Source organism: Phyllopteryx taeniolatus, chromosome 11, assembly GCF_024500385.1.
Source record: "Phyllopteryx taeniolatus isolate TA_2022b chromosome 11, UOR_Ptae_1.2, whole genome shotgun sequence".
Classification (NCBI taxonomy): domain Eukaryota; kingdom Metazoa; phylum Chordata; class Actinopteri; order Syngnathiformes; family Syngnathidae; genus Phyllopteryx; species Phyllopteryx taeniolatus.
The window spans coordinates 10,658,475-10,802,653 of NC_084512.1; the positions used below are offsets into that span (position 1 = coordinate 10,658,475).

General features: G+C 41.1%; 5 protein-coding genes, 1 long non-coding RNA gene and 1 other non-coding gene across 17 annotated transcripts in view; 3 read left to right on the plus strand and 4 right to left on the minus strand.

The window, feature by feature from the left end:
- Positions 1 to 2,537: 2,537 nt before the first annotated feature.
- Positions 2,538 to 3,067, minus strand: LOC133485943 (uncharacterized). Its single transcript, XR_009790861.1, has 2 exons — positions 2,999 to 3,067; positions 2,538 to 2,899 (listed from the first exon to the last, which is right to left on the minus strand). It is a non-coding gene; the product is annotated as an uncharacterized LOC133485943 (long non-coding RNA).
- A 14,418-nt stretch (positions 3,068 to 17,485) lies between these two features.
- Positions 17,486 to 79,673, minus strand: disc1 (DISC1 scaffold protein). 8 transcript variants are annotated; one of them, XM_061789175.1, is made up of 15 exons: positions 79,558 to 79,673; positions 79,100 to 79,291; positions 71,288 to 72,141; positions 70,215 to 70,284; positions 68,242 to 68,398; positions 65,589 to 65,673; positions 62,078 to 62,310; positions 59,499 to 59,553; positions 54,284 to 54,386; positions 50,095 to 50,283; positions 35,330 to 35,407; positions 34,985 to 35,045; positions 29,662 to 29,905; positions 27,657 to 27,701; positions 17,486 to 22,649 (listed from the first exon to the last, which is right to left on the minus strand). In XM_061789175.1, the coding sequence occupies exons 2-15, from the start codon at positions 79,170 to 79,172 to the stop codon at positions 22,506 to 22,508; spliced, it is 2,391 nt and encodes a 796-aa protein (XP_061645159.1). In that variant the 5' UTR covers positions 79,173 to 79,291; positions 79,558 to 79,673; the 3' UTR covers positions 17,486 to 22,505. The 8 variants fall into 8 exon arrangements, with proteins under 8 accessions (XP_061645159.1, XP_061645158.1, XP_061645160.1 ...); XM_061789174.1 differs by having other exon boundaries at positions 79,537 to 79,673; XM_061789176.1 differs by having other exon boundaries at positions 17,486 to 22,646; positions 79,100 to 79,568.
- Positions 79,674 to 81,262: 1,589 nt separating this feature from the next.
- On the minus strand, positions 81,263 to 98,646 carry tsnax (translin-associated factor X). Its single transcript, XM_061789181.1, has 6 exons — positions 98,331 to 98,646; positions 97,781 to 97,867; positions 93,339 to 93,453; positions 91,400 to 91,530; positions 84,626 to 84,735; positions 81,263 to 82,239 (listed from the first exon to the last, which is right to left on the minus strand). Exons 1-6 carry the CDS (start codon positions 98,344 to 98,346, stop codon positions 81,862 to 81,864), a joined length of 837 nt encoding a protein of 278 aa, XP_061645165.1. The 5' UTR covers positions 98,347 to 98,646; the 3' UTR covers positions 81,263 to 81,861.
- A 1,130-nt stretch (positions 98,647 to 99,776) lies between these two features.
- On the plus strand, positions 99,777 to 123,998 carry egln1a (egl-9 family hypoxia-inducible factor 1a). Of its 3 annotated transcripts, none has more exons than XM_061788988.1 (5): positions 99,777 to 100,845; positions 114,818 to 114,937; positions 120,022 to 120,064; positions 123,267 to 123,334; positions 123,469 to 123,998. In XM_061788988.1, exons 1-4 carry the CDS (start codon positions 100,123 to 100,125, stop codon positions 123,329 to 123,331), a joined length of 951 nt encoding a protein of 316 aa, XP_061644972.1. In that variant the 5' UTR covers positions 99,777 to 100,122; the 3' UTR covers positions 123,332 to 123,334; positions 123,469 to 123,998. The 3 variants fall into 3 exon arrangements, with proteins under 3 accessions (XP_061644972.1, XP_061644971.1, XP_061644969.1); XM_061788985.1 differs by having other exon boundaries at positions 99,785 to 100,845; positions 119,928 to 120,064; XM_061788987.1 differs by lacking the exon at positions 114,818 to 114,937 and having other exon boundaries at positions 99,781 to 100,845; positions 119,928 to 120,064.
- Positions 123,999 to 124,817: 819 nt separating this feature from the next.
- Positions 124,818 to 132,800, minus strand: gpr137ba (G protein-coupled receptor 137Ba). Its single transcript, XM_061788984.1, has 7 exons — positions 132,114 to 132,800; positions 130,098 to 130,147; positions 129,474 to 129,696; positions 129,218 to 129,364; positions 127,734 to 127,862; positions 127,398 to 127,519; positions 124,818 to 127,254 (listed from the first exon to the last, which is right to left on the minus strand). The coding sequence occupies exons 1-7, from the start codon at positions 132,477 to 132,479 to the stop codon at positions 127,140 to 127,142; spliced, it is 1,152 nt and encodes a 383-aa protein (XP_061644968.1). The 5' UTR covers positions 132,480 to 132,800; the 3' UTR covers positions 124,818 to 127,139.
- A 4,779-nt stretch (positions 132,801 to 137,579) lies between these two features.
- trnaq-cug (transfer RNA glutamine (anticodon CUG)) lies at positions 137,580 to 137,651 on the plus strand. The gene has a single exon. It is a non-coding gene; the product is annotated as a tRNA-Gln (tRNA).
- Positions 137,652 to 143,601: 5,950 nt separating this feature from the next.
- Positions 143,602 to 144,179, plus strand: part of nid1a (nidogen 1a) — an 18,884-nt gene continuing 18,306 nt past the window's right edge. Inside the window, exon 1 of one of the 2 annotated variants that reach the window (XM_061790227.1) lies at positions 143,602 to 143,966. In XM_061790227.1, the coding sequence (XP_061646211.1) occupies positions 143,763 to 143,966 (204 nt within the window). In that variant the 5' untranslated portion in view covers positions 143,602 to 143,762. The remainder of the gene's footprint in view (positions 143,967 to 144,179) is intronic. The other variant, XM_061790228.1, reaches the window with a different exon arrangement.

Here is a 144,179-nt window from a genome sequence, read left to right on the forward strand (position 1 = left end):
CCTTAAATAGTTCAGGTCTTACCTGGAGGAAAGGAGTTATTTTGTAACCATTGGAAGTGTTCAATCTCATCGAATAGCAAGGACCTATGGGGTCCCTCAAGGGTCAGCTCTTGGACCCCTCCTGTTCAGCCTGTGTATGCTACCCTTTGGTCAAATTCTTCAGAACCTTAATGTTGACTATCCTAGCTATGCAGATGATACACAGTTATATCTATCAGTGTCTCCAGATGACTACAGTACAATTCAGGTGTTTCGTTACTGTCTAAAACAGATCAATAACTGGATGAGCCAAAATTTTCTTCAATTAAACCACAACAAAACTGAGAATTGTTTTTGGCAGTAAAGAAAATAGGATTGCTATTAGTTAATACCGAGAGTCACTTTCTTTAAAAACCAAAGACCAAGTACGAAACCTTAGTGAACTGATAGATTCCGACTTGACTTTCAACAGTCAAATCAAATCCATTAATAAAACTGCCTTCTACCATCAGAAGAACATATCCAGAGTGAAGGCTTGCATGTGCCAAGCAGACTAGGAGAAGCTCGTCCATGCTTCTATCTCAAGTAGACTTGACTATTGTAATGGTCTTCTGCCTGGACTCCCCAAAAAGAGCATTAAACAGCTGCAGCTCATTCAGAATGCTGCAGCTCGGGTTCTGACCAGAACAAAGAGGTCAGAGCATAATACTCCAATTCTAAAGTCTCTATACTGGCTCCCAGTCAGCTTTAGAATAGATTTTAAAGTTTTGCTAGTGGTCTATATATCACTAAATGGTTTAAGTCCTGAATACATGAAAGAAATGCTAATGAAATATAAACCCAGTACGGCTCTGAGATCTACAGACTCGTGTCAAATAGTGGAGCACAAAGTCCAAAGCAAACATGGTGAAGCAGCATTTAGGTATTATGCTGCACAAAAATGGAATGAGTTGCCAACAGAAGTGATGTCAACCCCAAGTGTGAATGTTTTTAAGTCCAGGTTGAAAACTCTTATTTTTTCTTTGTGCTTTTAAGAGAATTTTAACTTTCTTATTTTTCACTTTGTCTTAAATGTTTAAGCTGTTTTGTTTTTTTCCCTTTGTTTTTAAATGCTTTTTATCATCAAGCACATTGAGTTACCTTGTGTATGAAATGCGCTATATAAATAAATTTGCTTTGTTTTGCTTTGTTACTTTGTATCTTGATTTTTGGGACTAGTTATTTTTGTATATAGATTTTTCTATGTGCCTTGTTTGCATTTTGCATTCTGGAAAATAAATCTTATTTTGGTTCCTCTTGCCTTGCCTTCCTGCTTCCCTGCACTGGGGTCCACCACGTTTGTCAACATCACCACAAATCATGAGAAATGTGGCTGAAAAACCTTAATTTGAAAAGACAAAGCGTACCTGTGCTCCTCTCATTTTGTGGACAAAAAGATACGTACATCCATTGTGTTTTGGACATTTCATTTGACTACTAAATAACCAGCTTGCAGGCCTGCAGCCGCAGGCGCATCATTGTTAGTTGGACCTGGATGAATACATGTCAAATATGGCTTAGAGTTTATTTTAAAATTAATGTGGTTCACCCTTTTCAGCTCATTATTCTTTCTTGTGCCCACATTCCACTTCCTTGTCTTTCGCTGTCTGACAACATTCTCCACCTAAATTGAAAATATATACATATACAATGTTTTTATGAAGTAAAAGTATTATACATCATCAGAGGTGGGTAAGTTATATTTTTACTTCAGTAAGCTTTTTGATCAATTGTACTTTCAAAGCAAATAAAAAAATTGCTGTAATAAATTGTAATTTCAATGCAAACTACTTTTTACTTGATTAATATTGTCTTTAAGTAACAATATCTTACTTGAAGATTTTTGGGCTAGTCTACCCTTGTCAGTACATTATTTAATGCAATAAAAATAATAATTAGAAATAGCAGAACAATCAACATTTGACTTCCAAATGATGGCAGCATCGTGGTTGCAAGAACTGCCTTGACCTGTATTTCACCTCATGTTAAAACAAACCCAGGGTCTATGATGAGGGACTTTTAGGGTTGAGCTCTACGTCTACTTTAACATAAATAAGATTGTGTCCGTCTTTTAATAAAACGCGGCCAACCTTATTACTGTGTGGGTAGTGATATGCCTCCAAGCCATCTGAAGTGACAGTTGAGAAAGTAGCTAAAAATGCTACATAGGTGATCTCTGGCCACTTTTTCATGTCATCCTCCTTTCTCTTTTAAGCTGCTGTATGAGCTGTAAAGCTGTATGAGCTGTAAAGCTCATAGAACGTGGACTAGCACAAATAGAATGTAAACAAAACGCCGATCGGTTCAAACGGGAAGTTGTGCCCACAATTCACGCAAAGGCTCATGGGGCCTAAGAATAAGGTGGATATAGTTTTTAAAACATTTGCTCAGATGCCATTTAAATGCACATCAATTTAAATGCAAAATACCTCTACAGTATGTTGAAACCATTGTTTTTAAACTTAAACACATAAACACAAAACTACAGTATGTGCTATGTGCAAAATATACAAGCTAAATACATATTTCATGAGTCATATTTAATATATCAAAATGAGATTCAAGGGCGGCACGGTGTTCGACTGGTTAGCACATCTGCCTCACAGTTCTGAGGACCGGGGTTCAAATAGAGCCTTGCCTGTGTGGAGTTTGCATGTTCTCCCCGTGCCTGCGTGGGTTTTCTCCGGGTACTCGGGTTTCCTCCCACATCCCAAAAACATGCAGGGTAGGTTAATTGAAGACTCTAAATTGCCCTTAGGTATGAATGTGAGTGCGAATGGTTGTTTGTTTATGTGTCCTGCGATTGGCTGGCGACCAGTTCAGGGTGTACCCTGCCTCTCGCCCGGAGATAGCTGGGATAGGCTTCAGCACGCCCGTGACCCTAGTGAGGATAAGCAGAACGGAAGATCAATGAATGAATGAAAATGAGATTCATGTCAATTATGCATTAGAGAGATAAAAGTCATAATGCAGCACTTACCAGCAGGTCTATGACCTGTACAGGTCATGCAAAGAGATTCCCAGCGGTTTTCCCAAGGGGCTCCTCAAGTTCATTACCTCCTCTGCAGGATGAATTCTGTCACAGGAAAGGTCCTCAGGGAGACACCACAAAGTGAGCTCATGACTGTGCAGTTCTGCTTGCCAGCTCTATGCAGGCTCTATATTAGGAACCTGTCAGATGTTTATGAAGACACCTCAACTATTGGTCCATGTTTGACTTTTTGTCCTTGAAGTTGCTGAGACCTCACTTCATAATGTACGTGATGTTGCAACAAGGTTGGTTGGTATGAGGACAAAATGTATTATTTATGTTATTTGGAGGAGGTCGTCCTCTGCAAGTGTGCCTGGACCCAATCATGGAAAATGTCAGATTACTGTTGTTGCTATGCACACAATGCATAGATGCAAAAAGTATATTCTCCATGATACACATTTTATCAGTGCAAATATAGACAGTACATGAGGTTGTAAAAAAGATTAAGATGATCTGGGATGTGCATTAAGGGTTACACTCTATGAGCTGGTTCAATGTAATCCATACGGTTGTGAGCCACTCTAATCAACTCATACAGCAGGAAGATTTATTTTTTTCCTGTTTGTTTGAAAGAGCTTTCAACAATGCATCACATTGATACTGCAGTAATATGGGTAATAGAATGGGACACGCCAACAGTGTCCACCTATTTTATTCTTCAGATGGATTCATTTTAATGCAATGCATTGGATTTACAAGATGTTTTTGGACGCTAGACCCTTTCAAGTGTTAACTATGTGAGGATGCTGTATGTAATGTTGTCTGTCAATCCAACTCGGCAAGCATCAGGATGATAGGATCGTACACGGCATGACCAATCAGTGTCCTTTGAGGGAATAAAGGTGACAGTAGATTTCACAAAAATTATGAAGCAGCAGTTTTATCAAAACTTAACCCTTTTGTTCTTTTAAATAGCAAATACCCCTGTTGATTTTTTGTATTTTTTTTTTTTTTTGCTCGAACAGATTTGGATTTATCATAACGTATGGCAGTGTGAGTTTAATTCCTACTCAGTGGCGTTGTGAAGGTGAGTGTGAATAGCTGTCTTGTCTTTATGTGCCTTGCGAGTGACTTGCGACCAGTCTAGGGTGTACAGTAGTTTGTCCAAAGGGAGCTGCCATAGGCTCCAGCCTGAACAGGATAAGCTGTATAGAAAATGGGCAGATGGATTGTGCTTGTCAACTAAGCATTATCTTTATCTTCAACTTTTTGATCTGAATGTGTTGTAATGGACTTTGGAAAAAAACATTTACATACTACAAATATTTTTATTATGTAACCACGTTTGTGTCTTGCTATAAGTCTCACTGTAGTCCAAGGGCGTAGATAGGATTTTGAACGAGGGCCAACCAAGCTGTCAGAAAATGATTTCAACTCATGGAGTTATTTTTGTGTAATTAGGGCTTGAATTAGCGCTCAAGTACTTACTGGTAGCCTATGGACCAGTGGTTTGCACTAAAAAAAAACATTGATCAATTTTTATTTTTGAAATCATCGAGAGTTTTTTTTGTGCAAATCTTTAAGGTCAGCTTGATTAAAGTTTGTCTCCCTCTGTGTCAGAATCAGAATCAGAATCATCTTTATTTGCCAAGTATGTCCCAAAAACACACAAGGAATTTGTCTCGTCTCTCCTTGCCGTGTCCCTGCTTCTTCTGTCTGTATTCCTTCTCTTTCTTCTCCCTCAAGTAATCTGTCGCTGACCCATGGGCAGATCCTCTCTTGACTGACTAAGGCCTTTTCACTGTCATCAGGAACTGCCCGCAGGCCAGGAAGATAATGTTAATTAGGGCTCGGGCTTGCAAATCCTGTTTGATTATTTTAAAACTATCTATTGAACCGGTAAGAGAGTACGCTGGCAGGTTTTGACTGTTTTTTAGTTGCCGTGTCTCCGTACAGATGTTTTTCTTTTTAGTTCAATGGCTTACTTTAACCAGGATCCCTCGGCTTACCTTAGCCACAGGTTGAATCCCAGTTCCATTTTGCACCGGACCAACCTGCTGCCTTTCCAGCTAGCCTGCTGGCTACTAAGTCTGCTGGGTACCGAGCTGCTCTAGTTTCACGCTGTTTTGAATAATAATTTTATCATCATCATTTTAAATCTTATTTTTATTTCCCTGAACAATTGCTTATTAAAATAATATTATACATTAAAAAAAAACATCTTTGGACTCCTTGGACTGGTCGCCAGTCAATGACAGGACACATATACAGACAAATAACCATTCACATTAACATTCACAAATGAAAGCATTCAATTAACAATGTATGCACTACAATACATGTTTTTGGAATGTGGAAGGAAGCTGGAGATTCAAAACCAGAACCTCTGAATGTGTTAAACACGACTTCCTGCAGATACGCACGGTAAAATAATACAGCGTTACTAAGTGCTAACATCCCTCTCTTGACTTCCTGTCTCCTGTTTGCTTCTGTTTCTCTTTCTGCCACCTGCCTTCGCTCCACAGCGGCACTGTGTGACAGTTCAGTGCCAAAGGCGAAAACCAGGGCAGGATATTAAAATGAGCTATTCTGGAAACATCCAGCGCCCCCCGTGTCAGGGAGCGTAAAGCAGTCATCGGCTTAAAAAAGCTTGTCGTCCACAAGAAGACGCATTCATCCACTTGACAGTTTGTTGGTGTCACGACACAACATGTGGCTCTAATCCTCTCTCAAGCTCTGTGCAGTGATGAATATTGATGCGTCCATGCGAATGGATCTTGTCTGTGTCCTGTAGCTGCGGGTTTGCTTATCTAGCCTCGCCACTTCCATTTCATTTGGATAATTCACAGTGGATGGTCGTCATGCCACAAGTAATATTTCCCCACGTTTGCAGCTGTACGGTATGATTAATAATGCAATCAAGGTCAAGCGTTCACCAGCCAAACATTTCACATCCATTTTGTTCTGTTGTTGTTGGTTGTTGCAGATTCCCAGCTTCCCTACAGGAATCTCTTGTCTCTGTCAGTCTTCATTTCTTCCTGTCTTTTTCTCCTCGCTTCCACTTTTAATTCCAAATGGCACTAATGTCCTTGGGCTGCTCTTCTTGATTTATTTGTGATGCTGGCATGGGAATGTTTTCACATGGCCTACAGAGCTGCTCTTGATACATTTAGGGAAAAATTGCACTCCTTAAAGCTAAATTGATCGAAGTGTCTGTTGTCAAAAATACTATCTTTTGGAGGGGGAGGGTTATGCAGAGTAACATTTCAACAAGACATGTGTGAACAAGAATATTTGAGCATTCAGTAGATGTAGTCTGACCCCCAGGTATTATAATCCTCACTTAACCCAACTGTGACCCTTTTTAGCTGGAACGAACAATGTCAACATGAGTCACGAGTCAGTCAGTCAGATGTCATACAAAGTACCAAACACTCCTCTGTATTAAAGGAGAAATAATCATATTATAGGGCTTTTACAAGTGACTTAAACTGTTTGTGTAAATAGTTGGAGCTCTGGATCTCTCTCTCTCTGTTTCTGAAAATGTGTCTCGAAGCGAGTCATTCTGAATTATGCCAAATTGTGACATCAGGCAGTGTTTGTTGGCTTTTCAGAAGTCTGCAGAAGTCTCCAAAGTGGAGCCACAAAACGTTGCTAGATTTGTTGCCGTTGATTTTTTTATTTATTGTAATAGTGGCTGAAGGATTAGGAGGATAAGGAGTCATTAAATATCTATACAAACTGTCCCAAATGTAACTGTAACCTTCCTCTTTTTCTGTTTGATTTCAAGTATCATTCGGAAAGAAATGAGGCCATCAGCATTTGACAGCTCAGGCTTTATAGTTTTTGTAAGGCTAACCCTCGCGTATGGCTTACCTGCACTCCAGGTACTAAATACAGGTAATTACAAACGAAAATGTTTATAATATGTTGTCTTCAATTCATCCGTCCATCCATTTTCTGTACCGCTTCTCCTCACTAGGGTCGCGGGGATGCTGGAGCCTTTCCCAGCTATCTTCGGGCGAGAGGCGGGGTACACCCTGAACTGGTCGCCAGCCAACCGCACTAATATGTTGTCTTTAAATGTGAAATGGTGTTAAAAACATATTGGAAAATAAAGAAGAACTGCCGCATTTGATGAAACGTTAAACAAAAAAAACAAAAAAAAAAGGTCATACAAAACACAATCCGCTCGTGAAAACTGACTTTGAAACACGTAGCAGACCTGCTTTGATGTTTCACACTTGACTGCCTGCCGCCTGTATAATGCATTTTATTTCGACATTTAAAAGTGCACATTTAGTTAGCGACGCACAACGCTTCCCCTTGGCATATTATGTTACTGCGCTGGTAATTGCCTTTGATGACTGCCGCATAGTGAGTAAACTGTTCACAGAGCTTTACTACTCACCTTTATGTTTTCTTTTATGGGTATGAACAGAATAAAGCACAAAAACCTAAGCAGAGCCACTGTGTTTTTCTTGTGAGAATCACACACTTTACAGTTGATTGGAAAGATTTTATTTAAATCATCCATATATAGAGTAATTGCTGGTCACATCCCAAATGAGATTAAAGAAGCTTGGACAAGAACCGACACTGCAAGGTGAAAACCTCTCACATCAGCATCTGTAAGTCTCAAATTTAGGCCAAAGTCTTACCTTAAATGGAACGACCCTGCCTTGGCAGAAACTCCCCCATCACTCACCAGCAGGATCATTAAAAGCCTTACCCTAAAAAAGGCGTGCAGCTCCATCCATCAGATGAACTGATATTGTCTGCTCTTAACGTAGTGTCTGTCTACAGCCGAGACAGTGTGGAAGACATTTCATCCTTCCACGGGCAGCCACATTCCCCAGGGAGGCCGTGAGGTGAGCCGGTACTCCTTAAATGACCGAGCACTCCCTGGAGGACGTACTAACAATATGTTTTTCCTGCTTGGACATGGAAGTGATCAATTCTCTCTCCTTGGTGGGTGCAAAATGGGCCGTGTCCCATTCCTCTGGACAACACGCACACAAAGCAGAACATATGACCTTTCACGCTTGAACCACTGTTTCCCCAAGGGGTTCAGGTTGGCGTTCCATATGTGTCTAAACTCTTTTTTTTTTTTTTTTTTTTTGATTAAGTGGTAAAATGTCTGAGTAACATACTGTAATCTATTTTCTTCAAATTAAGGCTCTTTTAGATTCTGCTAACCATCCATTTTGTATACAGTTTGTCCTCTTTAGGGTCAAAGGTAAACTGGAGCCTCAATCTGACATTGGGCGAGAGGCAGGATACATCTTGGACTGGTGGCCAGCCAATTGCAGGGCACGTGTAGCCGAATAACCAATCACACTTACATTCACACCTCCGGGAAATCTCAAGTCATCAGTGAATTTGACGCTTGTTTTTGGAATGTCCGGCATATCCGAAGAAAACTCACACAAGGAATGGGAGAACATTCAAACTCACACAGGAGGGCCTGAGCCTGAGGTGGATGTGCTAACCACTATGCTCTTCATGTTCCTCCATAAGTTTAGGCCTTAGTCTGGGGTCAGCTATGGTATTAATTTGGGTTTCAATGTTTTCGGGTTTTGGAGAGGCAGCATTGTGCCATTACATTATTGCTGGTTTTAATTGTAGTTTGTTTTTTTTAGATAATATTTGTATTTTTAATAAGGAGACTAGGGAATTTTCATATCATAGCAATGCTAAAACGCCAAATCTAATGATGACCAAAGAGATTTGCACAGCACTGAAGGTACAATAAAGTAACATTGATTTATACCTCGACTTTTTGTCACAATCTCAAGGGGAAAAAAAATATGTAATATATACTGTATACTGAATCATTTTAAGATTAACTGCGGATGGCAATGTAATCTTAGTACTGTACATTTTTGTGGATTTCTCTGTGGGACCTTGAGCTGAAAGAGTTTCTGAAACCCTGCCCTCACCTAACATTATTTTTGCAAACAGCTGAAAACAAAACAAAAAAAAAACATCCAATGGTGTGTCATATAGAAGTTCCATGACTTTGAAGGGATTACATCACAATGTTTGTTGCAGAGGACAAGTTTCAGCTTTTAGAGGGGCTGTTTTTCACAAAACCACAAACACACACACAAGCACTTTGCACAACCAGTGTAAACAGTTGTCTTTCAAGCAATTTTTACCACAATGTGTTGTTTAAACACATTTTTGTAACTCCCTGTAACATGTGATAAATATATTTATGTCACGGTTTAAGCATCGCTTAACCCCATGAACATTTTCTACCTCTTTACCGCTTATCCTCACTAGGGTCGTGGGCTGCTGGAGCCTATCCCAGCCATCTTTGGGCGGGAGGCGGGGTACACCCTGAACCGGTCACGAGCCAATCGCAGGGCACATATAAACAAACAACCATTCGCACTCACATTTACACCTACAGGCAGTTTTGAGTCTTCAATCAACCTCCCACGCATCCTTTTGGGATGTGGGAGGAAACCGGAGTGCCCGGAGAAAACCCACGTCGGCACGGGGAGAACATGCAAACTCCACACAGGCGGGGCCAGGATTTGAACCCCAGCCCCCAGAACTGTGAGGCAGATGTGCTAACCAATTTCTAACCACCGTGCCGGCTGCACAAACACTCCCTTCCATAAAATACCAGGGGCGCGCAGGCCAGTCAAGCCCGTCCCTTTCTTTAACCTGGCCCATCTAGCGTTAGATTTAGATTACATTAGCAAGAGTACTGTAATACTGTATTTGTTGCATTACATTTAAATTAGCATTTTTTTCATAAATTTGATTAATCCAAATGTATTTCTTTTTAATTTTCTATTAATTCGTATCATTAAATTAGTTAATACATTTATTGTAAATTAAAAACATTACAATAAAGTATTTTACAATTCTTATTTTATTTTATTAATTGTTTTATTCATCAGAATAAAATTAATTGTAAATGAAAACAAAACATTGAAATACTTAAAATCAACTTTTTTACATCCTTTTTTTATTTTACCTTATCTACGTCCTTTATAAAAAAATATTTAAAAATCTAATGCGTATCTTGAGCACAAAAAAATAAAACCTGCCCACCCTGCAATAGTCATAGTTTCGCGAAAGCTCGGACAACAGTCAAAGCTGATACCTTAGCCCAGGCATCCACAATCCATTCACATATGGTTGCATAACTCGCCCGGCGTTGCCTCCCAGTTTTAGTTGGTTTTTCACAGCGGCTGTGAGATGGCCGCGCATGGAGTCACAGATCAACAGGGACGGTGACGCGTGGAGAAAAACATCCGGTCTCTTTACGTACACCTCACTCATCCACTCTCTCATTTTCTCCTCGTCCATCCAGCCCTTTTGATTGGCCTTAACAATGACTTCGGCTGGAAACTTTTCTTTAGGCAGCGTCTTCTTAAAAATCCCCACAGGTGGCAGTTTCTGTGCATTACCATGGCAACCAAGGACAACAGTAAAAGCCGACTTCTTGTGCCCCGACCGTGCTGGTCCCCTTCTTCTCTACAGTGTGGTTCACAGAGATGTCGAAAGTGTGCGAAATTGAGCGGCACCTCGTCCATGTTGGTGATGTGGTTGGGCAGGATGTGTTTGTCGGCAATCTTTTTACTGCAGTAGGAGCAGAAAATAGCCAGCTTTTCCTTGTAATCCGCCGGAAGTTTCATAAAACGAAAGCACCAAGACGGACCTCCTTGAAAATGTTCGATTTTCATTTCTTCTGCAAGCGTTATTGCCCTCAGTCGAATGGTGACTGTAGAGACGCTTCTCCCGGCTGTTCTTTGCTCATTAACCCATTGCTCGAGTTGCTCTTCCAACTTGGGCCACCTCGCCTTGTTTCCGCGAAAACTCAGCTTCGTCTTCTTGACTTGGCGAAGCTCGTTTTCCTGCTTCCTCCACTTGCGGGGCCATGTTCCTCCGCATAACTGATAGCTTGCAGTTTAAACTGTGCTTCGTAAGCGTGTCTCTTCGTAGGTGCCATTTTCGGGGGTCCTTAGCCAAACCAAGCGCTATATACCTACTGGGGGCGTGCCTTTAGCGTCCTCCTTCACGTGCACCCTTCCCCCTTTATGTCCGCATGCTGTACTCAGTCACGTCCGCCTTTCCTCTATATAAGCAGCGTGTCGGCAGGAAATGCTCCCGGTCAGTCGAGCGGAGCGCTCATCAAAGTCAAACATAAGGTGTGCCGCATTATAAGGCGCCCCGTCCATTTTGGAGAAAATGTAAGACTTTTGAGTTCGCCTTATGGTCGTGAAAATACGGTATTTGTTTTTCTGTTTGTTTTCGGTTTTCAAAAATGTTTACACGAGTGGAAAAGGTTTCCCCACGGCGACCGCCTCTCATTTTGCCTCCACTACACTGGCACGGCTTTGCATGCTAGTTTGCAAGTGCTTTTCAGACGGGCTAAAAACATGAAATGAATCTATTTGCTTATCCTCCTTTCAGAAAGCACAAAATTGACATGCAACCCTGGGGACATCCGGTTAGTAGATCAGCTTCGAAGTCTATTTGCGTAACTAGTGCGCCCGTTTTTGCACATGCAAACCTTAAGTAAATTAAGCCCCGAATGAATTATTTCATTGTCTCGTTATCTTTTCAGGTCATCTACGCATGCTATCTATTCTCATTATTCTCATTTTAAGTGGTTGTACAAATAAAGTTGGATCGTAATAAAGGATCAATGTTAGCCTGTGGCTTTTTAGGGCTGTTTACACAACACCATTTTTAACTGAAAACAGGTAACAACTGTGTGGTTTTGGCTGATTATTTTAAAATAGCCTGAAAAGATGAACATCTCAAAATTGTTCTCAAAATGGATTACTGCAAGGACAGTTTTGATTATAAACACTGCAAACTGTCATCTGTGACTATGGGAAAAAAAGGTGTTACGTGACTACACATCATAGCCAAAACATGTCACGTTTGTTATGTTTGTGCTTATAAAACTTCTCCAGCAAAGTGTACATTTACTACATTGCTACAACATCCAGTGGAGTTGCACTTCTTACAGGTGCATCGCAACAAATTAGAATATCATGGAAAACTTTTTATAATTCTGATGATTTTACGTTAAAGTTAATGAAACACAAAATCCACCATCTAAAGAAATTTTAATATTAGATTCAACAAAACAATCAAAATTATTAATAAAGAAATTAGGTAGGTTTTAAGAAAAGTGTTTTACAGGTGTTTAATGAATCTATACAATTTGAGTTTCACTTTTTGAATTGAACCACTGAAATAAATTAACTTTTCCACAATATTCAAGTTTTTTTAGATACACCTCAACATGCTAAAACCACATATAGCCAACAAAGGGACTTCTAAGATGGTTTCAGGGAGGGGTCTTCTGTGTTTTATTTCAGTTTACCCGCTATGGGTCAAAGGTTCACCGGTGATTTCTCACTCACTACTGTTTTCATTGTGCTCGGGGGCTTGAAGAATGGCAGGAGGAAAAAGTCTCCACCAGATGGGACAGGACAGTGAGGTGCATGCTCTGGTGAGTATTTTATCCCCAAAGACAACATTTTGAAAGAATAATAAAGGTAAAATTACATTACATTACAAAAACATTTTTTATACCGCTTGTCCTCATTGGGGTTGTGGTCTGGTGGGATCTTATCATAGCTGACTTTGGTCAAGACACACCCTTGACTGGTTGCCGGTTAAACGCAGGACACATTATGGAGAAATAACCATTCATTCACATCGATGGACAATTTAGTCTTCAATTAACCTAATGCGTTTTTTTGGAATGTGGGAGGAAGTTCCTGGCGAAAACCCACACAAGCACTGGGAGAACATGCAAACTCTACACAGGAAGGCCTGAGCCAAAATTGAACCTGGAACCTCTCGACTGTGTGGCAGATGTGCTAACCACTTGTTTCACTGTGCTACATGTAGTAAATCTTCCTTTAGGGAAAAATAATAGCAGGAATGAAAAGTTTGCAACTGGTTAGCACATCTCCCTCACAGTTCAAATCAGGAACCCCGCCTGTGTAGAGTTTGCATTTTCTCTCTGTGCCTGGGTGGGTTTTCTCCGGGGGCACCGGTTTCCTCCCACATCCCAAAAACATGCGTGGTAGGTTGATTGAAGACTCTAAATTGACCGTAGGTGTGAATGTGAGTGCGAATGGTTGTTTGTTTTTATGTGCCCTGCGATTGGTTGGCTGGTTCAGGGTGTACTCCGCCTCCCACCCGGAGATAGCTGGGATAGGCTCCAGCACTCCCGTGACCCTTGTGAGGATAAGCGGTAAAGAAAATGGATGGATGGAAAAGTTTGTCAAAATGCACAGAAAAGAGGGGATGGTTGAAATTGTGCAAATTATATTTCAGCCAAGGCAAAAAAAAGTATACTGTATAATGTACAGTATACTAAAATAATGATGTCTCAATTTACTCACAAATTTACTTACTACTGTGAAATCTGGGTCTGTTTAGTTGAACACAAAGCTGCAGGATTTGAAGAATTACCTTGAAGAACCTTAAATCATAATTTTCAGACCGATTAAGTGAAATGCAATAGTTTCCCGCTGCACACCTGATAAGGAGCACACATGTGCTGTAGCACACTGGTTCAAAATCACTGATGTAACTTTAATTTAATACAAATATAAAAGTGTGAGTTTGCTTTTTTTTTTCCAATAAACTACCACGCCCAAGATAGAAAAGCCTATCAGAGACAGAAGACATGACCGACGAGGTGTCAATCGTTTGCCGTGCAGTCTTGGGCAGACTCTGGTCACCGGCACACCCCCACAGCCTCGCGCTTACCCGTTAGCTTGGGTTTTAGGAACTACAGCATGCTGACTATTTTGGAATATCTACCTATGGGGAAAAAAATGCCCATCCCTTGTTTGCAAACAACTGGGCAAGGCTAGCAAACAAAAGCACAGCACGGGATCTTAGGAAAGAATTCAGAAACTTTATATTCATTGCCTCTTTTTGTTTTTTAATTGATTCTACATTGCAAAAAAGAAAACTTCCTAACTGATAAATTTAGTGTTATGGCAACACACTCTATTACGAATAAGTCATGCTACGATGTAGCCAACGTAGCAGCCGTGGCTAACATTGGCTTGTTTACAGTGCTAATGCTAGCTTAGTATTGCTAGCACTGCTATTACGTTGACACTGCACAACGTTCTCTGTCATTATGCATTATAACTACGCACTTTCATAATTGCATGCTAGTATGAATGGCCGTGTTTGAGAATTTGGTCAGACTCGGGAGGGGGAGGGGGGGAAAGCAAACTCCCCCTTGAAGAATATTTTTACCTCAGTTTGGTTTGACCACAGAATAGTTCAGGTAATTTCTTGGAGCCTCAGCTGTGTTTTTCATTTGTTTCAGTGCCACTTTATAAACAGCTTCCCTGCAAAATATGCAGACTTGGCATAGAGACATTCTGCAATTAAATTATTGAAGATGTTTATTGATTCTGCATAAATCTTCTTCCTGCCTGATTGCGCAGCATAATTTATTCACCAGCTGAGTGATGAACTCAGTTGGTTTGAACTCGCGTGGAAAGCCTGAAAAGAGTTGAAGTGAAGCTTCATGTGCACAGAGATGATCAGACAGTTGTTCTTGGGGGAAATGAGCACCACCAGTTGTGCAATGGCCAAAAACCGGCTGGCATGAAATCCATCTATCCATCCATTCTCTCAGCCACTTATCCTCACTCGGGTCGCGACCATGCTGGAGCCTATCCCAGCTGACTTTGGGCAAGCGGCAGGGTACACACTGAACTTGTCGCCAGCCAATCGCTGGGCACATATAAACAAACAACCATTCACACTCACATTCACACCTACAGGCAATTTTCAAGTCTTCAATTACGCTCACAATAAATTTGGGCCTGCCAGGTCGGACCGGCATCTGCCCCCAACATCGGAGCCAACTCACCACCAGGTGGTGATCAGTTGACAGCTCCGACCCTCTCTTCACCCGAGTGTCCATTCAGGAAGTCACGGCAGCCGGCTGGGAGAACCTCTCCACGTCATGACAGGTGCGGAAGTGGCAGCAGCGTTATGACGCTCCTAATCAAGTGGCTAAAAGTTCTCGCAAACCACATCGCTGGGTCACTAGCAAGTTAACTGAAACACACACGTTAAACGATATGAGATTAACAAAAGCAATAAATACAGATCAGTAAGGACGAGAGGAGTGCTGGGTCGTGACCACGTGACGACCCACACCGCTGCTGGCAGCCAACGGCTCCCTGAAAAGAGGTAGTTGTTGTTCATTTGCGGCAATTTTTATTATTGTTTTTGTTTACACAGTAATTATCGCTTAACTATTTTATGCTACAGAAACGGAAGATAGACGGCACGGTGACCGACTGGTTAGAGCGTCAGCCTCACAGTTCTGAGGTGCGGGGTTCAATCCCCGTCCCCGCCTGTGTGGAGTTTGCATGTTCTCCCCGTGCCTGCGTGGGTTTTCTCCGGGCACTCCGGTTTCCTCCCACATCCCCAAAAAAACATGTATTAATTGGAGACTCTAAATTGCCTGTAGGCATGACTGTGAGTGCGAAGGGTTGTTTGTTTCTATGTGCCCTGCGATTGGCTGGCAACCAGTTCAGGGTGTACCCCGCCTCCTGCCCGATGACAGCTGGGATAGGCTCCAGCCCGCCCGCGACCCTAGTGAGGAGAAGCGGCTCAGAAAATGGATGGATGGATGGAGAAACGGAAGATAATATTTTTAGTAAGAGTTTTACAACTACGCTCCGCCTATTGCTCAGCAAAATGCCTCATTTTTGGTGCGCCACCAACTGGGCCACGGTGGGAAATGAATTGGGCATTCACTAAATATAAAAAGAATAAACTATTGAAGAATACAGCAGGATGTTAGAGGAGCTGACAGACTTAATCAGCATTTTGTCATCTCCTCTAGTATTGGATTGGGTGAAAATATTGTTTTTAAACAAAAAAAAGGTTGTAGATTTCAGCTTTAAGAATCTTTAATTGACCTGACATCAGTGGTGGGAAAGTGACAAAATACAAATACTTATTTACTGTACTCAAGTCAATTTTTCAGGTGTCTGTACTTGAGCATTTAGTTTTCAAATGACTTTTACCCCCTACATTTAAACAACAACAAAAAACTTTGTACTCCTTTGTTCCTGCTTTGTCAAACTAGGCTTGTTACTACAGGTAGTTGAACCTCCGCGGATGATAACGCAAGATAAAAAAAAAAAGACGTAAACAGAGGGAGTAAAGTTCAACCCTGATGGAGATCTTGATTAATTGAGATTCATTTTTAAACCGGAAAAAAAGGACAGCAGAGACATGAAGGAATGTGAACTGGGGAGCATTAAAGACATTGATGGAACAGCTTCGGAGAAGCTAGATATTCTCCATCCATGGCCTTACTTAAGAGAACAGTTTGATGTCAGCTCTATGATTGATTCATGACAAGTGAGTTGTGTCTTGTTCAACCTAAAAACCACCAGCTTCTGGCCTTCAAAAAATATGTTTCCATTGTGCCAAGTTATCGAAAGAGGCATTCTATTCAATTGGCAATACAAATTCTGTTTACTTTTGCACTTAAATACTTTCCAGAGTCTGTAATTTACACATGCTTTTGTGATGTGAAAGGAAACCAGAGTACCAGGGGAAAACCCATGCAAGTAACAGGAGAAACCAAATTCCACTGGAAGGCTGGAGCTGAGATTCTAACCCCAAACCTCAACTGTGAGGTAGACACAATAACCAGTATACCACCATGCTGCCATTATAAAATATTAGAAAGTTAATACTCTTAAAATATTTGAAAAGTCAGAACTTGTAACCAGTGGCGTGGCGGTGGCCACTCGGAAGAGGGCATCCCCATGTTGTGAATAGGGGGCATACACTTGTCCTGTGCGCCCCGGGCATCAGTGGAGCTATACACGCCACTGCTTGTCATAGTGCACTGCGTTGTTCTGGATCCTATTATACTGTGCAGTGTACCTAATGAAGGGTCCAGCGAGTGTAAACCCATACAGAAGCAATTTCATCCCAAGTGAGTAAACATATTGTCTTTCTACTGTACATGTTTCTGTTCCAAACCATCTGGATCCCCCCCCCCCACAGCCATTGTATGAGACCAACTGCCTAATGGGCCTCAGTGTGGTGCCACCACCGATTCTATTAAGATGTGGGCTCGTTTCGGAGGAAGGCCTTTGTGTTGTGCGTGTGTGCACGTGCGCACTGGGTCTCTAGAGTCTGTAGGTTGCCTCAAGCTGATAGATGGTGAGTCTTCTGGCTTGGAAAATGCTTTTCAGCCTGTCAGCAGCATGAGAGAGGCATTGTGGGGGGGGGCTGCACTAGCACTCAGCTGTGTTTACAAGGCAAGGCTGCGCACTCTGAAGATGATTCCGCCCAGGCCCGCTACACAAGACTGGATCATACGGAGACAAAGCAACAGCACACCACCTTCACCACTGCACACCCTCTGCCACTTTGTCTTCCAATTAGCTACAGCGCCGCTGCCGAGGTGAGATAACAAAAGAAGCTTGTATCCTCTACAGACCTCACTAGAGGAGCTTTATTAGCGTATTGATAGCGTCGACATGTCAACACTGCCCCCACTTGCCTGGAAGGATGCCTACACGTTCTCTGTGAGGGGCCATCACCAAAGTGGCTACAAAAGGAAAACAGCAGGACACATCATCAGGCAGGACGCTACATACTGTAATTAGTGAGAAACAATGGGCAATAAATAGCAATTATGGGAATGCACAGTAAATTAAAAACAAGATCATCCCATGAAACTACAACAAAAAATGTTTGGAATGAACAAGATTTCCCATTGGTCACCATGCAGTCAGTTGAGCAAACAGCTGTTTTTTTTTTTTTTCTCTGCCAACTGATATTTTATCCTTGAAATTTGCTTCTATACGTGCAAATATTTAAATAAACAAAAGCATAATGTACTTGTTTTATATGATTGTATTAGGGCCACAATGAAAAGAAGACAAAATGCACACAAAAAAAGTAACATGAATTAAAAAAATTAAACTTTTTTTAAATGTTACAAGAATCTTAATGAGAAAAATTATTACAAAAAAACTCAATACTGCATTGATGTGAAAAGTCAAAATATTGTATATGACAAATGAGAAAAAATATTTTTTTCAAGGATAAAGTAATACATATTTATTAGAAAGAACATATATACCTGTGTTTTAATGAGGACTGCTATTAAGGATGCTGTCAAGTTAAACTTTACTATAAGAGTCGATGTTTTGCCACACAAACACCATCGTCAATGTAATTATGTAAACGTGTGTCTGTTCCTGAGAAAAAACTACCAACACCAAAATCACCTTATGTATGGTGGATTTGTTTGATCAACCTTACAGGTAAGTGTTTCTAATATTCAATATTATCCAATGAATATATGATAGGTTATGCTAGGAAACTTATTTGCATAATATATATTATATAATATAATACAGCTTTTCTTCTTTTAACTTTACGACTTTTGTTGACGTAAATTTACGTTTTATTTTGTTTTTATCAGTGTAGCCCTAATACTCCTTTGTAATTTCACCCTTCAGCCACAAAGCAGAGTAATTGCATTTTCACAACAGTGTTCAAGTTAGCACCACAGCCACAAAATTACATAAAGTCCACTTGTAAAGAACAAAATACAAAAAGAGCCACAAGACCTAAACACTAACCTAAGCACTTCTGTGCATGACTATAACCATGTAAAGGATCTCTTAGATTGTCTTCTTGGTCCCACAAATAATCAAAAAGTGGTGTAAATTTGGGGGTTTGGTCTCTGTGTTGGTCATTTGAGTTTTATGATTGGTAATTTATAACAAAAGACCAACCCTTAATTGAAAACTACACTTTCAAAATAATGTCTTTTTTTGATATCTTAACTGGAACAAAATTTGCCTGAGAAGCCCGAAGACACTCAGCTACTTTGAATTAAAGTGTTATATCCCTGCATATATAAAATGTGTTTTTCAGCAAAACATGAATTGGAGACTTTCAGCAGTTCCACAGGGGGGCTGCTTACAAAATGCTCTGAGTGTGGTTTTACATGAAATGGGGATGGGGTCAGTTCTGCTGCAGTGCAGGTCAGGCTCCCAGTTTGAGTGCTCATAAAACACAACAGGCATCCGCTTCAGATGTCCCAGCTGTCACTGAAGTACTGGTCCTCTTCCTCCTCTTCTTCCTCCTCCAAAATCCCATTTTCCACAGGGTCGTCTTCGTCCTGCGATGCATGAACATGCACCTCCTCCTCGACTTCCTCTCTGAGCAGAGCGAGCATGTTTTGCAAAGTGGTTTTAACTTCCTGAACTTGCTTCTCCAGTGACTGTGCGGCGTGGGTTAGGGAAGACTCCGTTGGAGTTAACACACTTGCATTGAAATCAACTTAAGAGACACAAATATCAGAACAAAACGTGGCACTTGCGGCTCTAGATGCTTAACGGTAATAGCAGTTACCTGATAAAGTCATCAATGTTCAATTTGGCCACCGAGCTGATTACTAGGACAGATCATCACGCCGTAGTCGATTTAACCCCATGCACTTGAAGAGTGAATTGGAGCAATTCGCTATTCATGATCTCATCAGTGGTGCTGGGTGGCAAGTCCCATGCAAAGCGACTCTACAGCTGCATTATTCATGAGCCATCAATGGCCGGGATAGAGGCTGTCATCACAGGGGACTTGTTTAACCTGCTTGGAAACCCAAATCAAGCCTGCGAGGGTCCGGCTAAAGCGTTAAATCAAAGGGGCGGTCTGACGGCAGATGGAGCCCGATGGCTCGTTTTACTGTTTCAATGGACACAGATTGTCCCCATCCATAATTAAACGGTCATTAAATATAGCCTGAATTCCACAGAAGGTTCGGCAACACAGCACAGTGAAGGTTGTTGAATCTGTACTTCAACCATGGCTTATGCAGGGTGCCCACAAAGTCTCTTCACGATCAAAAGAAATATTACAAAAGCAATTGATAAGAAATATTAATCAGACTTGTACTTAGTGGCTATCAAATTGAGTTTTAACCAATGAATTTGTTTATTTCAGGGACCCTGTTGATGAAATAGATGTTGTTCATAGTAATTTCTCTCCTTATCAATTTTCACTCAATCCACACTAAATTTTGTAAACCGGCTTATGACAGTTACTCGAGCAAGTAACGTTTGGAAGCAAGAAGGGTCAAAATAATCATAAAACAACTTAAGGAGATATCTGCAGTATGTGTGCCCAAAGCATCTTGAGCTCAAACGATTACTAACCACAAAGGTCAAATATAAAAGCATTTAGCTTAAAAAAAAAAAAAAAAAAAAAACAGTTTTTGAAATGCCACAAGCCTCATACCGCAATTGTGAATGACTTAAAATGTTATACACAAGTCTAGCTCAATGTGTTCGACAAAATGCCCTTTAGACAACAAGACAGTCATAGTGAATTTGTTGTTGTAATTTGCATGAACTTATATTCAGTCCTGTGACATATATTGTATGTTCTACACACAATTATAAACACAGAGCCACACAGGACATGCACATCCATAGAATTTGAGTGGGATTGGTTGAAAAAACAGGATGTTTTTGCAGTTAATTGTCCGTACTCGGGCGGCACGGTGGTCGACTGGTTAGAGCGTCAGCCTCACAGTTCAATCCCCGGCCCCGCCTGTGTGGAGTTTGCATGTTCTCCCCGTGCCTGTGTGGGTTTTCTCCGGGCACTCCGGTTTCCTCCCACATCCCAAAAGCATGCATGGTAGGTCAATTGAAAACTCTAAATTGCCCGTAGGTGTGTATGTGAGTGCGAATGATTGTTTGTTTGTATGTGCCCTGCGATTGGCTGGCAACCAGTTCAGGGTGTACCCCGCCTCCTGCCCGATGACAGCTGGGATAGGCTCCAGCACGCCCGCGACCCTAGTGAGGGGAAGCGGCTCAGAAAATGGATGGATGGATGGATGGATGTCCGTACTCACTTAATCATCATAAAATGTTGTCACGATATTCTATGAATTATTTTGAGCACAACAAATGCCAAAACCCATCCATTCATCCATTTTCAAGAGCACTTTTTCCTCATTAGGGTTAAGGGGGAGCTGGAGTCAATCCCAGCTGACTTTGGCTTCTCAGTGGGGTACACCCTGGACTGGTCACAAGGCAATCGCAGGATACGTCACAGCTATGGAAAATTTTGAGTCTTCAATTAACTTTATCCTCTAATAATGTATGTTTGTGGAATGTGGGAAGAAGTCTGAGTATCCGGAGAAAACCCAAACAAGCCCAGGAAGAACATGCCAATTCCACACAAGAGGGCTGAGATTCAAACCCCGAATCTCAGAGCCACCTTGCTGCCAGATGCCAATTACCTAAAAATCATTGTGGTTGAAAAACCACCATCGATGTACCGTACAGTATATACCACAAATGGCAATGAGAAGAATTTTCTCTGGAATTTAGTCGTCTGTCCTCACAGAGGACACACAGAGGCAGAGGTTTTAATCTTCTAATTTCTATGGCACCGAGAGCATTCTCCCGGGTTTGGTTCCTGTTCAATTTGTACGAATAAACAACAATATTGTCCTTTTTCCTCAGTGACCTCAAGTCTTCACATTGCTTTGTGCAAGCGTTAACATACTTCCAAGAAGCAAAGATGAATGACACTGAAAAATGCAAACACAGAGGTAGAGAAGAGGCGAGCCAGTCTGGTTTTGACAGCTTGCTAAAAGAGCAAGAGGCCGTACTGACCATGATAACATGATGGAAGACCGAAATATCTGATCAGACATGAACAGAGTGCAGAAAAGAAGGAACAGGAAAATGTACAACACTGATCTTTGACTTTGAAATGTAAAATTGATTGAATGTATGGTGCCTTTTGTACAATGTAAAGACTTGAGGCTCATCTTCATCCCTGTCTTGGACTATCAATTTTTTCAAAACAAATGAGGAAAAACACAGTAATCTACATCCAATCAGCTTTCTAATTAGCACGGAAAATGAAGCAGTGTGACCTATAATCAGCTTCAACCCTTCCATGTGACTCATTATCATGGATATTATAATGTTCTCCAAGCCAGATACTGCAGGCAAGAACAGGTGCAGAGTGGATGGGTGGTGAGTGTACGTGTACGTGTGTGTGTGTGTGTGTGTGTGTGTGTGTTGGGGGGTTAGTGAAAAAATGAAGTTGAAGGTATGAAAGCTTTGCAGTCAAGACAGTGACATTCCTCTATTTGCCACAGCTTTGCCCCTGTCTGCCTACTTTAATCTCGGTGCCCAAGAATGGCAACCCGCATCGACGACACTCCAATAACCTCACTTGGACTTTTACCATGTTATTTTCTAGGTGGCACATCATGCCTGTCAAGAGAAATTTTCTGATCCCCGCTCAGCTTCAATTACGCAGAATGTCAGATACGACAGCTTGAGCTATTTATTCTCCACCTAACATTGGAGAGCTAACTTTTGGTAGCGTGCATGTTGGTAAGCCTCCAGGAAACCGCAGGTCTCAAAGATGGTGAGAAAGAGAAACATTTATACTATTTTTCACATGTGTATATCTAGAAAGAAAGGATATCAGCGAGGGTCTGATCCCGGTTCAGTATGGCCGTCTGTAAGTCGTCCTCCAGGGTCATTAGTCTGTCACTGATCAGCTCACAGCGCTCGGCCAGGTCTGCTGCCTCATCATCGCTGGACACATCCTGCTGGGAGAAGGCAACAGTGGATGAAGGAAAGATGTTTGACAACGATGCCTGCCTATTACTATAGTGACAATACTCATCGCAATCCTCTGCGTCTGGTATTCATTTCCATCCATCCATTTTCTTTACCACTTATCCTCACTAAGGTCACGGGCTGCTGGAGCTTATCCCAGCTACCTTCGGGCGGGAGGCAGGGTGCACCCTGAACACCGCACCAGCCAATCGCAGGGCACATAGAAACAAACAACCACTCGCACTCACATTCACACCTACGGGCAATTTAGAGTCGTCAATCAACCTACCACGCATGTTTTGGGAATGTGGGAGGACTCCACACAGGCGGCACCGGGATTTGAACCCCGGTCCCCAGAACGGTGAGGCAGATGTGCTAACTGGTCGTGCACCGTGCCGACTGATATTCATTTCAATATGGAAAATTGATTTGAATTCAAATTGATTGCGCTCGGTCACAGAACAAAGTTGAGTTAAACTTGATACATCACTGTAGTGTAATATATTGATGATCATTATCCATAACGAATACACGAGGGAAATGCAAGAGACCTCCAAGCTGGTATATGTAAAACTTTACCCATCTGGAATAGCCATGGGTCCCAGAGAATTATCAGACCAACGTGCACTGTGTTGGTATCTGATAACCCTCCAGACATCGTGTATACACCGACTAGTCACAACATTTTGACCACTTGCACAATCTAATGAGATGCAATACAAGAGCTGTATCAAAACCTCTGCCTTTACAAGGATAAAAATGCTCAGTTTTGATTGAGACTCATAATTAAAGTATTTAATTATGTTTATTAATGCCCACATTAAGTACTTCACAGTATTGAATACATGCAATTCATCATACAGGGAGCTGAGTCTAATATTTTGATTCTGTTATGTAGCTAAATGAGGTAGGCAAAATAATAGCAACACCTCCCAATATGATGCAGTGGAACTCGACTGCGAACTCCAACCACAGTAATTAACATATTGCTCAGCTAATACCTCTCAGATTGTGTCAGTTCAAATTTGGGATGCATACTTGTACTCTTCAAAGAGGCTGTAATGAGCCATGGTTATGCATATCATCGAGGATTTAATAAGTTACAATATGCACAATACAGAATGTAGAGGAGAACTATGTATCTTAACACCAACACATGTGTGTATATATATATATACACACACATACACACAGGAATAGCTAGGATGTGTTTAAATGCGGTAGTAAGAGTTCTTTAATATCTTTTAATAAAAGTACTATACTTTAGTTTGTAGAGAACCACCATGGACCAGTGTTTCTTGAAAAAGGTTTAGTTGTGTATCAATGAACGCTATAAAATAATGTGCTCTAACGTGAACACTTAAGAGCTTTGAAAGGTTTGGAGATATAACATGGCTTTTTTTATGTAAATATTAAATAGCTTTTTTGAGTCATGTGTCCTCAATGTTTGTGTTTGGGCTTACATACGCTCTGTTGCTGAATGAACCTCCAGTTATAAATGAATTATAGTGCTTATTTTTGGCTGACATCTTGCAAAATTTCCATGAGAATGTTGTTGAAATGTATCTGATCCAGAATGTTTATTTTGAATGAGAACCCTGGAGAATTGTTGGACAGTAAACTAACACAGTGCACTAGGGCACTTAAGCATTGAGGGAACAGAGCCGGCCATAATTAGAGCAGCGTCTTTTGAAGACATTGTGTCCTAGTTTTTTTTCGGGCAAGGAGAACACGTACACACACTCACACATAAGAGTAACCAGAGACACTTAAAACACACACACACACACACTGTTCCTATCAAGAGAGTCACATCTGAGTCATGGCTGCAGGTAGAAAATATCAACTCCCCGCAGCTCAAAGGTGTCACAACAATGAGAATAGAGTCAATTCTCTGCATTGTGCACAAAAAGCACTCCCTCTTAGATGATGCAACAAACATGTACAACAAAGAACAACTAAAAGCCAGAGGCACTACACCATGATGTACCAGCCATCTCCAAAGCAATTGAGATAAACCAAACAAAAATAGCTCAGGTAATGATTGGAGATAATGCTTTCAAGATAACATTATTCTCATGTGTGCGACAGTTTAAGTGTATGTCCTTCCCCACTACATATGAAACTAGGATTCATGTCCTCCATCAACAAAAGGAAAGCCAGTCGAGCTAAAGCGTCACTTTGCTGTTTGTTTTCAGGCTGTAAAGGTTAGCAGCTTCTTTAGCAGATAAGAGTGCCGTGTTTGTGTAGCAGATTGATTCCATTCTCCAGCCTCCAGTCGCTCTTGCCAAAAGTCAATAGGACCCGAGGAGAGAAAGCTCAGTGTACACACACTGTGACAATCTTGATAGGTTTGTTTGTGACTTTTTCCAAAGAAGATATTCCACCATTCAACAGCCATCATCCGGATCAGCACATTGCACTCTTCTTGCTGTTGACAAATGTGATCCGTGACCCAAGTGAGGATAAGCGGTACGGAAAATGGATGGATGGATCGATTTCAGTGTCATGTGCATGCCAAACTGCATAGGTGAGACTTGTCAGCACCGGCACGGCATAGTGGCAGTTTGATGAACCTTTGCGCTAATGTGCAGGGACCCCCAGTAAACAAAGCAGGCGTAATCAAATTATGTAGAAATGCAATACTCGGATGCACGCAGGCCTTGTCATCGTTATCTCGGCAATCAAGACTCGAAGGCAGCATGTAACTGTTGTGCTCCCCAGGGTCCTGTTCAGTCAGACAATATAAAATGCATAAACATGGCACCAGCTTTACATTTGTGATTTAGGTGACTTAAAAATACTGTACAAAAGAATTTTAATGTCAAAACTACGTACATTAAATACATGATAATAAACTCCTCTGTCTGTTCCACATCTCAGACCACCAATACAAGCTTGCTTAAATGCTTGTCCCACAAGCTAAAGTACAAATACTTATTTATGGTATGGTATGGTATCAGTTTATTGTCAGTCCTTAATTTAATGTATATGGAATACATAATTTTAGTTAATCATTTTATTATTTTTCAAGGATCAACATTTTAACACTTCAACGAATCAACTAATATACTGTGATACAGTATATAACTATAATATAGCATCCATTGAGCGGGTTGCCAAACATAATAACCAGAAACCGCCACTGGACACCATGTTAAATAATCAAACTATTCATTTAGCAATTTTCATCCATCCATCCATTTTCTGAACCGCTTACCCTCATTGGAGTCGTGGGCGTGCTGGAGCCTATCCCAGCTAACTCTGGGCAAGGGGTGTGGTACACCCTGAACTGGTTGCCAGCCAATCGCAGGTCACATATAGACAAACAACCACTCGCATTCACATTCACACCTACGGGTAATTTAGAGTTGTCAATTCACCCACCATGCATGTTTTTGGGATGTGGGAGGAAACCGGAGTACCCGGAGAAAACCCACGCAGGCACGGGGAGAACATGCAAACTCCACACAGCTGAGGCCGGATTTGAACCCGGGTCCTCAGAACTGTGAGGCAGATGTGCTAACCAGTCGTCCACCACTTATCCATTTTCAATATGGCTTATTCTCATTAGGGTCGGGGGTGAGTTGATACCTATCCAAGCTGACTTTGGGCAGGAGGCAGACTACACCCCGGACTGGTTGCTATCCAATCGTACTCTAACAATACCGTAATGATTTGTTAATAATTAAAAGTGCATCGCTTAGATGTGTAAACCCAGAATCCCATCAGAGCAAATGGTCACTACATACTAGTTTTCCGCTGCCATGCAGAATGAGGAGGGTACTAAAAGAACCTTGAGAGGATAAAAGAACAATTAGAAGACATTAGAAGGAAATTGAGTAGTGCTGAAACACACACACGCACACACAAATCAATCTCCATTGGGCCAGCGGGCCAGCAGCTTAGCAGCAGCTAAGTGGAAATCATTTACTTAAAGTCATTACGGAAAGGAGAAAGAGGTCAGAATGTGTTCTTGCCAGAGAATTCAGCTCTGCCACAAACCCACAGTAATGTCGTCAACGCCACCAGGATGAAGTTGGCATCTAATTTTTTCACTCACTAATGGGACTCACAGTTTGTTTTGCCTTTATGCATTCATATGAACTTGTTTTCTAATAGCTACTGTGTTTCAAATCTCGCTGCCAGAGGCAAATCATTCCAAACAAGCTGTTTATTTGCCTTTTTCATTTAGATAATTAAGACCGTCAGCCTCACAGTTCTGAGGTGCGGAGTTCAATCCCCGTCCCCGCCTGTGTGGAGTTTGCATGTTCTCCCCGTGCCTGCGTGGGTTTTCTCCGGGCACTCCGGTTTCCTCCCACATCCCAAAAACATGCATTAATTGGAGACTCTAAATTGCCCGTAGGCATGACTGTGAGTGCGAATGGTTGTTTGTTTGTATGTGCCCTGCGATTGGCTGGCAACCAGTTCAGGGTGTACCCCGCCTCCTGCCCGATGACAGCTGGGATAGGCTCCAGCATGCCCGCGACCCTAGTGAGGAGAAGCGGCTCGGAAAATGGATGGATAGATGGAAGATAACCAAAATATTTGAAATGCCAATCAATCATAACAATGCATTTATCATTACATCAATGCCCAGTGAGAGTGTAAATAAAAAATAAGCACAAGTGTTTAGGTCCAGTCTTAGTAACTGTCCAAGACCAGTTAATTCTAACAAATTTTTCATCTATAAACTGCATTATCTGCACAACAATTCACATTCCTGTACAGCAGCTGTAAATGAGCATCAGCCTCCATCTAAGTATTTCAAATAGGGGCATGATAAAAATGTTGAATACAAGTTTGTAAATCTGCAAAAGAGAGAGCGTTCACATGCAGATCACTATTGATCAGTCGAAAATGCATCTGAGGTCATGTTTGAGTCAAGGTCAACTAATGGATTGTTCTGCATCCCAGCACACCAACATGAATAAAAGTGACACTTAAATTACAGTGAGAACATTCAGGCACACAGTGACGGTATTAACATGACTAACCTGTGGGTTATTATCCTCCATGCAGAACAAAAACTCCTCCAATTTCTGCAAAAAAAGGGAAACATTTGTTGAAGCCACACAGACGTAAATCGGCTCATGAATTATTAAAAATGCAATTTACATCGGTTGTCTCCTATATGTGAGCAGCAGCAACATTGTAATGATGCTGGAATTATTCATCAGCAAATGTGACGAGAGAACAACAGACTAAATGACAGCAGATTCCTTTGTTAGTATTCAAAGTGAGTTAATTATCTAGTGCAGGCCAACATATTGTTTGTGGCTTCAGGTTATATGCTTATATGTACACGTATAAGCAAAGGTTCAATTATAAGTTTTAATTAAAAAGTTGTGCAGTTATTTAGGTTATGTTTTTCAATAAACATGAGTGAAGTTCACCTGCATTTTCCTGAAACTTTCCCATATACAGGCAGCCATCACATTTTTGGGCGTAGCGGTTTAATATAGTAACACCAATTTATGGCATTCCATTTCTTTTTAGAGTAAAACAGTAATTTTGCTGTCACCCCACCAGCTGATCTCATTCATTATATCTTATCCCCCAGCGACGTAATCAATTTGTCACATACTGTTTTTGTGGGACTCAACCTATGATACTAGTTGTCTGCAGCTTTGAAAACATGTCAACTGAATCAAAATTACAGAGACAGTTATTATTTTCTTGGGTCTAAAATGACTGTAATAAAGTATCAGCTCTAGTCGTTTGTGTTATTCATGTGTTGTCAATCAAGTCAAACAGTAGGAACAGAATTAAACATACATGAAATAAATGATTATGTATTTTGCTTTAGATTGTGCAACTATACAAAATAAATCCTGTTTATAACTTGGATGTTTCCATCATAGAAGATTGAGGAGTGAACCGTGCACAGCTTGGTTGGCTCTCTCACCTTTGACTTCTTGGAGAAATGTTAGGACAGGCTAGACTTTAGCAGGGAAACAAAAGCAGAGAGAAACAAAAGGAAAGCAGAAAGTAGATTTGTGCGGTTCACATAATGCAATCAGACAGAGCAGGTAAAGAGGACACCGGTGCAAAATGTAGATGTAGGTTCGTGCAAAGCAGGACCGTTATAAGCTACAACCTAATGGGAGAGAAAAACATGACAAAACTGTGAAGGTGGACTAGATTTCCTATATCAACTATAGGCACAATTAACGATTCAATTGTCAATTCCAATGACATTTTTAAAGTACTATTTTCAACGACCAATTAAGGAATTAACTGATTATGCCTATCCCAAGTTCTCAGTGGCAAAACTGACAAACTTGTTACAGTCTGAGCAACTCATGTTGAGATAAGCAATGTGAAATTCAGAATGTGAGCTGCTGCTGAAAAACGGCAAATATTACATTTCTGGGAGCCAATATAACAAATATAGCTTCGCAAAAACATGTCTGGCAAGTGCTCCCTTTTTTCTTCTTCTTATTTTGATGCCTGCTGGCTATGTTGACTTTGTTCTTATCTCAGACGAGACTGTCAGACTTCGTGGGTGGAGGCAAGTGTGAGGAGAGGAGTGAATGATTCGGGCTCTGCCCTGGAGCAGCGGCTTCAAATCACTGGTCAAATAGCACCCGTGCACACGCATGCACATGCCTCATGCATCTCACTAACAACGCACGTGGTCATGAACAAATGGTAGAATGTGTAGAATGAAGGGCAATGTGTCCATATGGTTGCCTCTCAAATGTCTTTTTTCTTCCACGGCGCAAACACACTGATGACACTGTGTGCTCATCTTACTGTTGCCCTACAAAATTAGCGAATGTTTGCCAAACAAATGGTGAAAGTGAAACCTCATTTGATCTTTTAGAGGCAGGCATGGGTGTAAGGAACCTGCAAAAGCTGAAACGTCACAAAGGGCCATGTTTTGAGATGTAAATCTCATTTTACATGCGTGGCACCGCATGTAAACACAGGCATTACATACTGTATACAGTAGTTAATAATACATTTTGTTGTTAAGAAATGTAGAGGCTGTGTTACCTTGGTGAACTCAGAGTTCTGTAAATTGGCCTCGGGACACCAGCGGCCGCCTAAAGCAGTCAACATGGCGCAGTCTTCTTCCTCTTTGGGGCACATTTGAGTTGAAGCATAGCCAGTTGTGGTGAGATGGTCGTCCACGTCCGCTCCACTGCAGATGGATATCCGTAGCTGCAAGCCTCGTAAGAACAAGTGACACGCCTCCAGGTCGGCCTCCCAAATCCGCTCCAAGCCTGAGCAGCTACAGCTAATGTCATATGAAAATGGGAAAATATGACAATATATGCAGACCTGAGACAAAATTATGTTTTCTTTCAGCGTTTTCATGCAAGTATGATGACAAAAAAAACAAGCCACAGGTGCTTCTTGCTCATATAAGAAACAGCAGTATTATTATTCTTATCATTGCAAAGTAAATTGTATTTTCTCAGACTAAAAAAATACACTGAGCCCATGCACATTCGCAAATTCACTTTTGCGTTGATTTTTGGGGGGGAAGTTTGTCCTCTGTTATTTGGTGAAAAGCAGACACAGAACGGTGCCTTGAGATACAGGTAAGAGTTTATTTTGCTCCGTGACCCCGCTCATAACCCAAAACACTTGTATCTCAAATCAACTTTCCCCTTGGCCACCTGGGGGCAGTACAATACATCATCCATCCATCCATCCATTTTCCGTACGCCCACTGATATACGAATAAACATGAAGCCGGTCAAAAATCCTCAGTGTGGCGCTGCACACAATTTAGAATTGTCAAACTGCTACTTGTTATAAAGTTAGTTGAGTTGAACTCACAGCCACCGTACAACATTCATTATCTCAAATATTTACTTGCAAGTCAAAGCAAAAAAATCGGCTACTATCTTGAAAAACTCATAAGTCAGGTACTCGTAACTCAAGGCACCACTGTACACGGTCCTGGTGTGCTGTGACATCAAGCACATAAAAGTAATTCAGAAATGAGCAACATAGTAATTGATCAACTGCTGTGCTTTCCTGTGTGGAAGCAAAGCCTATTACAGCAAGAAATCTAATCTAGTCACTTTAATAAACATGCATCCAGCCATTTTCTATTCCACTTGTCCTCATTAAAGTCACGTTGAGCTGGGTACTTTAAAAGACATCATCTTTCCTAACTTTATTTCTATGTATGAGTTTTGTCTACAGCACCATCTTAGTGTTGATTAGGGTGATCCATCACTCGGAGATTTGCATTAAACTTTTAAAGCTGCATTTCTATCAATGAAAATAATCCATAAATGATTCACCTCAGATCTCTGACCTTTTTATGAGCTTTTTCTTTTTTTGGCTCTTTGTCTTTTCCTGACCTTTATGTAATGCATCATTTCCAAAGATGTGTGGCGGCAGGTGACATTTTGCCAACCAAATGTATTGTCCTTGTTTCTCTATAGTTTTTAATCTCACTTGAAACAGAATAGAAGAATGTCACACTGAAAAACAACCTTTCTAGGATTCCATCATGTGCAAGAAACAAATGAAAGGTGACAAGATGTGGAGAGAAATGTAACTTTGTGATGCTTCAAAACATCATGCCAGTGGAAATGTCCTCCATTTCAATGAACCCCTTTCTATTTTCAGCCCTGTCACAAACAGTCAAAGTCAAAATGATAATAAAAAAAGACAAAAAGATGTCTTCTCTAAACGAACAAACTTTAATGCTAGTTTGTATTTTCATAACAGTAACATTTTGGAAATAACTCCATCATCATTATAATACAGAGACAAACTCTAAAGCAAAATGTATGCAGACACTGAAATGTCTCCCCCTATTTTGTGCTCTTTGGCAGTAATGAAGCTCCTGAAAATGGAATTCCTCTCTTTTTTTCCAGCTCATCTCCTGCTTGAAAAATTTGCCAGCTCTGTGCCCTGCCAGTGTCCTGCCCATCAGCCCTTGTGTAACCTTCATTTTGGCGCACTGGTGATAGGAAAACCGCTCATCCCAATAGTCCTGCACTCAGCATTTCAGCACTCAGCACTGCTTCTTCACAATTGTGTTAAAGTGGGCTGCACCCATTGAGCCATGCCATTGTTGTTATTTTACCTCTGTTGAAGAGGTATGCACACACAAATAATTCAATGTGGGGAATTATTCCGAAATTCTCAAAATGTCAAAGTTGGCCACATCGATCAAAAAATGTCCTTTCACTGTGACTGCTGGTTTTAAGACATTTAGCTATATAGTCACCACACTCACCCAGCTACAGAGGAACGATTGTGACTTGAACTATGGAAAGGAGGAGCTGTGTTCTGGCCCAGCTTGCATCAGGACTCCTAGACCGCACTACAGGGATTAGCCAAATGGTGACTTACATCTTTAAGTCTCAGGCCACGAAAAAAGAAACTATCTTCCATCTTATCGCTAATGCAAAAAGATCAGAGGATTAATGTTGTGGAGTTTTTGCGAGAGCCAATGCTTGGAAGGAATTCTTCCCAGCACATCAGGACTGTAAATAAACTAGGATACATCAATCCAGGTAATGTTTCCCATTAAAACAAATGGAAGTGCAATTAATCCGTTCCAGACACAGACCTACCATTATATTTACCATATTTTGAGCGTGGTGTGGTTAAAAATAAATAATCTGTGAAGCACGGAGCCAATGAGGTTTACAGTATGTGGGGCGAGAAAAAGCACAACATTCTGAGCCTTCCGCAGCCATGCCAAGACTGTTCGTAAACCACGAACAGTGTCTAACAGGAGGTCATTTTTCTTGTTGTTCATAAACCGGATCGTTGTAAACCTAGGTTCCACTGTATACAGTTCATACACACACCCTTCCTTTTACAAAATACATAAAGTGCATTCAAATTTGTTAATTAGTAAGGAATGGGAGACTTTCTTGTGTCAACATCTCACATAGCACCCGCTGAGCAGAGGTGGTAATAACATGGTGAGAACCAAGGCGGTGACGATTGAAAGGAGTGTGATGGATGATGCATGGCGCACTGAACACTTTGTGAGGTGGGTGGCTTGATTTCTGGGGAGGTTTTTAAAGCAGCCAGCCGAGCAACCAGGGTTGCTCTGTTCAACACAATTCACACTTGACAGATGCTGCTTGGATGCTCCCAGAACGCTCTTAGCTTGGACACAAAAGGCATGTTTTATTTTATTACTGTTTTAATAGCCTTTGTATTTTGTATATCATTTGCATTACAGGTATACCACAAAAAAAGATAAATGGCACCCAAATCTAATGACTGACTTGGTCCTCTGAACACAATGTTCTTGCCCTGGTGACACATTTACAAGATCGGTGAAGCTTTGACATCCGGTTTTAGTCTTTAGCGAGGAAGAGATAATTGCTTTTTTTCCAAAAGCATTTGTCACCACGGAGACCAGACATCTCACCGGCGCTTATATATTTCTCCCTCCCCCCAAAAGTCCCTCCATCTCACCTCCCGTCACTGCAGCACTCCATCACCAGTGATATACATTAAAGCAGACTGGTAACATTTACAATGGATGATGGATGCATATGTATACTTTATGTATGTAGGGTAAGGCACTGCACGTTTGGTCCAGCAAAATATGTGCTACTGTTTCACACGGGAGGACAAAGAATCGACTGGGCCTTGCCTGGAGCACATTCTTGAGCAAGAGAAAAGTGTAAGAAAGTGACAGGCTTGCTGCCTTTAAAAGATGTAAGCCATTGTCTGGGGAATGAATAATGAAAATGTATATTAAATTTAATAAGATCATACTAACAGACACAATATAATCCTAATTCCTAGCTCGTGCTTAGCAACATATTTTATCTTGCCACCTCCCTTATGCGGCTAAGGAAATCCTATTTTAGCAATATTTTGTAATCCATTCAATGTTATTGAAATATACATCACTGGGAATTGACTTTAAGCCTAATATAAGTTAGACGTGGCAGTGAATTTGAAATGCAATTTCATCCATCCATCATCATTAACTTTCTGAAAGATATTATTTAATTTAAATGAAATTGTGCATTTGTATCTTATGTTTGCAAGGACACCGTGGCTGCACAAAGCAACATCAGCGATACGGCTGAACTGTCCTTGCTAGGATGCTAGTATAGTAGATGGACATGAAAGCAGGTTAAATATCATACAGAGTATTGATTTAGGAAGCATGATACACCTGTTTCCATGTTCTCCCCATGCTTTGTATTTTTTATTTTTTTTTCCTGGTACCCCGGCTTCCTCCCACATTTCAAAAGCATGCATGTTGGCTTCACTGAATGTCCATAGTTATGAATGTGACTGTGAATGGTTGGTTGTCTATATGTGCCCTGCAAGTGACTGGCGACCAATCCAGGGTGTACCCTGCCTCTCACCCAAAGTCAGCTCATGCATCAGCGCACCCGTGACCCGATGAGGATAACCGCTATAAAAAATGGAAGATGGATTTAATGTTGGCACGGTGGACGACTGGTTAGAGCGTCTGCCTCACAGTTCTGAGGACCGCATGTTCTCCCCGTGCCTGTGTGGGTTTTCTCCGGGTACTCCGGTTTCCTCCCACATCCCAAAAAAACATGCATGGTAGGTTAATTGAAGACTAAATTGTCCGTAGGTGTCAATGTGAGTGTGAATGGTTGTTTGTTTATATGTGACCTGCGATTGGCTGGCAACCAGTTCAGGGTGTACCCGGCCTCCTGCCCGTTGATAGCTGGGATAGGCTCCAGCACTCCCGCGAACCGTGAGGATAAGCGGCTCACAAAATGGATGGATGGATTTAATGTTCATTTTGCAGTCACTAATGGTGTAGTGGTGCATTCGCCTGACTTTGGTGTGGGCACCGTGGGTTCAGTTCCCACTCAGCGACGGTGTGAATATGAGTGCGAATGGTTGTCCGTGTCTATATGTCCCCTGTGATTGACTGGCAACCAGTTCAGGATGTAGTCAGCCTTTTGTCTGAAGTCAGCTGGGATAGGCTCCAGCGCCCTGTGACCCTAAACAGGATAAGCGGTACTGAGACTGGATGGATGTTCATTTTGCCCAAAACTGGTTCTGGACAGGAGAGAAAAGTTCTAAACTGATCTTTTCTGAGGTACATATTGTAATTAAGGTAAAGGAAATCTGTAGAAGGGGGCGTAGAAGCTGTCAAATAACTCATTTGCGAGACAGAGATAAGTGAGAAAGGCTCTGGGAAAAAAATCGCCTGAGAAAAGGTGTGACAGCATGAAGTGGTGGATGAGCTGATTAGGACAATGGAGGTGAGTCCTTGGGGAAGGTTGTTCTGTTTGTCTTCATTTTTCCCAACTCCTGTTGAAAAGAGGGCTACCATGTACTGTATGTGCTAACATAACAACAACAAAATTGGCAAACAACTTACCTGCGCAACCTGTCCTCCAATAGCTCACTATACTTGACGGCATTGTCTTTCAGCTGGTTTTCTACATGGAGAGAACACAGGAAGAAAATAGCACTCAATTTATTTAAGTTGCTACACAGGTGTCAGGGTATCTAGCAACCAATCACAACTCTAATATAATTACAAGAAACTGTCCTGAAGTATATTGTAGATCATCACAGTTGCTGAGGCTATTGTTTGAGAGTACAAAAGAAGATTAGTTGTTTTTGTTTCAAGATGAGCACACAAAATATGCACTCAATCTTGAGACGGCTAGAAGGCAAGAGAAGATGTTTTCAGGTATATTATATGTCCTTATAATCGCACCAGTCTTTCTGCAGGGCTTTAAGCTGGACGGCAAGCGCATCTTGCTTCCTGTAGCCCCCTGCCAGCTTGGAGTTGTGCCTGAGGATGCAGACGCAGGTTGGCTGAGCGTTAGTTAGGAGATAGGATGAACGCAAAGGCAATCCGAGTGCTGTTAATGAGCTCATGTATGAAACATGAAAATATGCCCCCTGCAGCAGCACATCTTTAAACACAATGGGATGCACTTATATCAAATTGCTCTCTCTCTGTGAAGGGTTTATTGGAAAACACTCCTGATTTATATATTTTGTTCATGTCCAATAAAAGGCTTGATATGAAGATATAAGAATGATTCTAATCTAGTGTGAGCCCAGTTGCCATAAATATATAGTTTGTTTCATGGACTACCCTTTGTACTTGAAACACATTCACGTTTATATTGAACTTTTAATTTATCAGAACTTTATTGACATGAGGGTTGAGTTCGGCATTTGACTACATTTCTGTTATTGACTTTTAATGATTGTTAATGGGATGAGACAATCTCTCACTGAATCAGGTTTTATGGATGGGGGGCTTATCCCCAGGAGATGCACATGATGTGAGGGAATGTAGCATGCAAGCACAAAATTTCACAAACCGCTAACGAAGACTGAGAAATTGCTTTTTAATGTTTTGGGACAGATTTTAAAACAATACAATACTGGGTAATTAAATACAATTAATGTAAACCGTTAGATGTGTAGTGTTATTTTTAATACAGTACACAAACACAGGAAGTATGTTTACAGCATTAACCGCAAAAATTGAAAAAAATATGTACACATTACACGTTACAGTGTATGCCAGTGGTGTCAAACGTATGGTCCGCAGCCCAGAACCGGCCCGTCAGGGTGTCCAATCCAGCCCACGAGCATTGGCAAGTTTAGTTCATAGGTATATAGCGCCGGGGTGTGCATTGTGCAAAACAACATCGGTTTGGCTAAGGACCCCCGAAAATGGCACCTACGAAGAGACACGCTTACGAAACACAGTTTAAATTGCAAGCTATCAGTTACGCGGAGGAATCGAGCACCAGCAACAGAATTCAAGATCAACGAATCCATGGTTCGCAAATGGAGGAAGGAGGAAAACGAGCTTCGCCAAGTCAAGAAGACAAAGCTGAGTTTCCCCGGGAAAAAAAGAAAAACAAAACGCGGAAACAAGGCGAGGCGGCTCGAGTTGGAAGACCAACTCGAGCAATAGATTAATGAGCAAAGAACAACCGGGAGAAGCGTCTCTACAGTCACCATTCGACTGAGTGCAATAACTCGGGGCTTGCCATCATTCCGGGAGGCTTGATGAACCGCTGGACATCCGTGTAAACAGGGCGTTCAAAGTGAAGTTGCGAGTGGCGTGGGAGCCATGGATGAGAGATGGCGAAAACAGCTTTACTAAGACTAGGAGGCAGCGCCGGGCCAGTTACGCCACAATTTGTGAATGGATTGTGGATGCTTGTTCGAGCTTTCGCACGGCAACGAGACTGACTCAAACCTGCCGTGTTTGATTGAGAACTTGCCCAGCTGTTCATTTCGAATACAGAAGATGAGGACTTTGATGGATTTGTGGATGAGGATTGATCAAAAAAATAACGTGAGTACATTGCTAAATACTTCAATAAAGTACAACCGAACTCAGTTTTGCTCCCGCTGCCTTTTTAAAAACATTGTTTTAGCTTGCATGCATGCTACCGTATGTTTTAAGCTAGTGTATGTTTTGCCATGCCTGCGGCCAATAATACGGTGCGCCTTATGTATGTGTTAAATGCGGAAATAGACACCATAACTGAGACTGCGCCTTTTAATACGTTGCGCCCTATGGTCGTGAAAATACGGTAGTCTACAAACTACATTGATGCATGCTATTAGTTAGAGAGGGGTTGTTAATTGTTAGTGTGGACTAATGCTAATCTCATACAGATTCATTAATAGTCAACTTCGTGACTTTTAAATAAGCAGCTAATTTAACTTTCTGTTTTGCACTTACTATGGATATATATGTCCTTAATAGACAGCTAATTTTGCCTTCATGGTTTAGTTTCACTCTGTCAATCTGCCAGTATACATTTAGAAGGCAGGGGCATAACTGCACTTTCATTCGGAAAAGTTCCCACTTTAGTTTGTATGATGTGATGGGTCAGTTGAGCCTTCCAAGATTTCCAGATGGATCTGGAAATTTATGTAAATTTAAAATGATTTCTAAATAAGTTGTTTTATAAAAAGATAGATACAGTTTATAGATCTACTGTGATCTGTAAGTTGCAACTGTTAATGAAAACCGATTCCTAATATTGTTGAAATTGGACTATTGCAAATTGCAAATGATTTGAAACAAGATAATAATATGTAAATCTGAATATTTTCCCAAATGGAGTTTCAATTATGTGCACCCGAAAAATGGTAAAAAAATAAAATAAAAATGAATTGTTGTTATGTATAGCTTACAGTTTAAGTCCACGGATATACTGGTCCGGCCCACTTGAGATCAAACTGGGATGAATTTGGCCGATGAACTAAAATGAATTTGACACCGGTGTATGCAAGACTCCAAAAAAGGTCACTGTGTGAAATTCTTCATGTACTAATTCTACTATCAGAGTAAACTGAAGGTCAGGTACCAGTGCTTCTATTTAGATCCCACTCTGTATGGCGACAAGAAACCTAATTGGTGTTCTGAATCATGCTGTAGTTTGACATGCAATTTGTATTATTGTCTCGATGGTGGTTATTAGACAGCGTCGGCTCCAGGGTGAGATAGGCTCCAGGCAGGCACAACAGGGAGAAAGGAAAAATGGTTGAGTAACACACACAAAGACAAGCACACACACTTCGGTCCACACTCCTGTGCAAGCACAGTGCAGATAGCCAGGCTATTTCTGGACGCTGCATGTGTGTTGAGTGGGAAAGGGAGAGATCTTGCCTGAGACAGTGGCCAAATCTCCTCATATGGTGTGTGTAGACAAGGCAGCTCACTTACCACCTCTTTAATTGCTGTGTGGTATCATATCCAGCCTAAATGTTTCCCATGTCAACTTTCATCCATGCATTCAATTCATTTATTAAGTAGCATGCAAATAGATTGCCACTGAATTATACATGGGGTGGGAGGGCTTTAAGCCTGACTTTGGATGGATGAAGGTATGTACAAATGAGAGATGACGAAGTGGGCTGTGGCTTGAACAAGAGCAAGAGCCAGAATTCGATATAATTTATTGCAAACAATAGAAAAAGACAAGACATGAAGCTAGGTGATGCAGACCTGAGTATACTGACTTCATATTTCCTCCTATGCTGATCCTGTAATATGCTGAGGAGAGTCAGCGCGCCATCTTGTCGCCATGCCAACCGCCAGCAAAACTAGTGAGCCTTTGTGGGCATTAGAAATGAAAGAAAGCTAATAGAATGGATCCAGGCATCATCAGCAAAACCTACCCCTGTGCGGAATGAAGCCAAGCAATGGGTGATATTACAACTTCCTGTAAGTCTGCAGGAGGCCTTGTCATTTGGCAGACCATGCGAATAAAACCAGTACTAAAAAGCCATTGAAGACGAGAGGAGCCACATTTGTTGTCCCTGATATATGAGGCCGAGCTCAACCTCCCATTGTGACTGTGATCTCAGCAGGTGCTCCAAACAATGATTTCAGATCCCAAAGACTGGCTCCAGAAAGCCATAAATCATAATAAATGCATATCTAGTGACGATGCATCACTTAATGTTCCAAATGAGCCATTTGCTTTGAGAGGTTTCAATATTAATTTTTAGTTGAAGTGGCTCAGTAAAAAATAATTAGCTATATTCGACAAAATTTAAAGTTGATTAAAAAGTAGATTAGCGGCACGGTGGACGACTGGTTAGCAAATCTGCCTCACAGTTCTGATGACTGGGGTTCAAATCCTGGCACCGCCTGTGTGGAGTTTTCATGTTCTCCCCGTGCCTGGGTGGGTTTTCTCCGGTTACTCCGGTTTCCTTCCACAAACATGCGGGGTAGGTTAATTGAAGATGCTAAATTGCCCGTAGGTGTGAATGTGACTGTGAATGGTCGTTTGTTTATATGTGCCCTGCGATTGGCTGGCGACCAGTTGAGGGTGTACGCCGCCTCTCGCCCGGAGATAGCTGGGATAGGCTCCAGCACGCCCGCGACCTTAGTGAGGATAATCGGAACGGAAGATGAATGAATGAATGAAAGAAGTAGATTATAATGCGTCGTATTTATAGAGACAAATCAAATAGAGCACATTTATCGCACAATGATACACAAAGTTAACAATGGATTATATGAGCATTTGAATAGCGCCATAATTGAAAATGAATAATACAGTAATTTCCTGACTGCCTCGTAACAATACCTAACATCTGTGGGGCTTCCATGTTGTCGAACAAATTAGAGGCGTCTCTGTGCTAATGCAACACCAATGATATGCGTGTTACAAAAGCCTGTGCATAATAAGGCAAAGGAGCAATTGTGTGTCTTTGTAACTGAGCTGAAGGCAGTGGCTGTGATGAATGTGTTTGAGCTCAGCTCAGGTTGTTTGAGAGCAAAGCGCTGCAGGTAACACGAACACGCTTTGCATTATGTGCACACTCACAATGCACAGTGTAGATGTATCTGAATGGAGCAGCAGCCCAGCAGCATTGGCGGTGAAGGAAGGGGGCACAGGCTGGTATTGCACACACACTCAATAACCCATAATAGTGTACAGCTTTGGGACCACAAAGCATTGCAATTCCCAGACAGCAGCTGGCACAGAGAACATACTGCAGGACTATGCATGAATGCACGCAAGGAATCCAAAAGGAGTCATTGACCAAAACATGTCTATGTGCATGAATGGAGGCAGTTTATATTTTAGCAATGCACAACTGCCTTAAATGCTTTACATGCTGTCATTACCACCACCGAGGGCATTTTTTAATTAGAAGGATTATGTAATAAAAAAAAGAAATCCTCCCACTTGGGTCCAAATATATACTTGTATAACAAAAATAAGTTTCCCCATTACCATATAGACACTTCCAACATTTCCCCCGCTTCCCAGGTTAAAGAGTCTAGGTGTCATCCTTGACAGCAACCTATCATTTCTAGCTCACATAAATGGCTTCATAGAGTCCAAATGCTTCCTTTCCCGCAATATAAATCACCTTCGCCCATTCAACTCTTTGTTCACAGCCTGGTCACTTCCCAGATGTATCATAGCAATTCCATTCTTTTTGGTCTCCCTCACAAATACCTCCATAAAGTCCCCCAAATGGTCCAGTATTCAGTTGCTTGATTCATTACAAGAACCACCTCCTTCCATCGTATCACCCTAGTCTTACAACAGCGCCGCTGGCTACAAGTTAAATTTGGAATATGTTTCAAAACTCTCATGCCTACTTTCAAGCCCATCCATAACCTGACTCCACCATACCTGTCGTATTAGATTACCACCACATCTCACACACATCCATCCTCATCCTCTCTCCAACTCACTGTCCTGCCTGCCCGCCTCATCACTGTTCCCCTTTTCTGGAACTCACTACCATCTGACCTGTGCAACATACTCAATTCCCTTTCCAATTACTTCTAGTAATGTTTTTTACATTGATGTTCTTGTGTTTTCATTTTTTTTAATCATGATTTACGGTTTGATTGTGTGGTGTCCTTGTGTGCTCTGAAAAGAGCCTTTAACTCAAATATATTTTTGGGGATATCTTTTCTTCAGACAAAAAAAAAAATGTCCGGTTAAGAGGAAGTCTCTTACTTTGCTGACAGTTTGGTGCTGACTGTACATATGCACCTATCCATGACGGTACATTCACATATCGTCAATGAATTCAAATCTGAATCAGAATCGTTTTATCGCCATTGTTTATGAATGGTACATTCACAACTAGGAATTTTTCTTGGTACGATGGTGCAACATAAAACATAGATGGTACTAATAAAAAATAACAACAATATAACTTATAATATAAATCCACTAAAAAGAACGAAAATGAACAATGTGCAATAAGCATAATAATAAGCACAGGGTGTAGGTGTGCTCACACCTCTGAAAAAAGAACAACAACCCAAAGAGAATGTGATCACATGTAAAAACGTTCTCCATAATCCAGGCTAGCGCTACAAATGTTACACGGTCAAAATGTAGTCTCATGCTCACTGTGTGACACTTAAATAAATAAATAAACAAATTACTATACCAGTCTGATGGATATATGATTTTGCAATTAGCCGTTCATTAGTAATTAACTTGCTCACTATGCAGTGGAAGAAAAGATGCTGTGGATTTGTTTTTATAGTGATTCCTGTGGGTACACAACATTGACATATCTGACATGTTACACAATGGAAAGTCCCGTCCCATAAGCAATCACAGGAGGAATGAAGAATGCCAAAAATAACATCAGAAACAAAAAGCAGGAAACACTCTCCCGGGTCCACTTAACCACTTTATCACTCTCAACCATACCCAGCCTCGTTTGGAGAAGTGCTGTCATACCTTCCATCAAGTTTTCAATATAAGCACCCTAAAAGTGGCAGGGTAATGAATAAACCATATACGGATGCCCTCAACATTACTATCAGCACTCCATTAAGAGGAAAATTGCAATTGTGTAATAACTCTGTGTGGCAGTATTTGGATGTGCACTTCCACTGGATACATGGTTGACTGGCCAGAGTCCAAAAAACAGCCAAAAAGTACAATGAAGGTGACTCAGGGGAGAGGGTTTAGGAAGACTAGCTGGTGAAGACTGAGAAGAAGAAAAGCAATTCATTGAATGCGCAACAGAATTTTAAACACTGGGAGAAGACTGTTTATGTCTTCATCAAATTCAACTCAAATGACTCCATTCTTACCAAGGAACACTACAGGAATACTAAGAACAGTATTAAATAACCATTACCAGAACACTTGGGTAAATTAAACTGAACACACAGCCAGCGTTTCCACGTCTCACTGTCCACACTCCTGGGGGTCACTTAACCTTCTGGTCCGGTCTTTCAATTATCCATCCATCCATTTTCTGTACCGCTTTATCCTCACGAGGGTCGCGGGCGTGCTGGAGCCTATCCCAGCTATTTTCGGGCAAGAGGCAGGGTACACCCTGAACTGGTCGCCAGCCAATCGCAGGACACATATAAACAAACAACCATTCGGGCACACATTCACACATACGGGCAACTTAAAGTCTTCATTCAACCTACCATGCATGTTTTTGGGATGTGGGAGGAAACCGGAGTTCCCGGAGAAAACCCACGCAGACACGTGGAGAACATGCAAACTCCATACAGGCAGGGCCGGGATTTGAACCCCGGTCCTCAGAACTGTGAGGCAGATGTGCTAACCAGTCGACCACCATGCCACCGTCTTTCAATTATTTATTTGCAAATTTAGCATCACTCTAAATCTCTCTTGGGGACAAAATTATACTCTCTGCTGGGAGTGAAACCTCGAACTATAATGGATTTGGTATTCATCGACCCTCATGCCAATGGCAATTAGGGACATAATGGCTCCAAAATCTGAAAGCTCCACCATGAACACTAAGGGGAAGATCACTCAGACACTCAACAAAATGAAATAATTTCATGAGACTATGGGGCTTTTTGAAGGTGCCATGTTTTATCAAAACAACTTTTTCTAGTATTTGGGATGTAATATTGGCTCTATGGTGCCTTGATAAACGTGAAATATGAATTAATATCGCCCCCGCATTCCTGAGTTTCAGACGTTTTTCGGCCGAGAGGCCTGAAATCAGCTCATTCCAATTTCTCCAGTTTATCTACGTCACTAGCAAAGATATCTGCCTACCTCTCTGCCCTTGAGCCAGTGCTGTCAACATAACAAACATATGTGCTCTCACAAGTAGTGAGGGTTGGGTCTTCTACACGGAGGCAACCAGTCAGAGGAAAGGGGGCGGTCTTGGCCAAATTTCGACAAAGGGGATACAAAACTTGGTCAAACAGAAGTAGCTGTCAGAGGGGCCATTTCTGGGCACTCGTATGACAAAACCAAGGTTTTTTTTTAAGTGAAATTGACACTTTATTCGTCCATGTTAGAGACTCAATCTATGAAGGTCGAAATAGCCAAAATATGGGACCTTTAAAGGCTGTACATCCATTTGTATTGTAATGAGCTATATCGAGTCTTATTGGAGTACACTAAATACAGTAAATATCTCGGCCGCCACCTTGGCATTAAAGTCAAAAAATAATTTTCAACCCTCTCCAGCCAAAGACTGGTAATGTGCTGTTTGTAGACTATCAGGTTCCTGCTCGTGTATGCCAGACCCTTATTACCAAGTCGGCTGACAGTTTAATGAGCCCCTAGCTTGGTGTCAGCAACACATTGAGAAATTGCTGCTGCTTCCGTATTGTGTACGCCCACTTGAGCATTTGAGCAAGGCAAAAAACCAATCATTAGCTCGCCACCTCGTCCCACATAGTGACGCGTTATCCACCTGATTCCCATTCCTTTGTCTAGTCTGAACATCCTACTTGGCTTCTTTGTGTGGCTCTCAGTGCTGCATTGTGCATATTGAGGCACAACATGTATTTAAGATACAGCCGTATGATGTATAGATTGTTGGGGTTGTCAAATCTTTGTCTCACCATCGATGTGGGTGCGAATGTCTTTGAGCAGCTAAAATTTGCACATTTCAATTGCCACAACTTGTCACTATTAGAATGACTAAATATCATTCAAATTAAAATGTGAAATAAGGACCATACAAAAAAATTGGAGGCGGCTCAAAGAACAATGAAAGTGTGCCCCCTAGTGACAAGCATTCAAGAGCAGACAATGGTTCAACACTAATGGCCAGGCTATAGTAACTAATGATCTGGATAAGAGAGGATGTTAGAAGGCTGATTGACCACACAGGGGTTGCTGCAATAGCTTCCCTACCTGCACTAGTGTCTCATCACTTTCCCCATCCCCCTCTTTAGGCACCCATTTCAGTGCCTCATACAGTGACGTGACCTTTATGTAAGAGATGTGCCTGTGACTGATGGATTGGAGGAGCACTGCAGGTGGGTGCCATCAAAATGCAATGCCAAGAGGCCAAACCTCTTCGTTAGCACTCCAAAAAGCCAGAGGGTTGTTTTAAGCAGCATTCAGGTCTCCTGTAGCGCTGATACGGTACGTCGGCAGCGTGTGACTCAAAGGTAATTGGCTCGTTCACACAAACTAAAGTGTATTTCCATCGTTCACACCCCACATCCTCTTAACAGCTGCCAATACTGATGCAAACTAATTTGATGTTTGAGTCCCCAAAGACAGATGACAAATTTTCTGTTCCTTTGCGAGAAAAGTCACCATTCATTGATGTCTTAGTCTCAGCATGGAGCAACATAAAAGAGGAGCTCTCTTAAAAGAGTAATTCACATTGCTATTCATATTTAAAGTGCTGTTTTCATTGCTATAGGGATTTTGACTATCAAAAATGCAACAAACGTTTGGTGTTCATGCGAATAAACCTTTAATTGTTAGTATTTTATCGTTATTATTGTAATTTCTATACATAAATATATGCATATCAAAGGTTTCACACACTGTATATATTGGGTGTATTATAATTCTTCATTCTATACTTTGCACTAATGCAGCCCTATGGGGGGCACAAGTCAGTGCAAACTGTAGGCCGGTCCCAAGCCCGGATAAATGCAGAGGGTTGCGTCAGGAAGGGCATCCGGCTTAAAACCTTGCCAAACAAATATGAGCGTTCATCCAAAGAATTCCATACCGGATCGGTCGTGGCCCGGGTTAACAACGTCCGCCACCGGCGCCGTCAACCTGCAGGGCGCTGTTGGAAATTCAGCTACTGTGGGTCGAAGTCGAAGTCAAAGAAGAAGAAGAAGAGGTGGAAAGCGGGTTCTTCGGCAGAAAGGGAAGAGGAAAACACAGAGCCTAGAACTGAATGTGGGGACTTTGAATGTTGGGACTATGACAGGAAAATCTCGGGAGTTGGTTGACATGATGATTAGGAGAAAGGTTGATATATTGTGTGTCCAGGAGACCAGGTGGAAAGGCAGTAAGGCTAGAAGTTTAGGGGCAGGGTTTAAATTATTTTACCATGGTGTAGATGGGAAGAGAAATGGAGTCGGGGTTATTTTAAAAGAAGAGTTGGCTAAGAATGTCTTGGAGGTGAAAAGAGTATCAGATCGAGTGATGAGGCTGAAATTTGAAATTGAGGGTGTTATGTGTAATGTGATTAGTGGCTATGCCCCACAGGTAGGATGTGACCTAGAGGTGAAAGAGAAATTCTGGAAGGAGCTAGATGATGTAGTTCTGAGCATCCCAGACAGAGAGAGAGTCGTAATTGGTGCAGATTGTAATGGACATGTTGGTGAAGGTAATAAGGGTGATGAAGAAGTGATGGGTAAGTACGGTATCCAGGAAAGGAACTTGGAGGGACAGATGGTGGTAGACTTTGCAACAAGGATGCAAATGGCTGTAGTGAACACTTTTTTCCAGAAGAGGCACGAACATAGGGTGACCTACAAGAGCGGAGGTAGAAGCACACAGGTGGATTACATCTTGTGCAGACGATGTAATCTGAAGGAGGTTACCAACTGTAAGGTAGTGGTAGGGGAGAGTGTGGCTAGACAGCATAGGATGGTGGTGTGTAAGATGACTCTGGTGGTGGGGAGGAAAATTAGGAAGACAAAGGCAGAGAAGAGAACCATGTGGTGGAAGCTGAGACAGGACGAGTGTTGTGCAGCTTTTCGGGAAAAGGTGATACAGGCTCTCGGTGGACGGGAAGAGCTTCCAGAAGACTGGACCACTGCAGCCAAGGTGATCAGAGAAGCAGGCAGGAGAGTACTTGGTGTATCTTCTGGCAGGAAAGGAAAGAAGGAGACTTGGTGGTGGAACCTCACAGTACAGGAAATCATACAAGGAAAACGGTTAGCTAAGAAGAAGTGGGACACTGAGAGGACCGAGGAGAGGCGAAAGGAATACATTGAGATGCGACACAGGGCAAAGGTAGAGGTGGCAAAGGCAAAACAAGAGGCATATGATGACATGTATGGCAGGTTGGACACTAAAGAAGGAGAAAAGGATCTATACAGGCTGGCCAGACAGAGGGATAGAGATGGGAAGGATGTGCAGCAGGTTAGGGTGATTAAGGATAGAGATGGAAATATGTTGACTGGTGCCAGCAGTGTGCTAGGTAGATGGAAAGAATACTTCGAGGAGTTGATGAATGAGGAAAATGATAGAGAAGGGAGAGTAGAAGAGGCAAGTGTGGTGGACCAGGAAGTGGCAATGATTAGTAAGGGGGAAGTTAGAACGGCATTAAAGAGAATGAAAAATGGAAAGGCAGTTGGTCCTGATGACATTCCTGTGGAGGTATGGAAGCATCTAGGAGAGGTGGCTGGGGAGTTTTTGACCAGCTTGTTCAATAGAATTCTAGTGCGTGAGAAGATGCCTGAGGAATGGAGGAAAAGTGTACTGGTGCCCATTTTTAAGAACAAAGGTGATGTGCAGAGCTGTGGCAACTATAGAGGAATAAAGTTGATGAGCCACACAATGAAGTTATGGGAAAGAGTAGTGGAGGCTAGACTCAGGACAGAAGTGAGTATTTGCGAGCAACAGTATGGTTTCATGCCTAGAAAGAGTACCACAGATGCATTATTTGCCTTGAGGATGTTGATGGAAAAGTACAGAGAAGGTCAGAAGGAGCTACATTGTGTCTTTGTAGATCTAGAGAAAGCCTATGACAGAGTACCCAGAGAGGAACTGTGGTACTGCATGCGGAAGTCTGGAGTGGCAGAGAAGTATGTTAGAATAATACAGGACATGTACGAGGGCAGCAGAACAGCGGTGAGGTGTGCTGTCGGGGTGACAGAAGAATTTAAGGTGGACGTGGGACTGCATCAGGGATCAGCCCTGAGCCCCTTCCTTTTTGCAGTGGTGATGGATAGGCTGACAGATGAGGTTAGACTGGAATCCCTGTGGACCATGATGTTTGCAGATGACATTGTGATCTGCAGTGAAAGCAGGGAGCAGCTGGAGGAACAGTTAGAAAGATGGAGGCATGCACTGGAAAGAAGAGGAATGAAGATTAGCCGAAGTAAAACAGAATATATGTGCATGAATGAGAGGGGTGGTGGGGGAAGAATGAGGCTACAGGGAGAAGAGATGGCAAGGGTAGAGGACTTTAAATACTTGGGGTCAACCGTCCAGAGCAATGGTGAGTGTGGTCAGGAAGTGAAGAAACGGGTCCAAGCAGGTTGGAACGGGTGGAGGAAGGTGTCAGGTGTGTTATGTGACAGAAGAGTCTCTGCTAGGATGAAGGGCAAAGTTTAGAAAACAGTGGTGAGGCCAGCCATGATGTATGGATTAGAGACAGTGGCACTGAAGAGAAAACAGGAAGCAGAGCTGGAGGTGGCGGAAATGAAGATGTTGAGGTTAGCTCTCGGAGTGACCAGGTTGGATAAAATTAGAAATGAGCTCATCAGAGGGACAGCCAAGGTTCGATGTTTTGGAGACAAAGTTAGAGAGAGCAGACTTCAATGGTTTGGACACATCCAGAGGAGAGAGAGTGAGTATATTGGTAGAAGGATGATGAGGATGGAGCTGCCAGGCAAGAGAGCTAGAGGAAGACCAAAGAGAAAGTTGATGGATGTCGTGAGGGAAGACATGTTGGCAGTTGGTGTTCGAGAGGAGGATGCAGGAGATAGGCTCTCATGGAAAAGGATGACGCGCTGTGGCGACCCCTAAGGGGACAAGCCGAAAGGAAAAGAAGATTCTATACTTTGCACTAATTGCGCAAATATTGCTGTAGAATAATTAGACTATATTTATTACTAACCATATACAAACATGCACCATCACATCTTAATCATAGGTGAGGGTTGTCTTGTTTGGATTAGATTTACATTTCTTTTAACTCTCCTCAAGGTTGCCCTTTGTATTTGTATCCATTTATCTATCTACCAATCTATCTATCTATCAATCTACCAATCTACCTATCTACCTATCTATCTATCTATCTATCTATCTATCTAATCTCGTGTAATAATAGTCCATACACTTGGTGAAGAAAAGTGCATTGAAATATACAGAAACTAGGAAAAAGAATTCCAACTTTTCACCAAATTTTTACAAACAAAGTAAAAATGACAACAACAACAAAAGGTCAGTGATAAAACATCCAGTGGCACTTCTGCTTCTAAGAGTTAGTTTCAGGTCGTGCACACTAAATGTGACTACATTTAAAAATATTCAGTAGTTTGTAACTGTAGAAGTCCTTACACATTGCATTGCCTTCAAAAATTCTGAGAGATTATCTCACTGAGCCACAGGGGGAAGAAAAGCCAATAAATAATTGAGGACTTGATTTTAAATTGCAGCAAACCTGGTATATAACCTGCAAATATGCCCTCTTGGGGCAGTGAGGAGTTTTGTGGACAACATCATCATATGGCAATTGCATGCTTGGTAACTGCTTGAAAGCAATGACATCAACATGACATCATTGTTACCGCAACATTGGTTTTCTGTGTTCATGATCTTGCATTTGATCCTCTTGTAGAAAACCATCGGAGGAAAAATCACACAACTAGTTAGTGCTGCAAAAACAAATGTACAAACCCCAATTCCCATGAAGTTGCAAATTTCCTCTGTAAAGTCGCAGTGTTAAAATTAAACACTAGGGTCCGCCACAGTCATACATAATTACTAAAAAACAAGTAAACCTAAATAATAATACTGCAGTGTCAAAACTATACACCAGCGTGCATCACAGCCTAAGTAATTACATACAATACAGGAGTAGATGAATTATAACATTTTAAATGTGAACCTAAATATGATGTAAACTTATAAATAAGATTTTAAAACTATCCATCCATCCATTTTCTGAGCCGCTTCTCCTCACTAGGGTCGCGGGCATGCTGGAACCTATCCCAGCAATCATCGGGCAGGAGGCGGGGTACACCCTGAACTGGTTGCCAGCCAATCGCAGGGCACATACAATCAAACAACCATTCGCACTCACATTCACACCGACGGGCAATTTAGAGTTGTCAATTAACCTACCATGCATGTTTTTGGGATGTGGGAGGAAACCGGAGTGCCCGGAGAAAACCCACGCAGGCACGGGGGGAACATGCAAACTCCACACAGGCGGGGCCGGGGATTGAAATCCGGTCTTCAGAACTGTGAGGCAGATGCTCTAACCAGTCGTCCACCGTACCGCCATATTAAAACTAATTGATGGCTATTCTAAAACACATCTCATATACCTAATTTCACTGTGAAGGAATTTTCTAACTTTTACTATACCTATGTATAATGCATGCTATTAACTTTTGAAGATTTTTTGGGGGGGAAAAATTTGCATTACAAGAAATTACAGTAATTAATAATGGTTGAAAAGGATTTACAATTCATTGTATTCTGTTTTTGTTTACATTGTACACAATGTCCCAACTTCATTGCAATTGGGGTTTGTAAAACGGGGACTCGTGTTTGAATGCCTGAGTATCAGCATTTCCACATCCATTACATTTTTATCAGGGTATGTTCTGACTGTTTCTCTTTGTGTAGAACCGCAAATTGACCTTAGTGCCAAACTAACTATGCAAATCAGTAGCTGTAGGTCTTTAAAGTGAGTCATAGCCTTGTCGACTTTTAAAAGTCTTCTAAGACAGGCTAAATCTGCGTGATTATTGTTTCCTCTAGTTATTTCCTCTTCGTGCGACAGCCTTCCTCCTGGGGGACAAAAGTCTAATCTGAGTGCAGACAGACTCACCATGCTGCACCTCCCTGTGCTCAAGCTCCTGTCTGAGCTGCTGCTGCTGCTCCTTCATCCTGGCCAGCTCTTGGCTGCTCCCTGAGCTGAGACTGTGCAGCCTGTTGGCCAGAGCCTCCAGTCGCTCCTGCTCTTGATACACCGCCTTCATCTCAGCCTTCAGCTCCTTGGCACTGCTGAAGTCGTTACCTGCAGCGGTGAGCCACAAAAACACCTTATTGCCTACACCTCTCATTAATGAGGGACTTTTACATTAATGGTGTAATTAAATTAAGTGAAAGTACAGTGAAACCCTTAAGGTTGAGCACATTCCAGGACAATGGTCATCCTCTGATGTGTTTGGATTTAGAATTCATTTTTCATATGGGAAATAATAGAAATATGATGAATGAGTTCCAGGGTTAAACTACTGCCATCATAAAACCTTAATTAACCGTGCAAGAAAGTAAGCTATAAAAAGATCAATTTAAACAAGATTGAAACAAGAACAACATTTAAATAAGACTACAAGATGGCGCTGATCCGTGTGGATGCCTCGGTTACATGCTCTCTAGTATTGTCTATGTTTTTGTTCATCTTTGGAGACATTACGCGACTCAGTTACACAAGGGAAGACTTGCTAAACATTAGGTCTGCCCCGGACTTTCTTTCACCAACTTTCACAAATCCGCTCAGTTTTTTACCCGAGTTACTCACGGGGGGGCAGCTGCAGTCTATGGCGCATGGAGACGGGGGCGACGAAGGGAGAAGCGCGCTGTCATCCAAGTTAAGCTCCGCAAGAGAGGATACAGATTGGCGTTCCCGTCTATCCACCTAGCGAATCTACGCCCCCTACCCAACAAAATGGACGCGCTCCATCTTCTGACAAAGACCAGTAAAGATTTGCCACCCTGTGCTTTACGGAGACATGGCTTTGCGCGGGTGTCCCTGATGGCGCCGTAATGCTTCCAGGCTTTGATCTTTACTGGGCAAACCGCGTCAGGGAGTTATCGGGGAAAACAAAAGGTGGCGGGATATGCTTCTATATCAACGAAAAATGGTGTACTGATGTCACGGAGCTCAGCACACGCTGCAGCCCAGATTTAGAGTCGCTGTTTTTGAACTGCAAGCCATTCTACTCTCCTCGTGAGTTCGCATCTTTCATTCTCGCCAGTGTTTACATTCCTCCTCAAGCTAACACAAATGCCACACTGCTAACGCTTGCTGAAGAAGTAAGCGAAAGTGAAAAAAAACACCCAGACTCACCCCTCATTATTCTTGGGGACTTTAACAAACCTAAACTCAACCACAAACTCCCTAAATACAAGAAGCACATCGACTGTCCTACCAGGGAAAATAACATTTTAGACCACTGCTATACTACGCTAAATAACGCATACCGTGCCATACCTCGTGCAGCTATGGGCTCATCTGATCACTGCTTAATTCGCTTAATACCAACATATAGTCAAGAACTTAAATGCGCAAAGCCTACGGTGAAAACATTGAAAAAGTGGACCAGCGAAGCAAAGATAGAACTTCAAAGCTGTCTAGACTGCACAGACTGGAGTGTCTTTGAAAATTCAGCTGGCAGCCTGGATGAATATACGGACACTGTCACATCCTATATCACCTTCTACTGCAGATTTGAAAAGGACACTTTCACATCCCACACCCAGCCAGCCGCACCACCGACCACCATCACACCTCTGACTTCTGCGTTGACCATCCACGAACAGGATGTGAGACGCATCTTCAAACAACAAAAGATCAACAAAGCGACAGGCCCAGACCTTCTCTCCCCATCCTGCCTCAAAGTCTGCACGGACCAGCTCACTCCAGTCTTCACACAGATCTTCAATAGATCTCGGGAACTGCGCAAAGTACCATCCTGTTTCAAACGCTCCACCATCATGCTAGTCCCCTATAACCCTTCAATCTCGGGTCTGAATGACTAGACTCTGTGGTCATGAAGTCCTTTCAACGCCTTGTGCTGGACCACCTCAAGAGTGTCACAGGTCCCCTGCTGGACCCCCTGCATTTTGCCTACCGAGCAAACAGGTCTGCGAATGATGCAGTCAACATGGGACTGCACTTCATCCTAGAACACCTCGACGGCGCGGGACCTATGCGAGGCTCCTGTTTGTGGACTTCAGCTCTGCATTCAACACCATCATCCCCCAACTCCTCTCCTCCAAGATTCTCCAGCTCAGTGTCTCGCCTGCCATCTGCCAGTGGATTTACAGCTTCCTGACGGGCAGGACACAGCAGGTGAGGCTGGGGGACACCACCTCATCTACAAGCACCACCAGCACCGGGTTGCCTCAAGGTTGTGTGCTCTCTCCGCTGCTCTTCTCTTTCTGCACGAACGACTGCACCACAACGCACCCGGCTGTCAAACTCCTGAAGTTTGCAGACGAAACCACAGTCACCGGCCTCATCAAAGACGGTGACGAATCTGCATTCTGGATATCGACAGGAAGTGGAGTGGCTGGAGCTGTTGTGCGGCCGATACAACCTGGAGCTGAAGACGCTCAAGACTGTAGGGATGATCGTGGACTTAAGGAGGCACAGCTGCCCCTCACGCTGTCCAACTGCCCTGTGTCAACCATCGAGAACTTCAAGTTCCTGGGAATTACAGTCTCTCAGGACCTGAAGTGGGAGATCAACATCAACTTCGTCCTCAAAAAGCCCCAGCAGAGGATGTACGTCCTGCGGCTTCTGAGGAAGCACGGCCTGCCACAGAAGCTGTTGAGGCAGTTCTACACAGCAGTCATCGAATCAGTCCCTTGTTCTTCCATCATAGTCTGGATTGGTGCTGCTACAAAGAAGGACAAACTCCAACTGCAACGGACAATCAAAACTGCTGAAAAGATTGTCGGTACCCCCCTACCCACCCTTAAGGACTTGTACGCTGCCAGAACTAAGACAAGAGCATGGAAAATCCTCTTGGACCCTCCAAATCCTGGTCACCACCTCTTTCAGCTCCTTCCCTCAGGTAGGCGCTTCTGATCAATGCAAACTAAAACAAGCAGCCATTCCAACAGCTTCTTCCCCCTTGCCATTAACTTCTTAAACAGTTAACTTACAATTCCATTGCAACATGCTGCCAATTCTGTCTTGAGTTTGTTGTCACATTTCTGTCGGGCCAATTATAAATTACTCGTGCACTCACTGTAATAGTCTCGCCACACTGCACTATTTGCATATATATATACCAATACTGGCCACTCATTTGCCTGAGTAGCATCTGCAACATGTGCACAATCGACACTGTCCCAGATTATTGCACTCCTAGTCACTTTAAACTGTGCTCATTTCCTGACGTCTCTGTGCCCTTTGCACAATGGTCATTACACTGGACTATTGTTCTATTAGTCACTTCAAACCACTCTAATTGCTAGAGGACTCTGCACATTTTTGCACATTGTCAAAAAAATAAATAAAATTGTACCAGCATTACCACATTACTGGTAACCTTTTATTGGTCAGTGACTGAGTTTTTTATGTCTTTATGTCTCAAAAGTGTTCTCTGTCAATTGACTCTCTGTTGTCGTACTCGAGCAGCTCCAACTACCGGGGACAAATTACCTTGTGTGTTTTTGACATACTTGGCAAATAAAGATGATTCTGATTCTGAATTAAAATGTAACTTGTGTCAAACGTGCAGAGTTTATTGCTTGTGAGATGAGTAATTTTGTATAAAAAATACAAAGCTAATTTTCCAGCGTACATTACGTTATTTTATTATTATTATCAACTCATTGCTTTACAATTGCGAGGTTCTGGGTTTGAATCCTGGCTTGGGTCGTCCTGGGTGGAGACTGAATGTTCTCTATTCTCTGTTCTCTATGCTTGCATGACTTTTCTACGCGTACGTCAGGCTTCCTTCCACATTCTAAAAAACATGCATGTTAGGTTAATTGAAGACTGTGATTGCCAATAGGTATGAGCGTGAATGGTTGTTTGTCCATATGTGTCCTGAGATTGGCTCAGGTCCAAGTCCAGGGTTTCCCCGCCTCTTGCCCAAAGTGAGTTGGGAAAGGCTAAACAAAGTATTTAGATGCTCACTGAGCTGTAGTCTTATAATATATGCTGAAGTCTTGCATTACATAATAAATGGATACATAATGAATTTTTGTTTTGGTCAAATGTAGAGGTTCCACTGTAAATTAAGAATGTATGTACATTGGAGTAAGGGTGGAGTCACCTGAGATGGCAGCCAGTTTGGCTTCATGCAAAGCTAATAGCTGAGTTTCAGTCTCGCTGACTTTCCTCCTGAGGCTGCTACCCAGCTTCTGACTCATGACCACCTAGAGAAAGAAAAGAGCCGGGTGTGGGAGGTTAGTCACTAAAAGGCACATGGATCCCAAGGATGCACGGTTTCGTTTCCATTTTCTTTTCCAACTAATTCTTACAAGACATCAATTCGTTTCAGTTCTTCTACGGTGCCTCTTCTTTGAATACAAAGCAGACCCTGATGTTTTACATGTCTCTAACCTTTAGGAAGACAAAGACTTCTCCGCCTGTCATGTGGATGTGTGCAAATGTGAAATCGCTATAGCAGATGCCATAGGAATGTCAGAGAGGACAGAGGCACTGAATGTCCTGCGGGACGTGACACCTCAGCTCTTGCAAGCTGATGGCTACTGATAAAACCTGTCTGGCCTCCATCAGCCCTTTAAACTTCTGTTTTTATACAGTGTAGAGTCGACAGCCAGATACAATCCCCATGACGCAGCTCTCATCTTTTGAGGAACTATATTCATGACTCAAAGGGACGGAGCAGGATTTGCCTTCGTGTTCCCTTCTTGAACCTGACACAGTTTTATGCTACACTTTGAAAAGGCTGTCAAATAAGTTGTTTTTCTAAGGCAGAGCATCTCCTGGGAGTCTTCTTCACACAGAAATATAGAAATCCACCAGGCTTGCATAATTCTATTTAAAGCTTACATTGAATGGAAGCCGCTTTCATCATAAAGGGAATTTATGTCACTAGTGATTTAATTTCAAAACAGACAAATTTGAAAGCAAAATATACTTTTAATTAACTGATTTGTTTTTTAATTAATCATTTTTTAATACGAAGTGTACCAATAAACTACCGGTAATCATTTAACGTCAAAGTGCAGCAGCAGTGAAAGTCTTAAAAAATGTCTTCTGAAGAACTTTGGGAGCACCACCAACCATTTAATGATAAGTTTGTCAAGAACACAGAAACATTAAAATTGTCTTCATAGAGCTCCCCAACTTTTGTACTGCACCACACCCTTTCAACGTCCAATCATCACTCTTTACAAATGTATACTGCCTCTGGTGTTTTCCACATTAAGCATCGAGATCAGTCAGGGAGAAATGCAAACCTATGAGGGGCATGCAAGGTCACTCTCAAAGTGAAACTGTGACAGATCAGACTTGCCTGATGACCATAAAGAAGGACTCGAGTTGGTATTCATGAAATGATGTAGACGAGGTACCACTTAACAGCAATAAATAGGTTAACAATGGAGGTATAAATAATCTGTTAGTAAAAAATAACAGTTATACATGACTTTCTCGCTACTACCGCACTGAAATGTCGGATCTGCCATCACCAGTTCTCATAAATAAATAACTGGTACTGGAAGAGATGCTACTTCTGTTATCCAGTGAGTTATGTAGGCATACTAAGATCCATCCATCCATCCATCCATTTTCTGAGCCGCTTCTGCTCACTAGGGTCGCGGGCGTGCTGGAGCCTATCCCAGCTATCATCGGGCAGGAGGCAGGGTACATCCTGAACTGGTTGCCAGCCAATCGCAGGGCACACATAAACAAACAACCATTTGCACTCTCATTCACACCTACGGGCAATTTAGAGTTTTCAATTAACCTACCATGCATGTTTTTGGGATGTGGGAGGAAACCGGAGTGCCCGGAGAAAACGGGGAGAACATGAAAACTCCACACAGGCGGGGCCGGGGATTGAACCCCGGTCCTCAGAACTGTGAGGCTGACGCTCTAACCAGTCGTCCACCGTGCCGCCTCATACTAAGATTATTTATACATTAAGGTAATATATTTATCAACCCTTCAAAATTGTAAACTTCATTAGAACTTCATTTCTCATCACCATGACATTACGATTTCGAACCACACTAATAATACCAGTTTTTCCGTTGGAATGAAGTTTATTACTCTATTAAATCAAATAATAATAATACAATTATGTTAATATTCTATACATATACATATTCTATACTCCACTGTGACGCTGTAAAACTGTTCCGCATAAAAGGGATACAGATTTTCCATTCCTAACAGCCGAACAGGACATTTTCTGAGCCGCTTCTGCTCACTAGGGTCGCGGGCGTGCTGGAGCCTATCCCAGCTATCATCGGGCAGGAGGCGGGGTACACCCTGAACTGGTTGCCAGCCAACCGCAGGACACATACAAACAAACAACCATTCGCACTCACATTCACACCTACGGGCAATTTAGAGTCTCCAATTCATGCATGTTTTTGGGACGTGGGAGGAAATCGGAGTGCCCGGAGAAAACCCACGCAGGCACAGGGAGAACATGCAAACTCCACACAGGCGGGAACGGGGATTGAACCCCGGTCCTCAAAACTGTGAGGCAGACACTCTTAACCAGTCGGTCACCGTGCCGCCCCAAACAGGACAAAAAAATAAATATATATATATATATATATATATATATATATATATAATATATATATATATATATACATATTCTATACATAGTATATACGAGTATATGTATTTGTGTGTGTTAAATAGCACACATTTGTATATTGTTCTACTATAATGTTGAATTATACAAGTTTATACATTTTATTAACTGAAATTTAAAAAATATAATAAAATAAACAAAGATGTAAGAAGGCTAACAGCTTTCTAATGACGTCCTGTTTCTAATGTAAACTGTGATAGTGTTCAAGGCTTAAAAGGTTATGATTTAAAACCCACGGTTGCCACAAACATTACTGTACACAGTCCATCAGGTTGTCACAGTGCCGTAGGACTCTGCTTTAGTTTTTCGCTTTGCTTCTTTTTGTGCCGTAAGTGTTATTTAAAGTTTATTTTACGCTTAAACAACCTTGTTTAAAATGTAAGGTGATTTTTGGGTCCTGATTAATGCGAAGCGCTACCAGTTTGATATCCAATTCAAAAATAACAAATTTGTTCAAATCAAATTTAAGTATATGTTATTAATAATAATTGATAGTCATTGTTGTGGAGACACTAATAATGTTAAAGATTTCTCACAATAAGTAACAACAATGACTTAACACTGCAGGAAACAGACATTTCAGTGTGCACCACTTTATTTCTATAAATCGCAATGTCCCATCACTGGTGAGCTATTCTTAGAACATGCCTGGAAATAGTTGGGCTCGACTCAACACACAGTTGGGGCTCCGGTACCAGTCTTCTGGAGAGGGGTTGGACTCTCTTCCACGCTGAAGATGCCCATTGGGAGAGGTGCCAAGCAGGTGTGGGCATACTAACTGCCCCCCGGCTCAGTGCTTGTATATTTGGGTTCACCCCAGTAGACAAGAGGGTAGCTTCCCTCCGCCTTCAGGGGGGGAATGGCTCCTGACTGTTGTTTGTGCCTTTGCACCAAACAACAGCTCTGAGTACCCGTCCTTCTTAACATCCTTGGAGGGGGTGCTAGAAAGTGACCCAGCTTTGGACTCCCTCATTCTTCTGGGGGACTTCAACGTTCACATGGGCAATGATAATGAGAAATGGAAGGTGTGACTGGGAAGAATCAATCTACAGTATGCTCCTACACTCACCTATAGTCACCAGCTGTGGGTTGTGACCGAAAGAACAAGATCACGGATACAAGTGGCTTAAATGAGTTTCTTCCGCCAGGTACACACACAAAGATTTTTCAATTAAAAAAAAAAAAAAGATGTTTTATTTGCTACAAACCCCACACATAATGACAAAAAAAAATTGGGCATTCACAGCAGTTTCGGTCGCCGTGTGTGGTGTGCTCTGAGAATCACAGGAGACCACACACAAAGATTCTATTGCACCGTCGAGCTTGAGGTCTCGCGTGATCACATGTAATCTCACAAAACCAAAGAATAAGAAACACTTGCAGATACGCGGCAATGTTTCCTGAGTGTTCCGGAAGGTTGCCGAAGCCGAGTGCCTTGTAAAATGGTGATGTCCTCAAAAATCTACTTGCTTTTGAAAATAGCTTGCTGTCTGAGAAACCCACTTTTATACATAAAACAACATCGGGTAAGACATTTTTGTTTTCATTCACGGTCGCTTGCGTGGTCCTCAGTCTTGGGTGCTTCCTTAATTGGCTACATTCTGTTCCACATCATCATTCTCGGCGTGATGACTTGAGAGAAGTCAGCGTTCCCCACACACATTAAGAGTTTTGGTCCTAAATATTGAACACGTACATTATTTAAGATTGTTGGCCCCAACTTGTTCCGGACCCTAAAATTGGAACGAATACACTCTTAACACACATCAGACCTAAGGACAATCGTATAGGATAATCCTATAAGACATACGATTGTCTGGCATTTGACTTGGTTGGTCTCCAATTGTCTTTATGTGTGTATCGGGCCTGAGAGATAGGGTGAGAAGCATGGTCATCTGGGAGGGGGTCACAGTCGAGCCGCAGCTCCTCTGTATTGAGAGGATCAAGATTAGGTGGCTCGGGCATCTGCTTAGGATGCCCTCTGGATGAGGTGGACGGACGACGGACGGACGGACGGACGGATGGATGGATGGATGGATGGATGGATGGAGAGAGGGTGGGAGGAAGGGAGGAACAGAGGGCTGGAGGGATGTGGGCTGGATGGATGGATGGATGGATGGATGGATGGCATATACAGTACTCCTGTGTTCCTCTGTCATGAGACTTATATTGGATATTGTATTTCGAGTCTATCTACCGCCATCATTGGCTCCCTAAATGTTATGAAAGCTATTATAAGGGCTTTTTTTTTTCCAGTTTTGTTGTTTTTGTTGTTGTTAAGGCAATCCAAAATGCAATGGAGTCTTCATTGGCCTGTGCTATACTCCAACATGCATATAGGCAGACCAAGCAACAGAAAGAGGTGCTATAACTTCAGTGACTGAAAAGTTTGAGCACTCTTGACTTCTCGTTTTTTGTCATGGAAAAGAAGATGTCGCACAGATGCATTGCATTATTTTAGCATGATACATTCAAAACAACATATTCTGATGATTCTGACCCTTCCACTACAATCATGGAGAGTTCACTGCCTCATCAAATAGAAATAAGCACATGAATACAAACGCTGACATATTGTATGCAGATTTCTCAAGCTGAAGCTGAAGCACAGCACAGCCTTTCAATTTCAACATGCTACTCATTTGAAATTCATACACATTCACTCATTTCCCCCAAAATAGTGCCTTACTTTGGCAGTAGCTTCCTTGATCGATAGATTCAATGCCTGCTCCTGTTCTTGGAGTCTACAAAAAGGAAATAAAAATGTTACTGGACAATCAAATGGGTAATTTAATTGTTTTGTTTACTTCATCTACAAATGATTTTGTCTTGCATCTGCCCATCTGAAGGTTATCATGGAAATGTTATCATTCAAGACAGTTTCTGACTTTCTTAAGGTTGAGATAAAAGTTTTATTGCACTTTTCACACAGCAGTGATAACTCTACACACTGAAGAGGTGTTTTACACAGACCAAAGTTATTGAGCACTGAGTCTAAAAAATTGTATTGTCGTGCTATTTATGTTAAATAAATTAACTCAACCACACAAACTGATCCAGCATGTATAATACACTTCAGTGATTCATGCTTTCAATTTCTATGGTGAAAAACATGGGCCTTATTGACTGACCTATTACTGTAGATTAGTGTGTGAAACGTTGAATGATATTTCAATGAATGATGTCATTACTGAGAGTAAACATGTAAACATGACCGACTAGTGAGGTTGCATGATTCGATGCTTGCGACAGTAGTAAGCAGTAATAATTTAGTAGCTAACAAAACAAAGCATACAATAGCAGCGTACATTTTTTTAGGAGCAAGTTGACGGTCATCTTTCACCAACCGAGGAAAAAAAATCTTGACGGGCTTGACCTGCTCTTTTTTTCCATAAATGCAAAACTGCAACACAATCATCTTGCTGACCTGAATTACAGCACATTGAGATTTGCAGCTGAATGCCCAATCTAGGTTTAAAATTTCAATCAGTTCTGAGAATAAATGCATTCCGTCTGAGTTGAGAGTATGTCAGATATGAAATTATGCCAGTGATGGTGGGTCACACCACCAGGAAGGTGATCACTATAATTTACGTCTTTCTAATAAGTGGCGAGACAGAGGCATCCCAGAGTGCTTTTTTGTGAGCAATTACCATTCGAGATGCAAAGTAATCTTTTGCATCTGAGGAAAAACATTAGCATTTACAGCAGTTTCAAGCAGCTGTGAGAGAAGAGTTCTTGGGGATGTAAAAGAATAGTGTCCCTGTACAGTATATTCTCTCTACATCTGAAATTTAATCATCCATCCATCCATTTTCTGAGCCGCTTCTGCTCACTAGGGTCGCGGGCGTGCTGGAGCCTATCCCAGCTATCATCGGGCAGGAGGCGGGGTACACCCTGAACTGGTTGCCAGCCAATCGCAGGGCACATACAAACAAACAACCATTCGCACTCACATTCACACCTACGGGCAATCAAAATAAAATTAAATCAATCAAATATTCACACGACAGTACTATGGGAGACATTTTTGACTCACTTATGTACATGTACCAAACATTTTATTTGGTACGCCTGAGCAATCCATTGAGATCCAAGTTTATATGAGGAGTGTCAGAAAAGCTCCAGGACTGGTGTCATAAAAGCTATATTTCAAAACCAAACTACTAGTTTTTCCCTTCAATGTAATCTCCCCGGAGTGTGACACATTTCCCAGCCTTCTTTGCCACACCTGCAAGCACTCCTGGAAGTTTTCGTCTGGGGTCCTCTGCAGCTCCGTTGTAAAGGCCATCTTGATGTCATCCACATCTTCAAATCGGATCCCCTTGATCGTGGGAAAGAGTGAAAATCACATGGCGCCAGGTTCAGTGAGTCGGGAAGTTGTTCCAACATGGCGAGGTTCTTCTCAGCCATGAACTGGCAGATGCTCAGAGCGCATAGTAGTGGTGAACCAGCCAGTGTTGTCCTATGGTACAACTCTCGCCTCTTCTCAAGCACTGAACGAAGCAAAAACCGCAGCTCTTTGGAGAAGTGCTGATTGATCGTCTGGCCCAAACTTAAGGGGAAAAGTCGTAGTTTGTACTTGTCCTGGAGCTTTTCTCAAACACCTCGTACATTCTGTGCACCAACACTTTATTAACTAAATCGCGTGTATGTTGTGTTATCGTGGTGAGTGAATACTTTACAACCAATAGTAGGTGTAAAATTAACCTCTTCATAGCCATTTAAATCTATATGTGCAACACAATACCTGTTTTTCTCTTTATTTTTCACTTGTCTGCGTACATACTGTAGTATGACTTACTGGCAAAAGACAACTTCATTACAAAAACACTGTTCGATGACTATGACATGAATGTATCAGGGAAGGAAGACTCCAGCTCTGTACTGACATATAACCAACTAAAAATGCTCATTTGATAATGAAAAACATGACACACGTTAACATGTATGGCCGGCTGCCTGCAGAGTTGTCACCACAGCTGACAGTTCGCTAGCACCTTCATCAGGTAGCTGACAGTACTGCAGGAATTGTACCAACTGTGAGGGGTGAGGGAAAACTGAGCTACGGACATCTGACTGAAGAGACAATACTGTTGCTCGTTACTCTTTAGCATTGCTTAACAGCAGCTTTTAGCCTAAATATTCAACACTTATTTTCTCCAATAGTTCTTTTTAAAAATGTGATCCTGATATCACATCCTGTGGAGTTTAGATGTGCAATTTGTCACATCCCTAACATAACCAAATATTTACATATTATCTCACCTGAGCATGGAAGCAGGAGGAGAGACCGAGATCTGGATGCGGTTCTTAGACATCACAAGATCATGAAGGCTTTGGCTCATGTCTTGGAGCTGTACCGTGGTGCAGCTCCTCAGCACAGAGCCCTCCAGCTCCTCAGCCTCCATCTGCTGCTCCTCCTGTTGGATCTGCTGGTCCAAACATCGACTGCGATCCTTTAGCTCCGCCAGTCTCTGCTGCAGTTCCTTGATTTCCTCCTGCATTGAAATCATGTACAGAACTTCACCAAGCCACAGTCGGATTGTGTTATTTGCATTCTCAATGCTGGTATTTGAGTTTCACCTCAACCAATTGTGACAACAAGTGTAAAAAATAAACATCTTGGAGGAGATGTCAATACACTGAATGTGACCTTCCTATAAAAAGACTCTGAACATTTAATTTACAATTTTGGGTCAGATATTGAGCAGCACTCGTGATTAGCACATCTGCCTCACAGTTCTGAGGTACGGGATTCAAATCTTGGCTCTGGCCTTCCTGTGGGCAGTACTCATGTTCTCCCTGTGCTTTTGGTTTTCTCCAGGTACTCTGGCTTCCTTCTACATTCTAGCTGGCGACCAGTCCAGTGTGTAGCCTGCCTCTCTCGCCTTGGGATACGCGAGTACATATACCAAGCATCGGAACCGGCCTTATTTCAATGTATCATGTCCTCCTGAAGGCTGCCGAGACCCGCCACTGATACTGAAGGCAAAAAAAATCGGACATCGAGTAAGCCCTCCTCGCCAGTAGTTGGTAGTATACTGCAGAGGTTTGACACGTCGGCAAATCATGTGCATGAGAAAGTGTTAGAGGTTAGTAAAAGAGAACAAAGAAAAGTCGCGGTCCGGGTATAACCTGTCGGCCGTACAAACCTCTAATGCCCTGTTCTTTTATTCTGGTCTAGGTAATACTTCAATGATTAGGCCAGAAGGAAAGTTTAACAATTTATTCGAAAATACAAAGTCAAACAATAATGTTGGAGAAGGTTCAGCGCTGGGTTCTCCTGCACGTGGCTCAGAACAGCATCCGTACGGAAGCTTGAGCCTGCTTGTTTTGTGGCCAAAACTGCTTCCCGTCGTGACGTCATGCAGTCTCGGACCAATCCTAGCTTCGCCTCAGTGTATGAGGTCCATTCGGAAATTCAGTCCGATGCTCCCATCGCGCCCCGAGACCGCAGCACCCAGAGACAGAGCGTCCTCCACGTTCTATAACTTTACTAATAAACGTGTTGGCTATTGCTAGGGATACGTCAGTACATCCACCATATTGAATGTGTCAGTTTTACTTGTATCGAGTGGCACACACACTAACAACGCTCTGAGTTCCCGAAGGTTCCAGGATGTGGAGAGTGCGCCCGGAGTGAACTTCCCAATACACCCTATGATGATATGATGTTGTGTGTTTGTTGTGTCGGTGCAATTAAGTGTAATGCAATTATATGTTTATAAGGATATCACAGACATGCAAACACCAAAGGCATGAAAAAGGTGACCAAAAAATAATTTTAGGTGGGGTCTGGGGGGAATCCCCCGGGCCCCCGCAGTTTTTTTAAAATTATTATTAGAACATAAATTAAGCAATCTGGAAGACTCTAATGATTACAATAAGGCAAAATAATAATAATAATAATAATAATAATAATGATTATTCAAGCAGAAAAACTTATTTACACCGCTCAAGTACATGTTGATGTACAAATTTAAGATTATAATTAAATTTGCCTCATTTCTTTCTTTCGCTTTGCTTTTTTGTTCTGGCCTCCAACTTGAGCCAGGCCCAACTCTACCTGCACCTGATGCCTGCTTCAAGCTGTGCCACATGAATAGCATCCTCCTCTTTAAGCACTCTCATTCTGGAAAAGAATTGATGACAATCATTGTCTGTTTCACTTCATTTTTCACTATTACCAACTTCAGAGGCAAATCACAAACGCATCCTCCAGGAAAATATTAAGTACAATATTTTTCTGTTTTTATTGGCCATTTCTGAATTTGAAGTTAGTTCCATCTGTGTTGTGACATAATCCTTAACAGCGCTCCAACGCTTATTACATTTAACGTTAACATCAATAAACTAATTAGATAATTGTAACCGTGTTTCCTAATTATTACAAAATGTACTAGCGGATCAGCTGTTGTCACCGATGTTACGTGTGCTTTGCGGTTTCACTTGGGACCACAACCGTGGCCCTGACTCGCGGCACCTCAAAATACAAAAGACCAGGGCCACAAATACAACACTGGCTGATCTGATGAACAAAAATGTTGCTAAAACATAAGAGTAGCAATAGAGGATGTCCGCTCCAGAGGTGGGTAGAGCAGCCAAACGTCCTCAAAAGTAAGAGTACTGTTACTTGACACTAATGTGACTCAAGTAAAAGTAAATAGTAGTCCTCCAAAAAATTACTTGAGTACGAGTAAAAGGTACGCAGTGAAATTATTATTAATAAGCGGGGCAGGCTTATCTAGTGTGAATACGGATGTCCGGGAAGCCCAATGGAAGACGTGTGAGGTCATGTGACTTTCTTATGTCGTTTGATTGGCAACTACTTTTGTCGGGTGCGCGGCAAGCTACGCAGACGTGCTGCGCGGGACAATTCGTCGGTCACGTGATGCAATGCAGCCGACAACGCCCGCGCGACCGCGGGAGTATAAAGAGGCCTTAAGTGTGCAGCCAGTAATTTCTATCAGAAGAAATTAAGGTCTTTGTTCACAATTATCTGCTATTGTGTTAAATAAAATTTGACGTACCAAAAATACTAGTGGTATCGGTACTCTGTATCGGTGAGTCCTCGAATGAATAATCGTCCTGGTATCAGTCTGAAAAAAAGTGGTCCTATCGACCATCCCTACTCTCACCCAAAGTAAGCTGGGAAAGGCAATGGCTCACCCCTGACCGTAATGAGGGCAAGTGGTGTTGAAAATGGATGGCTGGGTCAGATATTATCAAATTAAATACAATTCTTGAAAAATATTTGACTGCAATTAAATGGCGCCTCTCACCTAAGGTTAGCTGGGATAGACTGCGATGGCTAGATGGATGGATGGATGAAAAAAAATCTAAAGATAAAAAAAAAATCCCTTAATATTTCATAACTTTAGTTAACAATTTAGTAACAGATTCCCCAACTACAAACACGGACACAGCAGGAAGGTATCAAAATAACTTTTCAAAACAGAGATTGGGCTAACCATAGCAGTGGTACATTACCTAAAGGATGGAGCCACACTAATTTCATTCAGTTGATTGTTTCGTGCAAATTCTGAAGGGAAGGGGAAGAAGACAAAATAAATTTGACAAATCTGGGTTTACTTTTCCAAGCCATACCAAGTCGTGCTGAACTCTAATGCTTGGATGAAAAAGGGCTTCAATGGGATCATAATGTGCTGTAAGGAGTATTGGTATTAAAGCATTAAACATGCAAATTGCACAGATGAGGCATTAATGATATTTAAAAGAGCTATGACAGTCTGTGTGCTATTTGAACTAAAATTACCTCGACTGTTCGTTTTTCTTGTATGAAACGATCTCGGCTGCGCACTGCGTCCGACCGCTCTCCTGCATCGAATTCTGCTCCTGATCTGCTTGACAAAACAAAACACAGTCACCTCTGCAAGCTTTGATGGAAACAGAGAGCTTGGTGTCTGACTATGCCCCCAAGGTCATCTTTATCATTGAAAGTGTTTTCCTCAATCTCTGTCAGACGGGGGTCATCTAAAAAGAAAGATGAACTGCATGCTAAGCTTTGACTTGTTTTGCTTTAGTGTGACGTGTAGTCATTTCAAAACAGCATATCTGAGAGAAAAGGGAAACACGAAACTATTGTGTTGGAGCTTTAAGCTACATTTCAGGATGTAAGCAGCAGAGCCCCTGCTAGATTTCCTTCCTGTCACAAGAGTTATGTTGCACAAATCTCTATCTCTGCCTGGTTTTAGAACATTTACTGGAGGGAAGAACATCCTCTTGAACAGGATGAAAAAAACAGGGGACATTTGGACTATTTTTATCTGAAACCATTGATTGTGTTTACTGTGATAAAACAACAACTGAACATATAACAAAATAACAACTCTACATATGTGCATAACTATTCAGTTATGCACATATGTAGAGTCACGTGTCAAGGTCACAAAAGCAGGTCATTACTGTGTTTACACGAATACAAAGCATTATTTTGTGCTGGTAAAAGAATACGAATAGTAGCGAACAGATCACAATGTTTCTCTCTTTATTAGACTTTACTGTTCTTACTTTGACATAGTAATTTATAATGAACTATTTTAATGTCTATTCTGGGAACTGGGAACTTGAACTTGCAAACTGCATAGAAAGTTTCAGGAATAAATGGAAGTCTAGAGCAGGAAGGCGAACTATGGTTAGCACGTCTGACTCACAGTTCTGAGTTTCAGGGTTCAAATCTCAGCTAAGGTGGCTTAGTGTGTGGCGATTGCACAATTTCCCATGTTTGTGTGGGTTTTCGCCAGGTACTTCTCTGACTCCCTCCTGTATATTCAGTTTAATTAAAGGCTCGTGTCCATACTGTAGGGTCGAATATGAGTCTGAATAGGTGTTTGACTATATGTGCCCTGCTTTTGGCTAGGAATCAGTTCATGGTTTACCCAGCCTTTCGCCCAAAGTCACCTCAGTCATATACTGCAATTCACTTGCAACCCTAATGAAGACAAGGGCTACAAAAATAGATGAATGGAAAATTAGCAAAATTGAAGTGCAGTGGAAAAAAAAAAATTCCCGCGATGAGTGTGTCTGCGAGTGTGTCACAAATGACTGACACTTTGTCAGTCACAAGGTTACTTGTATATCTTAGGCCTGGTACACACAAAGATTTCAACAGTTTTGGTTGTCGTGTGTGGTGTGCTCCGAGAATCTCAACACAGCAGACCACACGCATCAAGATTCTATTGCACCGCCGATCTCAAAATCTCACGTGATCACACGTGAGCTCGCAAAACCGAAGAAGAAGAAACACTTCTGGATGCGCGCGGATGTCTCCCCAGTGTTCCCGAAGATTGCCAGAGCCTTGTAAAATGGCGATATTCTCCAAAAAAAAATAAAAAATAAAAAATAAAAAAATTAAAAAAACTTGCTATGGAAAATACTTCTTGCCGTCTGGGGAACCCACTTTTATACATAAAATGACATTGGGACATTTTTGTTTTCATTTACAGTCGTGGGCGGCATGGTGGAGGCTGGTTAGCACATCCGCCCCACAGTTCTGAGGACCTGGGTTCAAATCCGGCCTCGCCTGGTTGGAGTTTGCATGTTCTCCCCGTGCCTGCGTGGGTTTCCTCCAGGTACTCCGGTTTCCGTCCACATCCCAAAAACATGCATGGTAGGCTAATTGAAGACTCTAAATTGCCCGTAGGTGTGAATGTGAGTGTGAATAGTTGGTTGTTTATATGTGCCCTGCGATTGGCTGGGGACCAGTTCGGGGTGTACCCCGCCTCTCATCCAGAGTCACCTGGGATAGGCTCCAGCACGCTCCTGACCCTCGAGAGGATACGTGTTATGGAAATTGAGTTTAGGTAGTAAATATTGAATATGTTCATTATTTAAGATTTTCGGCCCCAACCTTTTTCGGACCCTAAAATCGGAACGAATCCACTCTTAACATACATCAGACCTAAGGACAATCTTATAGAATAATCTTATAAGATTTAAGATTATCTGGCGTTTGACGTGCTTGGTCAGGAAGGGGCAAAATCGGCACAAAAACAGGCCAACTGTCTTTATGTGTGTACTGGGCCTTATTAGAGGCACAAGATGGAGCCGGAGACGGCTGATTTTTTTCACAGATCATATTTGTACTACTGTCAAGTCTAAATGACTGCTTCAACAAACAAAAAATGTTTTTGAATTGCAAACTCCCTCTTTAACTACTTACTTACTACTTTTATATATTCCACATCCATGCTTTTGTTTAGACAATCAATTAAAGAATTTGCAACTTTGAATACTATATTTGCAAAATTTCCAGGAAAACTTCCAAAGGAAAGTTTCTGTAACATGTCCTAAAATCTACTGACAAATGTCTGCAAAAGTTACAATTAATTTGTGGAGACTGGAGTGACCAGTAAGCTTGGTTCTGCACATATTATTAACATACACATCAGACTCCTTGGTTGACTGACCTGGGCTGACTGCTATCTGCCCTGTGGAGGGCGCTCTGCACAACCTCTCTGAGTCTCTGGAGGAACAGAGCCACGCTGGGCTGTCTGGACGGTAAACCCAGCTTCAAAGCTCCTCGCTCCTTGTACAGCTCCTCCAGCTTTTTCCCAAATCGCTCAGCTGGAAAGGCACACACACACATGCACAATCTTGAACTTCAACAATACAGTCATACCAGAAGGTAAATGTGGACATTGCATGCAAGTATTTATTTATTGGATTTTTTTTGCCTAGATTTGTTGATATAACAAGACTGCAGACATCACGCCTCAATTAAAAATCGGATTATTTGCACATTGTCACATTGAGAAATTAAGAAAAATTGATCATTTCATATCTATAAACAAACAAAAATCCATCCTTTCTCTACAATATTGTTTCTCAACTGTTGTCTCCCTGGGACCCGTATTTTTCTATGGTCGCTAAATTGCGACCCACTTACAGAAGTTAGGAACAATAAGGAATGTATTGTTCAAAAAAAGCCTTTCAAAACATGAAAATCATATTTTTATTATTTTATTTTTTTATTTTTAAACAACAAGTTGCGGATACTGTTCATCATCCTCCATGAACCAGGAAGTAGCCTGCTAACTAACGAGCAGATGGACAAATACGGACGCTTCACATTTGTTTTTTAGAGGTTACAGAGGAGGTATGTGTTCCACTGAGTGTCCATCCATCCATTTTCCATAACACTTATCCTCACTCGGGTCACGGGCGTGGTGGCGCCTATTTCAACTGGGGTACACCCTGAACTGGTCGCCAGCCGATCGCAGGGCACATATACACAAACAACCATTCGCACTCACAATCACACCTACGGGCAATTTAGAGTCTTCAATTAACCTAGCATGCATGTTTTTGGAATGCGGGAGGAAACCAAAGTACCCGGAGAAAACCCACGCAGGCACGAGGAGAACATGAAAACTCCACACAGGCGAGGACGGATTTGAAACCGGGTCCTCAGAACTGTGAGACAGAGGTGCTAACCGGTCGGACACCATGCTGCCCCCACTGGGTGTCACTGTAGTTATATATGGTCTCTATAATCATTACAAACAGCAACAATTCAGCTTTAAAATTTTGCACAGTACTGTATGTCCTCTGCAGTGCAACTACTTGAAGGTGAAAATTATGACGTTTTCAGAAAAAAATATAACTATTTGTTTTTTTTTTATATACTACTCTTTGGTTTTCAAGGCGTCCTGATGTCTTTACTACTACATGTAATAGGTAGAGCTGGGTGCTTTGGGAGTACATATATCTGCAGGAGGCCAAAAGCAGATGTTGGTGTAGCTATTTCAGTCACAAGGTCCAAGAAATAGGTCAGAAATTAGACCTTTCCTCTATGTGTCTCTTGGCCCATAACTTGGTCAAACAAGGTCTTCAAAGTACAATTAAATCAAAAATCAAAGTACAATTAAATCATATTAGATTTGAAGACCCAGAAGGACCTCTCTTGTGAACACATTTCTAATATACCTTACTGCCTAAATTCAGTTATATTAGTGTCATCTCGGTCTGTTTCTGTAAGTCACTAAAGTCGGTCAAAGGTTCAGTGTGTCATGACATTCTTTTAACTGTTTTAGGTCCAGAGACACTGCGTTATCACATTTCATCATTTTCTAAAACTAATTCATCTACCAAGAAAACCCCATCCTTTCTTCATCATCTTTAATATGGACATCTAAAGGTTTGGATCCAGAATGAACATGATGTTTGGTCTGGATATGTATCCCTTTTAGCCAGAAAAGGGCCCTTTTTTCTGTACTCTGACCTCCTTTCAGGAAATCTAATTAGGAGAGGCAATTACTGCAGAAAGAACAGATTGTGTACACAATTCTAATATCAATTTAAGCAAGATATTGTTTCATTCTGTACTTTTCTGGTACAGCTCGCCTTATAGGCTGGCCTACGGATTGACTGAAAAGTTCACCTGCATCATAGTCATCATCCACAATGGCTTTTTGCTGCAGTCTCTGGAGCTTTAACATCATGGACTCGATCTGAGCAAGAAACACAGAATCAAGAAGAATAAAATGACCAAGTGGTCCAGCGGGCAATGCCCTTTAAACAATCAGTGAAGGGTCAAATATTTGTGAAAGGATAATGACCGACAGATCACAGTGACATAATGAGGGTGAAATTCTTTAGTCAGTCATTCAAGATTAACGTTAAGATTTTTTCCTCAAGAGATGGAAACATTCCATTGTGGACTATTATTAGGATGATATAATTTACTGTTTAAACTGCTTCTGCTCAATGTCAAGTTGGAGTTCAGAACCATCTACAGAATTTGTCACACTGTTAATTCAAGGGATTTTCAAATAACGACACATTTCTTCAAATGAAATTGAGGGTAGTATTACAGAAGTGTTATTACTTTTTATTTACTTTTTTTAATGTGAATCTGAACTATTAATAGCAGTTAGCTCAGGTGAGTTTAGCTTAGCATGACAGTAAAAGGAGGGTGGCTAATTTTTTTTTCATATACTGTGAAAAATAGCTTGATTTCTCATCATGTACTCATGTCAATAATAATTTGAAGTGTGGTTGCGAACAAACAAAGTTGTAGCTACACTTGTTTTTTTCTTTTTTTCTTTTCTTTTTGGGCTTCACGCTACGCTATGCTAGTCTGTTGCTACTTCCAGCGAAAACTAATTCACCTATTTCCAAATAGCAGGTTGCCATGTCACTGTCTTCAAAGTAATTTAAAATGAAGTTGACAGATAAAGCCAAATTAGTTTAGTTTTGTGGCTAAATTAAAATTTGGAAATGTTTGCTATGAATATTGCGCATTAATATTGCATAAGTAATTTTATTGTTACAATATCGTATTGTAATATTTTGCCAGACTGTTTGGCATCATAAGATCACACACAGTGCATCCTGGCAATCACTTAAGGGTGGTATTAACAGGGCTGTGTGGGTATGCCTCGCGTTACAAACATATAGCTATTAGTACTACTATTGACTAGAAACTTCAATAAAAAGTGTGTCTTCAACCACCTTAGTGTGCGTTCGGTTGTTGTGGAGGCAGTTTTGTAGAACGTGGTCATACTTCTTGATCAAATTGTCCCAGCCTTGGTCAGAAGAGGGTGTGGCGCTCTCGTATCCCGACGTGACTGAGGATGCAGAGGCGGTGTCTGAGTCAAGTGACAGTGAAGAGGTGATTTCTGTATCCAGGCACTGAAAGCCGCCGTCGGGGACGGAAGCTGACACCTCCCTGCTCCCCCACACATGTTCCCCCCAAAATCGTCCACCTAACGAGAGTGTCTCCCTTTCTTCATGGCTGCTTAGGTTAGAGTTGGAGGTGACCTGGGAGGACGGTTTTGACTCAGACTGATCAGGAAACAACGATGCTGGTTTAATTTGAGAGAAATTAGGCACTTCTGTGGCTTGAAGGTGTGGGTCACGTGCTAGTGTTGCAGGGGCCGTGAAAGTCCTGAGAGACTGTTGAATGAAACTGAAGCTGGAACTAAAAGACTCTTCAGGGGTAGCTGAATGCTGGGGTACTAGGCTGTGGTTTAACATGTGTTCACTCTTTGGTTGACTGGATGCACCACTGAAGGCACTGTCGTTGGGGAAGGGAAGAGGAATGTCATGGGAGCTTTTTTCAGGTTGTGCAATGTTCATTGGAGATATTTTGACAGCAGAGGATATTATACCCTTAGTTTGACATCCACTCTTCCCATTCCTTATACAAATATCCCCATCTTCTCTTTCTTCCTTATCCTCCTCCTCCTCATCTTCCGGATCATCAGTAGTGCTTTGTGGTCTGGACTGCTCCCCTCTCATGTAGCCAGGCTTCCAGTGGAGCCTCTTACGGCCGACGCTGCCAGCTGTCCCTGAGGCTCTGCCACCTGTCAACACACAGATTAACCATTAAGCTGGACAACACGGTCAAGAGGTAGATAAAAAGCGGCTCAGAGACAACATCGAGGACACGCTATGCCAAGAACATGTGGCGCTGAATTACTCAAGAATGTGAATTCCCATCATTGTTAAAACTAAATGGGCTTCGTGTTTGAAAATAAATACACAGCCAGATGTGTGAGAGTTCCCACGGTCCTGCTCCAGCTGTTGGGAAATACCAAAAACATACAGACATCTCCAGTTAAACCACACCTAACCAGCCAGCTGAGAGAGTTGAATGTTTTTATTTTAAAACAATACCACTGCAGAACAGACATTCAGACACTTTGGTGCATACCTTTTGTCATCTGTGCAGAACATCCATCCATTCATCCATTTTCAACAGCGCTTATCCTGGTTAGGGTCAAAGGGCGCTGGAGCCTATCCCAGCTGACTTCGAGCGAAAGGCGGACTACACCCTGAACTGGTCGCCAGTCAGTCACAGTGCACATATAGACACGGACAACCATTCGCACTCACACCGTCCCTGAGTGGGAACTGAATCCACGCTGCCCGCATCAAAGTCAGGCGAGTGTACCACTACACCATCAGTGACTGTGCAGAACACAGTACACTATATTGACAAAACTACTGAGGCACACCTCTTAATCATAGTCATCACTCATGAATTTGACAAAGTTCTTACCAAGATATTTTGAACAATTCTATTGTTTCTGGTAACAGTTTGGGGGTGGTTATTTTCTGTTTTGGCAAAGTCCAAAAAGGCATGGTTGTTATTAAACACCTTTGGGATGAAATAGAACAGAGATTGTCACCTATCAGAGACCTCTGACACATTATACAGTATTAGCTTCCATGTTCACTTCCTGTAAGTATAACAGCCAGGCATCCCAGTACTTTTTCTCCTATTAGAGCAAATAACATGAATAAGTCCAGGCACTGTAACTCATAAATTGTGAAGGTCATTCGGGATCATAAAAGTCTGATTGAGGCAAGTTGATATTGTGTTCACTGTTCATGAAATACTGCAATGTTTTGTTAAAACTACTGCCAGAACTGTACCCTTACTTATATAGTGGTGAGTTGTGCCTTGAGATAGGAGTTTAATTCATTCCGTGACCACGCTCGTATCTCAGAACACTCGTATCATCTTTCCCCAATGAAATGAACGGAAATGCCATTAAGCTGTCCTAGTGTCCCCACCAAAAAAAATCACATATTTGTGTTTGTATTTTTAGTTTTTAATAAGGAAAATAGCACTCTATAATATTTTACTTTATAAAAAATATAGAGAAATACCATAATCAGATACAATATAAAGAATTAAACAGTTTGTGCACCATGTAATGCTGCAATTCAAATAATTGTGTTACTTCTTCTGATGTGCACCGGGAGGCAGTATAATGCAGTCATAAAGACACATACGAAGAAGAATAGTACGACTGCTAGTTATGTGACTCAGTAAGATGCTGTTTGATTTTGCACTGAAAACTGTTTACACATTGTTTGTTAATAAATGGTGCAGTAAGAATACAGATCTTTTTCTTAACATGATGAATAATTGTGATTCATAATCTTGATTACAATATGGGGTTTTAAAACAAATCTGTCCAAATCTCAGTTTGTAATAACAAAAACCTACGTTTCCATATGGACGAAAGGCCAAAATGTCAACGAATTGATCAAATGGAAAATATCATTGTATGTGTGGGCATAGCCTTCATCTGAAAGAGGATCATGATGATGAATAGTGGCTTGTCCTGACACCTGCTCCACATGATTATACATGTTGTGTGTAGGATTCAGCGACAGACACAAGCTTTAATGGCCCGAATCAACGGGCTCTTTGTGTGCAGCTGCACTGTTCACTTTTATTTCTGATTTCCGCCCACTCTCACACATTCTAAAGATACGGCGGGACACACTGACACAGACTTTTGTGCTGGATACAGAGGGGGCATTCTGTCATTGCAACACCCTTCTTGAAAACTCAACTATAAAGTCATTGTTTAACAGAATAGCAATTCAAAGTGATATATGGCATTTATATTTGTGCACTCTGACTGGAACTAAAATGGCAAGTTATTACGGGCATTATAGAATAACCACAGCACAACCCTGTGACCCGTCCCCATGATGTCAATGCTCAACCATGCCCATATGACTGTGGGGAGCAGAGGCAACAGGAAGCAGCATTTAGGGGAGTGTTGGGATATTACACTGAAATAGGAGAGTAAGTAAAAGGGTTTGCTCCCACTGTCCTCTCTGTCCACTGGGACCTCAAACTAAAGCTCAGGTTACTGCGTCTTTGTAAACGTGGCCACTGTTCCATAACAACTTATGTAACTTAACGCTTAGTTCTCAAGTCTAACTCGCCACCATGTGTTGTGATATTATATGCATCGCTGTATGGAGTAAAAAAAAAAAAAAAAAAAAAAAAAAGAACAAACAAGAGCTAATATAACAAAAGGGGAAGGGCTGTTGATTGCTGCGAAATAGCCATACTTCGATTACACAAAGAAGGTTCTTCCCAGTAAAAGGAAGGAAATGCCTCAGGGCCTCTTGTGTGTTGTATGTCTTTGATAAAGCCTTTTAGAGTTAGGACATTCACTGTTTCCTGCTGGGATTTGAGTTCAAACTATTTCCAGAGAATCCCAACAGAAAAATTAAAAAGGAAGAGACTCACCACAAGTGACTCCCACATTATCACAAGTCTGAGTGTAAGTGATTGCATGCCCAGAACAAGATGTGACCAAAATACTTGTTGGTCACTGTGTTTCAGTAAAATGGGGCCTGATTATTTACCTTTGCAGATAAAAGAGACCCAGTTTGCAGGCCTCATGTTAAACATTGTGTCCCATTGGTTGTTGAAAGTGCTTAAACCAAAGACGGGAGGAATGCAGAAAGGATCTCGTAAAAGCAATCGTTTGAGGAACCAACTCAGCAAGACACACACACACACATCAGCAGATCAGCAAATCCACATGTCAGCAGGCTCCTGAGAAGCAGTGTGCCTCTGCAGATGTGCAACACCACACCACTTGTGACCCCACACTGTCTGTCCGTCTGTTGATATAACTATCATGGCGTGTGATGAGGCATTCCTCCAAAATCAGCTCCCCACTTCCTGTATTGTCACATGAGGACCACAATCCATCAGTGCTTTGTTTCAGTACTGGGTAGACAAGGCATACAAGTACACACAAAAACACATTTTCTACTTGTTCCTACTGTAGTTGAATGTTGTTTACATCCCATTATCACAGATATACAATAGGGCAGAAAGGTCTATTACCCTCAAAATTATATTAAATGTTAAAAAACCAAATAATAAAAAAAATAATAATAATTTTAAAAAGTGGATCAATTATAGGGATTACTTTGATTTATTAATGTGAATAAAAGTGTTAAATACTTCAATTGGAAGTGGGTAAAATTGTTGGATGGGTAAGCCAAATAAATGGTAATGTGGGTCTTAACTCGATGAAATAGAAAATGTAAATAGCATTGGAAATAAATACATAAATAAATAAGGTACATTTTTATCATGCACACAAAAAGAAAAAGCCATATATTGTAATGTAATAACGTAGTGATAATTCAATAGTGGAGTGACTTTTGCCTCACAGTCACTCACAGTCAGGGGATCCAAGTTGGAATCTCTGTTGGAACAATACTGTATGAAGTTTGTATGTTCTCCGAGTGCTTGTGTGGAGTTTCTCCGGGTACTCTAGCATTTCTACGAACATACTTCTGAGGTCTAAATTGTCCATAGGTGTGAATGTGATTGTGAATGGTTGTTTGTCTAAGTACTTTGTGACTGATTGGTGACTGGGCTAGAGTGTACACCCCCTCTCGCCTAAAGTCAGCTGGGATAGGCAACTCTAATGAGTACCAATGGTATTAAAAAAAAAAAAAAAAAAAGGGAGGGGGTGTACTTTGAGGGACAGAATAAAAATGCTAGGAACCTATCAATCCCAATACTGTCCTGTAAAATAAAACCAGTACAATGTGGAACTATGTAAGATTAATAGTAAGGTCAGCCTTTTCCTTGCAAGTCAAAATATGATGAATTTATAACTCATCAAGTGTGGGAGGGAATGTCTTTGACCTGCGAGACCAGGATGCTTCACACTAAAAACCTCTGACACACAAAAAAGAATACAATGATTTGCAAATCCTATATTAAATTGAATATACTACAAAGACAAGAGAATATTTGCAACAAAAAAAACAAAAAAAATAACATTCATCAGTTTGAACATTAAATATCTTGTCTTTGTAGTGTATTAAATTGAATATAGGTGGAAAAGGATTTGTAAATCATTGTATTCTGTTTTTAACAGAAAAGTTTAAACACAAAAGATAACTATGCTTTCATGTCGGACGACAGAAATCCGAGAATATTTACTTTTGAGAGGCTGAAAGGATTTGGACAATTTTAAGTTAAACAATGACTCTAAACGATTAATCGACTATCAAAATAGTTCTTGATTAATTTGATGATGGATCAGTCGATTAATTGACCTCTAGTCACAGGTGACCTGGAGCCCGTCTCAGCTGACTTTGAGTCAGAGGCTGGGTACACATTGGCCTGGTCGCAACCAAAAAAACATTACCATTTTATTTGTTTTACACAACATCCCAAGATAGATGAATTAGATGATGATGATGACGATGTCTTTTCCAAGACCAAAAGTGTTCAAGTATGTTGTAAAAGTCAAGTGACAAAAGCGTGACATTTGTACCCCTTAAGTTACAACTTTTTTCTGCACAAGTTACAGTGTGAACAAGTGAAACGTCACTGACAGTACTGTATACATTACAATACAGTACATGCAGTACATCCATCCATTTTCTATAGCACTTGTCCTTATTAGGGTCACAGGCAGGGCTGTTACTATCAAATATTTTTAGAGTCGATTATTCTATCAATTAATCCATCGTTTACTCGAATAATCAGATAAAAATTCCTTTTGCATTAAAGTTTATACATCAAATAATTTTTCCCATTACTGTTTATTAACTGATTATTGTTGTTTATTTGATATTGTTTAATGATTAAACAAAAACAAAAAACAACAATTAAGCAATATTAATAGAGAGGGAGTGATGTACTCACCAACATTTTTGAAAATAAGAGCTACTTCTTGGGTAATGATTAATGTGAAGGGCTACTAGTTTGATATACACTTCTGAGGCTGCTTCAATTACAGGTTATTCATACTATTGCTGCAAAAAAATATGTTCATAATAGATTAAACTGACTGTAATTTTTTTCCATAAATTGATTATGATTCAGTTACTGGTTTGGTCCGTAACCTCAGAAAATAGGGAAAAATGTTAATCATTGTTTTCCAAACTTAAACCATCCATCCATCAATTCTCAACACTTCTTATTCTGTTCAGGGTCGCAAGGCGCCGGAGCCTATCCCAGCTGACTTCGGGCGAAAGGCGGACGACATCCTGAACTTGTCGCCAGTCAGTCACAGGGCACAAATAGACCCGGACAACCATTCGCATTCATTTTCACACCGTCACTGAGCGGGAACTGAACCCACGTTGCCCACACCAAACTCAGGCGAGTGCACCACTACACCATCAGTGACAAAGTTAAAGCAGATGTTTTCAAGTGTCTTATTTTGTTTAAACACAAAAGATAACTATGCTTTCATGTCGGACGACAGAAATCCGACAATATTTACTTTTGAGAGGCTGAAAGGATTTGGACAATTTTAAGTTAAACAATGACTCTAAACGATTAATCGACTATCAAAATAGTTCTTGATTAATTGGATGATGGATCAGTCGATTAATTGACCTCTAGTCACAGGTGACCTGGAGCCCGTCTCAGCTGACTTTGAGTCAGAGGCTGGGTACACATTAGCCTGGTCGCAACCAAAAAACCATTACACTCACATTCACAACAGTGGACAGTTTGGAGTCTTCATTGAACTTAGCATGCATGTTTTTGGAATGCGGGGTGAGGCGGAAATCCACGCAAGGACCAGAAGAACATGCTAATTCCCTAACCCTAACTCCAAATCTCAAACCATGAGGCAGATGTGCTAACTAAAGCCGTCACACTCATTCCAGTCACAGACAGGCCACACGGAAGTGATGGTTTTCCTCAGAGAGCTGTTATGACTGGGAAACCATATAAATGTATAATCACCTCGTTGTATTATTACTTATATAGTACATAACAAATTGATTGACTAAATTTGAAATCAGAAGTTAAGGAAAATAGTCTGTTGGACTATTGTTGAATTTATCTAAAAAGGGATCTCAATATTATTAAAAGTAAAGACAGTTTGCAAGTTTAGTCCAAATTTCAGCAAGACATGAAGTAGAAACACATGACTGTAGTGTTTATATTGATGTGCAGGGCCGGATCTGACCCACGGGCCTTGAGTTTGACCACTGTGTGCTATCAACTAGTACACCATCTTCCCCATACGGAAGAGCTATCCGTTTCCTAAAGCCCTTGTCCTTATGAAGGTCGCAGGTGAGCTGGAGCTGGAGCTGGAGCCAGCTGACTTTGGGTGAGAGGTGGCGTACACCCTGGACTGGTCGCCAGTCAGTGGCAGGCTACATACAAACAACCATTCACACTCACATTCGCAGCTATGTCCAATCTACAGTAGAGTCTTTAATCAATCTAACATGCCTGTTTTTGGAATGTTGGATGAACCCGGCCGGAGTACCCGGGGAAAACACACACAAGCACAACATTCGAACCCTGAACCTCAGAACTATACATAGGTACTAACCACTAGCTCACCGTTATCCTACTCCTTATTGTATGCTGTAACCGTTCATACACATTTGTATTTGACCTATTCAGCCTTTTTTGTCCCTCACAAAGGCTGCTGATATCCTCCTTCAGTAAGAAAAACTAAATAAAAAAATAAAAAAAATAATATATATATATTTTTTTTTTACCTTCCATGACTCCTTGGCTGTGGTGATGCAGGGAATTGCCGTGGCATTTCAGGCCCAACAATCCAGCAAACATGGCTCCATGAAGAAGAAGAAGAAGAAGAAGAAGAAGAAGACGAAGCAGCTGGTGGTCCAACAGTCGTGTGACGTCTAGCAGCTATGCACTGACACGGAGCATGACTGAGCTCACTTCCGCTGTGGAAAAAGTCGAGACTTCTTTGTTCAAAACTACCACTTCACAGAGCAACTTTTTGCTCCAGCACTTTAGTCCTTCGTAAACATTTATACAATCGGAGAGTTTAAGGGATTTTTCCGATGCAAAAGAGTAGTTCGGTTGCGTGTGAAGCGGCAGTCAATCCGAAGAAAAAGGATGGTCTTCTAAGGAATAACAATGTAATATCCGACGCGGTGATGAAAGGAGAAATAATTGGCAGTTTTACGTGATTGTCGATCATGCGGACCATTGATCCGTCGATGGGCGAGCCTTCCGTTAGTTCGTCGCTGCCCTATGTGGTGTTGGAGCTCCTACGCCGTGAGGAATTTGACTCCAGCTTCCTTCAGACCGCCTCAATTTCGCAGCAAGCATCCTATGAATGTTAGGAGACGCATCACCGCATTTCACGCTGCAGCTCTGCACACTCATTGTTGTATACTTTGAAAATGTTATATTCTGAACTTTGCAACAATAAAACTAGGTCTTAGTTTTTTGGTTGCTTTTTTACATTAAAAGTGAAATTATTATTATTTTTTAAGTCACTACGCTGTCAAACAAAATTAAGTATCACATTTACAAGGGAAGAACCATTGATACTCTTTAAAATTGATACTATTTCAATTGCTAGTTAAATTCAAAAAGTGAAACTCATTATGAAGATGCATAAAAGGCATTGGGAAAAAACTTTTCCCGAAAGCCAATTCCTATGCAATGTCTATAAAAATCCTTTTGATTGTTTCTATGAAATATTTTAATTTCTTGAGATGATCAAATTTGGGTTTTCATTACATGTAAGCTACAACCATGAAAAATTTGAAAAAATAAAATCATGAAATATTTCACTGTGAGTAGTGAATCTATATAATCTACAAGCTTCACTTCTGACTAAAAGTTTTCCACAAGACCGTATTCTGATTTATTGACATTGAATTGTATACAGTGTGGTCAGTCAGGTGTACCTGTAAAGTGTAACAAGTTACAAGGATTGCTAGGGTTCTAGTTCAAAGGATTGACAGCATATAAAAATACAGCATTTGTTTTTACATTGAGCCCATAATATAATGAACTTCAGATAGTTTTGCAGTAATGGCATAGAGGAGGAGAGCACAATCCTGAGACTGTGCAGACAATCAAGTCCTTCCATCCCTCTCTTCAGATTGGCCTCAAACTGATGGACAAATCACTGATGAGAGGCTCAGTTTCTCAGTTAAACAGGTGCTGCCGGCACTCCTTGGCCATGTGCACACTTTGGATAAGGACAAGATGTGGGCCAGCGCCGAATAAATGTCCTCGCCTTGCATGCAATCAGATCACCTCCTCCGTAGATTAGAAGCACTTAATGTCCTTTGACAAGCAAAGGCGATAACTGCTTACTTAGAGGACACTTCATGACCCGAGAGGTTATCAAGTTCAATTACTCTTAACAGAAGTTATCGCAACATAACTAATCCCCATATCCAGTTATAAAAAGGATGCGCTGCATACTGTAGATGGATGGATAGAAAGTTTGAGACTTCCCATTGAAAAGAAAGATTTTTGTCAAATTATCAGTGGATAAAAACAATGTTTATGATTCGACTCAGTTGTGGTTGATTGTGTGCACATTTGCAACCAATGGCCCCTAGGAGTACTTATGTAGCATATTAATTCTGAGAAAACAAGGTTTCCAAATAACTCTGCATTGTAATTTTGTACGTTAAATGAATAGCTCTGGCCATATCATTCAAAACTTGCTGCTTTAAAGCAACATCATGGACCGCTTGTATTGGATGCTCAGGTGTGCCCAAAGGCCTGTATTATTTTATCTCGTTGGGTCAGCATATGCACACACCATCACATTACATCTCTCTTTGCATGTGTGCATGCATGTGGTCTGGTTTTTTGGGATCAAAACGGGTATGATAAATTAAAAGTTTCGAGATAACAATCATATACAGCACAGGAATACAAAGTACTGATACCTAACAGCAGATGGCAGACTTTATTCACACTCCGGAATACACGCCCATCTGAATGGAAGGGAAAACATGCACAACTGGATAAAGACCAAACTATCAATCAACACACGAACCTTAATTTATACCCAGCTCTTCCTTAAGGTCTGCAAGTTCTCAGACGAATGCATACAAGAGAAAACTCCAAACATATCAAACATATCCTATGCCAAGAATACAGGGGTTGCTTGACGTTATGTATGTGCGCACGTGTATATCAGGTGGCTGCCAGCGAATAGGCCTGAACAAAGGTCACATGCTCTACCTTAGATTATCTGTGTGTGATAGTGGAAGGGGAGGGCTGAAGAGCGAAATAAAATAAACACGTTATCAAATAGACCTTAAGTCTTGCAAAGCATGGCCTACATGCCGCAAAACCTTTATCCGTATAAAACGACTGCAGTAGTCAAATCTACATAGAAAATAATACATTATTATTGTATTTGTAACAATATTTTATTGTCGTATGAAAAAGTAAACCCTGTTGCTAAACATAGAGCCCATTTAGAAGTTAAAACTTTTACAAGAGCTAAATAAGAGGAAAGGTTGTAAAAGAATTAGACCACAGCTTCTTCTGGGTCCATGTGAGTGTTCCGGCTGGAGAAGACATCTGCCAGCATATGTTTAGGGATCTCAGAACCACGAACTCGCAGGGTGTAGCACGCGTCCTCCACTTTGCCCAGACTCTGACGCAGTGTGTGCAGCTTCTTGGACACCTCGTAAGGGCCCGTGTTTCCAATATAGGAGAAACCGTCATGGATCTGACGCAGGAACTGGCTCAGCTGGAAGGGCGTGTCGATGTCACCGTTGCCCACGCTGCTAATGCACAGGCGCATCAGCTCACCTGTCAGGTCGGCCACACCCAGCAGGTAGTCTGCGGGCATCACCTGGAAAGTCAGGACCTGAGGTTCCGATGACAGTGTGTCAGCAGAGCCCTGAGATAGGACAAGAGACAACAAAAGTGTTAAAAAGGAACTCAGTTGAATAACCTACAAATCAGTACTTTCACAATTATGATTATATCAAAGAGAATTTACCTTCAATAAGGACACTATCACAGTGCAATGATCTTGCAAAAAATATTACAATTATAATTCACCTACAAAACATTACCCACCCTCTGTTTTTATGTAAGCTGTATTGCATTAGTAACAGCAATGAAGAGTAACCAAGATACTGTATGTTAATACAAGTACAGACCCTTTCCAAAAAAATGTGAATATCATGGAAAAGCTTATTTCCATAATTCCATTCAAAAAGTTAAACTTTCATAGATTATAGATTTAGGGCCCGCAATTTGTTTATCTTTACATAATTTGGGCTTCCAGCTCAAAAAACCCACAAAATCAGGAATTAAAAAAAATAGAATACTGTGAAGAAATCACCACTCAGTTTTTGTAGCAAAAAAGACAAATTAGGGTCACATTAAATCAATCAAAATATGGTACTTTCAAAACGATGTGTTAATCTTCAATACTTATAATAATAATAATAATAATAAACAATAATTTGATGCACTGTGGCATTGAGGCAATCAGCCTTTGGCATTGCCTGGCAGTTATGGAAGCCCAGATTTCCTTGATGCTTGCTGTCAGTTCTTCTTTGTTTTTGGGTCTGGTGCCCCTCATTTTCCACTTGATAATACACAATAGCTGAGTAGCATTTGTTTTTATAAACTGTATTATAAATGGCACTAAAATGGAACTTGGAAATGCGTAGACCTCTGCCAGTGTCTGATAGGTAGCAGTAATACCAATGAACTTCTGTAAAACACTTTCATTATGACAAATGAAGTTTTGAATTTAAAGTGATTTAATGGCCTCTACCTTGGCTTATGTCACATTCCTCCATGAGGTTTGGTGATAAACTTTATTGTTTTCAGCAAATAATCATTAACTTAGAATTTTATGGCTGCAACACGTTCCAAAAAAGCTGGGACAGGTGACAAAAAAGACTGAGAAAGTTGAGGAATGCTCATCAAACACCTGTTTGGAACATCCCACAGGTGAACAGGCGGGTGCCCTGATTGGGTATAAAAGGAGCTTCTCTGAATTGCTGAGTCATTCACAAGCAAAGATGGGGCAAGGTTCACCTCTTTGTGAACAAGTGCGTGAGAAAATAGTCTAACAGTTTAAGGACAATGTTCCTCAATGTGCAATTGCAAAGAATTGAGGGATTTTATCATCTACGGTCCATATCATCATCAAAAGGTTCAGAGAATGCAAAGCAAAAGCCATTTATCAACAACACCCAGAAACGCACCGGCTTCTCTGGGCCCGAGCTCATCTAAGATGGACTGATGCAATGTGGAAAAGTGTTCTGTGGTTCGACGAGTCCACATTTCAAATTGCTTACCTGCAGTCCAGACCTGACTCCTATTGAAAATGTGTGGCGCATTATGAAGCGTAAAATACGACAACGGAGACCCCGGACTGTTGAACAGCTGAAGCTGTACATCAAGCAAGAATGGGAAAGAATTGCACCTACAAAGCTTCAACAATTCGTATCCTCAGTTCCCAAACATTTATTGAATGTTGTTAAAAGAAAAGGTGATGTAACACAGTGGTAAACATGACCCTGTCCCAGCTTTTTTGGAACATGTTGCAGCCATAAAATAAAAAAAAAGTTAATGATTATTTGCTAAAAACAATAAAGTTTATCAGTTTGAACATTAAATATCTTGTCTTTGTAGTGTATTTAATATAGGTCGACCATGATTTGCAAGTCATTGTATTCTGTTTTTATTTATGTTTAACACAACATCCAAACTTAATTGGAATTGTACATTTAGAAAGTTGCAATCAGTCTAACTTAGAAGAACATATATGTGTGGTTGCCACAAAATCTACTATTGTAAACCTGTCAAAGCTGTCCATTTTCTATTACGTTTATTTTGCTCAGCGTCACAGGATCGCTGCAGTGACTTCAAGTGCAAGGCGTGGTATACCCTGGACTGATCACCTGTCAACCACAAGGCTGGAGGCCACCATTAACACTCTCATCCACATGTCGAGAAATGGACAGCTCTGGTATGTAAGCCGCACCCAGGAAATAAACCGAATGCTTCAATGTGTGCAGATCTGATGCCACAGGGATTAAAATTAAAGAAAAAAGTTAGTTTTGCATTCCAAGCTTTAAGGTAATTATGTCTGTAAAAAACTTGACCTGGAGAAATTCTACACAAGAACAGATACAAAATGTAAACATGTGAAGAGTGGCATGAGATTCTCAACCTTCGATGCAGCAATATGCCACTGTGCTTACCTAGTTTAAATCATTATCCATTTAAATCTAAGAAATTCAACACTGTTATAAATATACCTTGTCTCCCATCATGAACAACAGCCTAGCGTTGATTTCCTCCAGACTGATGAGGCTGCGATGACGGATGTAGTGCTGAAAGGATGCGGCCTCCACATACTCCTGGATTCCTGATGCGTAAAACCCACATTGAAAGGAGTCACTCACACCAACCAAAACTGCAGAATAGCCCGAAAATATACAGTACAAGTAAGGGATATTGCACTTTTGGGTGAAATTTCCCTGATGAAACTAGCATGCACTGTTAACTGTTACAGGTGAACTTAATTCGACCTTTTTTAAACTTTGTCCAACTGTTGAACGTTTCAGTAATTTTTGCACAACTTGCTGTTCTCTAACAAATGAGTTGAACAGCACAATTCACACAGGATGTTCTAAGAGGGAAGTGGCCACTAAGCAGTGTCATAGAGTGTCATCAGCAAGTAGCAACAGAGATACAGAGAGACTGGAAGAGTCACAGAAAGGTATAAAAGTGGACATCCTTGGAATTAAACAAACACCCCACATTTTGCCGTTAATGCTCCTTTACAAAAAGTAGTAACTCATTCAACAGTTGGATGTACATTCAAACGTTTACAGGTCAGATTAAGTGCACCTGTAAACAATTAGTGCATTTTAGATTCAACCTAAAATTTCACTTGAAAACCTTTGTGACAATGTTGCACTAGATTTACACAAACTGAATACAGTAGTTTAAAAGAGAAAAAAAAAAAAAAGGTAGATTGCATATCAAGCCGAGTGTGCGTAAACACTACCGGCTATCTGCAGTGTATAGATCACAAATGCAGATAGTGATTCAAACCGGTTTCCTGCAACAGTCTGATTTGAACAACAGTGGCCATTTTTTGGGGCAGGCTGAGATGACCCCTCATTTGTTTTCTGGCCCTGTGTAAACAACAATCAAATAATCACAGGACGGAAGACTTTGTGTCAGAAGTTTACTTTTGGAACGCCAATTGAACTTCAAAAAGGGCCTGCTATCGCACTCAGGCTAACCACAGAAAGATACGCACAGCTGGGACGAAGATGTGCTTCGTCTCTACTTAAACTGCTTTCACTGGGTACCAAACATACTTACAGCATTTATTTTATTTTTTTCTTTGTTTGTGCTGACATTTTACAAATATCACGTAAAGAAGAAAATGTTGTTGTTGGTCAAACCCTCCTTATTTACATGGAGTAAAGGTTTCCAAGTCAGTTTAACTAATTGGGAACAAAATAAATACAGGGTTGAGTATTTTTTTTCCACAGTTTTAAACAAGCATTAGGACATAAAGGGTGCAAATAATTTGGCAATCCTGTGCCAAGACGAAAGAAATCAAGCTTTTTGGTATAAGTAGCCTAAAATAAAACAAGTACCTACCTGTTGAAAGAGACATAAGCAGTCAACAGAAAGGAAGATGCATTATCCCATAAATATTTAGACATTTTACTGTACAAAAGATGAAAAAATGATTAACTTTCAAGTGACTGACGGATGGTATACTCAAGCTTCTCCTCTCAAGTAAAATAGCCATGGACTGTAAATTACTATACAGTGGAATCTGAACATTCAATGCCCCAAAAGTGGTACACATTGGAGTTCAAGTACATTTTTCTGTAAAAAAATATGCAATTCAAACAACCATATCAGAAATTCTTGTGAGACTTTAACTTAGTGAGCATCTAAATTGTCTTTTGTATTACAACAAAAGACAGTGGAAACAAAGACGACCAGTGATATACAGTGCCACCAGAAAGTATTCACACCCCTTCACTTATTCCACATTTTGCTGTTAGAGACTTATTCTAAAACTGATTTGAGTATAGTTTTCTTTAAAAAAAAAAAAAAAAAAAAAAAAAAAAATCTACGTAAAATATCCCATAATGACAAAGTAACAAAATATTTTCAGACAGTATTGCTAATTTATTGAAAATGTAAACAAAAACATAATAGGTACATACAGCGTCTGAACTAAGTATTTAACACTTCTCACTAAATTTATTTCCAAAGGGGCTATTGGCATGAAATTTTCACCAGATGTTGGGAACAACCCAAGTAATCCATACATACAAAGAAAGCAGAACAAATAAGATCAGATATAGTCTTATATAGTCTGCTTTGATGAGAGCAAAATTGAACTCTTTGGATGCGATAATGCGCACCACGTTTGGAGGAGAAAAGGCACTGCACATTCCCCTAAAAACACCATACCAACAGTGAAGTTCAGAGGTGGGAACATGATGGTGTGGGGCTGATTTTCAGCAAATGGTACTGATAAACATTATTGAAGGAAGGATGAATGGGGAAATCTACCAAGGCATTCTTGACTAAAATCTGCTGGCATCTACGAGGATGATGAAAATGAAATGAGGGTGGAAATATCATCAGGTTAATGATCCAAAACACACTGACAAGGAAACTCTCAATTGGTTTTAAAAAAATTAAAAAAAAAATAAAAAATAAAAGCAAAGCTGCTACAATGGCCCAGCCAAATCACCTGCCTTGAATCCAATCTAAAATCGATGGAAATAACTGAAACTCAAGGTCCATAAAAGAAGCCCACGGAACCTTCAAGATTTGAAGACTGCTTGTGTGGAGGAATGGGCCAAAAATCACACCAGCCTCTCGCCCGAAGATAGCTGGGATTGGCTCCAGCACGCCTGCGACCCTAGTGAGGATAAGCAGTACAGAAAATGGATGGATGGATGGGTATTAAATACCAGATGGCGTGTTCAATACTTTTTCCCTGTGTCATTTCACATTATTACACAACTTAATTTCTGAGCTTATTTGTTCTACTTTCTTTGTATGTGTGGATTACTTGGGTTGTTCCCAACATCTGGTGAAATGTTCATGTCAATAGCACCTTTGGAAATATATTTAGTGAAAAAAATGATGACATGTTAAATACTTATTTCAGACACTATAAGTATTAACACCCTTGGCTTAATATTTTGTTGAAGCACCTATCCCAGCAATCACAGTCTCAAGTTTTCTTGGGTATGTCTCTACGAGCTTGGCACACCTGTTTTGGGGTATTTTCTCCCATTCTTCTCTGTAGATCCTCTCAAGGTTGGTCAGGTTGGATGGGCAGCGTCGGTGGACAACAATTTGTAGGTCTTTCCAGTGATCTTTGATTGTATTCAAGTTCAGGCTCTGGCTGGGCCACTCGAGGACATTCACAGGGTGCTCCTTAAGCCACTCCTTTGTTATCTTGGCTGTGTGCTTTGGGCCATTGTTGTGTTGGAAGGTGAATCGACACCCTAGTCTGAGTTCTAGAACACTCTGGAGCAAGTTCTCTTGAAGATTTTTTCCATATTTGGCAGCTGTCATCTTACCCTCTATGCGGACTAATCGCCCAGTTCCTGCAGCAGGAAAACAGCCCCACAGCATGATGCTGCTGCCACCACCATGCTTCACAGTAGGGATGGTGTTAGCCAGGTGAGAGCAGTGCCTCTTCTCCTGACGCTTGCAATTCAGGCCAATCATCCATCCATTTTCTGAGCCGCTTATCCTCATAAGGGTCAATTCAGGCCAAAAAGTTCTATTTTGGTTTCATCAGACCAGAGAATTTAGTTTCTACAAGGTCTGAGAATCCTTAAGGTGCCTTTTTGCAAACTCGAAGCAGGCTGCCATGCCCCTTTTAGTGAGAAGTGGCTTCCGTCTGGCCATTCTACCATAAAGACCAGATTGGTGGAGTGCGTTAGCAATGGTTAACCTTCTGGATGATTCTATCTCCGCAAGGGAACACTGGAACTCTGCCTTAGTGACAATAGGGTTCTTGTTCACCTCCCTGACCAAGGCCCTTCTTTCCCGGTTACTCAGCTTGGTCGGATGGCCAGACCAAGTGCTTTTCAGGACCTTCAATGCTGCTGAAGTTCTTTTGTATCATTCCCCAGAGTTGTGCCTTGACACAATCTGGACTCGGAGGTCTGCAGACAATTCCTTAGACTTCATTGCTTCGTTTCTGCTCTGATGTGCACAGCCAACTATGAGACCTTATAGAGACAGGTGTGTGCCATTCCAGATGATGTTCAATCAACTGAATTTACCACAGGTGGACTACATTCAAGTTGTAGAAGCATCTCAAGGATGATCAGTGGAAATCAGATGCACCTGAGCTTCAGTTTTGAGTGCCATAGCAAAGGATGTTAATACTTATGTACCTATTATGTTTGAATGTTTACTTTTTTTTTTATTTACACAAATGTCTAAAAATATATTTTTACTTTGTCATTATGGGATATTTTATGTAGATTTCTTTTTTTTTTTTGTAAAGAAAACTATACTCAAATCAGCAACCCCCACACCCCACTCAATTGGCAAATATCCTTGGACCCAGTCTGGCCACCCCACTAAAATCAGGCAAAAATAGCCACTGTTGTCCATAATCAGATAAGTTAACATTAATTTCAACCGTCAAAATTCAAGCTTGCTCAAATAAAGCCACAAATTTTTTTTTTAACTGTTGGTCATTCTGCGCACCCCAGCCCTAGGCTCAATCCCACAGCCACACATCCCCACTGCTTAAGAATTGAGTGCACTCGCCTAGTAGGATAAAAGGCCCAGTCTCCTAACCCACTTGCTAGTGTAGTTAACATAACATGCCGCACAGCGCTAGCTGGCATTCGATATATTAACACTGATTTGGAGAATCTGACATAATCTGATGTGTACAGGATATGAAAAGAAATGGGCCAACTACGCATTAAGGCAGGTTGAGCTCATTTCTACCAGAAAACTACTCACATTATTTAATTTAATGATATTAATAGCAGGTTACTTTTGGTAACTAAGACACAGAAACTAAAAGATAACTGCAGATTATTAGGATCTTTTATATACAATCTATAGCATAACACGGCACATAAAATGTTCTAGACAAATTAGTACGCCCCAAATAGATTTGTTTAAAAACCCCGAGTTTCATTTCAGAATGAATATTTTCTATGGCACACTATACTAAAAATATTCCCACAAATGTGGGCCATTTCTTTCACGAGATTTGGCGTGTTTACAAAAATATTGCAAAAACAAAACAAAAAAAATTAAAAACTAATTCACAAGAATTCAACCATGTCAGTCTATGCAACTGCAAAATTCTGACAATAGTTCGTGTTTACTGAGGAATTGTTAAAAAGCATTCAAAGGAGGTGTATTCATTTATGATGAACGTTGCGCTAGAGTAGTATGTTTGACTGGCAGAGCTATTCACACTGGAAATTCCCCACCACTTGTTTATGCAAGTCTTCAGCTAAAGAGCTTATCAAAGTGCAGCGTTGACCTCTTATCAGCAGCAATTAGGTTCAGATTTTGCCCTCAATATTGTTAATGGCCTCTTTATGAAAAAAGTGGACCCATTAACATATGCCTGGAGACTCCTTGTCCAGTATAGCCGCAAAGCCTCTACACTGAGCTGTAATAAAGATGATAAAAATGGAAAGGGGAAAACAGTCTAATTGGTGGGAACTGCTACTGGTCACGTCGCAGAGGATGCAGCATTGATTCAAGATTGACTACAATCTAAAAATGACTTCCCTCCCACCCCCACGAGCTAGATAACAGCTCACCATCACACTAGTTTGCCTCCAAACTCTGCAGACATTTTGGCTACGCTAACAAGAACCGAGAGTGATGCAAGAAGTGGAAAAACAACGTTATCAGAGGGTGTTCCTTTCAAATGCCTGCACCAAGGTCACGCTCTCACAAGTTATTTCGCCATCAATTTTAAGCACAGGAGGCAATACTGGGGTGCACAACAGGCTATTTCTACTGAGAAGTCTTGCTTCGTTAACTTTATTTAATGCTTTACATTTCAGCAATGATTGATCAATAGAGTATGTTATCTCTTATGGATACAGAAGGGTATGAATGTCATTCAAGATGATACATAGGGAATCTTATAATAAAGCTGTGTCCAATAAAGTTGACTAACAAAAGCCAATGCAAATAAGGAATTGGATATTCTTTTTTTTTCTAATTATTATGTTAGCATTGTGGTTGCACCAAGTTAAGGACTAATTGAGCACTTGACTTTCCATAATATTTGCAAGCAAACTAACATGATTTAGTTTCTCAACATCCTGCCAAAACATTATGACCACTTGTGAAGGCAGAATCCTACAGCTCTTATTTTAGATATTATATTGTGCAAATGGTCATAATGTTGTGGACGGTCGATATACTGTATAATCTAAATTTGCAAATAAGCAAATTCTTGAAATAGATCACAGGTACGCAAGTATTATTCTGTTAGGGAAGCCATAAGTGGAAGAAAAGTACGACAATTCTAGGTTTCTAAGATGACAAGGGCCCTCGAAAACAATATTTTTTAATTGCATCATTTAAGTGGTAGTGGCGGCACGTTGGACAACTGCTTAGCATGACTGCCTCACAGTTCTGAGGACCCGGGTTCAATTCCGGCCTCACCTGTGTGGATTTTGCATGTTCTCGCTGTCCCTGCGTGGGTTTCCTCCCACATCCCAGAGGTGGGGTACACCCTGAACTGGTCTCCAGCCAATCGCAGGGCACATACAAACAAACAACCATTCGCACATACATTCACACCTACGAGCAATTTAGAGTCTTCAATTAACCTACCATGCATGTTTTTGGGACATGGGAGGAAACTGGAGTACCCGGACAAAACCCACACAGGCATTGGAAGAACACGCAAGCTCCACCAGTCAGCCACCGTGCCGCCCATGTTGAACATATCTTTTTTAAACCTCTCCAATATGGAATATATTTTAAAATGTTAGTTGTTTTTTTTAGAAAGATAAACAACTCACCTGCAGTGAATGCTCTGTGAAACTGATAGATGTCCTCTCCTTTAAGCTCTTCGGCAATCTGACCAATTTTCTGCCTCACTCCATCCAGTTTCCCATCTGCCTCATTCAAAATGGCCTCTGCATCTGGAACACTTCCAACCCAAAAAGAAACTTAGAGCACAGTAAGAACGGACCTTCTACACTTTACCTTACAAGTAAGCATCGGACCTTGTGTGTGACTTTTGATTTTCCTATTCTTGCACAACAAAGTGAGCGGCTGGTACAGTGGTGTTTGTCCCCTTCCCGATTTCATATTTTTTTGCATGTTTGTTACACCTATAACTTTCCCATCAAACGAAATTAAATATTCGTCAAAGACAACACAAGTAAACACAAAATGCAGTTTTTAAATTGTTTTTATTATTAAGGAGGGGGGGGGGGGATTTTAAAAATAAAAAAAATTAAAATCTACATGGCCCTGTGTGAAAAAGAGAAAAAAATTGTCAAAAGTCAATAGTGCACATTATACATAGGTATAGGGGCAAATGGAAACAATTTTTCACATTATATAAATGTATGCCGCTATCTAGTGGTTATGAAAAAGCTGTACACTCATTCCAAAATGCCATCGCCACCTAGTGGTTATAAAACGAAGTGTAGCCTACACTTTCATTTCAGTATGACAGGGGGTACGTATGACTGCATATGTACAGTTCTGCTCATAAGTTTACATATCCTGGCAGAATTTGTGAATTATTATTATTTTTTTAAATAATATGACTGATGACTGAAAAACAACCATCATTAATTTCTTTATGGTTATGTTTTGTTTAATGATAATGTGTTTCTGAAATGCTTGACCGTTTAATTTGAATCCCATTAAAATAAAATGTGTTTCGCCTGGTCCTTCATGTTTTCTTTAAAGAATTTCACCCATCTTACAAATTCTGCCTGGGTAATCAAACAAATGAGCACAACTGTGTTTTTCTAATTCCATCCATCCATTTTCTGAGCCGCTTAACCTCACAAGGGTCGTGGGAGTGCTGGAGCCTATCCCAGCTATCATCGGGCAGGAGGCGCGGGTACACCCGAATTGGTTGCCAGCCAATCGCGGGGCACATACAAACAAACAACCATTCGCACTCACATTCACACCTACGGTCAATTTAGAGTCTTCAATCAACCTACCACGCATGTTTTTGGGATGTGGACGGAAACCGGAGTGCCCGGAGAAAACCCACCCAGGCATGGGGAGAACATGCAAACTCCACACAGGCGGGGCCGGGGATTGACCCATGTACACCATTTGTGTATATGGCTCTCACTGTGGTTCACTGGAGTCACAAAGCTTTACAAATGGCTTTATAAATTATTCCACACTGATAGATCTCAATTACTTTCTCTCTCATGTGTTCTAAAATTTATTTTGATTTTGGCATGATGTCTAGCTTTTGAGGATATTTTGATCTACTTCACTTTGTCAGGCAGGTCCTATTTAAGTGATTTCTTGATTGAGAAAAGGTGTGGCAGTATCAGGCCTGGGTGTGGCTAGAGAAATTGATCTCAGGTGTGATAAACCACAGGTATGTTTTGACAGGGGGCGCAATCAATTTTTCCACACAGGGCCATGTAGGTTTGGATTATTTTTCTAACTTAATAATAAAAAAACATTTTTAAACAACTGCATTTTGTGTTTACTTGTGTCGTCTTTGACTAATATTAAAATTTATTTGATGATGGGAAACATTTAAGGGTGACAAACGTGCAAAAAAAAAATGTTTTAAATCACGAACGGGGCAAACACTTTTTCACACCACTGTAAATGACATGCCATGTGTTATTCATGAAACTCAAATCTTACCAACCTTAATGTCTTTGTTTGTTAAATAGGAAAACACAAAAACAAGTCCTATTTACAATTTAAAACACTGAAAAATTTATAAATCTTGATCATGCATACCTTGTCACTCTGTGTAAAAGAAAAATTGTCCTCTTGCTTTCAATGGTGACATCTCGACTGAGCTTAACAAGACGCTCGTATTTGTCGTGCTTGGTGTCAAGCTCCATCTGGAAAACTTGAAAGAAATGTGTTTAATGAGACATTCTTAACCCTTTAACCTTTACATTTTGCCACCTTACAACCACAAACTTAAATGTTTTTATTGAGATTTTATGTTATTGACCAACAGAAAGTATTACATAATTGTAAAGTGGACGCGAATGATACACAGTTTTCCAAAGTTTAAGCAAATAAAAACCTGAAAAATGCATTTGTATTCAGCCCCCCTGCATCAATACTTTGTAGAGACACCTTTTGCTGCAATTACAGCAGCTCTTTTGGGGTATGTCTCTACCAGCTTTGCACATTTAGACAATGACATTTTTACCCATTCTTCTGTGCAAAAAAGCTCAAGCTCAGCCAGATTTGATGGAGAGCATCTATGAACAGCAAAAAGTCTTGCCAGAGATGCTCAATGGGATTTAGGTCTGGAGTTTAACTGAGACATTCTAACACATGAATATTGTTTGATCTAAACCAGGGGTGTCAAACCGGCCCGTCAGGGGGTCCAATCCGGCCCGTGGGGATGGAGAACACATTCACTATTTTTCAATAAAAGTAACTTTTGTTGCTAATTTTATCCCCTGGAGGGTGCACTGACAACACTTAAATGACATTGATGCACTTGTGAAGGCCAAACGATGCCAAGTTTCAGGAGCACACTGCAATTCTGTGAAAATAAATACTTCCTGTAGAAATGTTTTAAGACATTGAATATTACAAAATTTTAGTCAAATGCTTCACTTAGAAAGAGGTTAGTTTGTTGGAAACTTTTGGGTTTTTTTTTCGATACACTGCCACAACTTAAATTTTTATGTATACATTTACAAAGGATGCATAACTGAATGGTGTATGCTCACTGATTCATAATACTATTGAAATAATGTTTGGTTAAAAATTTCTGACTGGTTATGATTTGCAACAAATTTTGCAACAAGATAATGAATAAATGTGAATATTTTCTGAAACTACTTGTAATTAGTTGCACCAAAACAATGGGCAAAATTTTGAATAGTTGTTATTTATGGATTTCTAAGACACAAATATTGTGGTCCAGCTCACTTGAGATCTATTTGGGGTGAATGTCGCCCACGAACTAAAATGAGTTTGACACCCCTGAATTCTAAACCATTCCATTGTCGGCGCCATAGGGGTCGGGTGCAGTGTGAGCCGGGCGGTGGCCAAAGGCAGGGACCTTGGCGATCCAAACCCCCGGCTACAGAAGCTGGCTCTAGGGATGTGGAATGTCACTTCTCTGGCAGGAAAGGAGCCCGAGCTGGTGTGTGAGGTCGGGAAGTTCCGAATATATATAGTCGGGCTCGCCTCCACACACAGCTCGGGCTCTGTTACCAGCCGTCTCGAGAGTGTTTGGACTCTCTTCCACTCTGGAGTTGCCCACGGTGAGAGGCGCCAGGCAGGTCCGGGTATACTTATTACGCCCCGGCTCGGCGCCTGTACTTTGGGGTTCACCCCAGTGGACGAGAGGGTAGCCTCCCTCTGCCTTCGGGTCGGGGGATGGGTCCTGACTGTTGTTTATGCCTATGCACCAACCAGCAGTTCAGAATACCCAACCTTTTTGGAGTCCTTGGAGGGGGTGCTGGAGAGTGCTCCCGGTGGGGACTCCATCGTTCTGCTGGGGGACTTGCTCACGTGGGCAATGACAGTGAGAAGGGCGTGATGCAACAATGGCTTCCTTCTTGCCACTCTTCCATAAAGGCCAGATTTGTACAGTGTACGACGTATAGTTGTCCTGTGGAAAGATTCTCCCACCTGAGCTGTGGATTTCTGCAGCTCCTCCAAAGTGAACATGGGTCTCTTGGCTGCTTTTCTGACCAGTGCTCTTCTCACTCGCTCTGTCAGTTTAGGTGGACGGTCACGTCTTGGTAGGTTTTCTGTTGTGCCATACTTTTTCCATTTTCGGATGATGGATTGAACGGTGCTCCTTGAGCTAGTCAAAGCTTAGGATATGTGTACATAACCTAACTCTGCTTTAAACTTCTCCACAACTTTATCCTTGACCCGTCTGGTGAGTTCCTTGGGCTTCATGATACTGTTGTTAACTAGTGTTCTCTCACAAATCACAGAAGCCTTCACAGAACAAGGGTGCTGTACACAGAGTAAATTACACACAGGGGGACTCTGTTTTCTCTATTACGTGACTTCTGAAGACAATTGATTGCACTGGTACGTATTTAGTGGTATCAGAGTACAGGGTACTCTATAAAAAATGCACACTCGGGTTGCACAATATTGGAAGAAGAAAAAAAAATTAAAACCAGCAATAAATATATTGCATTATGAAAAAATTGAGGAAAACTAGCACAAATGTATTTTTTCCCCGCTCGGATTTATTGTTTTGAGAGTTTATAACAGCTACAGTAGAAAAACTATGCCCAGTTGAGTACAGAGGTATACTGAGGTCCACCTGTATTTAAATGTACTTTCGTATTGAGCAGGTTAATAGTCCTGTCAGACTTAAATTTAGAAAATCATTTCTTTTTAATGGTAATTTATACTGTAGTACGTACTGTATTAGCTGTTAACACCTTCATAACATTACTCATTTGTGTTTCATAAATCTATTAGTTTACATTTACATGTTTTAACATAATACGCATTCTGTATTTGAGCGCGTTCGTTACCGTGAAACACGTTGTGCATTTGTTGCATTCTGAAGAGCGATACATTATAAGCAGTCGTGCAATTGTTTCCGTGTCCTCATTAATAGTTATATAAGAAGTGTATAAGTGTATGTATACAGTGGGCTGCTCCGTTTGTGTAGAATTACCCTAACATTGGTGCTCATTCCCATTACCATGTCTAAGGCTTTTCGCATTACTGTATGTTAGCATTAAGGTAGATGATGTTTTACAGTTTTAGTTTTACAGTTACTGCGGTACATTGCAGGACCTGCGATGTGACTACTGTGCAATGATGATGCTCAAATGATACAGTATATTATACACAGTGTTGCCACAGTTACCTTGAAAAAGAAACTTAGTTACTTTACTGATTACTTGAGTTTTAAAGTAACAGTTACTTTACTCATTACTTGATTTCAAAAGTAACTAAGATTACAAATAACTGTTTAGTTACTTTCAGCTGCTGCCGAGTGATAGTAATATTACTTATCCACAGTACGAATAGTTATTAACTTAACCGTGCACATTACTTGGTAATACAGGCCACACATTACAGAACGTCAATATGAGCCATTACCTTAAATATTAGTGTGTAGCTTGTAGCTGCATTAAATGACCTACTTGGCGCAGACTTGACGTGCCAAATAAGTACTTAAACATGTAAATAAGAGCACTATTCACAAGTACACTTGTCCACAGACTCTGCCAGAAATACAGGGTTTTGAGGGTTACTTTAAAAATGTATTCCCATACAGTTGCAAATTACCCGTTTATAAAATGTTGTTAGTACCAAGTACCATAATATTAATGTAACTTTCAATAATGTTTGCATTCCTCCAATACCAAATATGCTAATAAAGACAAAATAAATAAAATATCAATTCAAGTTAATATATTGCTATACATTTGTCTGGTCCTATGTTTAATCTGCACAGTTTTGGAGGAAGCCGGACCACCCAGAATCGAAAACCTCAGAACTGTAAGGCAGACGTACAAATCAATTGTTGATCATGCTGCAGACAGACAGACAGATAGATACTGTAATAACCCTGCATATTGTTCGAGTTCTGTGGTTTTCCATTGCCTGGGGGGGGAATAATAATAAGGCATTACAATATATATTGTAATTCTCCTCCTCCCGACACCCCGCATCTCAGTCGCGGTGGCCAATATGGAAAGAAGACTGTGGACTGTATGATAAACAATGACCTCCCACTTATTTTCCTCTGTGTTTAAGATAGCAAGAGGTCTGTCAAACTAACACGTCATGAGGGATGCTTCTTCAAGCCATCAGCAATCTATGTTTGCTGATTATGAAAAATTGTTGACTCTCTAGTAACTAGCATTGATTTGGCAGAGTAACTGTAATATGACTACTTTTCTGAAGGAAATAACACGTTACATTGCTCGTTACGCAAAATGGTGGCCATTTTGGAGTAACGTTACCCGGCATTACTGATTGTGCAGCTCTTAATGCACAGCACATTTTTCAGATTTACATTTGCTTCAAATTTTCAAAACCCTATATTTCATTCTACTACAAATTATAAGATACTTTGTGTTGGTCTATCTCTTGCACATAGAATCTTGACAAAATACATTCAAATTTGTGATTGTAAAGTCACGTGAAAGAGTTCAAGGGGTATGAATACTTTTCCAAGGCATTGTTAAGTGATATTGATGCAAAGAGAATATGGTTACCTCTGAAGGCTTCAGTGACCGGTGAAAATGGATCGACACTTGCCTCACAATGCTGAGCCACATCATTTTTCTGTGGCTGTCCCTCAGCTGTAAACGATGCAGAAAAGGGCTGTTTTTTTTCTCCAATGCCAAATTCTTGTGACAGCTATATGAACAACTCTCCCGCAGATCTCGTGTACTGTGGCTGAGCTGCAGAGTCATCTACGATCCCTTTATTTTGCTATTTAATGCGCAGCTTTGGTCTGGTGAAATAATAAGAACCCGACTTGCATTGTCCTACAGATTAAATTTGAACATGTGTTGCAAATGTTCTCGACGTTAATTCACACTATGAAGTAATAACGCCCAAGAAAGATCAATACATTGCAGTACAGTACTCAGTAGAGCAATTAAAGCAAGTTCCTTTTCACTGAGCCGAATGGAAACTAATGAGCAGTCGGATTCATAATGTAAACAATGGCTATTAACGTAGAACGTAGAAACTATTACACGCGTGTCTGACGTTTTCATGCCAAAGTGAGGAATGATTATTCGCAACGTCTGCACTTACCTACTTGCTGATTCATACCGTCACCGTGTCCGTAAAGTACAATTGAAGCTGAATTGTGATTATTTTCGACGACTTCTAACGTTAAGAGTGCAGTGTGTATAATTATAACAGGCACTACAGCCGTTTACACTTTAGCCTGACGGGGCTTAATTAAATAGTTCGTTGGGTGACGTCATTGGGTTTGTATTCAAAAGTAATAATTACTAGCGCATTAAAACACATGTATGATAAATATTCAGGAATTCCATACGAAATAAATTATATTTATGTGGATTTCTTTTTCAGGCAGTTGGACTGTCTGGCTGGGCTTTTGTGATGTTTTGTGCGTAACAGGAAATGGAGGAAGCGTTGCATTTTGGGATATGTATTATTTCAGAAAAGTAGGCAGTGGGCAGTGCAGCTCACTCAAGTCAAAAGTGCATAATTTCATCCACTTAGCAGGTGGTGTTTCATTTGCGTTGGTTTATTGGTTTGTTTGTGTGCTCCCTCCAGTTAGCTGGAAACGTGGGTTTCTGAAATTAAAAACAGTTCGTTTTAAAGGCTAGACTTTAGAGAGTCATGGGAGCCTCTATATAATAATAACATTAGTCTAATGTGATGCGCCGTCGCCTTTAAAGTCGAGCGTCATTTGTTACAATATGGGCCCTGCAGACAAAGTCATGAGATAAACTTTGTCTGCAATCTTAAATCGTAGAAATTTGAACAACGTTACAATTGTCTTTTAGCTCGTATCTCCATTCTGGATGGATTACTGTATGTTTCATTCAGTTTCTTGATCAGATTATTCACTCTCCGCTAACCCCTCCTCCAGTGACTCCTGAAGACTGTCTACGTGCAGTTCAGCAAACCTCATTTTGCCTGTGCACAGCGCGCATGCTGGCATTCAGAAACTCGTTTACTTATAAATAAGGGCGATCGAATGCAACGTTGACCGTACCAGGACATTGACTGGATGCGTGACACAACGCAACGTTGACGTAAAGCCCATTCAGTGGACTGTTTACCCAAGGGAGTTGTAGTTTGGATATAGTTGTAGCAAATTTCACTCTAAAAGCACACAAATGCGTGTATTATGACAGAAGGGAAATTTTGATTCGTTTAATGAAAGGAATTTCACAAATGCCAGTGAGGACAACACGCTGATGTGACGTTGAGTGGTGTTACCTTCAAGAGGCTGCCCTCGGGCTCATATCTCCGAGTTTCAACCCTAGGTCGTTGTACCGCATATTTAAAATTGTATTTACTCGACAATACAAGTAAACTGCCGCATTTGATGCTTTGCTCCCAAAATGTTGTCTTTAACAACATGCTGATGCGGGGGTTTGGTGACACTGTCAGGGAGATATTAACATAATATTGTTTACACGCGTTGACATTAATTGACAATCTGCACTGTTTCCAGCGTCTTCGGGTGTCCTACGGCCCCGAATGTAGCGCTCCGGTTGGGGCGTGCCTTCCACCTGACGTCAGAGCGGGCGGGGGCGAGGGAGCAGGCTGGGAGCACCTACAGAGCCAACGTCGCCATGCACGTCCCACCGACCGACAGCTAGCTAGCAGAATGCCCCATGAAGACCTCGACGCAGGCCATTTCGCTCGTCCCGGGCCACACACTGTCGCCTTATTTCTCAGACTGAACATGTGGAGAAGTAGCGGGTGTTATGGAAGGGACGGCTTTTAAGTTCGACTCGAAGGTTTGGCTCGTTGTAGCGTGGCAAGAAGCGGTGGAGCGCTTCCAAAGTTGTCGGCTAGCAGGGCGCGTGTGAAGGATTGGAATTAAAGGCGCCGCGCAAACATGGAGAAGCAACAGAGCGACTTGGAGCGAGAGCGCCAGTACTGTGAACTTTGTGGCAAAATGGAGAACCTTTTGAAGTGCGGTAGGTGTCGAAGCTCCTTCTACTGCAGCAAGGAGCACCAAAAACAGCACTGGAAAGAACACAAGCTCATTTGTAAGGAAGTGGACAAGACGCAGCCTCCCAAACAGAAGCCCGAGCCCGAGCCCGAGCCCGAGCAACCGCCCGGGAATGAGAAGGCGTCGGATAAATGCCCGAAGAAGAATAGCCCCGAGCAGGCGGACAGTAGTGCTCCGTCGTCACAAACTACAAACGCGGAACCGCAGGGGCTTGGAGAGCAACCGGCTGAGGAAAGCTCCAACAATACCGCCATACCTAATGGACAAACGAGTTGTTCATCCCCGCAGAAACTAGCCACGGAGTACGTCATCCCGTGTATGAACAAGCACGGCATCTGCGTGGTGGACAACTTCATGGGTGAGGAGACCGGACTGAGCATCCTGGAGGACGTCAAGGCCTTGCACAAAACCGGCCGCTTCACGGATGGCCAGGTGGTCAGTCAAAAAAGTGACTCCACTAAAAACATCCGTGGGGACAAAATCACGTGGGTCGACGGGAAGGAGGCCGGCTGTGAAAAGATCCGCTTTCTCACCAGTCGCATGGACGACCTGGTCAGACATTGTAACGGCAAACTGGGCAACTACGCAATCAATGGAAGGACAAAAGTAAGTAGAGAAACAGGTGGGCACTGTCAACCATCCACCTTTCTTTTTACTGATTTGCATGTTTCAAACTAATGAGCACTCACCAAGTAAAGCGAGGCACTACAGTACTGTCGGGGCACAGCCTGCAGCTTCCATTACCTCGCCTAACTTGGTCACGTTTTCAAATTCAACCTGCCTTTAAGTGTATGATTCAAAGAATTCACTGATACAAACTGTGCAATATAGCTCTGTAGATCTATAATATCAGTAAATCATAGGTTCTACCCTAGATAACTAAATACTGTATATCTAATTTTAAGAAGATAAGGCCTTGTAACCAATACAATAGTTGAAGACTTAAGACACAAGGCATTCTAAACAGAAGTGCAGATTTTTTGGTGTGGTTCTTTCATCCTTTTCTTAATACAGTATGCACATCTGAAAATTGACACCATTTGAAGTAGTTATATCTGAGTAACTACTAAGCCACTGATGGTGTAGTGGTACATTTGCCTGACTTGAGTGCAGGCACTGTGGGTTTAGGTCCCACTCAGTGACAGTGTGTGAGTGACAATGGTTGTCTGTCACTGTATGTTCCCTGTGGCTGACTGGCGACCGGTCCAGGGTCCAGTCCGCCTTTCGCCTGCAGTCAGCTGGAATAGCCTCGCCACGACCTTTAACAGGATAAGCGGTATAGAAAATGGATGGATGATTAACTACTGTGTCCCAGGCACAGAAAATGATTAGGCTTCATGTTGAAAATAAATAAGTAATAATAATAATACAAATTTCAAAAACATTTAGATAGATAAGAATTCTAAAACAGAATTCACAAAGCTTTATAAATGTTCAATATACACACACACACCCGTGACACGACACGTTAAGTCAGGTCAGTCCCCATCAAACAAGCTCTAGCCCTACACAGACACCCTTTCTCTTTAAATGTTTTATGCCATGTGCAAATTTGCTTTCCAGTTGGTGTATTTTTATTACATTTTTGTGAAAATGTTTGCTTGACTGATCAAGCATATTCTAACAAAAAAATGCCTATTCAATCCTAGTCATTCTTAACCCTGGAAAAAAAGTTTCTTACGTCTTGTTCAAATTTGAGATGACGTGAGTAAGTATTGGTTATCAAAAATTATGTCAAATTGACTACATTAACAAATGGTTGCTCTTTAAATACAGGGAAACTTCATTTTAGAGGCTGTTTATTTTCATCTTGACAAATAGTAGAGCTGGAACTGGAGCTGCATTAGTGATGATGGGCGGGATCTGTACTCCTCCTGTCTTGATGCAAACCCTCTGAATTCTGTGGATTTCTCATCACGTTCTTTAACTGCGCTCTTTTTATAAATAAGAGCATAGCAAGTTTACAAGATCAAGTGACTCACAGTACGACACTGTGGAAGTATATGATGTATATTCTTCAAATTTTTGGTTGCCCACCACTCAGATTATAAACCGAGCATTGAGCAGTTAAGACGCATTAAATAGATAGTGTTGACTGTCACTGCCAGTATCTTCTACGTAGTGTTTTTTTCTCCCGCATTTAAGGGATTTATTTATTTTTGTCACTAAAGGCAGGTGTTGTAGCACTACTAAGCTGCTGTGAGTCTCTAAAAGAATATTAGTCATTGCCCTGATTAATTTTTTATGTCTGGAGCATTTTGTCCTCCATGGACATTCCTGTATACAAAAGTTATTTTGAATCTGTGTGCACGCCCGACAGTCTAATTGGTATGCCTGATTGGCCTAATTGGTATACAGCATGGCATACAACCATGCTGTATACAGAATTCTACTTACTAAACATGTTGGTCATACTTCCAAAAGGTCCTTCAGAGCAGTGATTCTCAATTGGTGGGTGGGGACCCAAAATTTGGTCGTGAATCCAATTTGGGTGGGTTATGGACAGCTAGTAAAAAAAAATATATATAAAAAAAAATTACATGTATTCCTGTTCGTATTTCTTCAGTACAGTACATTAGCGTATCATGTTCCCACATGGAACATAGTAGGAAAGTGCATTCTAGCCACAAGGTTAGCCTTTGGTTGGCGGACCCCAGGGCAAGCAATATGCCTGTGCAGCAAACGCATTTGAAATTACATCTGAAAATATAATGTACTGTACATCTGTTTTCACAGGCTATTTTTAAACCCCCCCAAAAATATTTCTTTATTTCTATGAAAGTGGATTGCGACTTCGCAACAATAGGAAAATGTGAGTCTCAGTGTGACAACAGTTGAGAACAACTGCTTTAGAGAGATGTTTTAAACAAAGAGAGGCATGATATGAAAACATCTCTCTGTATAATGCACTTAAAGGCAACAAACTAAATGCCTCCAAAATGAGTCAGATTCATAATACTTTATTAGTCCCAGAACCACATCTCAGTTTTACAGTCAACCTGTCCATAACACAAAAAATACAGGCACAAGTACAGGAAAGAACAAGGAAAGGTAATAACACGTTCATAACATCGAGTACCGCAAATGACCACGACTTTTGTAATAGCTTTACACCTTCCTTGATGTATTGTAGAAAGTATTAATCATTTGGTGGCTCAAATTAACAGTTAATTGAGTGTATTCTCCTTAGCAATTGTGCAATGTAGGTGTTTTCAAAGTGCCAACAGTGACCCTCCCTTTATTTTGATGTACTATTGTCTTAGACAATTTAAAGGACTTCAGCATATTAACTTGACATTTTTTTAATTGTTAGAACATTCATGTTTTAGAGGGAAAAGCTCTATAGACTCATCTCAACCACAAATGTTCTCATATTTGTATTTTGATTAAGGGCTGCTTATATAACCTTAACATTTTCAAACAATGCTAAAATAGCTCTTGTAATTATTCAAGTGTTATCAAAAATTTGAAAACTCATTGCTCAAACTCTTCAGAAAATGTCAGTGATTTCTGACAGAAATACTTTTTGACTGTGTAGACTGCTGCCATCTCAGCATTATATGTAAATCAGATCCGCTTTCTCACCAGTGTAGAACATGGACATGGCCTAAATTTGATCAATTTTGTCTTTAACATATAACTGTGCCTTCTTGCAGGCGCACCTCACAGTGACCAATGTTTGCTTTGATTCCCATTATAGTAAGAGACTGATAAATGACATTTAAAATGTGATGATATCTGACTTCTTTACACAGGTATCAATTTGTACATAACATGTACATTCAATTAAGTTGAAGTGTGACGAGATGCTCCTTCCATGAAATCAACATGCTCACACTTTCAACCTTGTACTAATGCTGCATTTAAAACTTTTGTTTGTCGTGTCTATCTTTCCACTCTTTTGCTCTTTCACTAAAACTCGCCTTGTTGTGAAATCCAATGTTGAGTGGAGTGTGACATCATGACCCTGAGTCACAATTCTTGCCCAGTGAGCTGTTAGTGTTATCTTTAAATTGGATTTAGCAGTGATTTAATGCAATATGTTGTCCTGCAAAATATCAGTTGGAGTGGAGTAACCCAGATAACCGATAGCTGCATGCTGCTATTTTAGGGTTCCTTCCTTATCCAGTTTCTTTACACCTGGACGCTTCTCAGTAGAAGGCCTCTCAGTAAACATACATTTGAGTACACGACAAGTGTGTGTAGCCATGCGTCAAGCACTGATGAGACTGTGACTTCCTTGCCTACTGCCCTGGTCTCCCTGGCAAACACCCGCCTTGGCCTGTGACCAGAGAAAATGGGCATGACTTGCACAAATGCGAAGGCTGTCTGTATCATTGGCTCAATGGGAGCTGACATAATGTAAGCAGATTTGGCATTGGGAACAATGAAGGAAAAACATGGGTTATTTGATGTAATTGTTTCCATTTCCCCTCTTGATAACATTGTAGGAGGTTGCCATCAGCTGGACATGTTTGTATCTATGTAAAATGCTTTTCGCTGCCTTAATTGCATTCATCACTGAACATATAAAGACTTTTTATTTTTGTATTTTATTTTAATTTGTGACTTTTTGTCCTTGAAACTTGATTGTCCTTTCACCTTCTCACTGCTGAGAAGTAGCATGGACATGATGATGAAAATGTGTGGTACAAAGCTTTACCTATCACTATTACAGTTACATCGTGATTGTGAACTGTCTTCCACTTTTTTAGCTTTAATAAAATGGTCATTTAAATGGCGACACGGTGAGCAACTGGTTAGAACATCTGCCTCACAGTTCTGAGGACCCCGGTTTCAAATCCGGCCTCGCCTGTGTGGAGTTTGCATGTTCTCCCCGTGTCTGCGTGTGTTTTCTCCGGCTACTCTGGTTTCCTCCCACATATTAAAATTTAATATAATAATAATTTCATTGAAGACTCTAAATTGCCCGTAGGTGTGAATGAGAGTGCAAATTGTTGTGTGTTTATATGTGCCCTGCAATTGGCTGGCATCCAGTTCAGAGTGTACCCCGCCTCTTGCCCGAAGATAGCTGGGATAGACTCCAGAATACCCGCGACCCTAGTGAGGATAAGCAGTTCGGAAAATGGATGGATGGATCATTTAAATGCTGAACACAATCCATTCTGCATCACTGGTTGACATGATTTGGTCAGATTTAAAAACTTCGCGATGAAACTGAATGAAAATTTCATATAACAGTTATAGTGACCAAAATTATCACGGATATCAGTATTATCCTGCTACTAATGTGACTGTGAAATAAATACCTGCATACTGGACAATTCAGGTCAAATTTACTAGATTTCTGTTGTTTCATGTAAGGGAATCAGGTAAAATGTATCATATTTGTGTCATAAAATTTTATAGTAAAATTTTCATAGCTTGAAATTAGATGTGATTCACAGTGCTCAACATAACCCTACTTAAAAACTACATTTTGAAAGAATAAGCGGTTTAGAGAATGGAATGAGTTTTATCCATTTCTCAGTGAATACGGGAAAGATTTTCTGAATTTTTATGATTAAATTCGTCTGTGGTTGATTTCTTGTGAATTCACATTTTTAATTAAAAATGTATGTGTTCCTCTGTATTTATTGTAATGTTTGTTTGTCATCAGTACTGTCACAATATCTTTTTGTGGACCTGATTGCTCATCTGAGGAAGTTGACCGTTGACCTAAATCTGAAAGCACTATAGAATAAGAAGGCTTGAGGAAGTCATGTGTTGCTCGGTCCTCTGTGTGTTGGCTATTTCGCTATAGGCTCTGTGAGGCTGCTGTTCCTTCCAGTTCCACAGTCCTTGCATATCCATGGCACCACTGTGTATACCACCTTTTTTCCGGCTTATTGTTTGCACATCTTACAATCAACAGTGCTAAAATATTAAATTCAAGTCCAAAGCCATCATTCATGGTCCTGGGTGACTTGTGAGTAGGGCTGTATGGATGCCACTATTTCAGGGTGGTTGCATTATAACCCAATTGAGTTCCTGATGATACAATACCAAATCGTATTAATTTTTACTAGACTTTACAACGATCTGATCGGCTTGATCGGTATCGGCTGGTAATTAGCATTTTATGCTGAACTGCTTTGTCATCATTCGCCGATCCGTTCAATAACGTCATTGATTGGCTCCGGAAAATACATTTATTCCGCGTCGCCATCGTGTACAGTATATTTGAATCAAAAAGCTAGTTTATTTTTAGCCTTATCGTGTGTCTTTTGACGTAGTACTGGAAATATCTGACAACCAATAGTTATTTAAAAAAAAAAAAAAACACGTTGGCTGTTTACCATGGCGACGACAACAACAATGGATCGCGCCGTGTGTATTATAAATGGACTGCATTCATATAACGCTTTATCTACACCATCACAGTGCCTAAAGCGCTTGACAAAGCCTCATATTCACCCACTCACACACACATTCATACACCAGACTGCTGCCATGCAAGGTGCTGCCAGGCCCAGTGGGAGCAAATGAGAGTTCAGTGTCTTGCCCAAGGACACTTTGACATGCAGACAGTCGTAGCCGGGATTCGAACCAGGGACCCTTCGGTCATTGGACGACCCACTCTACCTACTGATCCACAGCCGCCCTAAGATCAAAATGGGGAAAAACGTGTCACCGGTGCTCGGGAGAGGACTTTTTCAAGGATTGCTGAGGTATGTTCACGTACTTTCAATACGATACGGCTCGCAAGCAGGCAACAAACGTTATGTAGCCTAGCAAGCTAGTGCTAGCACTAACGGTTGTACGTAATTATGCCAGCGTTCTGTCGAATCATGCTCTAAAGTTTTGTGTGTGAAGTAATTTAATTACAATAAAGTAATTTAATTACACTAAGTTAGCACCCATTATTTCTATTATGTTGTAATGTTGGTTTGATCTGACTGATTAGAATACATGACCTGAATAGAGAATACGTTTGAAGATATTCAGTATACAGTACACAAGTATATACAGTAAATGAACAAGTCATTTAAATAGACACATTGCTCCATCTTGTGATCGGATCGGTTATTTTATTATTATTTTTATTTTTTTTAATGCTGTGATCGGCCCCAAAAATCCTGATTGTGTAAAGCCTAATTTTTACGTTCACTAAGCACTAAACAAGTAACATTGACGTAGCACCAGTCTGCAGTGAAAAATCTAAGACCCTCATTGTCAAACCATACTGCTCTATACATGTAAATGAACTAAAACATGAGTGATGGGCAGAACAGTGCCCGCGGGCCGGATTAGATCCCTAGAGGGGCCGGATGTTTGACACTCCTGTGTTAGTCCCTTGCATTAAAAAGTTAAAGCACTAAAGTGAACTGGCTCATATTATGAATTCTCACGTAACATCATTCATGAAGGAATTATGGTTGTTTTTATCATCAAAATAATGTATTTCCATTATACTATTGCTATTTCAGCCAAAGTAAGGATTTTCAGTTTCTGTCAACCTTATTGAACTTTGACTCCAGATGGCATATTCATGTATATTCTATTATTCAAGCAATGTTCTTACTCCTTTACAACTGGCAACAGAAAAGTATCAGTGACTCAGTCAATTACATAATGTGCTCATTTGACTTACCCACGCATGGACAGAGCTATTCATTCATCTCAGTAGTCACTAAAAAGTTGGGTAACAACAGATACAGTATACAAATAAACGCACTTTCATCTCCTGGTGTTTTGGGAACATAGAGCCACCTGGGTGATTACACCGTAATCTGAGGTGTGCTCCTTTTTAGAAACTGCACAGTCTGATTATTGTTCCTATCAAAAGTAAAAATTCAAATCCTTTCTCAAGTCCAGTCTGAACCAATTCTTCATAAATAGAGGATGCTGAAACCTAGACTACAAATGTGCACTTCTGTATGAAAACATCAAGTCTAGGCTTATACTTTTTGAGTCACACTACAAGTCTGTTGTTAACAGCCAACATTCTTCTCTGTTGTTACACCAAGGATAAATTTTTCTTTTCTCAACTTTCTCAGCACACACATGCAAGTCAAAGGTAATGGAGGCAACACGTAGTTTTTGTTTTACTCTTGTATTAGCTATGCCAAGCATGTTAAAAGGTTACCTAAAATATTACATGGACAATATTTCAAGATTTACAATGGCGAAAGTTTAAAAAACCTGTAGTTATTTTTGGGTTTTTCTACATAAATGTTTGAGGATACAATATACTGCCAAAAGTATTCGCTGCCTTGATTCAGATATGAATTTAAGTGACATCCCATTCGTAATCCATAGGGTTTAATATGACATCGGTCCACCCTCTGCAGTTATAACATCTTAAACTATTCTGGAAAAGCTTTCCACAAGGTTTAGGAGTGTGTTTATGGGAATTTATGAAAATATTTCCAGAAGCGTATTTGTGAGGTTATACAGTGATGTTGAACGAGAAGGCCTGGCTCTCAGTCTCCTCTCTAATTAATCCCCAAGTGATCTATAGGGTTGAGGTCCGGATTGTGAAGGGCAGTTAAATTAATTCACATCAAACTCTCTCATCTGTGTCTTCATAAACCTTGATTTGTGCACCGATGCACAGTCGTGTTGGAACCGGAATGGGCCATCTCCAAACTGTTCCCACAGAGCTGGAAATGTCCAAAATACTAGCCCTTGAGCTCCAGTGAAAGGAACTCTGAATGCTTCAGCATACCAAGAGATTTTGGACAGTCGCACCAGTGTACAAAGCAAGGTCCAGAAACACCTGGATAAGGGAATTTGGTAGGGATGAACTTGACTTGCCTGCGCAGAGTCCTCCCCTCAACTTGTTAGAACACCTTTGGGTTGATTTCGAGTGGAGAGTGAGCCAGGGCTTCTCATCCAACATCAATGTGTGACCTCACAAATATGCTCCTGGAAGAATGGGCAAAAATTACTTACCATAAACCTTGTTGAAAACCACAAGAGTTGAATAATGTATTTTTACAATGCATGATTTTGCTTCTGGTAGGTTAATTGAAGACTCTAAATTGCCCTTAGGTGTAAATGTGAATGGTTGTTTGTTTATATGTTCCCTGCGATTGGCTGGCGACCAGTTCAGGGTGAAGCCCGCCTCTCGCCCAAAGATAACTGGGATAGGCTCCAGCACGCCCGCGACCGTAGTGAGGATAAGCCGTACAGAAAATGGATGGATGTATTTTGATTCTACCCATATGATCAAAACATGAAGTGTTTTCTGTATTTTGTTAGTTTTTTCAAATAATTATTCTGAAGTTAAGCACATTTTTTGAACACGTAATACTTGCTTTTTATTTACCTGCTCTGATTTTGAAATGCACAGCCCTACTTTTATTGAATAAATGGGAAAATACACAGTTGTGCTCATATGTTTGATTACCCAGGCAGAATTTATTAGATGTGTACAATTCCTTGAAGAAAACATGATGGACCAGGCGAAACGCATATTTTATTTTTTTATGTTTTAATTTTATCAGAAAAGCATTCTCATTCAACAAAACATTAAGAAATTAATGATGGCGGTTGTTCAGTCATCAGTCGTACTTAAAAAAACATTTCACAAATTCTCCCTGGGTATGTAAACCTATGAGCACAACTATGCATATATGCAGTCATATTTACAACTGTCATATTGGAATGAAAGTATAGGCACACGTTTTTCATAACCTCTGGCGGTGGCATTCTAGAATGAAAGTGTACCGTATTTTCACGACCATAAGGCGCACCGTATTAAAAGGCTCAGTTACGGGGTCTATTTCTTTATTTAACACATACATAAGGCGCACCGTATTATTGGGCGCAGGCATGGTAAAACATACGCTAGCTTAAAACATACGGTAGCATGCATGCATGCTAAAACGTAGCATGCATGCTAGCGTATGTTTTTAAAAAGGCAGCGGGAGCAAAACTGAGTTTGGTTATACTTTATTGAAGTATTTAACAATGTACTCACGTTATTGATCAATCCTCACCCACAAATCCATCAAAGTCCTCATCTTCTGTATCCGAAATGAACAGCTGGGCAAGTTCTCCATCAAACATGCCGGGTTCCCTCTTGTACTCGTCGTAGTCAGTCTCGTTGCCGGGGCGCTGTTCAGCAATGATGCCGGCATTTTCCTGCTTCCTCCACTTGCGAACCATGGATTCATTGAGCTTGAATTCTCTCGCGGCTGCTTGATTCCCATGTTCCTCCGCGTAACTGATAGCTTGCAGTTTAAACTTTGTAAGCGTGTCTCTTTGTAGGTCCCATTTTCGGGGGTCCTTAGCCAAACCGATGTTGTTTTGCACAATGCACATACCGGCGCTATATACCTACCGGGGGCGTGCCTTTAGTGTCCTCTTTCACGCGCACCCTTCCTCCTTTAACGTCCGCATGCTGTCCTCAGTCACGTCCGCCTTTCCTCTATATAAGCAGCGTGTCGGCATGAAATGCTCCCAGTGAGTCAAGCGGTGCGCTCATCAAAGTCACACAACATTTACAGATTTTGGAACTCGGTGCAGACATAAGGCGCGCTGCATTATTAGGCGCCCCCTCCATTTTGGAGAAAATTTAAGACTTTTAAGTGCGCATTATGGTCGTGAAAATACGGTACACCTTTTTCATAACCTCTAGGTGTCGGTGGCATAAAGCAATGAAAGGGTACAGCTTTTTCATAACCTCTAGATGGCGGCATTATTGATAAAATGTGGAAGTTTTTTTCCATTTTCCACTATACCTATGTGTAATGTGCACTATTGACTTTTGGCAATTTTTTTTGGGGGGGGGGGCTGGGTTGGAATGCGCATTATACACAAATTATGGTAACTCAATGTGCTTCACATGATTAAAAGAGCATTTAAAAGTATTTCAAAACAAAGGGCAAAAAAAATAAAAGAACCAGAGTAAGTGAATAAAAGACAGCTTGCTAAAAGTACTAAAAGAACGTACAGTAAAGTAAAAGATGATAAAAAGAATATTTTAAAGTGCTTTAAAAGAGCTCAATCATAAGAGTTAGTCGGTCTGCTTGCAAGTAAAGTCTCTTGCGGTTTTGTTTGCTTCAGTTTAAGTCTGCACGAACAGGCATTAAAATGACAGTAAAAACCATACAAAGACTCTCAGCACTAAAAATAGCACAATGACTTAAGGGTCCCATATTTTGGCAATATAACCCTCCATAGAGTGACTCTCTATGGGCTTTGTACAAAAGTGTCAATTTCATTTCAAAAGACACCTTGGTTTTGTCATGCGAGTATCAAGAAAATGCCCCTCTGACAGCTTCTTCTGTCCGGCCCAGTTTTGTATCTGCTTTGTCCATATTTGGCAAAGACCGCCCCCTTTCCCCTGATTGGTCCCCCATGTAGAAGACCCACTTGTGAGCGCACACGTGTTTATGTTGACAGCGCTGGCACTGGAGCGCAGAAGTAGGAGGGATCTTCGCTAGTGACTTAGATAATCTTGAGAAATTCGAATAACCAGATTTCAGGCTTCTCGACAGAAAAACTTCTGAAACTCAGGAATACGTGGGCGATTTTAATTCATATTTCACGTGTTTACTGAGGTACCATAGAGCCAATATTACATCCCAAATACTAGAAAAAGTTTGTGAATTGTGAAAACCTGTTTTTCAAATGTAAAACAAACAAAGTCAACCTAATGACAGCCATCTAGGAACGTGGAAGAGCAAGTAGATAAAAGAAAAGGTACACTGAAACAGGAAACGACACTTTGGTTGGGTATACTTCTTTGTCATTTAGGAATGGACAAATGTTCGTATCAAGGTAGTTATCGGGTTAAAGAAATGTTTGTCTATCACATTTGCAATGAAGCTTTTTAAGAACATTTGTGAATTGGGTTGGAAGTCTGCATTGTTCATCCAAGTTTACATGCAGTCTCTCTTGTTTGAAGTCTGAGAACCTGTCATATTCAAGTTAAATTGTCATGCCAATCAGTCAGTATAATATGCATATCTTTTTATAGTTTGCTTCACCGAGATCATTAATTTCAACACAGATGCAGAGGCTCAGTCCTTGTCCTTATGTCATCACAAATTTACTGCAACGATCGACTTTAAGGAAAAAAAGGTGCAAAACAGCTGTGCACGTGGAGTTCACACCTTCAGTCATAAACGTATTCTGAGCAGCATGTGCAGCATTAGCAGAGCTCAAGTGTGGGGGTGGGGGGCATGGGTCAGACATCACTGAGGATCAGCCAGCCTTCCTCACGCTCTGCACGTAGCATGACCATTAAAATACTACTCCCTCTGGCTTGATGCCAGAAGTCAAAGTTTACTGCAGTTCAACTCTTTTTCTGCTTTAACTCCAGCCACACTCTCTTACAAGCATGTGCATGCATACAACAACTTCTTTCTCTTGGCATGTTCTTTGTAGCGGGTTTTCCCCTTAAACCTGTTTTCCCCCTTAATCTTACTTCCATACCTAAATCGGTAAAATAGCTGGAAAGGTTGTGCAGCAAGCAAGCTTATAGTCATTGTCTTTGTGTGACCATTTTGTTTTTCTTCCCTAGCATTCCTTTGGTAAATCTGCAAGACTACACCAAACAATTGCAACCTACATCTATAGTTAAATGCTTTCTTTCCCAACGCGTTGAATGATTACAAAGCGTGCTGCAACCATTGTAATAATATTGCTATGCTTTGTTTATGGAAGTTTGTCAAGAAAGTTGAAGAACTTGCTGTTTGTTTAACATATGACAGATCACATAGTACGATGGGTGCATATTTATTGTTGATTGCAATTCTGAATACTCTTTGTTGTCAGAAGATCAATTGTTTGTCTGCATTCATTTGTGAATTGGATAGACACCAGATTTCTGACCAGTGTAAATGTATTTATTCCTTCCTAATGGCAAGAAGTTAAGTGCTCAAGGTGGTTCACAGCAGTAGCATAATAAATGTTAGCTGGCATACATTGGTGCCACAGGAAATTATCCAATTCATTAAATTTTTTCCCAAAATATGTATTAATTACAAATACATCTTTGTTCATCTATATGCCAGCAACATAGTGACAAGGAGAACAATTAGATGCTCTTCCATTAAATGACAGAAGGTACAATAATCCTGTCGCAATTCATATAACAGACTACGCCATGCCTTCCTGCGAGTGTATCAGCTTTATGTTCAATTAAACAGCCCCAGATTTTTACACGGACTAAGTGTGAATTGTGACGAGATCGTCATTATTTCAGTAACCATGCTTTTTGTGACATTTTTGTTTATGGTGGTCTGCCGTGAGATTTTTCTTAAGTAAAATGGGTGCCTTGGCTTAAAGGAACACTATGCAGTTTTCAAACTGCTAGCAGAATTTCAATATAGCCTCATTTCACTCCCTGCCAACGCCCCTGCCCCCGCCCTCCGCCGTCACACGTCTCTGCACAAAGAAACGCCCCCAGCCTACTAAACGTGGACAACCAAAAGAGAACCAGGAAGAGACCGGTTCGTCGCGCTCGCCTGGCCGCATCATAGTGCGCCTCAGTCGGCTGCATGCGTGCGTAACATTACACGAAATGTTACCGGTTTGATGTTGTCCATCCATCCATTTTCTGTACTGCTTATCCTCACTAAGGTCGCGGGTGTGCTGGAGCCTATCCCAACTATCTTCGGGCGAGAGGCAGGGTACACCCTGAACTGGTTGCCACCCAATCGCAGGGCACATTTAAACAAACAACGATTCACACTTCTCATTCACACCTATGGGCAATTTATAATCTTCAGTAAACCTACCACGGATGTTTTTGTGATGTGGGAGGAAACCGGATTACCTTGAGAAAAGCCACGCAGGCACGGGGAGAACATGCCAACTCCAACCTTTTAACTTTTATCACTTATTGGAGTTAATCTTGTCAAGAAACTATAATAGTCTCCATTGGTGAGAGGCTGTGTGTGTCCACCGAGCCTCCTTTTGCGCAGTGGGTGTGTGCAAATGATTGACAGACTATTCGGTCACGCCTCCTGTCGCTACACTCTCTGATAGGCTGTTCTTGTCCCATTGTCCCAATTTTAAAACAATAGTTAAAATTAAATTGGAGGCATTAGATGAGGCCAGGTAGGGGTGATTTTTCAAACAATCATTTTAATAAAATTCTACTGTCAGGTCATCAAGACATTTTTAACATACAGTACATGACAAAAAGTGGTTGTTTTTTTTAACTGCAAATTGTAACTTTAATGACGGTCGGTAAACACTAAACAACAGGAATTGGATGGATCATCTGTGTGTGAAAATGTCCTGAACAAACTTCCATTTCATAAAATTGACCAATTTTATAATGCTAAAGTATTTTTTGTTAGCATATTCAATTACTGCATTACTGTATTTGATTTAAAATATTGAATTTGACAGATTTGAAATGTGTCTGTGAATTATCCAGTACAAGCTAACAACAATTCATGCCAAGACGGTGTGCTGAATCCCAACTTCAATGCCCAAGACTATATAAGCCGCATTGGTATCCCTGGTCTCTACATTTGCATTACATTCAGAATTCTAATACCATCCTTTGTCTGATACTGGAGATTAAAATAATTTTCTGCTCCAATATTTGCTTTTGGCATTGTGTATTTTTATTTTATATTCACTATCATTTTGATCTTCTTGTCTTTAGGCAATGGTAGCATGTTACCCTGGAAACGGGACCCATTACGTGCGCCATGTGGATAACCCCAACGGCGATGGACGTTGTGTCACATGCATATATTACCTTAATAAAGATTGGAATGCCAAGGTATGTGACTGATGTGTGCGGAAAATATCATACTGATAGTGAGTCTTATATTGAGAATTAGAATGATCCATAAACATGCTGGAAAAATCAAAGTACAGTGCTCAACATAAAGGAGTACACCCGAGCAGATTTTTTAGCAACCCTTGAGTTTACCTTCCTGAATCAATATGGCACACTATATTACAAAAATGATCTTATGAGATTACTGGTAATTGAGTAAAAAGATTACTTTTCAAAGGGGGTGGCCGAGCATGTTATACAGCACTGCTCGGAGTACACAGACCAACCTCTACTAAGGCTCTTAACATTTTCCACTTTAACCTGTAGAGTCAGTTACTGTACAATCTTGACACCTAAAATGAGTGTCATCGTGAACCAGAATTTATTTTACCCAAGGGAACCTCATGCAAGAAGAATAAGATCCTACATAAGCACAACAAATTTCAACTTGATGAACATACATGCACAATGAATGGGATTTTCCATTTTAAATTTGAATTGTAAGCTATCCAACCGGTATCAGATAGAGATCAAACCTGGACATTACATCCAAAACTGTTGAATGACTGATTTTTAGCTGACTAATGAAGGATTTTTTTTTAATGATTTGCCCGTAGGTGTGAATGTTTGTGCAAATGGTTGTTTGTCTATATGTGCCTTGCAATTGGCTGGCAACCAGTTCAGGGTGTACCCTGCCTCTCACCCAGAGTTAGCTGGGATGGGCTCCAGCACGGCCGCAACTTTAGTGAGTATAAGCAGTACGGAAAATGGATGGGTGGATGTATTTTTGGTTGATATATGACAAACTATTCAACAAATAAGCCTGCATAAATTTAAACAACCTCCCTTGCGGAGGTAATCAATAGTTGTTTTTTTTTGAAGATGTGTAGCACAAGAGGCACCAGTAGTTTGTATTTCAGAAACCAACCATCACTGAGCTTAACACCATGAAGTCATTTTTCCCAGTTGTTCCAAAATATTATCGTCACTACATTGTGACAATATTTAGGGGGATTTTTAATTGTATGATCGGACTTGTAAGACCTTCGACTTATTTTTTTATATACAGGAATACAATTATACAGTATACAAGGCCCTGCCGCGAATAGCGGAAATCCACGAGGAATTGATGCCCCCCATAAAAACATTTGTAATTGTCAGTAGATACCACATGATGGTGATAAAGCACTACTTATCTATGAGACATGTCCGTGGACTGACTAACTGAAGATCCTCCCCTCACTTAAACATAGTTCCTCGGCACCAAGATGCCAAAAATAGTGCCAATACTTTTATATTAGACAGGGCTTTGGCCTAATCACAAAACCAGCAATTAGATTAGTTTTTTTTTTTTTTTTTAATGTAGGATGGGTTTAAAAAAAAATTCTGAATTTGTGAATATGTGGGGGAACACTGTACTCACACACCCCTTTTGCATAACATTCCGTTGCAAGCAGTATCATACAAAGTCAGTCACCGTCCGGCTTTCATCGTCAAGTTGGGATTGGTGAAATAAGCATATTAGCAGACTGCACTCATGTCCGTGACTGAGCCTCAATGTTGTTATATTCTACAGCCAACGGTGCCACAACGTACCGTCAGGCCACCCCTTCTGGTTGATAATGCCATTAAAAAGTGGTCCTTCTAATCCAACCACACCCAAATGGCCACAAGAGCCCACCACGCTTAGTGACTTTTTCTGATGTGATTCAGCTTGAATTGATAAAGAAACATGGTTCAGTGTTTCGTGTTTTTGGTATCAACATCCGTGTTGCTCTGTTAGAAAGTGGCATCAGTAGTTTTTGGCAGTCTTGCGTTCCCCTTGTGGTTAACACTCATGGCCATGACTTCTGTCTTGTCGGACTCTTGTATCTGAAAGCTCTGTTTATGTTTCTAACAGCATGCATCAGGTGCACCCATCTGCCCCCATGCTAATCATAGAGGCCGTTACGCCATTGCTATTGTTGTGTTCACAGGCGTTAATTATTCCAGTGAACCATGTTCAGAAACCCGCTTTGACTCGGCCATCATTACATCGGGCCCCCTGATTGGCTAGTTTTTGATGAGCCCTCTTTTATAGAATATGGTTGCCAGGATACCATGGCTCCATGAGAGAGGGTCTTGCTTTTGGAATATTCAGGTTCAGTTGTTTCAGATATGTACCCCAATTTTTACATACTTTTAATCTCTATAACACAAAAAAACACATTGTATTATGCAACGGTAAATTAATGAATTATCCGTGTATAGTGTCGTGTATTGTATTCAACATCTTTTTAGTGTCCTCCTAAACATCCCTTATACCATATGTACACTGTTTCCTTAAGTCCCACATACAGTCGTGCTCAACATTATTGGGAGCCATGAAGTTTAAGTACGAAATGTGGAATATCTCCTGAAGAAAATGAATCAAGTGAAACAATATTTTTCTATAGAGAACTGTTTGATATAAATGAGAAAATAAGAAACAACATTTTATGGTCAGATGAAACAAAAATAGAGCTTTTCGGCAATGCACACAAACAGTATGTTTACTGACGGTGCAATGAAGCCCTTAAGGAAAAGAACACCCTGCCAACAGTCAAGCATGGTGGAGGATCCATAATGCTGTGGGGCTGGCGGCCTTGACTGTATCACAAGTATCATGAAATGAGAAAATTCTAAAAAGATTTTAGAGCGAAATGTCTTACCCAGTGTAAGAAAACTTGGTTTGAGGCAAAGATCACGGGTCCTCCAGCACAACAAAGATCCAAAAGCACATAGGAATGGTTGAAAAAGAAAAAAATGACTGTTTTAAAATGGCCAGCAATGAGTCCTGATCTCAATCAAATTGAAAGTCAAATTGGGGGGAGCTGAAATCTGCCATTGGGGGGAAAGAACCCATCAAATGTTCGAGCTTCATCAAATTGCAAAGGAAGAGTGGGAGAAAATACCACCTCAGAAGTGCAAAAAGCTTTTCTGTTTTTTTCCTTTTCTGTTTGTGATTTCTTTGAAATCACAATATCTAAGTTGGGGGGAAAAAATATTTGTTAAATTTCTTTGGCCCTCTAATTAAAAGATCCTGATGATATAAGTTTGGTACCTTCCCATTTACTTCTCAAGATATTGTACAGGTTATGCAAAAAATGTGCCAATAATAGTGAGCAGGACTGTATGTACACTGTTACCACTGATGAAGGTGTACCACCCAATGCTAATATCCCACCCCCAAGTATGACAAAAATGATGGTGAGGAAACAAGTTCTTCTGTTTTACACTTAGACAAGGTGCCCTGTCCACTGTAATATACAATTGGTTTGGAAAAGATGGATGATTTAAAAAATACATTTCCCTATCGGAAATAAATTATCCATACTAGTCACCATCATTAAACCTTTATCGATGTTGGAGGAAATGTTAAAAGGAAAAAAAATGTCTTCAAGTGTAAAAATAAGTCAATAATTTAATAAGGAAGGCATACTGTAAAGGTATTTCATAACGTATTGCAGATGCACAGATTTTACTTGGTAAGATTCTTAGTTCCCACAACACTCAATTCTAACATCTAACATGGCACACGTTGAACTTGGACAAAAGTACTTGGACACAACAGGAGTCTTACTGCTTTAAATTTGAGTCTGTTTACATCACTTAATTTCTGGTGTATATTTTTCTTTTCTCACATTTGTCCTCCCTTAAACCCCATCCATCCATTATCTGAGCCGCTTATCCTCACAAGGGTCGCGGGAGTGCTGGAGGCTATCCCAGCTATCATCGGGCAGGAGGCGGGGTACACCCTGAACTGGTTGCCAGCCAAACGCAAGGCACATATAAACAAACAACCATTCACACCTACAGGCAATTTAGAGTCTTCAATTAACCTACCATGCATGTTTTTGGGATGTGGGAGGAAACCGGAATGCCTGGAGAAAACCCACGCAGGCACGGGGAGAATATGCAAACTCCACACTGGTGGGGCCGGGGATTGAACCCCTGTCCTCAGAACTGTGAGGCAGACGCCCTAACCAGTCGTTCACCGTGCCACCCTGCCTTAAAACATCTCTTCTAATTGTTTTGCAAGGAGATCCTCAACGCCAAAGAAAACGAGGTGCATGCTAAATTAATCCTTTGATAGATATGCTTTATTTAATGTGGTTGATGCTCATTAAACTGAGGTCTGAGAAGTACACAGATATCTCGGGTGACATGGTGACGTTTGATATGACAGCGTTTTGACTTTAGGCAACATATTTTTACCACTATGTTGGTCGAATTCCAAAATGTACAACCTGAGATTTATTCAACATTTAGGCTTTCACTGCATAGTAATGAGTAAACGAGCGATAAGAGTTGTAAACTGTCCACACACAGGCATGTGAAGAGCTTTCCTTTAGCCTGTTGAATTTTAAAAAAAAAAAGACCCTCCTTCTGCCCTCATTGACCCAATTGTGTTGACTTAACCTTGTCACACTGCTGGCATTCTCTCTTGGTTTAAAAAAAAAAAAAAAGTACTGTACAAATTAGCGGAACCTCTTTTAGGCTTGCTTGTGTGCGTGTGAAGAAAGGGCCCTATCATATCAGAGGTGGACGAGCTTGAACGGCACGCTTGCAGCAATCTGCTTTTTCACTCTCCAGGTCCTTTATCCAGCCACAGCAGTTTTCCTGTAGGTTATTCTTCCTATCCCTCCACAGGAAAGCCATTCCCCGCTGCTGTTTCCTATCTTGAACTTTCCTCCGAGCCCCTGGACTCGTTGGACAAGCCTTTCCCTTCACATTGGCGTGCAGCTGAAGCTGTTGTGGGATTTCACAGGGGATCTTTTTATGAGCCCCTTTTAAGGCAACGTCATCTCCCCCCGCCATGTGACGTGACCTTTTAACTTGAACAAACAATATAGATCTAATAGTGGCACATGCTCACGCACCGCAGAGCACCGGCTTTGCTTCACCTTGCTGTTTTTGTCCCGATGTGTAAACATAATAGAGATGTTTCTTCCTTGTTCTGATCTTCCAGGAATACGGTGGCCTTCTCCGAATCTTCCCAGAAGGAAAAGCCCAATTTGCCGACATAGAACCCAAATTTGACCGTCTGCTTTTTTTCTGGTCAGACAGACGAAATCCCCATGAGGTTCAGCCTGCTTTTGCTACCAGGTGAGCTTGATTGCAGATTGGGAAATATAATTCATACTTGCGTATACATTAGGCTTTACACGATCAGGATTTTTGGGGCTGATCAGCGAGTTAAAAAAAAAAAAAAAAAAAAAACGATCACCGATCCAATCACAAGATGGAGGAATGTCTATTTAAATGACCTGTTCATTTACTGTATATACTACTTAATTGCTCAATAAATAATGTATCTTTGTTCCTCTATTTATGCCAGTGAGGCATAGTGACAGACAGAACAAATAAATCCTCTTCTATTAGATGTCAGGAAGTAAATACAGTAATTAATGTATCCACTTTTTGTGACATTTTTGTTTGTTGGTGTGCCGTGAGATTTTTCAATTGTAAAATATGTTCCTTGGCTCCAAAAAGGTTGGAAATCACTGCTCTAGTCACTTCGTGTATTCTAACCAGTCAGGTCAAACCAACATTATATGACAGAAATAATGGGTGCTAACTTACTGTCATTAAATTACTTTATTTTTAATTAAATGACTTCACCCACACTGAAAGTTTAGAGCATGATTCGACAGAACGGCGGCATGTTTACGCCCAACCGTTAGTGCTACCACTAGCTTGCTAGGCTACATAACGTTTTTGTTGCCTGCTTGCGAGCCGCATCGTATTAAAAGTACGTGAACATACCTCAAGCAAGCCTTAAACGAACGTCCTCTCTTGTCCTGTCCATCGGTGACCACCAACACACGTTTTCCCCCATTTTGTCCTCATAATCTAGTCGCCGCGATCCACTCTTGTTGTCGTCGCCATGGTAACGAGTGTATCCGGTCGCATTTGAGTTGACAAGATAAAGTTCGATGATCGTAAAAAACGGGTTGCGGTGGTATCGGAGTAAAAGATTCTGGAAAGAGCAAATGTGTCTTGTAGTCTGATCCGGCATTATGTGTTGTCTCTCTCAGACGTGTTGTCTGTTCCACGCTGCCGACGTTTTGTTTTGTTTTGTTTTTTTAAATAACTTAATTGGCCGTCAGATATTTACAGGACTACGCCAAAAGACACAAATTCCTGCAAGATGGACGAAATGGAAAATTCAAATCAGTACTGCCAACAGATGTTACATTGTAATGTGAACTAGTGAAACTAACTAACTTATGTTTTTATGTAACAAGGATTGAAGGAGCATGTTTGCTCGCTAAGTATAACTAATGCGAGCTGCAAAAGAGTTACCTTCGTCTCCATATCATTCGGAGGAAGCTCCAAATGAAGCTTGGCTGCTTCCAGGCGATCCAGAGGGGATTATGGATCGCGGTTACTCAAATCCTGGCAAGCGGCCGGGGATGTCTCCATTTGGCCCGGCATTTTGCGTGATAGTTTTGCTACAAAGCGATCGCATCATCCTTTATTCCCCCGCATGATCTAAGGCGTCATTCCTGTCAGTCGCAGGAATATTTTTCTTGCCTTGGCGCAATAAATTTCTAGTACCGAAAGCTTTTTTCTTAGATTTTTTTCATTTTGTCTTTTCTCTTTTCTCCCATTATGTTTGCCTTCTCTCATTGTCTCTTGGACCCCGCCGGCCCGCCCCCTCCTTCTTCTTCCGCTTCTTCCTCTGAGGGAGGGACGTTTACCTCGAGGCATTATTGCCATATACAGGGTGCCAATCCTCATTGCAGTTATCCAGAGGCTCGACGATCACACACAAACTGCACAAGACCCTCCCCCACCCATCCCCATTAAAAAACGGCATTGACGTCTTTAGACGGCATTGGCAGGGAATAGATGGATTCTGAATGACGTCTTTGGACGGACGGCATTGGCAGGGAATGAGTTAAATGCTTTTCCACGAGATGGCCATTAACCTGTTTGTCTACTTTTTGGCATATTTTTATTTGGTGGTGTGCTTATTGGTACAATAAAGGTTGGGAAACACTAGTCTAGTCACACTCCCACTAGGCAATTTGTACCACATCTTGGAACACCTGACAGCTTAAGTACAGTTCTTTTGTTCATAGTGTGGGCACTTCCTGTCCAAGCTCAAGCACTTCCATGGTCCAATTATTAATAATAACTGTGACCTTGCATAATACAGAATAATAAGCAGAAAGATTTGAAATAAATCCCCAAAGCCAAAGCCCAAAGTAGGCTTGTATACAGTCAGAATCACAGATGAAATTCTTAATGCTGTAATACATGTCCTTCTAATCTTTGTAATAGCTTTTATTTACATACAAATTCATTGGGACAACTTGACATTCTATTCTATAGGCATCTTCAAGATATGCACATAAAAGGATAGTGGAATATAGTCTAATCGTAACGACCTGGAATTCCAGTTCAGTTGCCAAACGTTGTTGACTCCAACATAGATGGGAAGTAGTTTGCAGAAACATTTAAAATAGTACAGTGATTCACATGAAAGGAAAATCGTCAAGCATTTTTCAGTTTATACTGTAAATGTTTACATTTGTAAGAAAATACAATATTTTACTTCATTTTCTGGAAAGGAATAACCAATTTAATGTATTTATCTTCATGTTTGGATTTTGACTACAGTGTAGTTCCCAATGGATTAGCGCAATTACTAATGATAACCGCCATTTGCTCAATAGAAATGAACAGAATGACTTGAAATAATCCACAAAGTCAAAGCCCAAGGTGCGCTTGTTTGTGTCACATAATCAATGCGATCGTTCCTCCCACCAGTTATTGATAACCACCGCCTTGCACAATAGAATAAACAAAGATATAAAAGAATCCACAAAGTCAAAGCCCAAGGTACACCTGTATACGTGTTGCATGATCAATAGGAACATTCCTCTTACCAGTTATAAGTGATAACCGCCACATTGTACAATCAATAGAAATAAACAAAAAGACTCAAAACGAGTGCCGGGGTACAGTGTGAGTATACCTCAAAGGTACAATATTCCACATTGAAAAACGTGTCTATAATTTGATGTATCACTTTAAAGTGATCATTATTTATTATTCAATTGGTATGTCATCAATTCCCAAGGCATGAAAACAAGTGAGCAGGTATCGCAACTTATTTCCCGTGAACCCCTCGGCAATGGTGACTAAATGTAGCTTTAGAATCATGTTAAGTCTTCTCACGTTAACTGGCGCAGCGTATGGAGCCCTGTTACACCTCCTCGACATAAACTGTATGCTTGACTGCATGCGCTCAGCATCACTTTAGCAGTGAGTCAGTGCTCCCATTCTGTCTCTGCAGGTATGCCATCACCGTGTGGTATTTTGATGCAGATGAGCGAGCCCGAGCTAAAGAAAAGTACTTAACAGGTAGGTTTGGATGTGCACTTCAGGCCTCTTGTCTTCTGCATCTTCCCTAATGACTTTGTTAATTTAATCCACCTGCACTGTGTGAACACGTGGAACAAATGTTGTTGTTGTTTGTTTTGCCCCCGTGCATGTAGGTGCAGGAGAAAAAGGAGTAAAGGTTGAACTGGGGAAGCCATCCGATCCCAGCTAGTGCAAAGACCGCGTCCGTTCCAACCAGCCAGCTTATAAGTGCTCTGTCCCCAGAAAGTGGCCGTTAGAGAGCATGTGTGTGTTTTACATGGGACAGTGGATGTTTTTGGAAGAAAAACAAACATAGACAGCCAAGTGTGTTCATATTCAGTCAACCTTGACAACCCAATGGACCTTGAATGTCATGACATTGTACTGAAAGGGATGGTGTGTTTTTTATTTCCCTTTTTCGGCCCACCGTCTTTTTCAAAGTTGAACATTTGCGCCACAACCGACACTTTTCACACAACTCACAGGAATCAAGCTCATCTCGTAGTGAATTCCTTAAAAGGTACAGCATTCTGCAGAACCTCAATGCATTATGCTTTTCTCATGGAATCATCTTTTTTAAGCTACTGTCTGGAAAATGTGCTTGAGTTTGCAACAGTGAGGAATGAGATGGATTAAAAACACATTTATCCTGAGAGAAAGACAATGGTCTTAGTTTGAATTTCTTGTCCTCTTCATCAAAAAGCTGTTTGAATTCATACACTCGCCGAATAGAGTCTCGTTTACAGAAAATCTAGTTGTATGCTGGCCCCTGCGGGAGGGCAATGGTATAGCACGCTTGATGATTTATCTCAAGATAAGTTCCATATAATGGAAATTACTCACAAAAGGTGAGTAATTAATTTGGTCAAAGCTGTCATACAGTCATCATAAATATTGCTACTGTATTGTATATTGAGTAAGGAGCCCCTTTTTGGATAAGTTTATTAAGAAAGGATTATTTTATTTTTTTAAATAGTGTTTCATTTGGTGATAAACCAGCAGTCAAAAGATGTGAAATTACCACACAGTATTTAATTTTTCCATTTTTAACAAATTTTAAGGTACTGTCTGTATACATATGTATACATTTTGGACTTTAGCCTTATAATAGTGTCAATAAAATGAGTGGATTTATAAAGCAAATATGGCCTGTTGCTCTTTTTCCTCAGCCCAGGTCACTACATACTATAAAAAACATCCTCAGTTATAGTAAACTTGATTAAATGGATTGTTGCAGTGGTGTAGAACCACATTGTGATCACACACACACACACACGTGTGTTTCTAATGGTATAGCCTTAAAGGCATAAAGGAGGTACAGGTAGGTTGTACAACACTGCTAACTAAAATAAATGAATTCATACCTTTAACAGTGTTAAACAAAACTGAGTATTTGTTTTTTTGTTTTTACACAACTTATCATTAGGTTGTGAAAGTGTGGCCAATGTGTGTACAGGTGCATCTCAATGAATTAAAATACAGGTATGGCGGAACATGTAATTTATTAAAGTAATCTGCCAAGGTTAAATTGAGGCAACTGGACTTTTTTGTTGTTGATGTTTCACCTTTAAGTTTTCGATTCTAAATTTTGAATGACCATCCTGCTTACCAAGATCTACTCACTGCAACGACAACCATTCCACTGGAACAAGGCTCGCCTCCCATCAGCCATGAAAGATGGGCAAGGAATTGATCTAACAGACTTCTAACTCAGAAAGATTTGTTAGCCAAGGAACTTCACCATCATGACAGAACAACTCCCTATCATGGATCACAGCACAGGGGTGAGTAAAAATATCGATTCATCAATGCATTGCAACACTCCCCCCAGCAATTAAATATCCATCCATTTTCCTTACTGCTTATCCTCACTAGGGTCAAATCGACAGGAAGAATGCCACTTACATGTGATGGTTGGGCTTCCAGACCGACTGACCCCTATGCACGTAACTACGACTGTACTTCTCATTTCATTTCTAACGAGTGGGAATTGGTGTTCTGCAGACTAGAATGCTGCAACGGAAGCCACACAGGGAGCAATATAGCAAACTTGTTGACAGAGGCAGTAAATGAATGGGGTTTGACAAAGAAAGTGCTGGCAATTGTCACAAGGCCACAAACATGCTACTTAATTAGGTATTACTTAAAAACCCTGCAAATAATGATACTAACCTTAACCCCAAGAAGTAAAGACATGTTTTAAATATACATGCACTTTTGCAATACAGACCTGTCATCATACATTTACTTTTGTACTCCATGTGTGCTAATAAATTATTGTGTACATTTGTTAATTTCCAAAAGAAAATAAACATTTAAGTTTACATGCACTTTGCCTTTTCAGCCTATACATAGCGCTCAGATGTTTTTTACTTTTGTACTCCATTTGCACAACTTAGATGTGTAACAACATATTTTTACATGGCATCAAAAATATTTAAAGATTGACGTGACATATGTTTGTTTACCTGCCATCAAAAATACAAATTTCATAATTTACTCTAATTATAAATGTCTTGACTTACTAATTTTACAAGCACATGGCACATCGACAAGAAGCTTCTTGACATCCAGAGTCAGCAGTTCATTTGCATCTCAAAAAGGAGGGTCATTCATTTGAGGACAATGACGTCCAAATTTTGGGATAGGGAGGACTGCTGGTTTGAGAACAGTATAAAAGTAGCCATCTTTTGTCAAACTAGAAAAGCCATCTCTAAACAGAGGAGGAGGTTTTAGGCATCGCGTCTGTCGTCTGCTTCTAGCAATGTCCTGACATCCTTCCCGCCGCAGACTGTTCATTCCACAGGAAGAGCGGCCCTAATGAGCTGTTTTGCCACCAGTCGGGGGACCGATCAGTTGGTATGCAGGATGTTTGTTCACCAGCCACGACGGGCAACAACAACACCCTCTTGTGACCACCGAGGCATAAAACCGACGCCACACCTAAAAAATTCAGAGCTGAAGAAGCCTTTTGGATTAAAAGTGAAACAAGCAAAGTCCAGTTTCCACGATTCAATTTTTGCAGATTACCATGACTTGGGTGAGTCAGAATTTACACAGAAATGTATGTTAGTATTTCAATTCAAAAAGTGAAATCCCTATACAATATTATATTGGTTTACTATACTTTGTTTCTTAGAATTTGGATCATTTAGCTCACAGCTAACAAAAACCTGCAATTCAAGAAATTTGAATACTACATTTAAAAAATCCAAACATTTTAATAGAAAATAGATCAGTATTTGGTCATTTAAAAAGTATTTGTGCGTGTGTTCAATTGATCTTTATAATGAGTTTCACTTTTTGAATTAAACTACTTAAATTATCGTTTCTACAAAATTCTAATTTACTGGGATGTACCTATATATTATTGCATACACAAAAAGTATCCACCCTTTTTCTAGAGTTGATCTTGTCTATTTAGCACAAAATGTGTTGCTAAATAAAATGAAAAATACAGTTTACTACAATCTATTTTTGCCATATTTAATGATTTAAACTATATCATCTATATTAAGAAATCAGTATGAAAAGGAACACGCGTACATCCAGATGCAGTGCATAATGCAAAAGGTCAGAGAATATATTAATCAGACATCAATATAAACTAAACACATGAGCAGTAAGATTGGGCCCTCTTTGTACATGGATTGTGCAAATTATTTTCCCCATCAGTGGTCCTTCATATACTGGCAGTTGTTCTTCTCCGGAACTAATGTGAACGTATCGAGTCTGGTGTGCTTCACGAGGATAATAACAGTGTGCAAAAAACATTTGGAGTCAATAAAGTCATTGTGACCTCTTATCAGTAATGGCTGAGCTCCTCTGGAGGAGGCGGCAGGTGGTAAATGTCGTCCCGTCCGACGTACGCACTGATGCTGTTGCTCTGGCTCCCCCACTCGTAACTGTCGGCAGCCAAACTAGTACAAACACAAAGTTGGTGGGCCAGATTAAAGAACGGAGCGGGCCATGTGTGGCCCGTGCGCAATTCTTTGCCCACTCCTGCATTAAACCATCTTCTCTTGTTACCACATTTCTTAGGGATGATGTTTGACTGTTATACCTGGCTTGGATGTTCTGAGGCATGACACTCCACGCTAGGTCATCGTCACTGTCGTAACGTCGAGGGTTGTCGAAGAAATAAGCCCTGGAGGAGAAGACGTGACCGGGGAGCCCCGAGCCGGTCTGCAAAACAGCAGTTACCCACATTTCTTGTTTTCTTGTTCTCTCGATGAATCATTACTTAGACTCTTACACCTTCCACTGAGCATCTCACTGATAAAAGTTTCACTACAACTTCCTCCTCCTGAGGATTAAACTTTCGTTTACTCTGCGATCGACTTGTCATGCCTGGAAGATGCAATGGGGAAGCAATGACGCATGCCTAGTGTTGACTCACCCTGTCCAGCTTGGGCTGGCGAACTCTGAAGAAGAAAACTACAAGAGAAGTGGGGAGCAGCTCCCATACGAACAAGATCACACCGAAGACGACATAGCCTGTGTCACCCAGGGTGGACTGTAAATCTGCCTGAAAGAAAATACAAACGCATAATGAATTCAGTAATTCTGACAATTTACCCAGTTAGGTTTTTTTGTTGTTTGATTTAATCTACCTACTTTCCATTAGGGTTACTGGTGAGCCTATCCCTGCTGACTGTGGGCGAGAGGCGAGGTTGCCAGCCATAGAGTGCTCAATTAACCTAACGTGTGTTTTTGGAATGTGGAAGAAAACCCACGCTACACGGGAGGGTTCGAACTCGGGATATCTCGACTGTAAAGCAAATGTGCTAACCACTCTCCTGGCGTGTTAACCCCTTCCTCACCATGCTGCTCTATTTAATTTGCATTATTTTTTCATAATATCAATAATCTTCCAAATTTGATAAAACGGTTGCTATGACTATACCCACGCTAATCTATTGTTTACAAGCTTATTGGATCTCTATATAACTTTCATGTCAGCGCAGCCTCAGCTGTGGCTGCCCCTGCCACCACATCAAGGGATGCTGATTGGTCCAGAATTTTTGGAGGACCGCCCACAAGTGACACTTGCAAAGATGGATTGGTAAAAGGACACACTTGGTTTGGATATTTGCAAATCAAGATTTCACTGTTTCATAGCGGCCCCCAACACTGGGTCATTTGGTACTGGGCCACTCAGAAACACTGAACAAACAAATATTTCATTGGTTATCAGTCTGAAAGAAGTTTTATTTTGAAAATCAGGTGCATCTGGCTGTACCTCTGTACACATGTCAAATTGCCTGTCTCAGTCATATGATACTGTAGTGGGAGGAAAGAAGAAGAGGCTACAACTTTCCAAAAAAAAAGTGCATTTAAGAGACAGTCCTATTTACAATACAGGTTTATCTCTATAGGTGATTCACCCACCACCGAGGCCGCTCTGCGTAATATGTGGTGATTAGGCTCCCAAATGAGGCAATAAAGCCTTAAAAACTTCTATGGCAAGCCCAAGCATCCAGCATTAAAAGACAAGTGTGAATTAAAATCAAGGCAGACCATCCAGAGTTTGCCAGAAAAGGACAGAATTTCTTGCTTCCGTTTCCATTGTCCTATCTTTGTAAAGAGGAATTTATTTGCAATGACGGTGACTAAAACGAAATTCTGGCATAGACTGGACACAAGTTATACGCTTTGGATGTCATTGTCTCCCATTACCGCAAGATGGGACCGGTTCGTTGAATAGAAACAAGTGCAGGGCTCCCAATAACTACAACTACATTCCGTGTAATGGTAACTTTTATTTGTAATAATATATTTATTTGCCGGTCCGTCAAAATATTGCTTTATGTGAAACCGGTCTGTGCTGCAAAAAAAAGTTGCTGTATCAGATGTGTAATGAGATGGAATTCCAAGGCTTACCTGGTCAGAAACGTTGTACCAGTCGTAGTCAAAGGAGTTGATGCTTTTGTTTGAGAGTCCCAAAACCACCAGGTTGTAGCAGGCCCTGGACGTGTACAGGAGGATGACGATGGCTCCTATAGCACTTACCTGGCACACCGACGTTCCCTACGTGGTGACGAAAAGATTCGCAAGGACATTAAAAGAAGAATGTGTGGCCCGTGCTATTAAAGACGACACTCATTTGCGTTCTTAACCGCGGCCGTTCATTTTTCACCTTGGATTCCAGATAAATGTTAGCCAGGGACATCTTGGCGATCTTGTAGAGACACAGCGAAAGCGAGACGGCGCACAGAACGAAGAGGGTGTCATTGATGGCCACCCTCACCAGCACCACGGTGCGGGCGTCCACAGAGGATGTCCTCACCAGCATGGCGCACACCAGGTTGACGGCTAAAAACAGCATGCTCATGAACAGGAAGACAAGGTAGAGTGGCAGCCTGTTGGGACAGAGTGACAAAAGATTCACTTCGTTGTTCCATCTATAAACGTCTTGACTGGAGCCACTGGCAGTTGAATTAGGAAAATCTGAAACGGGTGCAGGCTGTTGAGAGTGAACACCACAATCAAGAAGTTAGTTGTCCAAATTTAAGACGACGTGAATGTGACAAGTGGTGATCATCACACTTATCCTCTCGCTCATCACTGGGAGCCTTCTGTGGTGGCATCACACCAAAAATACACACACCCCCCAAAAAGCAAAACACACTTGAATTAATCCTTGAGATACTCACTAGGTTGAAGTATCGATCAGCTGCACAGCTTTCAACTTTGAAACTCTTCATGGTGTTATTTGGCTAGGAAGTTTGCAACAAGTCTGAATCCAAATGTATTTTCTTACCTGTACCTCAGGAGCTCTGGTGCATATTTGGACTTGGCCTTGAACACGACCTGCCGTGAGAAAAGGTAAATTGAGTACTGTAAATGTCTCATTTAGTTGTAATGTAACAGACCATTTTCACTTCTCTATTCACATTCCAGCAACAACAAAAACAGGAAGCTTGCCACTTTACACTTTTTACCACACACATTTTCTACTGCTGCTAAGAATAAGCCTTAGTTAGCGTCCAGAGAAGCTATTGTTTGACATGCGAATTATGTAAATAGATGAGGAATGAGTCACTACATCACCCCGAAAAGCTGATTGGAACAGAGTGTGTTACTGTATTCTACAGGCACCTCAGTGGGATGACTGTTGTCAATGAATTGATTAAAATAGAACCTCAGTATATTCAATTTTTCATCACTGAGGACATAGACCTACACACATAACGCACGCAACATTAGATACACGTGATTGTTTTGAAAATGGGTGTCAAACTTGTTTTTGTTACAGACCACATTATAGTGATGGTTTCCCAAGGTTGGTTATATTGATGAAAATGCATACAGTATACAGTTCAATCGGTAGTAGTACAGCAAAATTTGCAATTCGGTATGTACCTTAGTTTCATGGTCATATTCAGTACAATAAAGGAACCAAATGCAAAATATTAAAAATTCTTTACTTCTTTTGTGTAAATAGTAATCAATTGTGATGACATTTAAAATGAAACAATCAACATCTTAAATCATTTATCTTTAGGAAAGTGTACCAGTAACAGTCTGAACAGTGTGGATTAGTAGGCCTCACAAACATTAAGAAATGCTATTATTGCTTTGGCTCCATTTGAAAAGCCAAGAAGAGGCTGCTTTTTTCAGTGGCACTGGATGTTGTTTGTACTACTTTTTTTTCATGCTGCACTGATATTCACATTATGCTGATGTTGTTGTTGTTTTAAAGCGTTAACAAGTTTATCCTGACAAAAGCATATCACTAGCCGTGATGCACAGTAGCCAGAAGCTGAGCTGCACAGTGTTTTTTTTTTCACAGACTGGGCGTGTGGCTAGACTCAAGCATGAGGCAGTTACACTTTCTGTCCTTTCCCTGATACATTCTGTGTACCCCTGTGGCCCGCTCTTTCTCAAAACCTGTATCACAATTTCAAATGTTCTTCACTTTTAATAACAATGACATATTGCAAGTTTCTGTATTTTCATGGACTTCTCATTGTTATCCCTTAATTTGTTGTGTATAAGGTTGATGATGAGATTATACATTTTTAATGGTTTCACAGTCATAATGGCCCTCTGAGGGAAACCATAACTACAATGTGACCCAGGATTGCATTAGACTGTGCAAGTGTACCATAGTGTACACTAACGAGTTTAATTTGTTCCATGACCGAACATGATCATAACTCAAAACACTCGTATCTCAAATCATCTTTCCCCGTTGAAATGAATGGAAATGCCATTAATCCCTTGTAGCCTCCCCCCAAAAAACAATAAACATTTTTGGAATGTGTTTCTTAATGAGAAAAACGTCACTCTATAATATTGTACATTATAAAATAGTACAGTATTGACATAATTACAGAGAACGTAAAGACTAAAACAGTTTTTGCCACATTTGTTTGCCTCAGTTCAATGGACACTGTGCTGCTCGTTCTGGTGCGTATGCCTTGGCCATCTGGGGGCAATATAATACAGGCATATGGATATGCATGGAGCCAGTCAAAACTCCACAGTAAGCCAGAATATTAGTAATTTTTCACAGAGGATACAAAAATGTGGCTGTGAACATTTTGTGTGTTGTTGGTCCACCGTTTGTGTTCACATATACATTGCTCCAAGGGTTATAACACCAATACTATTTGTTAGCCCGTCTATGGCGTTTTGCATTGTTCGTTAGCATTTAGCTAAATGGACTCATCTAAAGCAAAGCTATGTGGTTGTTTAAACACACAATGTGTAATTCTAAAACTGGGAGTGGCATTCACAAGCTTGAAGGCTCTTTTATCATGTTTACACTCACCTGTGCAAAGTAGAGGTTCATGAGGCTGAGTGTGAAGAACTGCAGGCACACGGGGAAGCAGTACAGCAGCCAGAACGGAAAAGGCCCCAAAGTGTTGGCCGTCACAAAATTCTTGAAGTAAAAGGAGAACAGCACCGTGCGCAGGGCCGACCACAGCAGGCACAGGAACAGGAACACCGTCTGGTAGCTGAAACGCTTGTGCCGGTAGCGCAACACCAACCAGAGTTGGACGTAGATGAAAATGAAGAGCAGCGAGTAGAAGGCGCTGTAGACCACCGTCAGACCCAGGGTCACGTAAGGGGGCACGGCCGGGGTGAGAGTGGGCAGAGGGAACGACTCCCGAGCCTCCTCCGCCGGGGCCTCCATGAGCTGCGACTGTGCGAGGATGAGGAGCCGGCTTCCAACCAGCAGCGGCCGCGCGTCAAAAGCTGCTCAAGCCGGCGCAGACAAACGACGAAGCGGCGGGGGAGGAACGAGGCCGACTTCCTGAGCGCAGGCACATGATCGGCGGTGAGGATGGCCGCTCGCGCTCGGAGATGCACAGTCGGCGGCGAGGAAGCTGCACGGGAGCCGAGCCAGCCTGCCTCCCTCCCTCCCTGCCTGGATGGCTGGCTGGCCGAATCTCACTGCATAGCACGCCCCCTCCGCGGTGACGTCACGGTACGCATCAGCTGACGCACTCGCACTGTACCTTTAACCTTGTCATGGGGGTGGGTGTGGGTGTCCCCGTCCCCGTCCCCGTCCCCGGAGGCAAGCGCTGCTTCACACGTACACTCACCAGCCACAGCATTGGGTACAAAGATGATAATGCTCAATTTTAATGCTATTAAAACATAAAACTACTCACAAAAAAAGTTTGTGGACTTTCGGGTGAAATTTCAGCATGAATCTCAAATGCACTATTGCCTTTACAAGTGCATTTAATTTGACCTCGAAAGGTTTGAATGTACGTCCAATTGTTCAATGTTTCAATACTTTTTTGCACAACTTGCTGCTCTCTAACAAGAAGTTGGACAGCAAAATTCATTTATTTTTCAATTGCCCAGGAGATCAATTTCTATGCCTTTCTGTGACTCTTCCAGTCTCTCTGTTGCAAACTGCAGATGACGCTTATTACAGGGACGTGCGAGTAAAAAACAATTTTCTATTTTAGCTGTCTAGTCTTTGCTTTATAATTGATTTTATTTTTCAATACAACAATAGCCATGATTTCATCATTACATGTGCTGATTTCATGTATTGTTAAAAAACAAGTGCGAGAGGGAAGTGCGACGGCGAACAATCGGCTTCACCTCAGATTGCGCAATCCTCACAAAAAGCTGAAATAGTACAGAGCAACACCACCACCACCTTATTAATTAATTAATTTATTTATTTATTTGACATTGTTTAACCAGGAAAGCCTCATTGAGATTAAAAATCTCCTTTACAAAAGTGTCCTAGTCCAAGACAACAACTCGTCATGGAAGCAAAGCACCTACTGGTGAAATTACTGTACTACAGAGGAGGCTATTGGCAAGTTCCTGTTCTCTCACTTCCCGTCTCTAATATAATGTTTTCAGACACTTGTATGCGTTCTGATTTTCCATAGTCTGGCTAATATCTACTTTTGCTGATTACATACAACCACATATAAAGCACCAGGTGAGGCAAACAGCATTGTGTCTCCTCATTGTGGCAGGCAACTTCCTGGCAGCCACACTGAAGGGGGCGTGCGTGAGCAGACAGATTCCTGTTGGTGTTGTTCATTTTCTATGCAGACTTGCCTCATAAATAAACAGCTATAGATGTCAATGGCTAGCCTATGCTATTAAGTGTTTTGACTGTACTGGATCAAAAATCTATGTATCTATAGCTAGATCAGTGATTCCCAACCATTGTGCTACTACTGCAGCACAGTAATGTGCTGTGAGCAATCCCGTGTTCCGTGAGAAATTATCCAGTTTTATTTTTCATTTTATTTTCTCAGCGGCACGGTGGTCGACTTTTATCCCTGACACGTTGGCGACGACACCTCAGGGATAACCTAACCCTAACCTGCTAGATATTGAAAATTCCAAGTTTTCTGGGAAAATGGGCAACAACACAGCGAATACAACAGATACACAGCGAATACAACAGATTCAGAATAAGTCATGGCTTCCTGTGAGTATATCAGCTGTGTGTGACTAAATTGGCCCAGATTTCCCACCGAGCAAGTCCATTTGTGAGTAAAATTGAGACACGATCATCATTCTTTCATTAAATATACTTGTTGTGATGTTTTTGTTTGGTTATGTGCCGTGAGAATTTTCTTACATAAAACTTGTACCAGGGCTAAATAAAGGTTGGAAAACACTGCAATTTATAATATGTAATGAGGGTTTTATTTATTGACTTACATTTATTATTACAGTATTTGACAGTTGTCTATGTTGTGCTTTATTTGGTTCCTTTGACAATGTGCATTTATAATGCTTATGATGTATATATGTCTTTATTAGTAGTAGTGTTCATTATTATTATTATTATCAAGAAAGCAAAATACAGTACATATACCGTATGTAAATTAGCAGAACATGGAGAAGGGGTGTCTCAACTTTTCACTCAACTTTTTTTGATGTTCAAATAAGCATTCAAATTGAATCAATATTTGTATTACGTTATGTACTCAGATCTTAATAATATTTCTATTACCTTATTTAGCTGGGTCATTTTCATATGATTTGATCAATATCAGTAAAGACATCTCCCACTGAAATTCATTTTGCATTCACACAATAAGGCAGCAAAATAAATGGTGTTATTTCTGAGGTATGTACAAATTTGTGAAAGTGTTCAAACAGTTGCATGTCTTTACTAATATTATGAATGCGTAAAGACGAGGGTCATGGGTTTAATGAGTAGTTAGGATCATTTATGCACTTGTGTTTGTAGAGTTTGAAGGTCAACACATGTAAATAGTGCAAGTCACATGGTTCCTATGAAGCTGTTTATGTCTCAACCATAATGCACTTTTGTCTTTACTGTTATGCAAGAAGTGTATTTCAGCGGGCCATCACCATTTGCTCTGTCAATAGGTCCTATCAACAAAGCTGTGGCAGAATTTAAGTCTGGATAAGAGTGATGCAGAATTTCATATATTCTTAAATGATGGTGTTGTTTAATCAATGTATTTCAAGTTTTGCAATTACTTTGTCAGTTGTTCAAAGTATAATGCGATAAAGTTTTAACACCAATCGGTAAAGTTTAGCCTTTAAGTTCACTGCTTATTTTTAAATATTTTTGAATGAAGTTCCATCAATCCATTTTCTGTACCGCTTATCCTCACTAGGGTCGGGGGCGTGCTGGAGCCTATCCCAGCTATCTTCGGGCAAGAGGCGGGGTACACCCTGAACTGCCAGCCAATCGCAGAGCACATATAAACAAACAACCATTGACAGTCACATTCACCCCTACGGGCAATTTAGAGTCTTTAATCAACCTACCACGCATGTTTTTGGGATGTGGGAGGAAACCGGAGTACCCGGAGAAAACCCACATAGGCACGGGGAGAACATGTAAACTCCACACAGGCGGGGCTGGGATTTGAACCCCGGTCTTCAGAACTGTGAGGCAGATGTGCTAACCAGTCGCTCACTGTGCCGCCTTTGAATGAAGTTGTTCTTCATAAATAAATGAGGTTTAAGTTTACATTTGCATTGGACTTCCATAAAATTTGTGTATTTCTTGATTGTCTTCACTATTTTGGTCTAAAGTTTTAGATCAATAACTTTCTGGAAATAGGATTTCAAGCATAGCTGTTTCACATGGGAGACAGTTACTCACGTAAAACCAATGTGGCATGATAAAAAAAAATAGCTAAATCAGAAAATTTTACAATTACAAAATTACAAGTGGAATTGGATGAAAATGACCCAGCTACATGAGAGGGGCCTTTTTCATAGATGCAAGATGTATACTGTATATCCCAACATGCAGTATAAAGTAAGCAATATATTTCAAACCACTCAAAGTATGATTCCGATTAAATTAATGCCTACCTGACTGTGCCAAATGTGACTTTTATTATCTTTGCGAAGGCAGACTACTTGATACAGCTCGTATTGATTTGGATTTTATCAGATTGATCAGATTAACAAGTGCTGGAGACTTCCCGTCCCCTTGATAGTGTATTGTTCTAGCAGACAGATAAGTAATGCTGTCAACCCAGCCTCAAACAAATTAAGGAAGCGGCAATTCAGTCAATGTTTAGATCATATGCATTTCCTTATCTAAACTTTGACAGAATCACTGCAGCATCCACACGTTTCCAGATGTAAACAAATATGAGCTCATACGATAGATGATTTATTGGGCAAAATACAGGGCAAAAATGCTCTCTTGTCTTGTAGATTATAAAGTTTTTTAGGCATGTTGTACCTGTCGCGGGTTGCTAATGTTTTGCCTTTCTCATGTAGCCAAATAAAGTAATGACATTTTTAGAGGCCACACTCAGTATGATGCAGTTCTCGTCAATGTAACTTGCACTGATAGAAAAAAATGCAGAAATATATTTGGACTGTGTCCCTCAAAACATAGCATTACTATCGTTTTTAGGCAGATGACGCTGGATCTAATGATGGTGTGCATACTTTTGTTTATTTACTAAAAAAATGTAGGGCCACATTGCAGAATAATTCTATGGGTTTGAGAAGACATTTGTGACTAAAAAACAAACAAACCTATTATTCTATTGTGGTAAATGAAGAAAATCAGATTGTTGTCGTAAAAAAAAGCAGTTTCATTTATCTTTTATTATTCCATTTAGACAGCTTTATACATTTCCAGTGAAGTTGGATGCATACAGATTAACATTCAACTTTCGCAACTTGCCTAGGACCCTTTGTTCTTTTTAAACAAACAACTCCTGAAGTCCTTAAGATGTGAAAACAGTGATGGTACTTCAGCAGAGCGTCTCATAACACAAATAATCAGGATCTTGTGCTTTATGATGATGATCAAGACAGTTTGCGGTACCCTTGGTACTCACAGTTGGTTGGTTGAGAGTAAAGTTCCTCCAAGGCCAACATCCATAATATACGTATAAAATGTATTAAACCTACAGTATACCCATCCACTATGCATTTTTGTGAGAGGAGACTGAATTTACATTTCCTCTAGAAAGACTTTCCTCTCAACCCTGTGATTTTAACCACTCTTTAAGATTAGATAGATAGTTTGTCTCACAAGACATTACAAGGGTTAATCTCTTGCAGGAAAACTCTATAGCGTGATAAGACAAGGAGCCTTTGTATGGTAAAATATAACGTCTGGATGGAGTTAAACATGAGTGAGGTTTTGTAAATTGGTGACGGAGGTGGGGGTTGTCTTTCACATGAGTGGGGCATGTGAACATGCAAAAGGCCAAAATAGGTCATCTAACTGGCCCCCCACCCGTCACTCAGCACTGTTGTGACACTACAAACACCCATCATAGTTACTCAAGGTTCCATGGTGTAATGGTTAGCACTCTGGACTCTGAATCCAGTGATCCGAGTTCAAGTCTCGGTGGAACCTGTATGTTTTTGCTTTTATGTCACGCTCCAAAAACATGTACGTTCGGTTCCCTGGAGACTAAATTGTCCATCGGCGCAAATGTGAGTGTGAACGGCTGTTTGCCAATATGTGACCAGTCATTGACAGATGATCAGTTCAGGGTTTACCTTGCCTCTTGTCCAAAGTCAGCTGGGATAGACTCCAACTTCCCTGTAACCTGGAACAGGATAAACGTTGAAGAAAATTTCTGGTTGGATGGATGGATGGTTAAAATTCTTTTTACCAGTGTCTCCAGCAGAATACCCGTAATAGCCAGAGGATGGCACTGTTTAGCCGTGTTACCCATGGAAACACTTGGAAGGATACAGAGTGTAGAAAATCCTATTTATATATGAATCAAAGGCCATATAGGTCACAGGAACGGTCCAACGGAACAAAATGTGTTGTGTTGTACTCTGTAGTGCTGTGCTGTGCTGTGCTGTGCTGTGCTAGGCTAGGCTTGGCTAGGCTAGGCTCTGTTATGTTATGTTATGTTATGTTATGTTATGTTATGTTATGTTATGTTATGTTATGTTATGTTATGTTATGTTACGTTAACCCTTTAGATAAATGAGAATTCTAAATTTCAATCCCAGAAAAAACTAAAAAAAAAAAAAAATTACTGTTGTTAATTACTAAGCTTTTGACATCCATCCATCCGTACAGCCATCCTGTTATTCTACTTATTCTGTTCAGGTTTGCAGGGAGATAGCGCCTATCCCAGCCAACTTTGGGCGAAAGGCAGACGACACCCTGAATTGGTCGCCAGTGGCACATATAGAGTCAGATAACTGTACGGATGTCTGGAAAATGTGCAACTCTTTGACTTCAATAACTTTTTCCATATACAAGTCGTATCATCCATCCGTCCTATATAGCATTTATCCTCATTTTGGTTACGGGTGAGCTGCAGCCTATCCAAGCTGAGTTTGTGTGAGAGGCGGGGTACACCCTGGACTGGTCACCAGCTAATCGCATTGCACATACTGACAAACAACAATTCAGTCTCACATTCACACCTATGGGCAATTTAGAGTCTTCACTGAACCTAACATGCATGTTTTGAGTATGTGGGAGTACCTGGAGAAAACCCAGGCAAGCAGAGCAAGAACATGCAAACTCACACACACAAAGGCCAGAGCTGAGGTTAAATCCCTGAACCCCAGGACTGTGAGGCAGACATGCTCACCACTAGCACACCGTGCTCATGCTGCTATTATTATACATTTTCCATGATTATTATTTGCTTTCTTCACAGATTGGCTAGGAGAATTCATATGGTTCTAGTGCCTTAAACTGTAGTACTGTAAGTTTAGATTTCCATATATAGTTCCTTGCCATATAAAAATAAGCCAAATATGGCCATGAAAATGTAAACTTTGGATATAAAGCTGTCATAATAAATCAGTGAAATCATTTGTTACTTCTATAAATAGCAAATGGGCCACACACACATAGCTGACTCAAATATAAAACTTACAAAATGTCTCCTCAGCTAAATAGCATAAATGTGGTCAATAAATCGAAACAGTATTGATGAAAATTTACATTACCCATCCATCCATCCATCCATTTTCAGCACCGGTTATCCTCACTAGGGTCGCGAGCGTGCTGGAGCCTATCCCAGCTATCTTCGGGCGAGAGGTGGGGTACTCCCTAAACTGGTTGCCAGCCAATCACAGGGCACATATAGACAAATAATCATTCACACTCACATGGACACCTATGTGCAATTTAGAGTTGTCAATTAACCTACCGTGCATGTTTTTGGGATGTGGGAGGAAACCGGAGTACCCAAAGAAAACCCACACAAGCACGGGGAGAACATTCAAACTCCACACAGGCGAGGCCTCAGAACTGTGAGGCAGATGTTCTAACCAGTCAGCCATTATCCCCAAGACTAAATGTCTTGTCGTTCAGTCTGCTGTGCAGAAACACAATGTGGATGCAGCTGGCTCAGCTATTTAAAACAAAGCAAATAGACTTTTGAAGAATGAAGAGATGAGGTCAAGAGGATGATGCACACAGGTCAGCTGGCATCAGATATTTAGACTCCATAGCACATAGTTGAACTAAGTGGCTGTCCATCCGTAAAAGGGTTCAGAAAGTCTTCATTCTCACAGCCTGCATGTTGAGTGTATGCTCAGTGATCATAATGTTTCAATCCAAGTGGCCGTCGGGTTGTGTTGATGGTCACTGGGCCCTGCAGCGATGTCAGTGCCCTGATGGGCCTCTGGCTTGCCTCCAAATGCACTAATATGGCTTCAGTGGTTCTCCTGCACAGTGGATCCTTTATTTGGATTGTTCAAAATCCAGATTGAGGTGGTAATTCTGCTGTACTGTATAGGACATTTCACCCTGACGTCACACATAGTTCTGGATGACAAAAGCTGCCCCTTTCTCTGATGGCACCACTGTCTTTTGACCAAGGCAGAGCGATTGAGAAAACTGGATAAAAGGCTTGAATGAGGCTTTTAGCCTTCTTCTCTACTGCGGTTGTTTGAATGTGTTAAGTCTCAGTTGAAAAGATTTTGCGTGAGGTAAATTGCTTCAGAAAGAGACGGAACACCGCCTGTAATTTATTTCAACAGGTAAAATGATTCAAAAATTGACATGGTGGAAATTCAGAAAGTTAACGTTAGCCTCGAGGGACTGGTTAATTAATTCAGGAAATAGCAATAAACAAAATGCCTATGCTACCAGACAGTCTTGATATTTTCTCTGTACAACTACAGGTATTTGCAACATCCACTCAATTTATCCTGCTCACCTGGAGGGAGTGTAGAGACTGGCACAGGACCAACCCGTTTGGAGGAATCTTGTAGGTGGCCTAAATCCCAAGAGGATAGGCATAAGTAATTAAGTAAACCACAGGTTGTGCTGTTGTGCTACACACTTAATTTAGAAAGCGCATTTTGTTTTCTATTTTATCATCCAAGCACTGATGCTGTCAGGGCTAGACAGCAACACTTTTCTGAAATCATCAATAAAAACTTCATTTTATTTTATTTTTTGTCCTGTTCGGTCAAGCCAAAAATCTGTATCCTTTTATGCCGGAACAGTTTTACTGTGTCACAGTGGTGTAAGAACCTCAACAATACGCGCACTCCGTTTGCTGTGTTTGACAAGTTCATAACCCCCCCCCCCAAATCAGATAGCTCCAGAACACCGAACAGCTGATAAATGCAATTAATTTGCTTGTTATTTTAGTGAAAATAAATACAATCCACGTCCAAAGAGACCTGAGATAGGCTCCAGCCCGCCCGCGACCCTATTGAGGAAAAGGGGTACAGAAAATGGATGGAGGAAATACAATCCATCAGGTTAAATATCAGCACGAATCAGGAGAATGATAAAATGACACTATATCTGAATCCACCCAGGAATTTGTTACAGTTGACCAAAAAACTGAGAGAAAACGGTTCAGCAGCAGAAACCATTGGCGAGCTGTCTTGACTCAATACCATCCATCATCCATCCATTTTCTGAGCCGCTTATCCTCACTAGGGTCGCGGGCGTGCTGGAGCCTATCCCAGATATCATCAGGCAGGAGGCGGGGTACACCCTGAACTGGTTGCAAGCCAATCGCAGGGCACATACAAACAAACAACATTCGCACTCACATTCACACCTACGGGCAATGTAGAGTCCCCAATTAATGCATGTTTTTGGGATGTGGGAGGAAACCGGAGTGCCCGGAGAAAACCCACGCAGGCACGGGGAGAACATGCAAACTCCACACAGGCGGGACCGGGGACCAGTCGTCCACCGTGCTGCCTGACTCAATACCATCTGACTTTTTCAAAGCTACTGCGAAGTCTGTGCGAGCTGATTTGAAACAAATAATCAATTGCTCAGGCGAGTTTCCTAAAGCTCTTAAAGTAGCTGCCGTTAATGATATAAGGTTGAATACTGACTCGGGAAAAGGGTCAATTCTTGTCCTGTTGGACCTCAGTGCGGCTTTTGATACGGTAGATCATAATATACTGCTGAACAGGTTGGAAACGTGAGTAGGACTAAATGGAACAGTCCTTAAATCGTTCAGGTCCTACCTGGAGGAAAGGAGTTATATTGTAACCATTGGAAGTGTTCAATTTCATCAAATGGCAATGACCTATGGGGTCCCTCAAGGCTCAGTTCTTGGACCCCTCCTGTTCAGCCTGTATATGCTACCCTCAGGTCAAATTCTTCAGAACTTTCATTTTGACTATCATAGCCATACAGATGACGGACAGTTATATATAGCAGTGTCTCCAGATGACTACAGTCCAATTGACGTGTTGTGTCAATGTCTAAAACAGATCAATAACTGGATGAGCCAAAATTGTCTTCAATTAAACCACAACAAAACTGAGATAATGGTTTTTGGCAATAAATAAAATGGGATTGCTGTTAGTAAATACCTGGAGTCACTATCTTTAAAAACCAAAGACCAAGTCTGAAACCTTGGTGTACTGATAAGATTCTGACCTGACTTTCAACAGTCAAATCAAATTAATAAAACTGCCTTCTACCAGCGGCACGGTGGCCGACTGGTTAGAGCGTCAGCCTCACAGTTCTGAGGATAGGGGTTCAATCCCTGGCCCCGCCTGTGTGGAGTTTGCATGTTCTCCCCGTGCCTGTGTGGGTTTTCTCCGGGCACTCGGGTTTCCTCCCACATCCCAAAAACATGCACGTTAATTGAAAACTCTAAATTGCCCATCGGTGTGAATGTGAGTGCGAATGGTTGTTTGTTTGTATGTGCCCTGCGATTGGCTGGCAACCAGTTCAGGGTGTACCCCGCCTCCTGCCCGATGATAGCTGGGATAGGCTCCAGCACGCCCGCGACCCTAGTGAGGAGAAGCGGCTCAGAAAATGGATGGATGGATGGATGCCTTCTACCAGCTGAAGAACATATCCATAATGAAGGCTTGCATGTGCCAAGTAGACCAGGAGAAGCTCATCCATGCTTTTATCTCAAGTAGACTTGACTATTGTAATGGTCCTCTGACTGGACTCTCACAAAAGAGCATTAAACAGCTGCAGCTCATTCAGAATGGTGCGGCTCGGGTTCTGACCTAAACAAAGTAGACAGAGCATATTACTCCAATTCTAAAGTCTTTACACTGGTTCCCAGTCAGTTTTAGAATAGATTTTAAAGTTCTGCTACTGGTCTATAAATTACTAAATGGTTTAGGTCCTGAATACATGAAAGAAATGCTAATGGAATATAAACCCAGTCGGGCTCTGAGATCTACAGACTCGTGTCAAATAGTGGAGCACAGAGTCCAAAGCAAATATGGTGAAGCAGCATTTAGCTATTATGTTGCACACAAATGGAATAAATTGCCAACAGAAGTGACGTCAGTGTGAATGTTTTCAAGTCCAGTTTAAAAACTCTTCGTTTTTCCTCATGCTTTTGAGAGCATTTCCACTTTTAAATGATATTTCTTGCACTGTACGTTGTTTTAATTGTACTCTTATTTTTTTCTCTTTGTTTTAAATGTTTATAAGTGTTCCCTTTGTTTTTAAATGCATTTAATCATGTAAAGGACATTGAGTTCCCTTGTGTATGAAATGCGCTGTATAAATAAATTTGCTTTGCTTTGCTGAACACTTGGGCTTATTAAGCTACTGTAGTATTTTAATATTGGTCATGACGGTGGTTCTTTCTTTTAAATGTAAAATTTTTTTGGTGGTGCTTGATGTAAAAAAAGAAAAGGAAAAAAACACAGGTCTATTGGCAAGAAAGAAAAGGCTTGATGTGAGACTTAGGATGTTGCTTTTTTAAAGTGGAAGAACTACTCGAGGAATCTTCTTTTAAGATCAACATGAACCAGTGAAGTATCAGCCCCCCCCCCCCCCGCCTCCCCCCCCCCTTTTTTTGTTTTTTTTTCATTTCCCTTTCTAGTATTGCTATTTGATGAAAGAAGCCCTGAGCGCAACCCTCAGCGCAGCTCAGCTCAGCTCAGCTCAACTCCGCCCCAAGTCCTCCAAACTCTGCCTGAACTTTGCTGACTGGAGCCCGGGCGTCACTCTGCTCCGTGGACCTCCTCCGCTCCGGTCTTGGTGCTGCGGACTCGAGCAATATCAGGACTGGCCAGAAGACGAGCAATGGCTTGGCGGCAGCGAGCGTGGCTCATCTGCGCCTCTTTCCTGGCAATGGTGGCGTCGGCACGGAGCCTAACGCGAGGAGACTTTTTCCCCTACGGTCCGAGCGCTGGAGACCAACAGTTGGACGCAGGCGATGACCGCACGCACACACTTGAACTGGAGAAGCCTGTGCTCTTTTATGATGGCACTTTTAACAGTATCTTTGTAAGTAAATCCAAACTTTAGTATTACTACCACTTTAAAAAAAACAAAAAAAAAGTAGTAGGCTACAACTGTATAAACTTCTAGTTGTGTCGGACGGACTACCACGAGTCTTGCGCAATTACGCACCTCCTGGATGTCATACACACATTGAATCAAGCTGGGGGAAAAAACAACATATATACGTGAAAGAATAACGTTTTCCCTTATATAATA

Bases quoted from the DNA above. Each gene is read 5' to 3' on its own strand.
- disc1 (XM_061789175.1), bottom strand. From the start codon at position 79,172: ATGTTTGCTGGATTGTTGGGCCTGAAATGCCACGGCAATTCCCTGCAT. The intron at 70,285-71,287 runs GTGGTTGAAGAC...TTTCTTGCTCAG, and splicing joins ACAACCGAACGCACACTAAG to ATCGAGTCCATGATGTTAAA. The intron at 35,408-50,094 runs GTGAGTCTGTCT...CTGCATCCTCAG, and splicing joins GCACAGGGAGGTGCAGCATG to GCACAACTCCAAGCTGGCAG.
- tsnax (XM_061789181.1), bottom strand. The intron at 91,531-93,338 runs GTATGCATGATC...TTGGGTTGGAAG, and splicing joins CTTTTACACAGAGTGACAAG to TGTTCCAGATGCAGAGGCCA. The intron at 84,736-91,399 runs GTGAGTTGTTTA...TTTACGCATCAG, and splicing joins TCACAGAGCATTCACTGCAG to GAATCCAGGAGTATGTGGAG.
- egln1a (XM_061788985.1), top strand. From the start codon at position 100,123: ATGGAGAAGCAACAGAGCGACTTGGAGCGAGAGCGCCAGTACTGTGAA. The intron at 100,846-114,817 runs GTAAGTAGAGAA...TCTTGTCTTTAG, and splicing joins CAATCAATGGAAGGACAAAA to GCAATGGTAGCATGTTACCC. The intron at 120,065-123,266 runs GTGAGCTTGATT...CTGTCTCTGCAG, and splicing joins CAGCCTGCTTTTGCTACCAG to GTATGCCATCACCGTGTGGT.
- gpr137ba (XM_061788984.1), bottom strand. From the start codon at position 132,479: ATGGAGGCCCCGGCGGAGGAGGCTCGGGAGTCGTTCCCTCTGCCCACT. The intron at 129,697-130,097 runs GTAAGAAAATAC...CTGTCCCAACAG, and splicing joins CCAGAGCTCCTGAGGTACAG to GCTGCCACTCTACCTTGTCT. The intron at 127,520-127,733 runs GTGAGTCAACAC...GCTGTTTTGCAG, and splicing joins GCCAGCCCAAGCTGGACAGG to ACCGGCTCGGGGCTCCCCGG.